The sequence below is a fragment of the Salmo salar genome, chromosome ssa24 (assembly GCF_905237065.1).
Source record: "Salmo salar chromosome ssa24, Ssal_v3.1, whole genome shotgun sequence".
NCBI lineage: Eukaryota > Metazoa > Chordata > Actinopteri > Salmoniformes > Salmonidae > Salmo > Salmo salar.
Genome location: NC_059465.1, coordinates 21,078,233 through 21,222,411, shown reverse-complemented (window position 1 = coordinate 21,222,411; position 144,179 = coordinate 21,078,233). Strand labels below are relative to the sequence as shown.

The 144,179-nt window shown below is 42.0% G+C and overlaps 3 protein-coding genes, 2 long non-coding RNA genes and 1 pseudogene across 9 annotated transcripts; 2 read left to right on the top strand and 4 right to left on the bottom strand.

The window, feature by feature from the left end:
• Positions 1-28,600: 28,600 nt before the first annotated feature.
• Positions 28,601-93,756, bottom strand: LOC106585565 (leucine-rich repeat transmembrane neuronal protein 4). The gene is made up of 3 exons (XM_014171933.2): positions 93,166-93,756; positions 84,370-85,945; positions 28,601-31,368 (listed from the first exon to the last, which is right to left on the bottom strand). Exons 1-2 carry the CDS (start codon positions 93,167-93,169, stop codon positions 84,396-84,398), a joined length of 1,554 nt encoding a protein of 517 aa, XP_014027408.1. The 5' UTR covers positions 93,170-93,756; the 3' UTR covers positions 28,601-31,368; positions 84,370-84,395.
• Positions 93,757-98,577: 4,821 nt separating this feature from the next.
• LOC106585580 (uncharacterized) lies at positions 98,578-101,838 on the bottom strand. Its single transcript, XR_001323979.2, has 3 exons — positions 101,631-101,838; positions 101,211-101,533; positions 98,578-98,807 (listed from the first exon to the last, which is right to left on the bottom strand). It is a non-coding gene; the product is annotated as an uncharacterized lncRNA (long non-coding RNA).
• A 2,671-nt stretch (positions 101,839-104,509) lies between these two features.
• LOC106585576 (centromere-associated protein E) lies at positions 104,510-108,803 on the bottom strand. Of its 3 annotated transcripts, none has more exons than XM_014171952.2 (16): positions 108,627-108,797; positions 108,401-108,542; positions 108,198-108,271; positions 107,723-108,106; positions 107,570-107,626; positions 107,348-107,497; positions 107,093-107,167; positions 106,906-106,974; positions 106,681-106,812; positions 106,413-106,560; positions 106,162-106,316; positions 105,787-106,068; positions 105,261-105,704; positions 105,074-105,169; positions 104,901-104,982; positions 104,510-104,816 (listed from the first exon to the last, which is right to left on the bottom strand). In XM_014171952.2, the coding sequence occupies exons 4-12, from the start codon at positions 107,837-107,839 to the stop codon at positions 105,889-105,891; spliced, it is 1,083 nt and encodes a 360-aa protein (XP_014027427.1). In that variant the 5' UTR covers positions 107,840-108,106; positions 108,198-108,271; positions 108,401-108,542; positions 108,627-108,797; the 3' UTR covers positions 104,510-104,816; positions 104,901-104,982; positions 105,074-105,169; positions 105,261-105,704; positions 105,787-105,888. The 3 variants fall into 3 exon arrangements, with proteins under 3 accessions (XP_014027427.1, XP_045563155.1, XP_014027426.1); XM_045707199.1 differs by having other exon boundaries at positions 105,261-105,698; XM_014171951.2 differs by having other exon boundaries at positions 105,261-106,068; positions 108,627-108,803.
• Positions 108,804-108,916: 113 nt separating this feature from the next.
• On the bottom strand, positions 108,917-110,313 carry LOC106585579 (uncharacterized). Of its 3 annotated transcripts, none has more exons than XR_001323976.2 (6): positions 110,124-110,311; positions 109,723-109,832; positions 109,578-109,629; positions 109,363-109,454; positions 109,145-109,271; positions 108,917-109,038 (listed from the first exon to the last, which is right to left on the bottom strand). It is a non-coding gene; the product is annotated as an uncharacterized lncRNA (long non-coding RNA). The 3 variants fall into 3 exon arrangements; XR_001323977.2 differs by having other exon boundaries at positions 109,723-109,857; positions 110,124-110,301; XR_001323978.2 differs by having other exon boundaries at positions 108,923-109,062; positions 110,124-110,313.
• Positions 110,314-111,223: 910 nt separating this feature from the next.
• LOC106585317 (ATP-dependent RNA helicase DDX51-like) lies at positions 111,224-114,267 on the top strand (annotated as a pseudogene).
• A 652-nt stretch (positions 114,268-114,919) lies between these two features.
• Positions 114,920-122,022, top strand: LOC106585568 (leucine-rich repeat transmembrane neuronal protein 4-like). The gene is made up of 2 exons (XM_045706620.1): positions 114,920-115,078; positions 118,821-122,022. The coding sequence occupies exons 1-2, from the start codon at positions 114,920-114,922 to the stop codon at positions 120,468-120,470; spliced, it is 1,809 nt and encodes a 602-aa protein (XP_045562576.1). The 3' UTR covers positions 120,471-122,022.
• Positions 122,023-144,179: the final 22,157 nt, after the last annotated feature.

Below are 144,179 nucleotides of genomic sequence, written 5' to 3'. Positions count from 1 at the left end.
TGTTGGTTTGGTCCAAAATAATCCATCGTTATATCCGAATAGCGGCGTTTTGTTCGTGCATCCCAGACACTATCCGAAATGGTAAATCAGGGTCGCGCGCATGGCGCAATTCGTGACAAAAAAAATCTAAATATTCCATTACCGTACTTCGAAGTATGTCAACCGCTGTTTAAAATCCATTTTTATGCCATTTTTCTCGTAAAAAAGCGATAATATTCCGACCGGGAATGTCCATTTAGCTAAACAGAGGAAAGAAAACAAAGCTTTCGGTCGACGCGGGCACGAGCCTGAGTCTCACAGTACTGTAACCAGCCACTACCCAAACGCGCTACTTTGTTTCAGCCAGAGCCTGCAAAGCCACGATTCAGCATTTTGCCGCCTTCTGACAGCCTATGGCAGCCGTAGGAAGTGTCACGGGACAGCTAAGATCCTCACTCTTCAATAAACAGAGACAAGAAGAACGACACCTTGTCAGACAGGTCACTTCCTGCATGAAATCTTCTCAGGTTTTTGCCTGCCATATGAGTTCTGTTATACTCACAGACACCATTCAAACAGTTTTAGAAACTTTAGGGTGTTTTCTCTCCAAAGCCAATAATTATATGCATATTCTAGTTACTGGGCAGGAGTAGTAACCAGATTAAATCGGGTACGTTTTTTATCCAGCCGTGTCAATACTGCCCCCTACCCTCAACAGGTTAAAAAGGGTCGTGGGGCAAACCAACCCGTTGTCAGCTGACGACATAGCCCAGGCGGTGGAAACATACCGATCTACAGGGGAGTTGTTAAAAGGTGACAAGGAGGAACGGAAGGATTCTGCAAATCCCGTACCCCAACTCACCCCGGTGCGTCCACCACCGAAACGTCCAAACCCCATCCGGAGGTGGGAGAAGTCATCATCTACACATCAGGGTCGGTGTTATAAATGCCAGTCTTCAGACCATTATGCCCCACAATGTCCCAGAAAGGACGAGTCCATGGTCACGGAGTCATCGCTGCCCATCCCCCCCGCATCCCGGTTCGAGAGGGCAGGATCAACACTGTTGGTTAGCAGAAATAGCCACAGCCCCAGAGATTCCGGTTCGAGTAGAAGTACAAGATGATGTAGCCATTCTCAACTCGGGAAGTATGGTAACGTTAGTAGAGGAGCTGATGGTGTCCTCCGCAACACTGCTACCAGACAAAGTAGCCGTGCCCTGTATCCATGGAGACACCCACTATTACCCCACCGTGAGTCTGTCTATTCTCACTCCGAAAGGAAGGTGTACAGTCAGGGCAGGGAAAGTACCCCAGCTGAAGGTGCCATTATTGATCGGGAGAGACTGTCCCCTATATAAAGAGCTTTGGCAGATGACGTTATGCACGGGAAGAAGGGGGACAGGAAAGAAAAGAGAAAAAGAATCCAAGCCAGAGGTAGTAGTCCTACAAGGAAACGTAGCCTCGACCTCGTCCTCTGGAGCAGGGAAAGAAATAGCGACCCAATGCCTACGACAGCTATTCCAGGAAACCACTGATGAAGACACCTGCGAAGAGTTATACACCTGCGAAGAGTTATACACACCTGCGAAGAGTTATACACGATACAACCAGGGGTACCCCAGCTGAAGGTGCCATTATTGATCGGGAGAGACTGTCCCCTATATAAAGAGCTTTGGCAGATGACATTATGCACAGGAAGAAGGGGGACAGGAAAGAAAAAGAATCCAAGCCAGAGGTAGTAGTCCTACAAGGAAACGTAGCCTCGACCTCGTCCTCTGGAGCAGGGAAAGAAATAGCGATCCAACGCCAACGCCAATGTCACTAAAAGTGGCAGTAATAAAGCCTCTCTTGAAAAAGCCGAATCTTGACCCAGAAATTATAAAAAACTATCGGCCTATATCGAATCTTCCATTCCTCTCAAAAAATTTAGAAAAAGCTGTTGCACAGCAACTCACTGCCTTCCTGAAGACAAACAATGTATACGAAACGCTTCAGTCTGGTTTTAGACCCCATCATAGCACTGAGACTGCACTTGTGAAGGTGGTAAATGACCTTTTAATGACGTCAGACCGAGGCTCTGCATCTGTCCTCGTGCTCCTAGATCTTAGTGCCGCTTTGATACCATCGATCACCACATTCTTTTGGAGAGATTGGAAACCCAAATTGGTCTACATGGACAAGTTCTGGCCTGGTTTAGATCTTATCTGTCGGAAAGATATCAGTTTGTCTCTGTGAATGGTTTGTCCTCTGACAAATCAATTGTAAATTTCGGTGTTCCTCAAGGTTCCGTTTTAGGACCAATATTGTTTTCACTATATATTTTACCTCTTGGGGATGTCATTCGAAAACATAATGTTAAATTTCACTGCTATGCGGACGACACACAGCTGTACATTTCAATGAAACATGGTGAAGCCCCAAAATTGCCCTCGCTAGAAGCCTGTGTTTCAGACATAAAGAAGTGGATGGCTGCAAACTTTCTACTTTTAAACTCGGACAAAACAGAGATGCTTGTTCTAGGTCCCAAGAAACAAAGAGATCTTCTGTTGAATCTGACAATTAATCTGGATGGTTGTACAGTCATCTCAAATAAAACTGTGAAGGACCTCGGCGTTACTCTGGACCCTGATCTCTCTTTTGAAGAACATATCAAGACTGTTTCAAGGACAGCTTTTTTTCCATCTACGTAACATTGCAAAAATCAGAAACTTTCTGTCCAAAAATGACGCAGAAAAATTAATCCATGCTTTTGTTACTTCTAGGCTGGACTACTACAATGCTCTACTTTCCGGCTACCTGGATAAAGCACTAAACAAACTTCAGTTAGTGCTAAATACGGCTGCTAGAATCCTGACTAGAACAAAAAAAATTGATCATATTACTCCAGTGCTAGCCTCCCTACACTGGCTTCCTGTTAAGGCAAGGGCTGATTTCAAGGTTTTACTGCTGTCATGGCTGTCCTGATCAGGTCAGGGTACAGGAGACCACCACCCTACAGATTATCTCCCAAACCCCCAACAGAGGAGGAGAGATCTAGGGGTCTGAAGATGTGGGGGTTTTATGATCCCTCATGCCCATAATAAACCTTAGGCCACAGAGAAATTCCTTTGTCCTCACAATGGAAAACTGGCCTCAGAACATTAAACATGCAATAAAGGGACTTTGGAACAATGGTTTCCGTCAGCCACAATGGTGGTCATGACGAGAGGTGGAATATGAAAATGTATGTAACTTTTGTATTATTATTAAAGGTTAAGAGATGACGTTATTATGAAAACATTGTACCTTTAAGAGTTTTCCCAGTATATGCCTGATGTTTATACGTTGTGTGGAAAATATCAAAATCAAAGAGAATGTTTTGGTAAAGATGAGATGTGAAGGTAGTGTCTAAAATAGGATTTTAGTCAAATCTAGGCCTTGCCCCTTAACTTGGTCCGCCCAGAGAATTGCCCTAAAGGCGGTTACGCCCATTTCTGACCCGAGGGTATAAGACAAGAGAGTGAAGAATTAACATAGGAGACTAAGTGACCCCAAGCTGCAGCTAAGGTCCAACAAAGTCAACGAACCCAAAACGAAACACAAGGTTAAAGACAAAGAAATCTTTTTCTACACGAGCTACGGACGAGTAGCTGTGTCTAAGCGGGTGAATTCAAGCCGAACCATTCACCTCCACTCTCCATTGAATCGTGGTATCTACACCGTTCGAGTCCGAAGCTGTGAGCTCTGAGCTACAGAGCTGTCTGTCCTCAGAAGACCCCTTTCAGATCAAGGGCGAGGGATCAGACCCCTAAGCCAAGAAGGACACAGACATCGTGAGGACAACCAGAGAGTTGCGCCGGAGAAGTGCGTCATTGAGAAGCCTAAACGACACACGCGGAGCTTCCCACCTGAGACCTCCAACACGTAATTACATCATTATATTCTGACCCATAAGAGCGGCAGTTCGGGGCAAGGCTAGGTTTAAATAAGCATGGCTGACAAATGAACCAAATGTATATTTCTCTCGTGTACTTTCTTGGTTTCTCTCTCTTTTAAATCCCCATTTTGGGTAACACGTGCCATAGTGTGTTGGCCCGTTATACTAAGTCCTAATCAATAGCTATACTGTGTTTTGTGTATGTGTATTTTTATCATCATTTTAGCTTCCTAGTAAATAAATAATCAACTAAGATTGGTGTGGTAAACTCATTGGTGGGACCCGGGTCCGTGCAGATTCCCGGATTATGCGACGTTCAGACATGAGACAAGAGGTTGATTAATTTAGCGACTGTTGTAAAATCGATATTCTGATATCCTTTGAGTTAATTTGGGAAATAGAAACTCAATCAATATAATGTTCCCATGGTGCCCCAGGTTAATGAGTTAATAATTGCTTGATTCATTGCTTAATTCATTTAATCACGCAATTATAAACCGTTAATCATTCGATGAGCAACAGTTGTCACATTAACTAATACAACGTCACGACACTGCTAACCTACAAAGCATTACATGGGCTTGCTCCTACCTATCTTTCCGATTTGGTCCTGCCGTACATACCTACACGTACGCTACGGTCACAAGACGCAGGCCTCCTAATTGTCCCTAGAATTTCTAAGCAAACGGCTGGAGGTAGGGCTTTCTCCTATAGAGCTCCATTTTTATGGAATGGTCTGCCTACCAATGTGAGAGACGCAGACTCAGTCTCAACCTTTAAGACTTTACTGAAGACTTATCTCTTCAGTAGGTCCTATGATTAAGTATAGTCTGGCCCAGGAGTGTGAAGGTGAACGGAAAGGCTGGAGCAACGAACCGCCCTTGCTGTCTCTGCCTTGCCGGTTCCCCTCTTTCCACTGGGATTCTCTGCCTCTAACCCTTTTACAGGGGCTGAGTCACTGGCTTACTGGTGTTCTTCCATGCCGTCCATGGGAGGGGTGCGTCACTTGAGTGGGTTGAGTCACTGACGTGGTCTTCCTGTCTGGGTTGGCGCCCCCCCCTTGGGTTGTGCCATGGCGGAGATCGTTGTGGGCTATACTCGGCCTTGTCTTAGGACGGTAAGTTGGTGGTTGGAGACATCCCTCTAGTGGTGTGGGGGCTGTGCTTTGGCAAAGTGGGTGGGGTTATATCCTGCCTGTTTGGCCCTGTCCGGGGTATCATCGGATGGGGCCACAGTGTCTTCTGATCCCTCCTGTCTCAGCCTCCAGTATTTATGCTGCAGTAGTTTATGTGTCGGGGGCTAGGGTCAGTCTGTTACATCTGGAGTATTTCTCTTGTCTTATCCGGTGTCCTGTGTGAATTTAAATATGCTCTCTCTAATTCTCTCTTTCTCTCTTTCTGTCTTTCTCTCGGAGGACCTGAGCCCTAGGACCATGCCTCAGGACTACCTGGTATGATGACTCCTTGCTGTCCCCAGTCCACCTGGCCGTGCTGCTGCTCCAGTTTCAACTGTTCTGCCTGCGGCTATGGAACCCTGACCTGTTCACCGGACGTGCTTGTTGCACCCTCGACAACTACTATGATTATTATTATTTGACCATGCTGGTCATTTATGAACATTTTAACATCTTGACCATGTTCTGTTATAATATCCACCCTGCACAGCCAGAAGAGGACTGGCCACCCCTCATAGCCTGGTTCCTCTCTAGGTTTCTTCCTAGGTTTTTGGCCTTTCTAGGGAGTTTTTCCTAGGGAGTTTTTCCTAGCCACCGTGCTTCTTTCACATGCATTGCTTGCTGTTTGGGGTTTTAGGCTGGGTTTCTGTACAGCACTTTGAGATATCAGCTGACGTACGAAGGGCTATATAAATACATTTGATTTGATTTGATTTGTTAAGGGATATATTTGAAGCCCCATCCAAGGAGGGAACATGGAAGGGATTTTCCTCGGTCACCTCTGGCGGGGATGGGGAACAACCTCCACACCCCTCTACCTAGGTCGACCTGCCCCAGGAATTAAAGGGACAGTTCGGCACCTCGCAGCATAGAGACCCAGACCTAATGGATGCCATGAGGAAGATGAAGGTGATCGACGGGAGGAATGTCGACGGATCAGGTGAGCACCCTCTTCCTTACTATGCAATCAGGTGGGGTCTCTTATATTGGGTCGTGCAACGAAGGGGTTAAACCAGAAATTACTAATGGTGCCTAGACCATACAGGGATACAGTCCTACAGTTAGCCCATTCCCATGTCCTAGGAGGACACCTGGCACGAGACAAAACTATCGACAGAATCGACAGGATGTGGCCAAGTATTGTAGGACGTGTGATCAATGTCAGCGTACAGCCCCACGACCACACCTACGCAACCCTTTGATTCCTCTCCCCATTATAGAGACCCCCTTTGAACGCATAGCTATGGACCTCGTGGGACCCCTCCCAAAATCAGCCAGAGGGCACGAGTACATCCTAGTGGTCGTAGATTACGCTACCAAGTTCCCAGAGGCCATACCCCTGCGTAACATGTCGTCAAAGGGAATTGCCAAGGAATTGTTCATGATGTTCTCTCGGGTGGGCCTTCCCAAGACGATCCTAACCGATCAGGGAACCCCATTCATGTCCTGGTTGATGAAGGACTTGTGTTCAACAGATGCGTACAAGCATATGCCACCCTCAAACAGACGGGTTGTGCGAACGCTTGAACAAAACGATCAAAAGCATGTTGAGAAGAGTGGTGTCCAGAGACAGGAAAAATTGGGACATGCTTCTCCCACACTTAATGTTTGCCCTGAGAGAAGTACTCCAGGCGCCCACTGGATTCTCCACATTTGAATTGCTCTATGGCAGGCCCTGTTGAGGGATCCTCGACTTAGCCAAGGAGACCTGGGAGACCCAACCATGCCCCTTTCGGTCCACAATAGAACATGTTACCCTGATGAGAGACCGCCTGTCGGCAGTGGGGCCCATAGTAAAGGAGCATATGGAGAAGGCGCAAAGGACCCAAGGCCGGGCCTACGATAAATCCGCGACACCCCGTGAGTTCACTGTGGGAGAGAAAGTGATGGTGCTCGTGCCCACGGCTGAACACCGCTTGCTGGCGCAGTGGAGGGGGCCCTACAAGGTAATGAAAAGGGTCTCACCGGTCAATTACCTCATCAAGCAACCTGACAGGAGGAAGAAGGTCCAACTCTATCATATAAACTTGTTGAAGAGGTACCATGGATGAGAGGAGGGGGTGGCTTTGATGGCCCTGGAGGGCAAAGGAAAAGACTAAGCTCTACCACAGGTGCGCCGTGGCCAAACTCTCCTGCCAGAGCAGTCGAGACAGCTAAACAAGCTGATTATGAACTTCGGCCGGGTATTCTCTCCATTCCCAGGACAAATAGAGGTCCTGTTCCACCATATCCACACTGAACCCGGCAAGAAGGTGCATATCCGGCCTTAGAGGATTCCTGAGGCCCGCCGAGTCTTCGCTAAGAACGAGGTAAGGGAGATGCTGAGGATGGGTGTGATCGAGCCATCTACGAGTGAATGGTCCAGCCCCATAGTCCTGGTCCCCAAACCTGATGGTAGTATGAGACTCTGCAATGACTTTAGGAGCGTGAACGCCATCTCTACATTCGACGCATATCCCATGCCCCGCGTGGATGAACTCTTGGAGCGCTTAGGAAAGGCCAAGATCATCACCACCCTGGATTTGACGAAGGGATATTGGCAAGTGCCGGTGGCTCCGGAGGATCGCCCAAAGACTGCCTTCGCCACACCGGAGGGGCTTTTTCAGTATATGAGGATGCCCTTCGGACTGCATGGTGCTGCTGCAACTTTCCAACGCCTCATGGATGCCATTCTACGGCCCCATCAAGAGTACGCAGCGGCATACATAGACGGTGGTCATCCACAGCGAGGACTGGGATAGTCACCTCCTGCGACTACGGGCGGTGCTCGTGAGCCTGGAAGCCACAGGGTTGACGGCCAATCGCAAAAAATACTGCCTGGGGCTGTCCAAAGCGGAATACCTGGGGTACACCGTGGGGAATGGGAAAATACGCCCACAGGCAGAGAAGACCAGGGCAATTCGGGACTGGCCTCGACCCAGGACAAGCGTGATATTCGGGCCTTCTTAGGGATAACGGGATATTATCGCCGTTTCATCCCTGGATATGCAACCATTGCCAACCCCCTCACAAACCTCATCAAGAAAAACTTGCCAAATCGGTTAGAGTGGAAGGACCAGACGGAAGATGCCTTTCAATTGCTAAAAGATGGCCTGTGTTCTGATCCCATCCTACAGGCTCTGGACTTCTTACAAGAGTTCATTGTGCAGGTAGACGCCTCGGATACGGGGCTCGGGTCCGTCCTAGCTCAGGGTGAAGGCAAAGCAGAGAGGCCTATTCTCTTCATAAGTAGGAAGCTCAGCGATCGGGAACAGAGATCTGCTACTGCAGAAAAAGAGGCCCTAGCCATTAAGTGGGCCCTCGATTATCTCCGGTACTACCTACTGGGTCGTAGGTTTGCATTAGTTACTGACCGTGCTCCCCTCACGTGGATGGCTGGTAAGAGAAACAATAACAACAGAATAGCCAGATGGTTTCTTGCTTTACAACCATTCTCTTTCCATGTCATCCACAGGGCTGGATCGAGGAAAGGGAATGCAGATGCACTGTCCCGACGCAACCAAGACGGTGCGTCTGGCGCCCGATCCTCCGGTCCGGTCCTGAGGGGGAAGGTATGTGGAAGGACCACAAGAGGGCAGGCTGGGCTCACGGATAGTAGCCCAACCAGGCATGTGAGTCAAGGTGACCAGAGGCAATTAAGCACAGCTGATGGTACTAATTACATATTCTCTTTCCCCTACAAGAGAGAGGAGGAAACCAGCAGAGAGGGGAGGAAAAAGAAAGAATAAGAGTGGTTGCTCCACCAAAGGAGAGGACATATCTTTTGGAAGGCGAGGAGAAGGAGAAGAAAAACTATCTCTGGAGAATGGCCACCTCTGGAGAGGGGAGCTATCCATGAAGAACCATTAAGACGGTGACAAACCCGTGATTTTTGTTATAGTTTAAAGATAATCGTCTTGTGTTCCTGTTTCATCTGAAGAAGATGTGTGTTTTTCCTTGGGAGATTCTCATTGATTATGTTGGAGTGTTTCTATTGACAGAAATCCCTCAATAGAGAACTGTGTTCAATCAAGAAAACCTACTCCTGACTCGTTTATTCCACCTTTCCGCTTTAGCTCACAGTAATGATGGACTTTAGCTCACAGTAATGATGGACTGTCGTTTCTCTTTGCTTATTTGAGCTGATATTGCCATAATATGGACCTAGGTCTTTTACCAAATTGGGCTATCTTCTGTATACCACCCCTACCTTGTCACAACACAACTGTTCGGCTCAAACGCATTAAGAAGGAAAGAAATTGCACAAATGAACTTTTAAGGCACACAAAATAGTAAAAATAAAGAAACTCTTGAATGAGTAGGTGTGTCCAAACCTTTGACTGGAACTGTAGGTCCTGGATGGCAGGGAGCTTGGGCCCAGTTATGTTCAGGGCCGTACTCACCACCCTCTGTAGAGCCTTGCGGTCAGGTGCCTTGCAGTTGCCGTACCAAGCGGTAATGTAGCCAATCAAGATGCTCTCAATGGTGCAGCTGTATAACTTTTTGAGGATCTGAGGGCCCATGCCAAACCTCCTGATGGGGGAAAAAGGCGCTGTTGTACCCTATTCACAACTGTGTAGGTGTGTGTGTGGACCATGTTAATTCTATAGTGATGTGGACACTGAGAAAGTTGAAGCTCTCAAGCCGCTCCGCTACAGCCCCATTGATATGGATGGGGTTGTGCGCACCCCTCCGTTTCCTGTAGTCCACGATTAAAACCTCTTGAGGATACCCTAGGATAGGGGGCGCCACAGCGCATTTTGAAAAAAATTCGTTCCCATTTTCAACGGCCTACTAATCAAACTCAGAAGCTAGGACATGCATATATATGGATAGAAAACACCCTAAAGTTTCTAAAACTGTTTGAATGGTGTCTGTGAGTATAACAGAACTCCTATGGCAGTCAAAACCCCGAGACCGATTGAAACAGGAAGTGGAATTCAGAATTGTGGACTCGACTTCTCATCTTTCCCTATTAATCACACCGTTAACCATGGTTCAGTGAGCACTTCCTATTGCTTCCACTAGATGTCGCCAGTCTTTTCACAGTGGTTTGAGCCTTATACAGTCGAAACTCAGTGAATGAGACCCATTGGAAATTGGTCACAGGGGATGGGCCATCACCATTATGACGCTGGCGGCGCTGTCTACCCCCACCTTTGGAAACGTTTCAAAACACTCTACAACCGTCCCCGTCGAATCTGATTGGCTCTCTTGGTGTTACAGGCCCTGAAGATTAATGTTTTACAACGTTTGACATGTTTGAACGAACCTAAATGGGGAAAAAATGTTTTATTTCGAAACGGCTGTGCCGCGCCCGGCAGAGTATTTGGATACAGCATTCAGACGCGCTAACAACAGAAAGCTAATGGAACATAAATTATGGACTTTTTCGACCGAAAATACATCTGTTGTGGACCTGGGATTCCTGGAAGTACTTTCTGATGAAGACAACTAAAGGTAGGCGATTATTGACAATATTATACAAGATGAGATGTGACATGCGATTGTTCCAAGATGGCGCCGAGCTCGGTTTATTAGCTCATTTTCTGTGTATCGCATCTCCTTTTATCGCAAAGTGTGATTACCCAGTAAAGTTAATTTAAAATCGGGTATGACAGGTGTTCTCAAGAGATATTCATCTATAAATGTTAGATTGACAATATAAATTTAAAAAATTGTTTTCGAATAGTAATTTAGGGAATTGTAGCATTGTTTCCCGGGACGCATTTGAGGGGAAAATAGTCAGTCAACGTTACGCGCCGATGTAAAATGCTGTTTTTATATATAAATATGACCTTTATTGAACAAAAGAATGCATGCATTGTGTAACATGATGTCCTAGGTGTGTCATCTGATGAAGTTTGTAAAAGGTTAGTGCTGCATTTAGCTGTTTTTTGGTTATTTGTGATGCAAGTGGTTGGTCGGAAAATGGCTATGTTGCTGCTTTTTACGATGGACTCATCTAACATAATCTAATGATTTGCTTTTCCTGTAAAACCTTTTTGAAATCGGACGACGTGGGTCGATTCAGGAGAGGTGTATCTATAAAACAAAAAACAAAAATATTAATTGTTTTTTTTTAAAATTATGATTTTTTTTAATGCTAATTGGCGATATGATTTTTCGCTGGATTTTGATCCCGCTAACGGGATCAGACGCTGAAGAGGTTTTAACTCCTTTATCTTGCTGACATTGAGGTAGAGGTTGTTGTCCTGGCAACACACTGCCAGGTCTCTGACCTCCTCCCAATAGGCTGACTCATCATCACAGTGATCAATCCTACCACCGTCGTGTCGTCAGAAAACTTGATGATGGTGTCAGAGTTGTGCGCAGCCACACAGTCGTAGGTGACAAGGAGTACAGCAGGGGACTAAGCACACATCCCTGAGGGCCACCCATGTTGATGCGGATGTGGCGGATATGTTGTTGGCGGATGTGTTGTTGCCTACTTTCACCCCTTGGGGGTGGCCCGTCAGGAAGTCCAGGATCCAGTTGTTCAGTCCCAGGGTCCTGAGCTTGGTGATGAACTTGGAGGGGACTATGGTGTTGAATGCTGAGTTGTAGTCAATGAACAGCATTCTTACAGGTATTAATTTTGTCCAGGTGGGTGAGGGCAGTGTGGAGTGCAATAGAGATTGCATCATCTGTGGATCTGTTGGCGCGGTATCCAAATTGTAGTGGGTCCAGTGTGTCTGGGATGATGGTGTTGATGTGAGCCATGACCAGCCTTTCGAAGCATTTCATGGCTATGGATATGAGTATTTGTGTAAGGGGACTGGTACTACACTAGGCACTCTGGCCTGAAATTATTATGTGTTTTATCATTAATGGACATGTAGGGGGCGATACACTTTACGTAAGGGAAAATCAAGTCTGAAATTTCGAAGTGGAAATTACAAACTTCAGAAGGCTTTTTAAACCTTAAATACACTTCAATATTTACATTTCCTACATTGTAAGAAAGTTCTCCTGCAACAGGGAGAACAAATTAAAATCCTACATCTGTTATTGGGATAATGAGATATTGCAGACATGTTTAGTTTATTTTGATAACATCTATTTATAATCACATTAACAGAACCCATCAGAATATGTACGATTTATATACTGTACCCTGTTATGACCAGTGCTTAATTTGTAAATCGGGAGGTGCCGGAACAAAAAGTGAGCTGTAGAAGGGGGTGACCTACTGTAGGGAGCTTCGAGGTACCGGAACGCAGGAGAAAAAAAATACGTAATAATAAAGCATTACATGCATATCATCGCATTTGCGTAGTGGTATACACGTGGAACATTTGTAGTAGCTTAGGGTGAGGGAAAAATGTGGCCCTTTAAAAACACATTTCATGCAATTCTGCATCATTTTTCATGACTGGAGACTTTGGCTGAATATTTTTTGACACCGCACAATTGATTGAAATGACAGTCTACTTTGACACTGACAAACTGAGAATCTGAGATCAATAATAATGACCTTGTCTTCAATCTATCAGTAGCCTAGGACTAGGTGTGTGGAGACATATATTATTATAGGTTACAATATGATGAGGAAATTATAGTCCTAAAAATGCTTTCCAGTTTCACTCTCACCAAATGATGTGGAGCTCACTTGCTGGTGATGGCTGATGTGTTGTTCTTGCCAAAAACCTATATTTCTCTCTTGTTTTACTTAGTAAAACAATATTTGGAAGTTGATGAAATATTTTGGTAGCCTACAGCAGACAGATTAGAGTCCTTCCTCCCTTTTAGCAGGAGCCATTTGCTTTCCAACCTGTGTTTTCTCGTGTTTGTATTTGAAATATTGGTTAAGGCCTGTATTGTATGCATGCTGTTCACTGACAAATTTTCCTCATGTTCCCGACTGTAGGCTATGCCTTGTTATTAGGCTACACACAATCCACAGTTATTTTTAAAAGAAGCTATTGATCCTATGTGGCTAAATTTTAGGCCTTGTGTTGTCGGCTATTCTGAATTATTTCATTTGTTTCTGAACAGACAGCACTAATTCTATGACTTTGGCAAATTAATTCAAATTCATCAGGGGTGTTGCAGCTCCTCCAGAACCCTTTGCGCGGCTATGATTCTGTAAAGAAAAAAATTATGAAGTGCAATGCTGGAGAGACGAGAGTTGCAGGCTCATAGAAAGTTCATCTCATTCTGTTTCTGTAAGAGATACAAGCGTGCTTCTCACATGGCCACGACAGTTAACGAAGAGGCAATGAACTTTGACCGCTTATATTATAATTTTTACATTGCAAAAAGTTACAATTATTTTTCATGCCACGAGAAGTACCAGATCTGGCCAAATAGGCTCTGGAACGAAACAGTCCAAAATGGAGAGGTGCCGGATCTTGTTCAGGCAGGATCCAGCTCAAATTAAGCACTAGTAATGACCAGGTGTTGGTGGGCTACACTGGTCTTTTCCTCCTGTAAACTATTGTGTGTTGGGTGTAAAGGGAAGAGGATAATGTGAGTATATGAAACAGCTAATTTGTTTCCCCCATTGCTTCTATTTTCCAGTTCACTCTGGCATCGCCATCTCTCTCTCTCTCTCTCTCTCTCTCTCTCTCTCTCTCTCTCTCTCTCTCAGGCTTTTCTCTTTACATCTTATACAATAATTCACTGTTTTAATCTTTTTCTTGGCAATGAATGTGCTGTATTGCCTAGCAACCTATTTTGCACTACAGATGTCATATCTCTCTATAGCACAACCCAAATGTATCTCGTTTTTAAAATACTAATCCTCTCCTAAATGCATGCATACACCACCATTATAAAATGTTGATAGTAGTATCCAGGCTCACAGACCTGACTGACTAAAACAATAGACCTACTTGTGGACGGCAGTGCTGTGAGGTCTAAGAAGAGGCTGAATGCAGCATGAAATAATATAAACTATTAATGACAGGTGGATAAGGCCTACTCCTCCAACTCCCTGTTTGATCAAACCAATCAACACCTGCCTCTAACTAGTAGCTAAACAAGTTGCACTGGGAAATCTGCTACCTAGCAGGGTATAAAGCAGAAAATAATCTGTCCAACAAGTGATCCGGCATTATTTAGAGTTTCATTTCCCAGGTTCAGCTCACTGCCAAATTGGATCAAGTTCAATTCTGGAGAATTGGCTTGTGAAAACAAATGGAAGGAAGATTTTTCACATTGTAAAACACATACTGAGTCTATTTATCATCACGACAAGGATGCGCCTCTGTTCACATGAGTGCCAAGCAAACCACATGCAGGGCTAAGAAACAACACAATACATGCTTAGCAAAACAGCTGTTTAACATAATTGATTTGTATTTTCAACACTAAACCTGGCATTAATGAAGATGGATTCAGAAAGCATTTAAATAGCAGCATTAAGTTTGCATTAAGCTGCCTCTTCATGTGTCAGCTTTGAGAGTAAAAATAGCAGCAAAGATGGCTCTGTCCACAGCCTGTAATTTTACATCTGATTGTTTACCAGGGGATGTTGCATTGAGAGCCATGTATTTTGAAAATGATTGCTCTCTTCCCACAATCACTGATATCTTTCATTGAAGCATCATGAGTATTGACTTTAATTTTCTTTCAAGAGCCTATTATCGATCACAGAGAATATGTGCCTACTTTTCCAATGATTCACTTCTTATGGAACTGTCCTCACTCAGCCCATAGAATGTGCAGATTCAAGGCAAATCTAAGGTTCTTATTGGATTTAGAGATTAACATTTAATCTCATAAATTCAGACGTCCACAGGGCAATTGTTTATAATTATTAGAGAATTTAAAAAAAGAAAGTATTTTCAATTAGATGCTTTTTTTTGCTTCAAGTCTTTAGAGTGCTTACTATGGGGATATGGCCATGCCTAAATCCACATTGAGCCCAGACAGTGATTATAATTTCTATTCAGTAGATTTTTGGATATAATGCTGGCAGTTGTGCATCTGCTCTTACTACTTGCAGCGAAATCCCTTTTCATGAGAACTCATAAGGGGTGCTGACTCAAGACGGGTATGTTTTGAAGACTTTTATATACAGTACCAGTCAAAAGTTTGGACACACCTACTCATTAAAGGGTTTTTCTTTATTTTTACTATTTTCTACATTGTAGAATAATAGTGAAGACATCAAAACTATTAAATAACACATATGGAGTAACCAAAAAAGTGTTAGAAAAATGTGCCTTGATGACAGCTTTGCACACTCTTGGCATTCTCTCAACCAGCTTCATGAGGAATGCTTTTCCAACAGTCTTAAAGGAGTTCCCACATATGCTGAGTACTTGTTGGTGCTTTTCCTTCACTCTGCGGTCCAACTCATCCCAAAACCATCTCAATTAGGTTGAGGTCGGGTGACTGTGGAGGCCAGGTCATCTGATGCAGCACTCTATCACTCTCCTTCTTGGTCAAATATCCCTTACACAGCCTGGAGCTGTGTTTTGGGTCATTGTCCTGTTGAAAAACAAATTATAATCCCACTAAGCGCAACCAAGATGGGATGGCGTATCACTGCAGAATGCAGTGGTAGCCATGCTGGTTAAATGTGCCTTGAATTCTAAATAAATCAGAGTGTCACCACCAAAGCACCCACACACCATCACACCTCCTCCTCCGTGTGTAACCGATGTGAAATGGCTAGTTAGTTAGTGGTGGTGCGCGCTAATAGCGTTTCAATCGGTGATGTCACTCGCTCTGAGACCTGAAGTAGTTGTTCTCCTTGCTCGGCAAGGGCCGTGGCTTTTGTGGCGCGATGGGTAACGATGCTTCGTGGGGGTGTCAGTTGTTGATGTGCACAGAAGGTCCCTGGTTCAAGCCCAGGTTGGGGTGAGGAGAGGGAAGGAAGCTAAACTGTAACACGTGCTTTACAGTGGGAACCACACAAATGTAGAGATCATCCGTTTACCAACTCTGCATCTCACAAAGACACAGCGGTTGAAACCAAAAATCTAAAATTTGGACTCATCAGGCCAAAGGACAGATTTCCACCAGTCTAATGTCCATTGCTCATGTTTATTGGCCTAAGCAAGTCTCTTCTTCTTATTGGTGTCCTTTAGTAGTGGTTTCTTTGCAGCAATTATACCATGAAGGCCTGATTCACGCAGTCTCCTCTGAACAGTTGATGTTGAGATGCGTCTGTTACGTGAACTCTGTGAAGCATTTATTTGGGCTGCAATTTCTGAGGCTGGTAACTCTAATAAACTCCTCCTCTGCATCAGAGTTATCTCTGGGTCTTCCTTTCCTGTGGCGGTCCTCATGAGAGCCAGTTTCTTCGTAGCGCTTGATGGTTTTTGCGACTGTACTTGAAGAAACTTTCAAAGTTATTGAAATGTTCCGCATTGACTGACCTCTGTCATCATGAAGTGCTTTGAGACTACAGTAGTCAATGATCATATCACCTCTATCTTACCTGCCACCCTAGACCCACTCCAATTTGCTTACCGTCCCAATAGATCCACAGACGATGCAATCGCCATCACTCCGCACACTGTCCTATCCCATCTGGACAAGAGGAATACCTATGTAAGAATGCTGTTTATTGACTATAGCTCAGCATTCAACACCATAGTACCCTCCAAGCTCATCATTAAGCTCGAGGCCTTCGGTCTGAACCCTGCCCTGTGCAACAGGGTCCTGGACTTCCTGACGTGCCACCCCCAGGTGGTGAAGGTAGGGAAAAACACCTCCACTTCGCTGACCCTCAACACTGGGGCCCTACAAGGATGCGTGTTCAGCCCCCTCCTATACTCCCTGTTCACCCATGAATGCGTGGCCAGGCACACCTCCAACTCAATCATCAACTTTGCAGATGACACAACAGTTGTAGGCCTGATTACCAACAACGACAAGACAGTCTACAGAGAGGAGGTGAGGACCCTGGGAGTGTGGTTCCAGGAAAATAACCTCTCAACCAACATCAACAAAACAAAGGAGCTGATCGTGGACTTCAGGAAACAGCAGAGGGAGCACCCCCCTATCCAAAATTGATGGGACTGGAGTGGAGAAGGTGGAAAGCTTAGAGTTCCTCGGCATACACATCACTGATGGTGGTGAAGACAGCGCCTCTTCAAACTCTGGAGGCTGAAGAAATTTGGCTTGGCACCTAAAACCCTCACAAACTTTTACAGATGCACAATTGAGAGCATCCTATGGAGGTATGGAAACTGCACCGCCCACAACCGCAGGGCTCTCCAGAAGGTGGTGCGGTCTGCCCAACGCATCACCGGGGGCAAACTACCTGCCCTCCAGGACACCTACTGCACCCAATGTCACAGGAAGGCCAAACAGATCATCAAGGACAACAACCACCCGAGCCACTGCCTGTTCATCCCGCTAATATCAAGAAGGTGAGGTCAGTACAGGTGCATCAAAGCTGGGACCGAGAGAAAAACAGCTTCTATCTCCAGGCCATCAGACTGTTAAATAGCCATCACTTGCTGGCTTCCACCCTGCACTTTAGAGGCTGCTGCCCTTTATACACAGACTTGGAATCACTGGCCACTTTAATAATGGAACACTAGTCACTTTAATAATGTTTAAATAATGTTTATATACTGCTTTACTCATCTCATATATATATACAGTGAGGGGGAAAAAGTATTTGATCCCCTGCTGATTTTGTATGTTTGCCCACTGACAAAGAAAGGATCAGTCTATAATTTTAATGGTAGGTTTATTTGAACAGTGAGAGACAGAATAACAACAAAAAAATCCAGAAAAACGCATGTCAAAAATGTTATAAATTGATTGGCATTTTAATGAGGGAAATAAGTATTTGACCCCCTCTCAATCAGAAAGATTTCTGGCTCCCAGGTGTCTTTTATACAGGTAACGAGCTGAGATTAGAAGCACACTCTTAAAGGGAGTGCTCCTAATCTCAGCTTGTTACCTGTATAAAAGACACCTGTCCACAGAAGCAATCAATCAATCAGATTCCAAACTCTCCACCATGACCAAGACCAAAGAGCTCTCCAAGGATGTCAGGGACAAGATTGTAGACCTACACAAGGCTGGAATGGGCTACAAGACCATCGCCAAGAAGCTTGGTGAGAAGGTGACAACAGTTGGTGCGATTATTCACAAATGGAAGAAACACAAAAGAACTGTCAATCTCCCTCGGCCTGGGGCTCCATGCAAGATCTCACCTCGTGGAGTTGCAATGATCATGAGAACGGTGAAGAATCAGCCCAGAACAACACGGGAGGATCTTGTAATGATCTCAAGGCAGCTGGGACCATAGTCACCAAGAAAACAATTGGTAACACACTACGCCGTGAAGGACTGAAATCCTGCAGTGCCCGCAAGGTCCCTCTGCTCAAGAAAGCACATATATATGCCCGTCTGAAGTTTGCCAATGAACATCTGAATGATTCAGAGGACAACTGGGTGAAAGTGTTGTGGTCAGATGAGACCAAAATGGAGCTCTTTGGCGTCAACTCAACTCGCCGTGTTTGGAGGAGGAATGCTGCCTATGACCCCAAGAACACTATCCCCACCGTCAAACATGGAGGTGGAAACATTATGCTTTGGGGGTGTTTTTCTGCTAAGGGGACAGGACAACTTCACCGCATCAAAGGGACGATGGACGGGGCCATGTACCGTCAAATCTTGGGTGAGAACCTCCTTCCCTCAGACAGGGCATTGAAAATGGGTTGTGGATGGGTATTCCAGCATGACAATGACCCAAAACACACGGCCAAGGCAACAAAGGAGTGGCTCAAGAAGAAGCACATTAAGATCCTGGAGTGGCCTAGCCAGTCTCCAGACCTTAATCCCATAGAAAATCTGTGGAGGGAGCTGAAGGTTCGAGTTGCCAAATGTCAGCCTCGAAACCTTAATGACTTGGAGAAGATCTGCAAAGAGGAGTGGGACAAAATCCCTCCTGAGATGTGTGCAAACCTGGTGGCCAACTACAAGAAACGTCTGACCTCTGTGATTGCCAACAAGGGTTTTGCCACCAAGTACTAAGTCATGTTTTGCAGAGGGGTCAAATACTTATTTCCCTCATTAAAATGCTAATCAATTCATAACATTTTTGACATGCATTTTTCTGGATTTATTTGTTGTTATTCTGTCTCTCACTGTTCAAATAAACCTACCATTAAAACTATAGGCTGATCATTGCTTTGTCAGTGGGCAAATGTACAAAATCAGCAGGGGATCAAATACTTTTTTCCCTCACTGTATATATATATATATATATACACTGCTCAAAAAAATAAAGGGAACACTTAAACAACACATTGTAACTCCAAGTCAACCACACTTCTGTGAAATCAAACTGTCCACTTAGGAAGCTACACTGATTGACAATAAATGTCACATGCTGTTGTGCAAATAATATAGACAACAGGTGGAAATTATAGGCAATTAGCAAGACACCCCCAATAAAGGAGTGGTTCTGCAGGTGGGGACCACAGACCACTTCTCAGTTCCTATGCTTCCTGGCTGATGTTTTGGTCACTTTTGAATGCTGGCGGTGCTTTCACTCTAGTGGTAGCATGAGACGGAGTCTACAACCCACACAAGTGGCTCAGATAGTGCAGCTCATCCAGGATGGCACATCAATGCGAGCTGTAGCAAGAAGGTTTGCTGTGTCTGTCAGCGTAGTGTCCAGAGCATGGAGGCGCTACCAGGAGACAGGCCAGTACATCAGGAGACGTGGAGGAGGCTGTAGGAGGGCAACAACCCAGCAGCAGGACCGCTACCTCCGCCTTTGTGCAAGGAGGAGCAGGAGAAGCACTGCCAGAGCCCTGCAAAATGACCTCCAGCAGGCCACAAATGTGCATGTGTCTGCTCAAACGGTCAGAAACAGACTCCATGAGGGTGGTATGAGGGCCCGACGTCCACAGGTGGGGGTTGTGCTTACAGCCCAACACCGTGCAGGACGTTTGGCATTTGCCAGAGAACACCAAGATTGGCAAATTCGCCATTGGCGCCCTGTGCTCTTCACAGATGAAAGCAGGTTCACACTGAGCACATGTAACAGACGTGACAGAGTCTGGAGACGCTGTGGAGAACGTTCTGCTGCCTGCAACATCCTCCAGCATGACCGGTTTGGCGGTGGGTCAGTCATGGTGTGGGGTGGCATTTCTTTGGGGGGCCACACAGCCCTCCATGTGCTCGCCAGAGGTAGCCTGACTGCCATTAGGTACCGAGATGAGATCCTCAGACCCCTTGTGAGACCATATGCTGGTGCGGTTGGCCCTGGGTTCCTCCTAATGCAAGACAATGCTAGACCTCATGTGGCTGGAGTGTGTCAGCAGTTCCTGCAAGAAGAAGGCATTGATGCTATGGACTGGCCCGCCCGTTCCCCAGACCTGAATCCAATTGAGCACATCTGGGACATCATGTCTCGCTCCATCCACCAACGCCACGTTGCACCACAGACTGTCCAGGAGTTGGCGGATGCTTTAGTCCAGGTCTGGGAGGAGATCCCTCAGGAGACCATCCGCCACCTCATCAGGAGCATGCCCAGGCGTTGTAGGGAGGTCATACAGGCACGTGGAGGCCACACACACTACTGAGCCTCATTTTGACTTGTTTTAAGGACATTACATCAAAGTTGGATCAGCCTGTAGTGTGGTTTTCCACTTTAATTTTGAGTGTGAGTCCAAATCCAGACCTCCATGGGTTGATAAATTGGATTTCCATTGATTATTTTTGTGTGATTTTGATGTCAGCACATTCAACTATGTAAAGAAAAAAGTATTTAATAAGATAATTTCTTTCATTCAGATCTAGGATGTGTTGTTTAAGTGTTCCCTTTATTTTTTTGAGCAGTATATATATATATATATATATATATATATATATATATATATATATATATATATATACACACACACACAGTGGGGGAAAAAAGTATTTGATCCCCTGCTGATTTTGTTCGTTTGCCCGCTTACAAATAAATGATCAGTCTATAATTTTAATTATAATCCATTTTATAAGGCTGTAGTGTAACAAAATGTGGAAAAAGGGAAGGGGTCTGCATACTTTATGCACTGTATATGGCTGTGTTCTCTTTTGAGAAAGACTGCAGCTCCATGTTTCCTCAGCCTTCAGCAAGGGCAATGAGTTGGGATCTGCGCTAAGACATACTTTACGTAGGCATTATACGGTACTCCTGACAAATGCATTTCATCAGTCAGCTTTACTAATTTCACATAGATCATGCTACAGTTCATTTACAGTACAAATCTCAAATTATGAAATAGTGTGGCTTTTTGGGGGCAGTTCTATGACCTGACAACATGTCCTGTTTATATTCCCTTGTTTTATCGTCCAAACTGCCCATGAGTGTGTGGTGAGGCAACTCTGAGGACGTGAGGCTGTAATTCAGAATAAGAGCTCTGTCGTGGGCTTGCCTTGAGCTGCGACTCTTTTAATGGTGCAGAAAAAAAACTAATTTAGAACCTCCAGTCTTGCTGAGCACACAATCTAACTTAGAGTTGCCTAAGGAGGATGCTTGTCATCAGAGGTACAAAAAAACTAATTTAGGTACAAAAAAAACTAATTTAGAACCTCCAGTCTTGCTGAGCACACAATCTAACTTAGAGTTGCCTAAGGAGGATGCTTGTTGTCAACAGAGGAACAATATCCAATACCTGCTAAAAAAGTGTTTGATTAAACAATCTCTTCCCCCCCTAAGTTTGAATCCTTCAATTTTATTTTGCATAATTTTTTTTAACCTTCATTTAACTAGGTGTAGTAACTTGACAAGGAATGCCCACACACCTTTCTATATTACTTTCCTTCCTTATTTTCAACCTAAGAAATAAAAGGTGTACAGCCAAGTACAAACAGTACCAATACAGAAAAACGATACAGTCCACTCAACATGTGATAGAGTTGCCTTGTACAGATCCGACTCTGGGTGATGACCTCATCAAAGGGGAAAGGTCACAGTCGATGAGAATGCCAATAATAACTATGCACACATGAATAGCAATCATACTATACTGCAGGTAAGTACAATACATATTCAATGTAATTATTTAAATAGTGTCCACACTATGACACTTCTCCCTCTTAATTTCAATCCCCCCTGTAAGGAAAGAACACAAGGTTAACCAGTCAATCACATCAGTGTTTTCTTTTCTCTTCTTCACAACACTTGAGAACTTCTGCTATTGTTACTGTAAATGTAAACAAAAAATATGACAATCCTTATTTCTTTTCAACTAGGTCTGCTGCTCCAAACAAACACTAACACCACAAGACTCTCAGTCTCAATTACAGAGCTATTCTTTCAGGAGGCTTGTGACTAGACTGTGATCTGTGCAGTACTCCTCGTGTGTCACAAGACACAGGTAAGGCGTGTCCCAGTGGAGCTGGGTCTGAGGGCACAGGAGCGGGTTGGGTCTTTGTGAAAGAAGGTCCATCACCCTTTGCAGGAACCACTGAATGCCCCTATTCCTCAGATACTGTTTCCTGTGGGGTTTCAACTTGTATACTACCACCCACAGCTGTTCCGTCTGAAAACATGGTATTTTCTTTGCCATAGCGCAGGCGAATGTGGTCGAGTCATGCGTAGACACCAGGACCATCAGTCAGTTTGACCATAAAGGAGACTGGGCCACTCTGACTCAGAATAATACCTGGCAACCAGCGTTGGCTGCTTGTGAAGTTGCAGATGTAGACGGTGTCATTGGGTTTTAACTGCCTCTCCCTCACGTGGTGGTCATATCTCTCATTGTTTCTCCTGCTTCGGTTCCAATCGTGCTTTGATGTCCGAACGCAGTAGATCCATGTGAGCTTTAGGCTTTCTGCCCATCAACATCTCAGCTGGAGCCTGTCCTGTTGTTGTTTGTGGCGTGTTGCGGTACTAGAAAAAGAACCGAGAGAGCTTATTTGTGATGGTTCCCCCAGTCATCCTTTTGAGACCCTCATTCATTGTCTGCACAGCCCGCTCCTCTAAACCGTTTGAAACGGCACGCTGCGGACATAGCGAATCACGTTTCTCCGTATTAATTTTTGGAACAAGTAACAGGTAAAGGTTGTTGCATTGTCGGACATAACAGTCAGGCAGACCATGGGTTGCAAACACCTGCCGAAGCTTTTCGATGGTTGTGGTTGCTGTGATGTTGCTCATGATGTGAGCCTCCAGCCACTTGGAGTGCGCGTCCACCATGACAAGGAACATGTGGCCCACGAAAGGGCCAGCAAAGTCTATGTGCAGCCTGGCCCATGGGGGGTCAGGACACTCCCACAGATGTAGTGGCGCAGGTGGCGCCATCTTCTGGTTGATCTGGCACTCAGAACATGATTTCACTTTGTTTTCTACGTCCTGATCCATGTTAGGCCACCATATGTAAGATCTGGCTAAACTTTTCATCTGGGAGGCACCCGGGTGAGCCTTATGGTCCTCATCCGTGATTTGTGAACGGCCAGGGGACGGAATAACCACTCTCGACCCCTAGAGTATGCAGCCATCCTGCACACTCAGCTCAGTTTTGCGCTTTGCATAAGGTCTCAGTCCATCATCCTCTATGACAGGAGGCCAACCCTGCATGAGGAATCTTTTCACTTGGGCCAGGATAGGATCCCGGTCTGTCCACTGTTTGATCTGTTTGGCATTCACAGGTGAGTTTGACAATCTCTCCATTAGGAAAATTGTCTCGGGAGGCACCTCAGTTGTGGTGGGGATCTCTGGTAGCGGGAGACGGCTGAGCGAGTCTGAATTTGCATTGTCCTTCCTCGCTCTGTACACAATAGTTTACTGGTAAGCTGATGGTGTGAGGGACCAGCGCTGTATCCTTGCTGAAGCCATGGGAGGAATGCGTCTTTATTCACTGAAAAGGCTCATCAGTGGTTTGTGGTCAGTGCATATGGCGAAATGACGACCGTAGAGGTACTGATGAAAGCGTTTCACAGCAAAGACTATGGCCAGACCTTCCTTGTCTAACTGTGAATATGCACTCTCAGCACTCGTCAGCATGCGTGATGCGAATCCAATGGGTTTCTCTGTTCCGTCCTCCATCTGATGAGAGAGGACTACCCCGACGCAATAGGGCAAGGCGTCACATGACAGAATGATCTCTTTATATTGGTCAAAATTAATCAGTAGTTGTGCTGATTGTCGTAGTGATTTCACTTCCTTGAAAGCTTTATTTTGTGCTGGCCCCCACTTCCATTTACAGTCTTTGTGGAGCAGCTGATAAAGTGGAGCCATCCCTGTGGACAGCTCAGGGAGGAACTTACCATAGTATTTCACCATGCCCAGGAACGACCTGATCTTGGACATGTTCTTGGGGTTTGGAGCATCCTAGATTGCCCTGACTTTGTACTCCACAGGACACAGACCCTGCACTGTGATCTTGTGACCTAGGTATGTCACACTCTGTGCTTGGAATGTGCACTTGCTACACTTCAGGAGCAGCCCTGTCTCAGAGAATCTCTTTAACATCTGGTACAAATGGTGGAGGTGCTCCTCGTCCCTTTAACCAGGATGTCGTCCAAGTACACTGCTACATGAGGCTGGACTGGACGACACTCCGAAAGCCAAGCGGTTGTAACAAGACTTTGTGCGTGTTGACTGGGACACACTCTTTTGAGTCTTCGTCCAGGAGGAGCTGTTGGTAGAGGTGACTCATGTCAAGCTTTGAGAACGTCTTGCCTCCTGCAAGCGTCGCAAACAGGTCCTGCGTGTCCAGCTTAGAGGCCCTGTTGATGGTGAGTTTGTAGTCCCCGCATATACGCACAGTGCTGTCACTTTTCATAACGGGAATGATTGTAGCTGCCCAGCGGGAGATCTGAATGGGAGTAATAATGTTTGTTACTTGCAGCCGCTTCAACTCATCCTCCACTTTCTTTTTCATGGCGTAAGGCACTGTCCTGGGCTTGAAAAAGCGAGGCTCGGCCTGAGGATCCACAAACAGCTTAACTGCAGTGCCCTGCAGTGTGCCCAGTTCATCTTTGAAAATCTCAGGGTACTTTTGAATGGCATCCTCAGTCACTCATGTGTGATTTATCTCACCCCAGTTCAGTTGTATTTTGGTGAGCCAATCATGCCCTAGTAAACTAGGCCCATTCCTTCTCACCACCAGGAGCCATGTTGTATGCAATGTCCACCTCTAGAGCACCCAGCAATGGTATGCGCTACCTGGTGTACATATGCAGTCTGATCCCTGCCAGTGTGAGGGCGGAAGCCTGTTTTGAGCCTCACATTTGTTTGTAGGTCTCCTCACTGATAACAGAGTCAGAAGCCCCGTGTCCACCTCCATCGTCAACTGTTTTCCATCTACCTCCACTGTAGCATAGATAGGCTCTGTGCGGGACTCACATTAAACATGTTGTAGGAACAATGCTCTTCCTCCTCCTCTGGGCTCTCTAGGTAATGTGCTGCTGACAGTGGCTTCTTTGCTGTGAACTTTCCCTGTCCAGTCATCCCACCCTCTGGCTTGCTCCTAGGACCCCTGCATTTTTTAAGTGTCCCTTTTTGTTGCAATTGTGACAGACCGTATACTGGAACTTGCCGTTGTTTGCGTAATGTCTGAAACATTCCACTGCTTTTCCACTGTCGCCTCTTTTGCCCCCTTGATCCACTGTACCACTTCCACTTTTGGAATTTGGAATATTTTTAGCATTACTAGCGGCCATCTCCATCCCTTGAGATATTTCCAATGCTCTCTTGAAAATCAATGTGGCTTCCCCCAGCAAACGGCTCTGTATTCTGTCCTCATTAATGCCACAGACTAATCTGTCACGGAGCATGTCCTCTAACATAGCCCCAAACTCACAATGTTCCGAGAGTTCACATAATTCAGCAACAACGTTAGCAACAGACTGACCTGTTTTCCGAAAATGGCAGTTAAACTTGAACCTCTGGACAATCACTGAAGGCTTTGGATTGTGGCGAGTCTGAACGAGGCAACTAGATCCATAAAAAGGAATTTCTCCCCGTCTCCGTGGCGTAGCCAAATTCCTCATTAGATTTTAGGTTTTAGCCCCACACTCACTCAAAAGAATAGAGCCCTGTTGAGCCTCATCTGTAATTCCATTTGCCAAAGAAAAGTGTCCCAACCTTTCCACATATTCTGTCCTCGTTCTCTTCCACAAACTCAGTGGTAGTCCCAAACATTGCCATTATAACGTCAACTTGTTCTTGGTCCTCGTTAGCGATTTTCACTTGCTGCTGATTGTCACCGTCAGTGTTTCCCTCCAGCGGTGGCTGCTTTCAGTCGCTCATTAAGCTAGCTAGATAACTGACTACCTCCACTGTTTCTTAGCTAGCTAGCGTATCGCCATGTAGATTTATAAGTTTTATCCTCGTTGCCAAAACGATGCAGTAACTTGACAAGGAATGCCCACAAGCATTTTTATATTACTTTCCTTTATTTTCAACCTAAAAAATAAAAGGTGTACAGCCATGTACAAACGGTACCAATACAGAAAAACAATACAGCCCACTCAACATATGATAGTAGCCTTGTACAGATCCGAATCTGGATGATGACCTCATCAAAGGGAAAGGTCATGGTCAATGCCAACAATTACCATGCACACATGAATAGCAATCATACTATACTGCAGGTAAGTACAATACATATTCAATGTAATTATGTATATAGTGTCCACACTATAACACTAGGCAAGTCAGCTAAGAACAAAGTCTTATGTACAATGACGGCCTACCAAAAGGCTAAAGGCCTCCTGCGGGGATGTAGGCTGGGATTTAAAATATAGGACAAAACGCACATCACGACAAGAGAGAAACCACAACACTACATAAAGAGAGGCCGAAGACAACAAAGACATCACCCAAACAGTCAACAAATAGACATGCTCCATCATTAGAAATGAGTCAGTGCCACGGTACACATGATATTTCCACTGTGTGAAAATGGAACAATATGGGGGAAACAAGGGACAGGCAGTAAAAAATAGAATCAATGATCTTATCTGCTCTTTCATTGTGTTACACATCTTCTCATATTGCTATTTTGCTTTGCTTTGAGATTCCATCATTTACCGTTCTTCATTGAACACTGATTCGGTGTAAAATATGAGGAATCACCTCATTCTTAGCCTTTGTAGAGAATAAGATTGAATATATAAAACCATGGGATGATGTAGCTTACCCTTGACCCTGCAAACCAAGGCCAAGGCAGAGGACTGCTTTAGAGAAAGAACACCACCTGCTGAGAGGAGAGAGGAGTTTAAAAATAAACTGGGTGCAGGACAGACGCCATACTGGGTTTGTTCTGTCTGGAATGGCAAAGGTAATCTGAAAGTGTTGGCATAGCAGTCCCAAAACTCCCAAGGGAAATCAGGAGCTTTCACAGCTGCCCTGCCAGCCTGCTTGAAGTCTTAACACAACTCCAAGATGACAATACCCAGTACACAGGAACAAAGAAGGGGGCAAAGAAAAACTAGACCACTGTACTGAAGCACTACTTCATCTGTTACTGCTACGTCATCTAATCTCTTTATTTCTAAGATGTTAGTTATGTCATTTGCATGATACAAAGGACAAACAAAATAAAGGGGATTAAAAATCACAGATGCCACAACGGTAATTCTAAGAAGCACAAAATAAGTAGGCTACTGCAGAGATATACTGTATGGGAATGTGTGTCTTATAATGTAGGCCATGCAACTAAATGTACCTTCTGTTCTGGGAAAAAAATATTTATTCAAAAATTGTGTAGGATTTGAAGTTGCTTAACAGGAAACATCAACAGAGTGTTGGCCTAGCTTTCAGATTCTATGTAAATTCATGTTGACATGTTCCTAAAATGTTAAACACTTCCAGAGGCATTGTACAAATCTGATCATCCGTGCAAGCCTGCACAAAATGTGTCTATGAATGCGTCCTTAATATTATGCTTTGAATCACCTGTATTGGAGGTCACTCTTGGTTAGCGCACCATTTAAATGTAAAAACTTTTTGTCCCTTTTTCAAAAGGGAGTGAAGTCAGGCTTCTCAGAGATGCCTCTCACACCACTGGACAATTTTCCCGAAGCAGAAGCAGAAGAAAAGGACGTAAGTCCAAATGATAAAAAGTGCTGTATGGCCTGACTTACTTTTAATAGCTCTTAGGAGGAAGTAAAAAAGACTCTATCCTTCCAAGAAGATAAAAAAGCAGGGTGAAAAATCTGCCTGGTCTCATAGACTAGACGTAACATAGTAAATGTATATCCGGGACACTCAAATTAGTATGCTATGTTACATTTGGTATGGTTACATAATACAGAAGGTGACTTAGGGCAAGAAAAAAAGTAGGGTGGTTGGTCGGGGTGGATGGTCAAACGTATAACGCGAACGTCTAGCAACCCAAAGATTGCGACTTCGAATCTCATCATGGACAACTTTAGAAATGTACCTAATTAGCATGTCAGCTAACCCTTCCCCTAGCTCTTTAACCAAGCTCCTAAACTTAACCCGATCCTTAACCCTAACCCGTAGTCTAGCCACCTAGCTAACATTAGGATTTCATAACATATCATACATTTTGCAAATTTGTAACATATTGTATGAATTGCAGTTAGTCAAATATTGTACAAATTGCAATTCATAACATATCATACGAATTGTAATTTGTAACATATCATTCGAAATGGATGATGGACATCCAAAAATGGATACATACCATAAGAAACGTAACATATCATACTAATTGGAGTGTCATGGATTTACGGTTACTAAGTCTACCCTTGAGTCCAGGTAGGAAAAATAACCAACTTTTCTTGCTATTGCAGCAAACTTTGCACTTCTAAAAATTAGGTCCACAGTCAGAAAAGGGGGCAATTTGAAAATGATTAAGTCTCAGAAGGAAGACAAAGACTGTTATTCTTGCATAGTCGAGAACAAAGACAAACCAGGATGTGGCAGCCTTGAAAGTATTTCAGCCGAATTTAAGACTGAGAGAATCTCATTCTTCTCTCTTGATGATAGCGGTTATGCACTGTCAATGAATATTTCCCTGGGATGGGAATAACTCAGAGGGTGAAGAATAATTGGGAAATAAATGTTCTATATATGCTACCCTGAGCATGCCACCGGATTGAGCTCAATCAGTGTATTTGATTGCTTTATAAAGTCAATAAATCCTCTTAAATACACTTTGCTTTTCATTATCTGAGTTTGAGTGTGATGTGGAAAGAAGTCTCCTTCCTCACCATGCACACAAATCTCACAATTACAAAAGCAAACGATACTGTTTAAAGATGTGACAATTAGGTAAATGGTGTTGCATCAGTTAATAATGGCTTTACTTTGTTTAAATTATTCATACATTTTTCAGATCAGTGATGCTTTGATGCAGAACATAAAAAACAAAAAAGTTATCATTCAGCACTGTATTACTTGTGGTCAAGATTATCCCAAAACACCACACTCTCAGACATGATAAGCAGTATAATTTCATGGTATGAAAATAAAAATTAAATCTCAGTAAATAAATGGTAAAAGTAATTTTAATGTTCACAGTAATCTTTTCTACAATGAGCATAAAAAACATTTGGTCGGAAAATCTATTGAAATACCATTTTATCGTGTGACGACAGTTCAAGCTGATATTCTATATGGTTTAATTAACAGAAATCAGGATAACATCTTCTTCAAACAGCAAGCTAATATTGCAAGTCCCCGACTTCACAAAATGTCAGTCACACTCTCATACCCAGCCTGCGAACCCAAATCAGGGCATGTTCAAGTTCATCTGAACTTCAGATAAGGCTCCTCCTCTTCATGGGCAAATGGCTTTGTTCATGAAGCAGCCGAGACACTTTATTTGATACCTATTCATAGTATTGAACAAGTTCATTGGATTTTTGTTATTACATGTGTCCTTGAAGTGGAGTATGAGTATGAACCACATCCAAAAGAGGCTCCTTGATGAAAACTGTAACAGTCACAGTAGACATTGGGGAAAAGGGATACAAAGATCTAATGCATCACAGCTGGGGAGAGCAGACAGGCATCAATATTAGATAGTCTGGGTTAAGCTGTTTCAACAGTTATCTCCACTATGAGTGAGTTCACTGCTGATCTCTAGGTGAATGTCATGATCTGAAGTCACATAGTCAATTAATGGTCACATTACAATGCTTCCCTTTCAGTAACTACACATGGTATGTGAGAGACAATCCTACAATTAGATTGACGATTGGCATGACATAAATATAAAATAAATTGTCATTACATTAATCATGAAAATGCAATGATGATCATGATGAAGAAATCCATATCAACACAATAACAAATATGTATTTCTGGCAAGATATGTCAGCTGTAGGCTACACTTGACATAAAAACAATTAGTCTATTACTCATCAACGTTTTACTTTTCATATTGGAAATAATAATAATAATAATTGCATTATAGTAAAATGAACATAAAAATCACCAAAATAATAAAAATATCCATTAATGTACTTCTGGAAAAGAAATGTAATCTGTACACTTGACATGAAAACGGTGTGCCCATCACTTACCAAGTTTTCCCTTGTCGTTGTGGGTAATTTAATTTGAGTGGCTCACTTCTTGAAATGAAATAGCCACGGGGACAGGAAAATCTGTAAGGCCTCTGACTGGCAGCATTATTAGAAAAAGCAGCATAAAACCTTTCAGCTCTGTTAGTCTTTAATTTGTTCTGCTATTCCATTGCTCACCCTACTGTTTCCCCAGTTCTATTATTGCATTTTGTAGTTAATTACTTACTTAAAACAGCGAAGGTGCCGAAACTGTGAGCAGCAGAGTCAATAAGTTCAATAAGAGTAATGAATCATGTCATTTTTTATATTTCTCCCCATGATGCTGGAAACCATTTTAGAAGCAGAAGGAATGTGATACTGTAACTGGACTATATTCAGTTATAATGGACATCAAAGGGTCAGCTATCTTGTAATATACTGTAACAGTACACTGCAATTTCCATTAATGAATATTTTCATTTTCATTAGTCAAGGTATATTCTGCGTTGGATAAATGTATTCTCTCCATTAATAACAGATTCTCCAGTCAGAATGTTCTTCCTCAGTGCAGATTTGTATCTGTTTCCCTCATTATCTGCTGCGGTATACAGTACTGTAACAACACCATGCTCAGTAGCCTAGATGGAGAGGGGAGCGCTGGTCTGGTCTCCCCATCTGCACAGGTCACAAGTCACTGTTGGAGGGAATGGGGGTCCGTGCGTATGAGCAAGGTGGTGGGCGCAGAGGGGAGACCAGCTGTATGACCTGTACTGCAGCCCGGTGGCCTCAGACAGCCCTGTGCCTGGGAGGGGGGCTCAAAGCCCATGTTGAGGTGCAGCGCCCCTTGGGCCTGGCAGTAATCCACTACGGGCTGCTCATACCTGTTCAACGTCAGGGCACTCAACTGCTGTGGTACCTGAGAAAACAAAGGAAAAGTAGAGGGGGACGGAGAGAGAGAGTAAGATAAAAAAAAGAGCGGTTTAAACATTTTTCCTCTCAACTAGAGGATTTCTTTTTACGTTAGGGTGCAAGGTGAAATAGGCAGAAGTTTTACAGATAAATTGCATGCAAAAATCTGGTCTCAATTTATTTGGATAGTCTGGATAGTCCATCTGTAGCTAGGGTAAGGATTAAGGTTAGGGTTAGTAGATAGTTCGTTGAAATGTTAGTCTAGATTTTTGAGGGATGTTAGTCTGTATTTGAGGGACAGGAATGGTTTTGTGCCAACATGTGTGAGAGGAACAGTATGCAGTGTGTGTCAGTTGTATCTTCTAGTGATTGAATTAGGGATGTTGAAATGAAAATCTGGCTTTATAAATATGATCATTGCATGCAATAGTTGTGGTATAATGCATGAAATACATTTAGATCACTGAGCTCATTTGTGCAAGGTAATAACTGAATTATCTCAATCTAAACACCAAAATGACATATGGATGTGCCACATTGCATGCAGAACCAAAACCTTGCATCAATAGTAGGAGAGTACCCACTCAGCTTAACTCAATTATACGCAAGATTAAAGCCTTAAGCAAGAGTGCATACATACTTGCTTTTACTCTTTTAAAGGGAATCTTGACTCCATTAAGCAGAGGGCTCTTGTTACATTACAAGCGCTTGCTGATTCAAAGGCCTCTCTCTATGTGCTACAGTGCTTTGAACTATGTACAATTACACAACGGGTGGGCCTAATCCTGAATGCTGATTGGTTAAAACCGCACTCCAGCCGGTGTCTATTCCACAAACTACCACCGGCTAAATCTATAACGTTAAAATGCCTATTTACTCTGTTCCATCTGACTGCGCAATCCACTGTCTCATCAGCCCAGCCAGGCAATTTATAAACTTGATTCACTATAAAAAGCATCTAGACATTATCTCACATATCTTTTAGACTAACATTAAGTCTGGACAGAAAAACAGGCAGGCAGTGTTTCTCAGTCAGTCGAAATCATGAATCAGCTGGTATAGTTTTTACAGATATATACAAAGAAATGTCAATTGAAAAAAGGTCAAATGAAATGAATTGCAGCTAGTTTGCAGTCTTTCCAGCTTCAATTTGAAGGGATTGTGTTAGCTGTGTTGTTGGCTAGCTCCTCTGAACAACAGTGTCCTGACGAAAGAGCACATTTTCTACGCCAGTGAAATCGCGCATCATTAGCTCATTGTTATGGATGTATCCAAATGAATGTCAATAGAAAAAAGCTTAAACAAAGAAAATGCAGCTACTGTTGTTATTTTGGCTGCACTGTTTGACGTTACTGTCAGTTAGCTGTAGTTGGCTAGCTAGCAAGCAAGGGATATGAACGTTACCAGCCAGTATGGCAATAGAACATTTAGAACGAACGACTGGGTCGCTCACGTCCATAGATACAGAACATTAAGACTGAACTACTGGGTCGCGTCTCTGGCAACCAAACCAATAGAACCAACGACCAGCCGGCTTGGGTATCAACCCTAGATTTGTGTCGGGACTATATCTTGTCGAAGGATGAAATAGTATGAATGAATTAATTAAATAAAACATGTAATGAAAATATGTCAATCATTATTGGAATATGTTGGTAGCCCTTTGTATAAAAGTGATAATGCCCTTGAAGCCAGTGTATGGAGGATATATTGGCACGGTTTGCCGGGCCTCGACTTTGTCTCGTGCCTAACAACTCCCGTGCCAATATATTCTCCAAACACTAGCTTCTCGGGCATTATCACTTCATTTAAACAGATCAAATGGTATTAATGTGCCATTAAATATTGAAACTAATATCACAATATTTAACTGATTCTGTTAGTAGTACATGCACACGCACGCATGCACACACACACATACACACACACACACACTCTCAAATCAAACTTTAGTTGTCACATGCGCCGAATACAAGTGTAGACCTTACCGTGAAATGCTTACTTACAAGCCCTTAACCAACAGTGCAGTTCAAGAAGAGTTAAGAAAATATTTACCAAATAAAGTAAAGTAAAAAATAATAAAAAGTAACACAATAACATAACAATAACGAGGCTATATACAGGGGGTACCGTTACCGAGTCTGCGGGGGTACAGGTTAGAGGTCATTTGTACATGTAGGTAGGGGTGAAGTGACTATTCACAGATAATAAACAGCAAATAGCTGCAGTGTACAAGAAAAATGGAGGGAGGGGTCAATGTAATAGTCCGGTGGCCATTTGATTACACACTGTAAGCACTAAGAGGTACTAAACAAAATATGTTAATCATTCGAAGCAACTATTATACACTGCTTTTTTTCTTATTTTTACTTCGGAGGTGGTCAACCTTCCTTTTTAAAGACGTAATCCAGTAGAATTGAGCCGTCTCACAAGGGCCCCACAACTGAATGAATCACATTATTATAGCATTGATTATCTCTTCCCCAGCTAAGCTCTCAAAACCATTTCTTTAAAAATCATACACAATTGTCAATCTGGATGTCTGAGTATTGAATATAAATACAATATCATCTCGATTTTGAATATTTCATTGGATTACAATGGGATTTTTTCTCTGAACTGATGGTGAAGGATTGAGATATCTGTACTCAGAATTAGGTTATGTTGATTAAGCCGCACCTTCTTCAACTAGAAATAAAAGGCCTAAGATATGGACATACAGTTGAAGTCGGAAGTTTACATACACTGAGGTTGGAGTCATTAAAACTCGTTTTTCAACCACTCCACAAATTTCTTGTTAACAAACTATAGTTTTGGCAAGTCGGTTAGGACATCTACTTTGTGCATGACACAAGTCATTTTTCCAACAATTGTTACAGACAGATTATTTCACTTATAATTCAATGTATCACAATTCCAGTGGGTCAGAGGTTTACATACACTAAGTTGACTGTGCCTTTGAAGAGCTTGAAAAATTCCAGAAAACGATATCATGGCCTTAGAAGCTTCTGATAGGCTAATTTACATAATTTGAGTTCATTGGATGTGTACCTGTGGATGTATTTCAAGGCCTACCTTCAAACTCAGTGCCTCTTTGCTTGACATCATGGGAAAATCAAAAGAAATCAGCCAAGACCTCAGAATGTTTTTTTTTAGACCTCCACAAGTCTGGTTCATCCTTGGGAGCAATTTCCAAACGCCTGAAGGTACCACGTTCATCTGTACAAACAATAGTACGCAAATATAAATACCACCACTCAGGAAGGAGACGCGTTTTGTCTCCTAGAGATGAACATGCTTTGGTGCGAAAAGTGCAAATCAATCCCAGAACAACAGCAAAGGACCTTGTGAAGATGCTGGAGGAAACAGGTACAAAGGTATCTATATCCACAGTAAAACGAGTCCTATATCAACATAACCTGAAAGGCCGCTCAGCAAGGAAGAAGCCACTGCTCCAAAACCGCCATAAAAAAGCCAGACTACGGTTTGCAACTGCACATGGTGACAAAGATCGTACTTTTTGGAGAAATGTCCTCTGGTCTGATGAAACAAAAATAGAACTGTTTGGCCATAATGACCATCGTTATGTTTGGAGGAAAAAGGGGGATGCTTGCAAGCTGAAAAACACCATCCCAACCGTGAAGCAGGGGGTGGCAGCATGATGTTGTGGGGGTGCTTTGCTGCAGGAGGGACTGGTGTACTTCACAAAATATATGTCATCATGAGGAAGGAAAAATATGTGGATATATTGAAGCAACATCTCAAGACATCAGTCAGGAAGTTAAAGCTTGGTCGCAAATGGGTTTTCCAAATGGACAATGACCCCAAGCATACTTCCAAAGTTGTGGCAAAATGGCTTAAGGACAACAAAGTCAAGGTATTGGAGTGGCCATCACAAAGCTCTGACCTCAATCACATAGAAGATTTGTGGGCAGGACTGAAAAAGCGTGTGCGAGCAAGGAGGCCTACAAACAGTTACACCAGCTCTGTCAGGAGGAATGGGCCAAAATTCACCCAGCTTATTGTGGGAAGCTTGTGGAAGGCTACCCGAAATGTTTGACCCAAGTTAAACAATTTAAAGGCAATGCAACCAAATACTAACTGAGTGTATGTAAACTTCTGACCCACTGGGAATGTGATGAAAGAAATAAAAGATGAAATAAATAATTCTCTCTACTATTATTCTGACATTTCACATTGTTAAAATAAAGTGGTGATCCTAACTGACCTAAAACAGGGAATTTGTTGTCAGATTAAATGTCAGGAATTGTGAAAAACTGAGTTCAAATGTATTTGGCTAAGGTGTATGTAAACCTCCGACTTCAACTGTATACTTTACAATGTTGCTGTGGGTGTCAGGACATTTATTTATAATTTCATAGCCTCCTAAATCATGTGTTTACTTTGTTTCCAGTCTTCAAGTTCCTGAACCTAGCTTGATCTTTGGGGAACGTAATATTCAGAATACCCAGAATGATAATGTGTTCAGTCGGGGGTCTGTATCTATGGCTTCACACAAATTGTCAGCAGAATGGCTAGTGTTAGGACAAAGTTTCCTAATTAGTGAAATTGGAAGAGGCAAATGTCTATGTGGAAACCTTTAAATTAGCTTATGGCCCTATTGTACTGAGCAAACTGCCCCTTTTCTCTGTTAACAACAGCACTAAACAAGGCGGGGGCCATAGCTTAAAACAGCTCTTTGAAACAGGCATGGTCTCCTGTTATTTTCTAGTTTCTAATACGATTGTTTTCTGGCAATTCAGCAACTTGGATTTCCCAACAGGACTTTGAACTTTTTAAGAGTGTTGAAAGACCTGCATCTGACCAATGTTTGTGCTCCTTTGTGAGAATAGATACATTACTTCATACTGTAACAGTTTGGAGGCAACTACCAGGGAGGGCTAGTGAACATACTTTGCTAACAGTTTGGCGACAAGGGCTTAAACTTGTTGTGATTGACCTAACTGATCAGAAGTCCTACATGTGTTCTGTGTCAAACTCAGTTTACAACCATAATCTGCACTCTAATCTCTATGCAGTAATGGTAAAGAACATTTTGAAACAGCATTTAGCTAAATGGGATTTAAGTTAAACCACATGACTCCTGTCCTCAAACACAACAACATTGGGACCTCTGCTCTAGGATCTATTCGAGCTATAACCAAGACAACACTGACCAGACAGTCTTTTTTTTATTTTACTTTGTAATAGAGTGAGTGATTTGATGTTGTCTTATGAAAACATCATCCAGTGTACTCAGTTTGAATATCCCCTTCCCTGCACCCCTTTCTGAAATAGCGTTAAATCCAGGTCTGAGTGACGAATATTTAACAAATAAAAGGCTTTTTGGCTTCCTGGTTTGATTGTCCATCCAGGTTTAATCGGGAATATTGTGAATAGCTGGCTATTATGGTGGGGGCTTTTAAAGGCATGACTCATAGGGCTAGCATAGCCTGGGCAACAGCCAACACCGTGCATTAAAGGCTGAATGTTGCAGACAGAGGAGTTTGCTCCAGGCCTCCTTGACATCTTCCCTCAACAGAACGTGGTCTTCTCCTATTCACATTTGAACACTGCAAAAACATAAATAGGCCTACTCACTCTGGAAAACTAAATAGAACACTCTCGAAAATTCTCTCTATTAATAGCTTTGAATATCACAGCCTGCCTCTCCTTTTTTATATATCAATTTAAGACATTTTATTTCAAAGTTATTTGAGTGGGGTACCGCACATTTGTCTCCTTACACTGGCCAATAGGCTACTCTAGTCCCCTAGTACACTGAATACTATATTCACTGGGCTTATCATCAAGAGCTGTCCTATGTGATCATTACAAACCATATCAAATAACTAAATTCAAGCACTGGGGCGGCAGGTAGCCTAGTGGTTAGAGTGTTGAGTCAGTAACCGAAAGGTTGCTGGATCAAATCCCTGAGCTGACAAGGGAAAAATATTTCGTTCTGCCCCTGAACAAGGCAGTTAAACCACTGTTCCCTGGTAGGATGTCATTGTAAATAAGAATTTGTTCTTAACTGACTTGCCTAGTTAAAAAAAATACAAGTTGCATATTGTAGGTAGGCTATAGCAAGATTTGTTCACCAAAACTCAAACATTTTGCAGATAATCTGGAAGAAGAAAAGTTTGAAGATGTATTAGTTCATGGCCCATATCCACAAAGTATCTTGGAGTAGGAGTACTGATCTAGGATCAGGTCCCCACCTGTCCATATAATCTTATCCATTATGATCTAAAAGGCTCAACTGATCCTAGATCAGCACTCCTACTCTGGGATCCTGTGAGGATTCGGACCTGGGATTTCTTCACAATTCAAAGTAATAACAGTTGATCATTATATAAGAAGGAAATCATATTTCTGTAGCTCCATCTTATATGGACTTATACAAAAACCTGCCACTCATTCCCCCTTCCCTAGTTGAAATGACAGATGTTAGAAGACAAGTGCTGAGGATAACAAAGAGAACAGGCTATAAACACTTATGTCCCTGCGCACCGCAATTAATTCCATTTTCCAAGCTATTAGGTTTGGATTGCTTATCAAAGCATTCACTCAAGTCATTCCGTCTTTGCGCTGCTCTGAATTGGGGTCAGGCTGTAAAATAATGATTTCCCATTAGGAGACAGACAGCTGCAGCGTGCCAGCATGGCACAGCCTCAATCTCAGCCAGCCATGGGTAGCATGAGCCCACGTTGGCATATTAACAACATCCTCAGGCTGGGATTCTCCCTATCAGCTGGATAATTCACTCAGTGGTCTATGTGGCCCGAACACTGCAGAGAGCATGGCCAGGCTGCTATTATCATCTCTGGCCATTACATGGGCACTTAATGGCATACTAATGACCCAAGGGCCTTTTCTCCACTGCTTGCTTTCCATAGATAGAGAGTATAATGAAATTAAGGTGGTCTAATTAGAAAGATGATAAAGCTTGACTCAGCGTAGGACAAGAATGACCACAGAGGTTGGAACTTCACTAATTATCCCAGAATATCAGGGTTCTGCTAACAATTCAGATTATAGTTGATAAGATGATAATCAGTAGGGCTGCATCCTATGAATAGAACTCAAATGATCTGCACTAATACATGCAATGACAACAATGCATGGTTTATGTTCAAGTCTAAGATACACACAACCCATCTCAAGTAAGGATTATCACTACTTCAAAATTATTAGTAAACATTCTATTATACATAAATATCCATAACTAAATACTATAATTGCTTTTGTCTGCCATCTATCCAGTAGTTAAACTGCTTTGCAATAAGGAAAAATAGAAGCAGAGACAAATCAGTACAGCAACTTTTACATTGCAATTTTTGGATTTGAAATTCACCATGTAATTACATTTTTTAAAAAAAAGCATTTTACGGTTGTCAAAAAAGCCATAATCCTTCAGATGTAGGGATTTATCTTCCCCTAATGCTGCTCATCCCATTTTCAGCTCATCAATGTTGGCAATGCATGCTCAGATGATCTGGAGCTGACCATCGATGCTATTTACTGGTTCATTATGGGAATTTTTCTGATGTCTGAAGCCAGACATGCCAAGAGAGATAAACATGCTGATTTAATCCATGTATGTTGCATGCTTCTTGCATAGGTACATAAAAACGTACAAATTATGCACACACACCGATCACCGACCCCTGAACATATGCACGCACGCACGCACTCACAAATACACACACACTCTCAATACATATACTGTCGTTTTATCAATTGGTAATTCAAATAGCCTTAATCCTCAAAACCCTGATAAATAATTTATTAAGCAAGTCATGGCAGCTATCATTGATAGTGTAAAAGGGTCCCAGTGAAATCATTCCAAATGGGGTCCTGTGGGAATGAACGCTCCCTAACGCTGCTAATCCCATTTCCAGCTCATCAATGTTGAAGCTGACGATGGCTGGATGGATGTCTTTGCTACATTATGTATACTTTTCTGATGTCTGTCATCAATATACTGTATAGTAGGGGAGAGCGAGGTATGTTGTCACACTTTTCACGCTGTCTAACATTTACTGGGCACAATACATCACAATGGTATAAATGTCATACCAAATGAAAGAAGGAAGTCTTGGGCACATATTTTGCATTCATTACATCTTCATATCTTATTTCAGTACGGAGTTGTAGACCGTTAAATAGAGAGTGTGCACTTGTGACAATTTTCCCCATCAGCGGGTAAATTGTCACACTACATCGGGTAAGTTGTCACATAGGATTATCAACAAATAAGAACACAACTAATTAATGGTGAATATTGATTTTAATTTCAAATTCAAAACCAAATTCAACTAAGTTAGTCAACAGCCAGTGGAATCGCGTGGCGCGAAATACAAATACCTCAAAAATGCTATAACTTCAATTTCTATAACTTCAATTTCTCAAACATATGACTATTTTACACCATATGACTATTTTACACCACACAGACGAGGCAGAAGCATTCCTCTTCATCTGATGAATACTCTTATACGATTTTTCTTTTTTAGCTGCCTTCTTGTTCTTTGCAGATCCAGATTTTGACTCCTCCCCCTCCTTGCTTCCCTTTCTTCGGAAACAGCCTTTTGCTAGATTGTGCCTTATTCGTTTCCATTTCTAGTGCCTGCTTCACTGGTGTGTCAGTTAGAATTGCTGTTTTGCGCCATTTCTCCTTTGCAAGCTGGTTTTCGGGGGCCAGCTTTTGGATATGGCCGAATATCCTCTGGAGTTGGTAGTCCACTGTCAGCAATGGCATTGCTGGGCAAGGGTGAGCTGGTGCAACCATAAGAACTGGGCAGGTCTGTGTCTGAGCTCGTGCTAGGCAGGGCTGGAATGGTGCTGGGGCCTGGCAGGTTGGTGCTGGGGCCTGACAGGGCTGAAATGGTGCTAGGGCCAAGCAGTTTGGTACTGGGGACTGGCAGGGCTGGAATAGTGCTGGGGCCTGGCTGGGCTGGAATGTTGCTGGGGCCTGGCAGGGCAGGGTTGGTTCTGGGGCCTGGTAGGGTTTGGTTCTGAATGGGGTGATCTGTAACGTAGGATGGCACAAACTCGGTTTCCAGAAATACATCCATGTTGTAAGGTTGTACCCCAGCCACCCTGTCACGTCCTGGCCAGTATAAGGGTTAATTGTCATTTTAGTTTGGTCAGGACGTGGCAGAGGGTATTTGTTTTATGTGGTTCAGGGTGGTGTGTTAGTTAGGAGGGCGTTTGATTTATTATTTCCGGGTTTTGAGTTATGGTCTATGTTGATGTATTTCTATGTGTAGTCTGGTTGATCTGTTTCTATGTTGAGTTAATTGGGGTGGACTTCCAATTGAAGGCAGCTGTGTGGTGTTGCCTTTGATTGGAAGTCCTATATTAGTTGGGTGTGTTTGTCTGTGTATTTGTGGGAGATTGTTTCTTGTTTAGCGTGAGTGAGCCTAACAGGACTGTCCAGTATATCGTGAGTGCGTTTTGTTATTTTTGTATGTTCGTTTTTTTTGTTGTTTATTAAACGTTCAAAAAAATGAACTATCACAACCCTGCTGCATTTTGGTCATCTTTTTCCGACGATGATTTCGCTATATCGTCCTCCGACGAAGAAATCCCTGACAGAATCTCCCACCAAACCAGGACCAAGCAGCAGAGGAAGGAGCAGAGGAATTTGGAGTTGGACAAACGAGAGAGATGGACTTGGGAGGAGATCTTGGGGGGGAGAAGGCTCCTACACTTGGGAGGAGATACAAGCAGGAAAAGATCGCCTTCCATGGGGACAGGTGGTAAGCGAGAGAGAGGAAAGGCGAAAGGCTGGTATGGACCGGGAACGTTTCCGAGGGACACGACTGGCGTTGAAGCACGAGAGGCACCCCCAATAATTTTTTTGGGGGGGGCACACGGGTAGTTTGGCTAGGCCTAGGAAGAGCCGGAAGCCAGCTACCCGTGGTTATATGGAGGAGCGTATGAGGTGGAGAGTGCCATGTTTCAATGAGGAGCGCACGATCTCAACCATACGCACGCACAGTCCGGTGCGCGTTATTCCAGCCCCTCGCAAGTGCCGTGCTAGAGCGGGCATCCAGCCTGGTAGGAGGATGCCTGCGCATCTGGTCGCCGGTACGCCTCCGAGGACCAGGCTACCCAACTCCCGCTCTACGCACGGCTACCATCAGGCCCCTGCACAGCCCAGTCCGCCCTGTACAAGCACCCCGCTCGTGCAGGGCTACTAGTTCCATCCAGCCAGGACGGGTTGTGCAGGAGGTAAGATCAAGACCGCCTGTGTGCCTCCATAGCCCTGGGTTTCCAGCTCCTGTCTCTCGTGCGGACCCGGAAGTACGTCAGCCCAGTCTGACTCGTCCTGTTCCCGCTCCCCGCACTAGCCTGGAGGTGCGTGTTCCCAGTCTGGTACGCCCAGTACCAGCACCACGCACAAGGCATCTAGTGCGTAAACCCAGCCTCGCCAGTCTAAAGTCGCCAGAGCTGCCCGCCAGTCAACAGTCGCCAGAGCTGCCCGCCAGTCAACAGTCGCCAGAGCTGCCCGTCAGTCAAGAGTCGCCAGAACTGCCCGTCAGTCAAGAGTCGCCAGAACTGCCCGTCAGTCAAGAGTCGCCAGAACTGCCCGTCAGTCAAGAGTCGCCAGAACTGCCCGTCAGTCAAGAGTCGCCAGAACTGCCCGTCAGTCAAGAGTCGCCAGAGCCGCCCACTAGTCAGGAGCTGCCAGAGTGGCCAGACTGCCCGGAGATGTCAGAGTGGCCAGACTGCCCGGAGATGTCAGAGTGGCCAGACTGCCCGGAGATGTCAGAGTGGCCAGACTGCCCGGAGATGTCAGAGTGGCCAGACTGCCCGGAGCTGTCAGAGTGGCCAGACTGCCCGGAGATGTCAGAGTGGCCAGACTGCCCGGAGCTGCCAGAGTGGCCAGACTGCCCGGAGCTGCCAGAGTGGCCAGACTGCCCGGAGCTGCCAGAGTGGCCAGACTGCCCGGAGCTGCCAGAGTGGCCAGACTGCCCGGAGCTGCCAGAGTGGCCAGACTGCCCGGAGCTGCCAGAGTGGCCAGACTGCCCGGAGCTGCCAGAGTGGCCAGACTGCCCGGAGCTGCCAGAGTGGCCAGACTGCCCCGAGCTGCCAGACTGCCCCGAGCTGCCAGACTGCCTCGAGCTGCCAGACTGCCCCGAGCTGCCAGAGCTACCAGACTGCCCCGAGCTGCCAGAGCGGCCAGACTGCCCCGAGCTGCCAGAGCGGCCAGACTGCCCCGAGCTGCCAGAGCGGCCAGACTGCCCCGAGCTGCCAGAGCGGCCAGACTGCCCCGAGCTGCCAGAGCTGCCAGACTGCCCCGAGCTGCCAGACTGCCCCGAGCTGCCAGACTGCCCCGACTGCCCCCCGGCGATGCCAGAGTGGCCCGACTGCCTGGAACGGCCAGAACCGGAGCCACCTCCAGATATAGGTGGGTTGGGGAGGGGGGGTGTAGCACAGTGCCGTCGTTGACGGCAGCCACCCTCCCTTCCCTCCCTTTAGTAGGGGGGAATTTTTGTTTTGTTGTTGTGTGGGGTTGTTTTTCTTAAGGTGCTTCCGGGGTTAGCACCTTTAAGGGGGGGGGTACTGTCACATCCTGGCCAGTATAAGGGTTAATTGTCATTTTAGTTTGGTCAGGACGTGGCAGAGGGTATTTGTTTTATGTGGTTCAGGGTGGTGTGTTAGTTAGGAGGGCGTTTGATTTATTATTTCCGGGTTTTGAGTTATGGTCTATGTTGATGTATTTCTATGTGTAGTCTGGTTGATCTGTTTCTATGTTGAGTTAATTGGGGTGGACTTTCAATTGAAGGCAGCTGTGTGGTGTTGCCTTTGATTGGAAGTCCTATATTAGTTGGGTGTGTTTGTCTGTGTATTTGTGGGAGATTGTTTCTTGTTTAGCGTGAGTGAGCCTAACAGGACTGTCCAGTATATCGTGAGTGCGTTTTGTTATTTTTGTATGTTCTTTTTTTTGTTTGTTTATTAAACGTTCAAAAAAATGAACTATCACAACCCTGCTGCATTTTGGTCATCTTTTTCCGACGATGATTTCGCTATATCGTCCTCCGACGAAGAAATCCCTGACACACCCTAAAGCCAGCCTGAATGTTCAAGGGGGTTGCAGCCAGAGGATAGGCGATTGCCACAATCCCAGAAATGTCATAAATTGACATTGTCTTCCCAGGATTATTCCTCATCCAGGCATCACACGCGGTGTTGACGTGCCTCTATAGCAGCCCGTAGACAAACCTGTCCAAGGGTTGAAGCCGATGAGAGCAATGGGGTGGGAATGACAGCATAATTATGCCATTTTCTTTGGCATAATTGAGTCCCTCAATGGACAGATGAGACTCGTGGTTTTGTCCAAAAGGAGTAAACAGGGCTTCTACTTTGAGCACTTCGTATGCTCGACGAAAAGTTTCAGGAAGTCAACAAAGTGCACATCTTTCATCCACGCAGACGGATTTGCCCCGCCTTTGCTGCCAGGTGGCCCGTTGATCAGGAAATGATCGCAGAAGTTTACATGGGGGAATATAAACTATGGATGTATACTATTCCCTGTGGCTGAGACAGCACAGGCCAGTGTGACGAGGGTTCCCCTTTCAGCAGAGGTCAGTGACCCTAATTGTTTGAATCCACGTCTGCCCACCACTTTGTCAGGTTTATGTACAGTGGTCACCCCAGTTTCATCTACATTCCATATGTCTCCTGGTCCAAATTTATATCTCTGTAGCACTTCTGATACATTGTCGAAGAAAGCATAAACATTTTCTCTGTTGAAGCTTCTTGCCCTGGCCAGGCTAGTTGCCTCTGGCTTTCTCAGCGACAGCGTTGGGTGCCGCTTTATGAAGCCTGTAAACCACTCCGAGCTGGCCTTTTCTTTTTCTGCCCACATTGGCGCGAACTTCAGCTGGTGTGCCACAGCAAACTGGTAGGCAAGTCTTCTGACCTCACTTGGTTGACAGACCAAAACAAATGTCAGCTGACCTAGTAATATACTGAACAAGCTGCATATCCAAATCTGGTGAAAAAAACCTGCCGTGGCTTTGTATAGCCAATCACTGTTGTTGACATGGCTGTCTGACTTTCAACTTCTTCTCTGGTAATCTTTTGACAATACCGGATCAGAGTACGGTAATTTATGTCAAAATCCTTTGCTGTACTCCTGATTGATTTGTTCTGCAACTTCACCTGCCTCACTGCCTTTAACATTATGCCAGGTGGTGTGCTGCTATTCTCTGTCTTTCAATTATAATTTCTAACCATCCTTCCTTCCTTCCTTCCTTCCTTCCTTCCTTCCTTCCTTCCTTCCTTCCTTCCTTCCTTCCTTCCTTCCTTCCTTCCTTCCTTCCTTCCTTCCTTCCTTCCTTCCTTCATTGCAATTGCATATTCATTACAGGCTTATTACACCCACCTCCCTGTCTACTATCCTTGTTGCCACTGTATGAAGTAGTGTGTGTATATACTGTCTCATACAGTAGGCATGTAGTGTGTTAGTACACATTTACATTTGAGTCATTTAGCAGACGCTCTTATCCAGAGCGACTTACAGTAGTGAATACATTTCATACATTTTTTTTTTCATACTGGTCCCCCGTGGGAATCGAACCATGGGAATCGAACCCACAACCCTGGCATTGCAAACACCATGCTCTACACACACACGCACACACACACAAGAGCCTCTCTTGTGTAGTCCAGGGATATGTCTACTGCTCTAAACTATACGTATATATATAATAATACATTTACAGTAACATTTAATACTATTATCAGAGCTGATTACACAATATCACAATGTTGTTTGAGCATGTTCTATGTGTCTATGTATACTGGGGCAAGTTGTCACATGTGAAGACTTGCCCCAAAGTCATTGAGACAACTTGCCCCAGACTGACATGTGTGCTAATATTGGCTAAATCTCAAGGTTAGCTCAACATAGGACTGGAGCTAAAGTATCAAAAGACACGTTATTGTCTCCACTACTCAATGCAAAAATGATAATTTTGAACATTCATACCTAACAAAGTTTTATTTCATAAAATGAAAAGTTTGAAGGGAAGAAATAAGAAACACCTCAGATTAGAGTGACCTTGACCACATGAACAGGAAGATGACCATAGAACATGTAGTCACTCAAAGTAGCTATTTGATTTTTGAGATAGCACCTCTAGTGTTGGAGGTATGAACAGTTTGACCACTTACCCATGTGACAATTTACCTCGTTCTCCCCTACGTATTAAGATTTGAAGCCAAATGCTATATTCTGTACAGTACATATTAACCTGTCTGGGCTAGGGGGCAGTATTTTCACGGCCGGATAAAAAACGTACCCGAATTAAACTGGTTACTACTCTTGCCCAGAAATGAGAATATGCATATATTAGTAGATTTGAATAGAAAACACTCTGAAGTTTCTAAAACTGTTTGAATGGTGTCTGTGAGTATAACAGAACTCATATGGCAGCCAAAAAACTGAGAAAGCAGGAAGTGCCAAGCAGGAAGTGGCCTGTCTGAGAATTTGTAGTTCTTCTTTTGATTCTCTATCGAAACTACAGTATCTCTGGGGTTACGTAGCACTTTCTAAGGCTTCCATTGGCTCTGTAAAGCCTTCAGAAAGCGGATTGAGGCGTCTCCTGTCTCTGGGCAGAGTATAGTAGCTCAGTTTCTCAGTGGTCTGCCTGGTGACAAAGAGATTGGATATGCGCATTCACGGGACCACGCTGTTTTTTCTTTTCCTCTTTGAATGAATACAACGTTGTCCGGTTGGAATATTATCGCTATTTTATGAGAAAAATACCATACAAATTTATTTTAAACAGCGTTTGACATGCTTCTAAGTACGGTAATGGAACATTTTGAATTTTTTTGTCTCGAAATGCGCTCGCGCGTTACCCTTTGGATAGTGACCTGAACGCACGAACAAAACGGAGGTATTTGGACATAACTATGGATTATTTGGAACAAAAACAACATTTCTTGTGGAAGTAGCAGTCCTGGGAGTGCATTCTGACAAAGATCAGCAAAGGTAATACAATTTTTGTAATACTAATTCTGAGTTTAGTGTGCCCCGAAGTTGGCGGGTGTCAAAATAGCTAGCTGTGATGGCTGAGCTATGTACTCAGAATATTGCAAAATGTGCTTTCCCCGAAAAGCTAATTTAAAATCTGACATAGCGATTGCATAAAGGAGTTCTGTATCTATAATTCTTAAAATAATTGTTATGTATTTTGTCAACGTTTATGATGAGTAATTTAGTAAATTCACCAGAAGTTTTCGGTGGGGATACATTTTCTGAACATCACGCGCCAATGTAAAATGCTGTTTTTTTATATAAATATGAACTTGATTGAACAAAACATGCATGTATTGTATAACATAATGTCCTAGGAGTGTCATCTGATGAAGATCATCAAAGGTTAGTGCTTCATTTAGCTGTGTTTTGCGTTTCTGTGACATATATGCTTGCTTGGAAAATGGCTGTGTGATTATTTTGGGCTATGTACTCTCCTAACATAATCTAATGTTTTGCTTTCGCTGTAAAGCCTTTTTGAAATCGGACAATGTGGTTAGATTAACGAGAGTCTTATCTTTAATATGGTGTAAAATATTCGTATGTTTTAAAAATTGAAATGATTGCATTTTTGAGGTTTTGGTATTTCGCGCCACGCTGTTCCACTGGCTGTTGAATAGAGTGGGACGGTCACGTCCCACCTAGCCCATAGAGGTTAAAGAGCAGCTGAACCAAAAAAAGCTATTTCTCTGGTTGAAAATGGCCTGTGTTGAATCGATATTAGTGAGAAACATTGATTCTAGTGTCAAAATTGACTACAAAGTGTAAATATCATAATTTTATTATTTTTATTTCACCTTTATTTAACCAGGTAGGCTAATTGAGAACAAGTTAACATTTACAACTGCGACCTGGCCAAGATAAAGCAAAGCAGTGCGACACAAACAACACAGAGTTACACATTGAATAAACAAACATACAGTCAATAATACAATAGAGAAAGTCTATATACAGTGTTTGCAAATGAGGTAAGATAAGGGGGGTGAGGCAATAAATAGGCCATAGTGGCAAAAATATTACAGTATGGCAAATTAAACACTGGGGTGATAGATGTGCAGAAGATGAGTGTGCAAGTAGCGGTACTGGGGTGCAAAGGAGCAAAATAAATAAAATAAATAACAATATGGTGATGAGGTAGTTGGATGGGCTATTTACAGATTGGCTATGTACAGGTGCAGTGATCTGTGAGCTGCTCTGACAGCTGGTGTTTAAAGCTAGTGAGGGAGATATTAGTCTCCAGCTTCAGCGATTTTTGCAGTTCGTTCCAGTCATTGGCAGCAGAGAATTGGAAGGAAAGGCGGCCGAAGGAGGAATTGGCTTTGGGGGTGACCAGTGAAATATACCTGCTGGAGCGCGTGCTGTGGGTGGGTGCTAATATGGTGACCAGTGAGCTGAGATAAGGCGGGGCTTTACCTAGCAATGACTTGTAGATGACCTGGAGCCAGTGGGTTTGGTGACGGATATGAAGCAAGGGCCAGCTAAGGAGAGCATACAGGTCGCAGTGGTGGGTAGTATATGGGGCTTTGGTGACAAAATGGATGGCACTGTGATAGACTGCATCCAATTTGCTGAGTAGAGTGTTGGGGGCTAATTTGTAAATGACATCGCTGAAGTCAAGGATCGTTGTTTGTGTCGCACTGCTTTGCTTTATCTTGGCCAGGTCGCAATTGTAAATGAGAACTTGTTCTCAACTTGCCTACCTGGTTAAATAAAGGTGAAATCAAATAAATAAATGTATCTTAGATTAATTCACACTATTTCGAGGGCAAAATGTTGCTACCGTGTCTCAAGAGGGACAATCAACAATAACTGCCAAGGTATGAGATAGCGACCATAATAAGCCCACATTGAACCACACCCCCAAAACGCAATTCTCGTTTTTTTTTTTTTTTGAAGCCAGATGCTATAGGCTAAGTGTATTGAATTAATCCAAATACATCTCTCTCTCTCTCTCTCTCTCTATATATATATATATATATATATAAATAAATAAAATCGCTCTCTCTCACATGCTACTAGAAGTCCAATGCAAGTTTTTTTTAGCAAATGGTAATTAAAATTGTTTTATTCCTCAAAACCCTGATAAATATGTTATTACAGTTTTCAAATGCTAAAACACTAAAACCCATTGGCTGAACAAAGTTCTCAGTTGCCTGGACTCATTTAGCTAATTATGCAGTCTGTTGTCAATACCTTAAACCATTTCACATGGTAAAACACAATTTGCAGATCTCACTTAGACTTTTCAGCAAAACTCTAAACACATTCTCATTCTCAAAACACATTCTGCACTCTAATGCACATGTCATCCATACTGGTAAACACAAGTGGCAACAATCAAATACAAATAGAGAACACATGTCATTGATTGAACACAACCACTCAAAATTGATTTAACCTGTTTCAAATGATGCGACACAACCAATATAAGCCAGTTCAGAAAGCAAACAGGTTGTTGAAGGTGGGAAGGAGAAAGTCTGAGAATGGATAGAAGAAACAATGTGAGAGGACGAGGATGAGTGCGTATGCGAGGTGGGCGACGAGGAGGAGGAGGGCAAGAAAGAGGAAGAGGAGGACGAAGAGGAAGAGGAAGACAAAGAGTGGAAATATCTGATGAAATTCGAGCAACAGTTATATACCATGTTCTTGTCCATGTACTGACAATGAGGGAAGCAGGACTTAGAGTGCAACCCAATTTGAGCCGATTTTCTGTGTCCACCATAGTAAGGACATTCAGAGAAGAGAACAGGTACAGGATACTACTGTATTTTTGTAATTGCAAATTTACTGTACTGCACTATATGCAGCTATTTCAATAGACATTTGTAAAGTTAATCACTGTATGTATTGTACTGCATGAATATGTTTTGTAACTGTACAACTACTTTTTGTAGAATTGCAAGGCTGCCACATGCAGGTGGAAGGACAGCTATATTCACTCGGGAGCAAGAGGCCGTTATAGTTGGCATGGTCCTTCAAGATAATGCAATACGACTCAGAGAAATCCAGGAACGAGTGATACAAGACAACACACACTTCCAGGGAATCGACAGTGTGAGCATTTCCACAATTGACCATGTCCTCCATCGTAACAGGATGCGAATGAAACAAGTATACAGAGTACCTTTTGAGCGCAACTCACCAAGGGTGAAAGAACTGCGAGCTCAGTATGTGCAAGTAAGTGTACATTCAGAAACATTTACTGTAATCCAGATTGTCTACAGTACTAACACATACTATGTGAATGACATTACTCTTCAATACATACAATGTATGTGAATCAGAAGTGCATACAGTAGGCCTAATTGTACTCTACAGTATAGCACTATCTCTGTATGACTTACAAAATCCTACATACAGTATATTGTATTTCTACACAGACAATATTTGACTTGGAATCCTTGGACAGACCCCATGAGTTCATCTTTGTCGATGAAGCAGGCTTCAATCTAACAAAGAGGAGAAGGAGAGGCCGAAACATGATTGGACAGCGGGCCATTGTTGAAGTCCCTGGTCAACGAGGTGGCAATGTCACAATCTGTGTTGCTATCAGCAACCATGGTGTTCTACATCACCATGTTACACTCGGGCCATATAACACCCAGTACCTCCCTCCATACTCGCCTTTCCTGAATCCGATTGAGGAGTTTTTCTCCTCTTGGAGATGGAAAGTGTATGATAGACAACCCTACACCAGAGTAAATCTGCTGCAAGCCATGGATTTAGCCTGTGGTGATATAGGTGAGGAATCATGCCAGGGCTGGATATGGCACACGAGGCTTCTTCCCCCGTTGCCTCAGGAGGGACAATATTGCTTGTGATGTCGACGAAGTGCTCTGGCCTGACCCAACCCAAAGACAAGAAGAAGCACATTGATCACATGTTTACTCCTTTGATTTTTGTCCCTTTTAGTTTTGTATACTGTAGTACAGTGCATTGTAGGCTGTATACTGTACAATGGACAAATTGTATGGCCCTGAACATTGTGCTTTCCATTTACAGTTTTTCTCAATTGCTAAAACACTAAAACCCATTGGCTGAACAATGTTCTCAGTTGCCTGGACTCATTTAGCTAATTATGCAGTCTGTTGTCAATACCTTAAACAATTTCACATGGTAAAACACAATTTGCAGATCTCACTTAGACTTTTCAGCAAAACTCTAAACACATTCTCATTCTCAAAACACATTCTGCACTCTAATGCACATGTCATCCATACTGGTAAACACAAGTGGCAACAATCAAATACAAATAGAGAACACATGTCATTGATTGAACACAACCACTCAAAATTGATTTAACCTGTTTCAAATGATGCGACACAACCAATATAAGCCAGTTCAGAGAGCAAACAGGTTGTTGAAGGTGGGAAGGAGAAAGTCTGAGAATGGATAGAAGAAACAATGTGAGAGGACGAGTGTGTATGCGAGGTGGGCGAAGAGGAGGAGGAGGGCAAGAAAGAGGAAGAGGAGGACGAAGAGGAAGAGGAGGAACGAAGAGGAAGACAAAGAGTGGAAATATCTGATGAAAATCGAGCAACAGTTATAGACCATGTTCTTGACCATGGACTGACAATGAGGGAAGCAGGACTTAAAGTGCAACCCAATTTGAGCCGATTTTCTGTGTCCACCATAGTAAGGACATTCAGAGAAGAGAACAGGTACAGGATACTACTGTATTTTTGTAATTGCAAATTTACTGTACTACAGTATATGCAGCTGTTTCAATAGACATTTGTAAAGTTAATCACTGTATGTATTGTACTGCATGAATATGTTTTGTAGCTGCACAACTACTTTTTGTAGAATTGCAAGGCTGCCACATGCAGGTGGAAGGACAGCTATATTCACTCGGGAGCAAGATGTCGTTATAGTTGGCATGGTCCTTCAAGATAATGCAATACGACTCAGAGAAATCCAGGAACGAGTGATACAAGACAACACACACTTCCAGGGAATCGACAGTGTGAGCATTTCCACAATTGACCGTGTCCTCCATCGTAACAGGATGCGAATGAAACAAGTATACAGAGTACCTTTTGAGCGCAACTCACCAAGGGTGAAAGAACTGCGAGCTCAGTATGTGCAAGTAAGTGTACATTCAGAAACATTTACTGTAATCCAGATTGTCTACAGTACTAACACATACTATGTGAATGACATTACTCTTCAGTACATACAATGTATGTGAATCAGAAGTGCATACAGTAGGCCTAATTGTACTCTACAGTATAGCACTGTCTCTGTACGACTTACAAAATCCTACATACAGTATATTGTATTTCTACACAGACAGTATTTGACTTGGAATCCTTGGACAGACCCCATGAGTTCATCTTTGTCGATGAAGCAGGCTTCAATCTAACAAAGAGGAGAAGGAGAGGCCGAAACATGATTGGACAGCGGGCCATTGTTGAAGTCCCTGGTCAACGAGGTGGCAATGTCACAATCTGTGCTGCTATCAGCAACCATGGTGTTCTACATCACCATGTTACACTCGGGCCATATAACACCCAGCACCTTCTAAGATGTATTGCCAATCTAAGATATATTTTATTTGAGCAGCAGGTTCAAGAGCAGCAGGGTCAAGAGCTAAATGAGAATCCCATTCCCACCTATGTGATAGTGTGGGACAATGTCAGTTTCCACCGAGCTGCTCAGGTAAGGGAATGGTTTAACATCAATGGGCAGTTTATGAACTTGTACCTCCCTCCATACTCGCCTTTCCTGAATCCGATTGAGGAGTTTTTCTCCTTTTGGAGATGGAAAGTGTATGATAGACAACCCTACACCAGAGTAAATCTGCTGCAAGCCATGGATTTAGCCTGTGGTGATATAGGTGAGGAATCATGCCAGGGCTGGATATGGCACACGAGGCTTCTTCCCCCGTTGCCTCAGGAGGGGCAATATTGCTTGTGATGTCGACGAAGTGCTCTGGCCTGACCCAGCCCAAAGACAAGAAGAAGCACATTGATCACATGTTTACTCCTTTGATTTTTGTCCCTTTTAGTATTGTATACTGTAGTACAGTGCATTGTAGACTGTACAATGGACAAATTGTATGGCCCTGAACATTGTGCTTTCCATTTAATAACAGTGCTGACTGCTCAATAGATTTTGACTGGTTGCAGGTTCATATCAACAAAGAACAAGAATTACAGTATCACAGAGACAAAGGACAAGTTTGTGAGATGCAGGGTACAGTACTGTAACAATAGGGGTACAAGGAGGAGGAAGAACAAAAAACAAAATTGTAAAGAGCAAAGCAGAGTAGTAATTTCTGATCAATTTTGAGCTACTATGATAGAACATGTTTTCGTTCATCAAAAGACAATGACGGACATTTTTTTTAGATAAAAAATGTACTTCTCCCTGAGAATTGAACAATGTGAACAATGTGTTTTCTATTTTTCGGTGTATTGTTTACTGACTGCTTGAGAGTGTATATCATTTTGATCACTTTGTTTATGATTTGAGAGCAGTGTTTGATTTTGAACACAGGTAAAACTGTTTTGAGGCGAATGTTTCATTTTGCGAGAGGAGTCAGAGGTTATGTAAATACTGCTTGAAGATGAGGTTTTGTGTTTAATGTTTTCAGGAAATGGAGCAAGGTTTCAGAAATTGTGTTTTAGCAATTGAGAAAAACTGTAAGCAGGTTGTGTTGGCAATTGTTATGGTGCAACAATAATTCAGAAGGGTGTCAATGAGTATTCTGGGAATTACATTTTGGAAGGATTGCAACTGGAAGGAAGATTGCCACTGATTAATATAGTGGGTAATGGGAACTAAAAAAACAATACGAACTAGGGCAATATATCAAGTAGACTAAGCTTTCAACAGGTGCATTTCACACCTTCCTAATCACCTTCAGATGTAGAATCTACATTTGAGACAGTTTGTTATAGCAGGAAAATAATCCCGCAGCAACAGGAAATGTGAATTATTATGTGGATTATAATTAATGGACATGTTTGTAGAGGTTGATACATTTTTCGTGAGGGGAAATCAAGCTTGACATTTCAGAGTGGAAATTAAAAACTTCCGAAGTCTTTTTAACTTCAAATACACAACAAATGTTTAATGTCTCCTGCAACAGGGTGATCAAATTAAGATCCTACATCTGTATGCATTATTAAAACTTACAACAAATAGACAATTAAGAAAGCTGGTAGATCCCTGTGGACAACAATTTCAGATACTATTTAGCCTATACAGTATAGCCTGTATAAAGCTATTTTCCATTAAACAAACATGATGCACCATGTGTTGTAGGATTAAGCTGTGGACAGTGATGATAACAGAATGTATACTCAGTAGTACTGTGAAGTGAATGCCAATAGAAGCGTTCTTACAAATTTACAAGCCTTGTTGCAATTCCAACAAGCGTTGACAAAATTAATTAAATTTCCACTCAAAGAATGTTTAATGTCCAAACATAGAACACAGGCCTTGTACAGCACCCTACATGCTATTTCTGCCCTACCCTCTCACTGTCTGAAATTGAGCACTAACAGAGTACGAGAGAGAGAGTAGAATTATGCAAGGACATGCTGTTAATTTCTTCTTGGCTTATTGCTGTAACAGCATAAGCCAACCTGTCTTTAGTTAAGTGTTTGTTTTCATATTACAAAATGTTGAAAGACATAAGCAAAATCCTTTGACATTATTATTCATGTTATTAATTGTATTCATATGCTGAATAGACAGTGATATTTTAGTACATTATACCAAAGAAATACACAATGACATGATACAAAAGATTTGATATAAGTTCAAAGAGACAGTAATATTACAGTACATGGTTAAAGAACACCTTCGTTTTTCATTCTCCAGAAATTGTACTCCTCCCTCTCTCACTAAGAAATAGAGCATGTTTCAATACCTTGTAGTCAGAGGAAATAAGGGGTGGAGGTCTGTAGTGTACGTATGGAGAGAGACCAACTGCATTCACATGAATGTGCAAGGGACAGACCACTTAATTCCCTAATGTATTTATTTGGTTTATCAGGCTGGCTGTCTCTGGATGGGATATCAAGCTAATGTTGCAAAACAGAGATACTTTAGTAAATGCAAAATGATAAGAAAATAACCAGTACAAACATTAACTTCTAAGGAAAATAATAATTCAATCACCCCAGTTCTGACTGAAAGGGCACTGGTTGTGGTTGACTAGTATCTGTACAGTACTTGTTCAAAGAAACAAGGCAATATCTCTCATATGATAAAACCTTCTCCAACACAGTATACAGATATCACCCAGATCTCCAGTTCCTCACTGATAAAAGACATGCTGTTTAAACAGCACAGTCAAGCACCCTCTGGATAAACCTTAAAGGCTCTATGGTTGGTCAGCAGGCAAGGTTTATGAACTTGTATAAACACATGGGTCAGAATATCTTGGGAAAATCCATGAACATCAATGTGTTCCGAAACAAAGGAAAGGCTGCTGATTGAAAATAGAGAAAGTTGAACAGATAAGATTGACTACAAATATAACAGTTCTTCCCTGCAGGCCAGACAAGCTGAATGTTGAGAGCTAGAAAATAGCAGCATTAAGAGCACAATATCTGTGGATCAGTGTGTAATTGAATTGTGGTACTGGAGATGTTCTATTTTGTCTTAATCTAAATGTATTCAAAAACAGTGGTGCCCACACACGCCCTCTTTGGAAAAGAATCCCTTAAAACAGAGTCACCAGCTCTTAACACATCGCTACACTACCAGTGCTCTCACAGTGTGACATACTCAGACAATTCCTCAGCCTAGTAACAGATATTATTTACAGAGCATAGGGGTACTGTATGCAAACTAAACTTTTATGCTCTGATGAATATAGGATAAGGCATGCACTCCAAAAAAATTATCTACTACCAACTAATTATCACATTGTAGATACTGCGTGGAACCGATCTTGTTTCCATTTTCTTGCAAAGTGATATCTACATTATTTAACCACTGCAAACTATTTCAGGGGCCTCCTGAGTGGCGCAGTGGTCTAAGGCACTGCATCGCTGTGCCACTAGAGATCCTGGTTCGAGTCCAGGCTCTGTCGCAGCCGGCCACAATCGGGAGACCCATGGGGCGGCGCACAATTGGCCCAGTGTCATTGGGGGAGGGTTTGGCCGGCAGAGATGTTCTTGTCCCATTACAGTCTACTGACTCTTGTGGCGGGCCGGGTGCAATGCACACTCACACAGTTGCCAGGTGTACAGTGTTTCTTCCAACACATTGGTGGGTTAAGTGGGCATTGTGTCAAGAAGCTGGGTGGTGTTTTGCAGGATGCACAGCTCTCAACCTTTGCCTCTCCTGAGTCCATACGGGAGTTGCAGCGATGGAACAAGACTAACTACAAATTGGATACTATGAAATTGGGGAGAAAAGCGGTAAAAAAAAAAACTATTTCATTTTCGTTTTTTTGGTTCATTCAATTCTGCCCAAGGTGGGCCCCCCCCCAAACTCGGTCCTGGGGTCCACCCTGGGTGCACATTTTGTTTCCTGCCCTAGCACTACACAGCTGATTCAAAAACCAACTCATAATCAAGCTTTAATTATTTGAGCCAGCTGTGTAGTGCTAGGGCAAAAATCTAAATGTGCACCCAGGGAGGTCCCCAAGACCAATTTTAAGAAACCCTGCTCTAGTCGACTAGAGTCTAGTAGAGTACATTCTCTAGCCAGCGTGTCACTATGTTGAAGGACTAGAGTTCTCGTAGAGTAAGCTACACAACTGTAGAGAACAAATAATACAATATTTTGGGAGAGTTGGGAGAAAAGTTTGTGTTCAAGAAATACCTCTTTCATCTACATGTGTCTTTGGTCTAAGCCCCAGCATGTTGTGATGCCATTGTCAGCTCCCCCACACCAGCAGGCCTTTCACAATGCTTCAGTTTCCATGGTGATAACAGTACAGGACTAGTCTAACTCTGAAGCTATAGACAATTATATTGTTTTGTGACAGGGGATGAGGGTAAAACGGGTGTCTAACATATTCGTAGATTCTCCTCAGGTTTTAAACTCAGATGAACTGACCTTCACCTAAAAGATTCAGAAAGGATTATGGTTCTTTGAGAAATTGCCATAATTTGCTGTGTAAAACATGCTGCTGGTTCACATTGTAGGATCTTTTCTGTTATCTCATACATAATAACATTTTCAGCAGACTACGTAGAAATGAATCACTCAGTAAGATCAGATTTAGTTGATCATGAGGCGACTTTTTTGTGCAAGTGTCTTAGAGAAGGAGCAGGAGGTTTACCAGCTGTGTAAGTGATATAAGATGGGCCCTGAACTTGAGCGCGCTCTCTCAATATTGATGTGGTTGGAAATGTGAGCCGACAGGAGATGAGGCAGCCAGATGTTGGCCTTATATGAACTTACCACAGAAGACTGAGAAGAATGGTCTGACGCTTTGAAATGAGTTACCAGCCATTCTACTGTGGAAACTCAATTGAAACAGTATAAGGACAACACCTAAATAATTGGCTACAAACCCGTAATAAGGTTTTGAAGTTTGCGTCTGCTTGAAGAACTGTGGTTCAGAATACTGACAAATCAGTATTCTGGCACACAGTGTGGGGGTTCAAAACACTTTATTTTTAGAGTGTAGAATAAGCTACGCTAGATGAAAACACAGCCAGCAGGTTGTCAACAGGTAGATCATCACACGGTTCAGTGTTGGTGTACTGCTGAGAACTGAGATCTCATATCATTGAATAAATCCCCATGGGCCTGCCATTATACAAACCTCCTGTGAAGGTGTGGCCTTTCACCTTCATCTCTTTGCATTTTTCTACTCCACTAACAACTCTGAACCACCACTACAGTTTGACATGGAACCAGATTATTAAAATGAATTAACCTTGCCCGTGTGACTAGCCCCCGAGTAACGCTGTGTCAGTGATCGACATGTCATTTCTGTGGAGAATTATCCCTTGTTCTTCAGGCATGAGCAGGAAGCCAACTGTCCCCAGAGGTTCTACAGGCACTGAGTTGACAAAGCCAACCGCTCCAGAGTGCTTGTCACAGTCCCTGCACTGTAAAAAAAAGTTTTGCTATTAAGTCAACTAAATGTGCAGAATGTGTTGATTTGACATATCATGTTAAGTTAACTTCAACTCAACAAAAGCTGTAAACATAAAACATCAAGTTCAGTTAGCAAAGAACAATTTGCTCAGTCAACTTTCAAATCAGAACTAATAAGTTAAATAAACTAAAACAGGATCCTAGTTGTGTTGACGAAAAATGGCAAGTTATAATAACGACAAGACATTACATTGTCTTAACTTGAAATATCAAGTTGAATCAGCTATCAACTATGTGTTCACTCAACTTTCAAATTAGATCCAATAAGTCAAATTAACTAAATGAAGACAACAGTTGTTTTGACTTTAAATGTCAAATTAGGATAACTACAAATCTTGACATGAACTTTACTTACAAAATTAAGTTAAATCAGATAAGACCTGTGTGTTAATTTAACTTTCAAGTCAGAACCAAGAAGTCAAATCAACAACACCAAGATAACAGTTGTGTTTACTAAACATTTCAAGTTATGATAACTACAATTAATAACACTGTCTTAACTTACAAAATCAATTTGAATTCGCTAAGAACAATTTGTTCAGTCAACTTTCAAATCAGAACTAACTAGTCAAATAAACTAAAACAAGATCCCAGTTGTGTTGACAAAAAATGACATGTTATATTAACTACAAGTCATTACATTGTCTTAATTTGTTGAATCAGCTATGAACTGTGTTCCCTCAACTTTCAAATTAGATCCAATATGTCAAATGAACTAAATGAAGTCAACAGTTGTCTTGACTTTAAATGTCAAGTCAGGATAACTACAAATCTGTACATTAACGTAACTTACAAAACTAAGTAACATCGGCTAAGTCCTATGTGTTCATTTAACTTTTAAGTTAGAATCAAGAAGTCAAATCAGTGGTCTGTGCAACTGCCTCCGGTGCGCATGTACTGTTGTGTGGTTTTCAAACGTTTTAATTATTGCCCTAATAGTGTACCTAGCGTTGTTTAATAGTGGAAACCATTTTTCTTTTTAAAGTTTTGAGTGTTTTTGCCACATTGTGATTGATGAAAAATGCATATTCCATGTGTGTTACTTTATCTTTATACCCCAGTTAAAAGGGAGCCATGGAAGGCCACAATACAGTTCCTTTTTTCATAAGTAAGAATCCCTATTGGGTGCCAACAATTGTCACAATTGTCATTTTGTTGATCGGTTTGTTTTAAATGGAATTTGATTGGTGCAACTTTGCTGGAGTGACTTCCCCCATATTCCTTGCAGCCCCAAAAAAAACATTTTTTTTTGTCTGTGAGGGCAAAGGTCACATGCAATATCCCTTTTTCTCATTTCTGACACTAATGCAGCACGTTAAAGAATATGGAGCCACATAGCATGAACTGTGTCAATTGTATGGGCTATGGGTTCATATTGTGTTAGCTGAGGGTTACAGGTTTTTACTGCATGAAAGTCTACACGTGTAACTAAGGCCAAGCTGCTTGCTTAGCAAGTAGGCCTATTGCTTATTCCTGTAAGACTAACTGTAAGTCACTCTGGATAAGAGTGTCTGCTAACTGAGTAAACTGTAAGAGAATGATTTACAAATACTATTTCTCTATGCATGCACATGTATTAGTGATCCTAATATTGGGCCGAAACTTTCATGGCTAGCCATCTAACAATTCGTGTTTGGTGAGGCCAATGTAGTGAAATGAATATGTGTAATGTTACAATTGGTTATAAAACAGATTAACTACAACAACAAAAACACTCGGAATGCATGAGATCACCTATCCCATTGTATGATGTTTGTGTAGAGTTTGCTCCTTGTTTGCGCATCGATAGGGGATATAGATCAAACTTTATTTGGTTTAGCACTTGCTCCTTGTAATTCTAGTAATCAATTAATTCTTAAACAAAGTGTATAATGTTTAGAATCAAACACATTTTTTATTCACTTAAGCCTTGTTGTACTAGCACAATTTATTTTAGAACTCAGTGGTAATTTATAGGCGGCGGCGCATTTCAGGAAGTGGTTTGATCAAGACCGTGCTTCAGCAACTCTACTGCATTCAACAGCTTTCCAAGCAGGAGTGAGTAGCTTGGCAAAAGGTGAGTAATGTTATCTCCTTTAAAACAATACAACCACTAGCATGTTATTTACCTACATGGTAACCTACACGGTATAAATATTTATTGGGTAAGTTAACAAGTGCCCTTTATAAAAATAATTATAACGTTTCAGCACAAGAATAGCAAGGACATTAGCCACTATGTTACATGCTAGTTAGCTGGTTAGCACCGCACGCACTCCATGTTAAAATGGTTATTTGGTTAAATTAAGAAAGAAAAACAGATATTTGGCTACGTTCGGCAGATAGTATTTTACTATATCAGTTTAAATCGGATTACTTGTGCAGTTCTGCTACATGTACTGTAGTATAATTGTAGCTAAGCTTGCTGTTATTATGCTGTTAAATAGTACCGCTCTAGCTATCAGCATACATGGGGCCAACTTGCAGACATGCTGACTGACTTGTCATTAGTTTGATAACCTGTATAACCTCTCTAGGGCAGGCGGGACGAATTCGTCCCACCTACGTAACAGCCAGTTGAATCCTGTGGCGCGATTTTCAAATACCTTAAAAATCCTATTACTTCAATTTCTCAAACATATGACTATTTTACAGCTATTTAAAGACAAGACTCTCGTTAATCTAACCACACTGTCCGATTTCAAAAAGGCTTTACAACGAAAGCAAAACATTAGATTATGTCAGCAGAGTACCCAGCCAGAAATAATCAGACACCCATTTTTCAAGCTAGCATATAATGTCACAAAAACCCAGAAGACAGCTAAATGCAGCACTAACCTTTGATGATCTTCATCAGATGACACACCTAGGACATTATGTTATACAATACATGCATGTTTTGTTCAATCAAGTTCATATTTATATCAAAAACCAGCAGTTTACATTAGCATGTGACGTTCAGAACTAGCATACCCCCCGCAAACTTCCGGGGAATTTACTAACAATTTACTAAATTACTCACGATAAACGTTCACAAAAAGCATAACAATTATTTTAAGAATTATAGATACAGAACTCCTCTATGCACTCGATATGTCCGATTTTAAAATAGCTTTTTGGTGAAAGCACATTTTGCAATATTCTAAGTACATAGCCCAGCCATCACGGGCTAGCTATTTAGACACCCGGCAAGTTTAGCCTTCACCAAAATCAGATTTACTATTACAAAAGTTTGATTACCTTTTGTTGTCTTCGTCAGAATGCACTCCCAGGACTGCTACTTCAATAACAAATGTTGGTTTGGTCCAAAATAATCCATCGTTATATCAGAATAGCGGCGTTTTGTTCGTGCGTCCCAGACACTATCCGAAATGGTAAATCAGGGTCGCAAATTGGCGCAATTCGTGACAAAAAAATTCTAAATATTCCATTACCGTACTTCGAAGCATGCCAACCGCTGTTTAAAATCAATTTTTATGCAATTTATCTCGTAAAAAAGCGATAATATTCCGACCGGGAATCTCCTTTTCGGAAAACAGAGGAAAAAAACACACAGACGGGGGCGGCCAGTCCACGCGCCTAAGCCCACAGTCCCTTGATCGGCCACTTGAGAAAGGCGATAATGTGTTTCAGCCTGGGGCTGAAATGACGACATTCAGGTTTTTCCCGGGCTCTGAGAGCCTATTGGAGCTGTGGGAAGTGTCACGTTACCGCAGAGATCCTTAGTTTTAGAAAGAGATGTCAAAGAAAGACAATAAATGGTCAGACAGGCCACTTCCTGTAAAGGAATCTCTCAGGTTTTGACCTGCCATTTGAGTTCTGTTATACTCACAGACACCATTCAAACAGTTTTAGAAACTTTGGAGTGTTTTCTATCCAAAGCCAATAATTATATGCATATTCTAGTTACTGGGCAGGAGTAGTAACCAGATTAAATCGGGTACGTTTTTTATCCAGCCGTGTCAATACTGCCCCCTACCCTCAACAGGTTAACAGTAGCTAGCTACACAAGCCAACTGTTGCTACTGTAGCTATGCTTGTAGTTATAATTAGTATTAGATTGGGTGGTAATGAGCTGTTATCAGTTTATTTTACTATTGTGGTTTTATTCAGTGACTTGCTAGCCAAACATCAGATATAGGCATGTGTAGCTAAGTAAATTCTCCAGGGTATGTTATGTCATTTATCTAGTATGCTGTTAGTTAGCATCGCACTATCTAGCATGGTGTTAGCTAGCATAGTGTTAGGACCAACGTGGCCGAATTTGCACATGTGCTGGTTAGTTAAAGTGCGTTTAGTTAGCATGGCGCTAGATAGATAGCACGTTTAGTTGGAATTGCACATGTGCTGATAAAAGCTGCTTGTTGGCTAGCTTGGAAATAGTTTGATAACCTGCATAATAGTACAAAGGAAAGATGTTTGCCAGCCATGCTTCTAATTAGTATTGGGTTTTAACCTCTAGAGGACCCCTTCCCGCTCTGATCCCGGTACCGGGATTTATTGACAAGATACCATGGCGGGAAATTCAAAACTGCAAGAATCTAATAATTTCAATTTCTCAAACAATCAACTATTTTTCACCATTTGAAAGATAAACATCTCCTAAATGCAACCACATTGTCCGATTTCAAAGAGGCTTTACGGCGAAAGCATAAAGTTAGGTTATGTTAGGAGAGTACATTGAAAATAGCTGTGTGTAATGTTTTGTCAATTCAAAGACAGGCGTCACCAAAAGCAGAAAACCAGCTAAAATTATGCACTAACCTTTGACAATCTTCATCAGATGACACTCCTAGGACATTATGTTAGACAATACATGCATTTTTTGTTCCATCAAGTTCATATTTATATCCAAAAATAACATTTTACAGTGGCGGTGAAATTCAGAACTTTTTTTCTCCCTCAAATTCTTCCGGTGGATCAGCGTTACAATTTACAAAATTACTATTAGAAAACATTGGTAAATTATAATATTGTCATTCAAAGAATTATAGATTAACATCTCGTAAATGCTACCGCATTGCCAGATTTCAAAATAACTTTACTGGGAAATCACACTTTGCAATAAACGGGGTGCTATGCTAAGAACAATAGGCTAGGCTATACAGGTTAGCACCATCTTGGAACCATCTAATATCAATAATACTATTGTAAATATTCCCTTACCTTTGATTATCTTCATCAGAAGGCACTTCCAGGAATCCCAGGTCCACAACAAATGTTGTTTCTTTCGACAAAGTTCATAATTTATGTCCAAATAACTCCAAGTTGTTCCATGTTGTTAGCGCGTTCAGTAGGCTCCTCAAAATGTAGTGCGGGGGGGGGGAAAAGTCACGACGAAAAGTAAAAAAAAATTGATTTACGTTCGTTCAAACATGTCAAACGTTGTTTAGCATCAATCTTTAGGGCCTTGAGAATGTGAAACGGATAAATATTTCAACAGGACCTCTCCTGTGTCTTGATAAACGTTTGAAATACAATGTCTCTCACATGAACGCGCATGTGCGCGCAATAATGAAGTGACGACATCCCAGGGACGTACATTAGTGTGTCCCAAACTTTTGAACGGTAGTGTAGTTCAGAAAATATTCTTGAAGATTGGTGCAGAAAACTGTGCATGGGCTGAAGAACAGTCTTCTTCGTTAAGACAACTAATTGGTGTGTTTTTGTTTAACTCACAGTAGTTGAGTTAATTCCTCAGACAACGATGCTGTTATTTGCCTAAATCTTACAAATCTCAGTTTTGGGAAGACTTAAGTTACTTAAGGTCCTTTGCTGTTGTTATCAATCCCAGAACAACAGCAAAGGACCTTGTGAAGATGCTGGAGGAAACAGGTACAAAAGTATCTATATCCACAGTAAAACGAGTCCTATATCGACATAACCTGAAAGGCAGCTCAGCAAGGAAGAGGCCACTGCTCCAAAACCGCCATGGGGACAATGATCGTACTTTTTGGAGAAATGTCTTCTGGTCTGATGAAACAAAAATAGAACTGTTTGGCCATAATGACCATTGTTACGTTTGAAGGAAAAAGGGGGAGGCTTGCAAGCCGAAGAACACCATCTCAAACGTGAAACAGGGGGTGGCAGCATTCTGTTGTGGGGGTGCTTTGCTGCAGGAGGGACTGGTGCACTTCACAAAATAGATCAGTCAGGAAGTAGATCAGTCAGGAAGTTAAAGCTTGGTCGCAAATGGGTCTTCCCAATGGACAATGACCCCAAGCATACTTCCAAAGTTGTACACAAAATGGCTTAAGGACAACAAAGTCAAGGTATTGGAGTGGCCATCACAAAGCCCCGACCTCAATCCTATAGAAAATATGTGGGCAGAACTGAAAAAAGCGTGTGCGAGAAAGGAGGCCGACAAACCTGACTCAGTTACACCAGCTCTGTCATCAGGAATGGGCCAAAATTCACCCAACTTATTGTGGGAAGCTTGTGGAAGGCTACCCAAAACATTTAACCCAAGTTAAACTATTTAAAGGCAATGCTACCAAATACTAATTGAGTGTATGTAAACTTCTGACCCACTGGGAATGTGATGAAAGAAATAAAAGCTGAAATAAATCATTCTTCTATTATTCTGACATTTCACATTCTTAAAATAAAGTGGTGATCCTAACTGACCTAAGACAGGGAATTTGTATTCGGATTAAATGTCAGGAATTGTGAAAAACTGAGATTAAATGTATTTGGCTAAGGTGTAAACTTCCGACTTCAACTGTACTTGCTGGGGCTGGCATGCCCAAAGCTCGTGAAGTAAGTGCTACTGAAGTGCTACTTGAGCGAAATTGGAGCAGACGAGAAGGCCGACGCTCCAGCCTTTGGGAATCACACTCCAGTCAAATTGGGCACGCTCCGCTCCAGCTCCGCTCCACTCACATACTCTGACTGCCACTGACAGAGACAGAAGATAACTTACGGGGTTCTCTGACTAGCACACAGGACTGGGTGAAAAAGGAGGGGTGGAGTGGAAAGCAAGAGAACGAGATGCTGACTTGACAAGAATGTAGGAAGGAGTCACAGAATATTGGTCTGCATGATGGTTGAAGAAAATATTTCCTCTTGACCAGGGATGGGCAGAAATGACAAAATACTATTACAAAATACCATAAAAATCAATATATCAAAATAAACTACAACATACTTGTATTTTGAAATGTATTGAATTAAAATACATGTATTTTGTATTTTAAAATACAGAAATACATTTGCAAGTAGCCAGCCCGAACAGCAACAACCTTTTCAGTAACAATTAACAGAAATGTTCATGGCAAAATGTAGATTTCCATCAAAATAGACATACGCAAAAGTAACTGCTATTCATGTGTAATTACATGATTCTGACATGCAACAAATGTGTATATTTGAAAGAAGATAGGAATTACATAGTTCAGAATACACAAGATCAAGCACACACAAAATAACCGTTGTTTTGTGTAATCATTTGAAAGCCATCTTTCATTGACAAGCTATAAGTGATTTATTGATGACTAGAGCTGGAAACACATCAGATGGCTTCCACAACATGTGAACAATATCATAAAAAAATGGGATTGATAGACCTAACAACTACAAACGGGCAGATGTTTTAGTAAGTTGTGTCAGGTGTGGTCACGGGATGTTTCCAAGTGTCCCTAAACCTCTCCAAAGTGACATATGTCTGTAAATTAGATAATGCCAGTGCTATTACATATTTGCAATCCCTAAATGCTATTTGTTCAGTATAAAAACACAATTTCTACCATATCAACCTCAGTCAAACATTGTGGTGGTGTTATGAGGTATCCAGGGTACATTCAAGTGTCCTTTCAACCTCTCCAAAGTGTCCGAATGTGGAAATTGCACTGTTTTTGCACACTGGATGTGCCTAAAAGTTATTGTTCACCATAAAAAACTAACTTTGTGGTGGTGTCGGGAAATTTGTATTTATTTATTTAACCTTTATTTAACCAGGTAGGCTAGTTGAGAACAAGTTCTCATTTACAACTGTGACCTGGCCAAGATAAAGCAAAGCAGTGCGACACAAACAACAGCACAGAGTTACACATGGAATAAACAAACATACAGTCAATAATACAAAAGAAAAAGTCTATATATATAGTGTGTGCAAATGAGGTAGGATAAGGGAGGTAAGGCAATAAATAGGCCATAGTGGCGAAATAATTACAATATAGCAATTAAACACTGGAGTAATAGATGTGCCGAAGATCAATGTGCAAGTAGAGATACTGGGGTGCAAAGGTGCAAATAAATAACAGTATGGGGATGACGTAGTCAGGTGTACTATTTACAGATTGGCTGTGTACAGGTACAGTGATCGGTATGCTGCTCTGACAGCTGGTACTTAAAGATAAAGAGGGAGATATAAGACTCCAGCTTCAGAGATTTTTGCAATTCGTTCCAGTCATTGGCAGCAGAGAACTGGAAGGAAAGGGGGCCAAAGGAAGTGTTGGCTTTGGGGATGACCAGTGCCATATACCTGCTGGAGCGCGTGCTACGGGTGGGTGTTGCTATGGTGACCAGTGAGCTGAGATAAGGTGGGGCTTTACCTAGCAAAGGCTTATAGATGACCTGGAGCCAATGGGTTTGGCGATGGATATGTAGCGAGGGCCAGCCAACGAGAGCATACGGGTCGTAGTAGTGGGTAGTATATGGGGCTTTGGTGATAAAATGGATGGCACTGTGATAGACTACATCCAGTTTTCTGAGTAGAGTGTTGGGGGCTATTTTGTAAATGACATCGCCGAAGTCAAGGATCGATAGGATAGTCAGTTTTACGAGGGTATGTTTGGCGGCATGAGTGAAGGAGGCTTTGTTGTGAAATAGGAGGCCGATTCTAGATTTAATTTTGGATTGGAGATGCTTAATGTGAGTCTGGAAAGAGAGTTTACAGTCTAACCAGACACCTAGGTATTTGTAGTTGTCCACATACAGTGGGGGGAAAAAAGTATTTGATCCCCTGCTGATTTTGTTCGTTTGCCCACTGACAAAGAAATGATCAGTCTATAATTTTAATGGTAGGTTTATTTGAACAGTGAGAGACTGAATAACAACAAAAATATTTAAAAAACGCATGTCAAAAATGTTATAAAATTATTTGCATTTTAATGAGGGAAATAAGTATTTGACCCCTTTGCAAAACATGACTTAGTACTTGGTTGCAAAACCCTTGTTGGCAATCACAGAGGTCAGACGTTTCTTGTAGTTGGTCACCAGGTTTGCACACATCTCAGGAGGGATTTTGTCCCATTCCTCTTTGCAGATCTTCTCCAAGTCATTAAGGTTTCGAGGCTGACGTTTGGCAACTCGAACCTTCAGCTCCCTCCACAGATTTTCTATGGGATTAAGGTCTGGACACTGGCTAGGCCACTCCAGGACCTTAATGTGCTTCTTCTTGAGCCACTCCTTTGTTGCTTTGGCCATGTGTTTTGGGTCATTGTCATGCTGGAATGCCCATCCACGACCCATTTTTAATGCCCTGGCTGAGGGAAGGAGGTTCTCACCCAAGATTTGACGGTACATGGCCCCATCCATCGTCCCTTTGATGCGGTGAAGTTGTCCTGTCCCTTTAGCAGAAAAACACCCCCAAAGCATAATGTTTCCACCTCCATGTTTGACGGTGGAGATGGTGTTCTTGGGGTCATAGGCAGCATTCCTCCTCCTCCAAACACGGCGAGTTGAGTTGATGCCAAAGAGCTCCATTTTGGTCTCATCTGACCACAACACTTTCACCAGTTGTCCTCAGTTGTCCTCTGAGTCATTCAGATGTTCATTGGCAAACTTCAGACGGGCATGATGTCAGTCTTACTGCTTTTAAATGTTCAAATAAATCTACCATTAAAATTATAGACTGATCATTTCTTTGTCAGTGGGCAAACGTACAAAATCAGCAGGGGATCAAATACTTTTTTCCCCCACTGTATTCTAGGCCACAACCTTCCAGAGTAGTGATGCTAGTAGGACGGGAGGGTGCGGGCAGCAATCGGTTGAAGAGCATGCACTTAGTTTTACTAGCATTTAAAAGCAGTATTCTTGAGCAGGGGGACCTTGTGGGCGCTGCAGGATTTCAGTCCTTCACGGCGTAGTGTTACCAATTGTTTTCTTGATGACTATGGTCCCAGCTGCCTTGAGATCATTGACAAGATCCTCCCGTATAGTTCTGGGCTGATTCCTCACCGTTCTCATGATCATTGCAACTCCACGAGGTGAGATCTTGCATGGAGCCCCAGGCCGAGGGATATTGACAGTTCTTTTGTGTTTCTTCCATCTGCGAATAATCGCACCAAATGTTGTCACCTTCTCACCAAGCTGCTTGGCGATGGTCTTGTAGCCCATTCCAGCCTTGTGTAGGTCTACAATCTTGTCCCTGACATCCTTGGAGAGCTCTTTGGTCTTGGCCATGGTGGAGAGTTTGGAATCTGATTGATTGCTTCTGTGGACAGGTGTCTTTTTTACAGGTAACAAGCTGCGGTTAGGAGCACTCCCTTTAAGAGTGTGCTCCTAATCTCAGCTCGTTACCTGTATAAAAGACACCTGGGAGCCAGAAATCTTTCTGATTGAGAGGGGGTCAAATACTTATTTCCCTCATTAAAATGCAAATCAATTTATAACATTTTTGACATGTGTTTTTCTGGAGTATTTTGTTGTTATTCTGTCTCTCACTGTTCAAATATATCTACCATTAAAATTATAGACTGATCATTTCTTTGTCAGTGGGCAAACGTACAAAATCAGCAGGGGATCAAATACTTTTTTCCCCCACTGTATTCTAGGCCACAACCTTCCAGAGTAGTGATGCTAGTAGGACGGGAGGGTGCGGGCAGCAATCGGTTGAAGAGCATGCACTTAGTTTTACTAGCATTTAAAAGCAGTTGGAGGCCACGGAAGGCGTGTTTTATGGTGTTGCAGGTCGTTTGGAGGTTTGTTAACAGTGTCCAAGGAAGGCCAGATGTATACAGAATGGTGTCGTCTGCGTAGAGGTGTATCAGAGAATCACCAGCAGTAAGACTGACATCATTGATATATACAGAGAAAAGGGTCGGCCTGAGAATTGAACCCTGTGGCACCCCCATAGAGACTGCCAGAGTCCGGACAACAGGCCCTCCAATTTGACACACTGAACTCTATCTGAGAAGTAGTTGGTGAACCAGGCGAGGCAGTCATTTGAGAAGCCAAGGCTATTGATTCTGCCGAAAAGAATGCGGTGGTTGACAGAGTCGAAAACCTTGGCTAGGTCGATGAAGACGGCTGCACAGTACTGTCTTTCATCAATGGTGGTTATGATATCGTTTAGGACCTTGAGCGTGTTTGAAGTGCACCCATGACCAGGTCTGAAACCAGATTGCAAAGTGGAGAAGGTACGGTGGAATTCGAAATGTTCGATGATCTGTTTATTAACCTGTTGGGGCTAGGGGGCATTATTTTCACGGCCGGATAAAAAACTTACCCGATTTAAACTGGTTACTACTCTTGCCCAGAAACGAGAATATGCATATATTAGTAGATTTGGATAGAAAACACTCTAAAGTTTCTAAAACTGTTTGAATGGTGTCTGTGAGTATAACAGAACTCATATGGCAGGCCAAAACCTGAGAAGATTCCATGCAGGAAGTGCCCTGTCTGACAATTTGTTGTCCTTCTGTTGCATCTCTATTGACATTACAGCATCTGTGCTGTTACGTGACACTTTCTAAGGCTTTCATTGGCTCTCTAAAGCGTTCAGAAAGCGGAATGACGTGTCTCCTGTCTCTGGGCAAAGTACAGCAGCAGAGTTCATAAGTGGCCTGCCTGGGGACAGTGAGACTGAGATGCGCGTTCACGAGACTTCTCAATTTTTTTCTTTCAGTCTTTGAATGAATACAACGTTGTCCGGTTGGAATATTATCGCCATTTTACGAGAAAAATAGCATAAAAACGATTTTAAACAGTGTTTGACATGCTTCTAAGTACGGTAATGGAATATTTTGACATTTTTTGTCACGAAATGCGCTCGCGCGTTACCCTTCGGATAGTGACCTGAACGCACGAACAAAACGGAGGTATTTGGATATAACTATGGATTATTTGGAACAAAAACAACATTTATTGTTGAAGTAGAATTCCTGGGAGTGCATTCTGACAAAGAACAGCAAAGGTAAACCAATTTTTCTAATAGTAATTCTGAGTTTAGGTTGCCCCAAACTTGGTGGGTGTCAAATTAGCTAGCCTGTGATGGCCGAGCTATGTACTCAGAATATTGCAAAATGTGCTTTCGCCGAAAAGCTATTTTAAAATCTGACACCGCGATTGCATAAAGGAGTTCTGTATCTATAATTCTTAAAATAATTTATGTATTTTGTCAACGTTTATGATGAGTAATTTAGTAAATTCACCTGGAAGTTTTCGGTGGGTATGCTAGTTCTGAACATCACATGCTAATGTAAAAAGCTGTTTTTTTTATATAAATATGAACTTGATTGAACAAAACATGCATGTATTGTATAACATAATGTCCTAGGAGTGTCATCTGATGAAGATCAAAGGTTAGTGCTGCATTTAGCTGTGGTTTTGGTTTTTGTGACATATATGCTTGCTTTGAAAATGGCTGTGTGATTATTTTTGGCAGGGTACTCTCCTGACATAATCTAATGTTTTGCTTTCGCTGTAAAGCCTTTTTGAAATCGGACAATGTGGTTGGATTAACGAGAGTCTTATCTTTCAAATGGTGTAAAATAGTCATATGTTTGAGAAATTGAAGTTATAGCATTTTTGAGGTATTTGTATTTCGCGCCACGTGATTCCACTGGCTGATGACTAGGGTGGGACGTCCCACTGGCCCAGAGAGGTTAAATTGACTTTCGAAGATTTTAGATAGGCAAGGCAGGATGGATATAGGTCTATAACAGTTTGGGTCTAGAGTGTCTCCCCCTTTGAAGAGGGGGATGACCGCGGCAGCTTTCCAATCTTTGGGGATCTCAGACGATACGAAAGAGAGGCTGAATAGGCTAGTAATAGGGGTTGCAACAATTTCAGTGGATAATTTTAGAAAGAGAGGGTCCAGATTGTCTAGCCCTGCTGATTTGTAGGAATCCAGATTTTCCAGTTCAGCTGTCTGGATTTGGGTGAAGCAGAAGCAGCGGGGGGGGGGGGGCAAGTTGCTGCAAGGGGTGCTGAGGCATGGGTAGCCATGTTGGCAAGGGCAGGGGTAGCCAGGTGGAAAGCATGGCCAGCCGTAGAAAAATGCTTATTGAAATTATCGATTATCATAGATTTATCGGTGGTAACAGTGTTTCCTATCCTCAGTGCAGTGGGCAGCCAGGAGGAGGTGCTCTTATTCTCCATGGACTTTACAGTGTCCCAAAACTTTTTGGAATTAGTGCTACAGGAAGCAAATTTCTGTTTGAAAATCTAGCTTTAGCTTTACTAACTGACTGAGTATATTGGTTCCTGACTTCCCTGAAAGGTTGCATATCGCGGGGGCTATTCGATGCTAATGCAGAATGCCATAGGATGTTTTTGTGCTAGTCAAGGGCAGTCAAGTCTGGGGTGAACCAAGGGCTATATCTTTTCTTAGTTCTACATTTGAATGGGGCATACTTATTTAAGATGGTGAGGAAAGCATTTTTGAAGAGCTACCAGGCATCCTCTACTGATGGGATGAGGTCAATATCCTTCCAGGATACCCGGGCCAGGTCGATTAGAAAGGCCTGCTCACTGAAGAGTTTTAGGGAGCGTTTGACAGTGATGAGGGGTGGTTGTTTGACCGCGGACCCAGTACGCACGCAGGCAATGAGGCAGTGATCGCTGAGATCCTGGTTGAAGACAGCAGAGGTGTATTTAGAGGGTAGGTTGGTTAGGATGATATCTAAGCGGGTGCCCATGGATTTACGTTTGTACCTGGTAGGTTCCTTGATGATTTGTGTGAGATTGAGGGCATCTAGCTTAGATTGTAGGACGGCCGGGGTGTTAAGCATGTCCCAGTTTAGATCGCCTAACAGTACGAACTCTGAAGATAGATGGGGGGCGATCAATTCACATATGGTGTCCAGGGTACAACTGGGGGCCGAGGGGGGTCTATAACAAGTGGCAATGGTGAGAGACTTGTTTCTGGAAAGGTGGAATTTTAAAAGTAGAAGCTCGAATTGTTTGGGCACAGACCTGGATAGCATGACTGAACTCTGCAGGCTCTCTCTGCAGTAGATTGCAACTCCGCCCCCTTTGGCAGTTCTATCTTGTCAGAAATTGTTATAGTTAGGGATGGAAATTTCAGGATTTTTGGTGGCCTTCCTAAGCCAGGATTCAGACACGGCTAGGACATCCGGGTTGGCGGAGTGTGCTAAAGCAGTGAATAAAACAAACTTAGGAAGGAGGCGTCTAATGTTAACATGCATGAAACCAATGCTTTTACAGTTACAGAAGTCAACAAATGAGAGCGCCTGGGGAATGGGAGTGATGCTGGGGGCTGCAGGGCCTGGGTTAACATTTACATTTACGTCATTTAGCAGACGCTCTTATCCAGAGCGACTTACAAATTGGTGCATTCACCTTATGATATCCAGTGGAACAACCACTTTACAATAGTACATATATATCTTTTTTGGGGGGGGTTGGGGGATTAGAAGGATTACTTTATCCTATCCCAGGTATTCCTTAAAGAGGTGGTGTTTCAGATGTCTCCGGAAGGTGGTGATTGACTCTGCTGTCCTGGCGTCGTGAGGGAGCTTGTTCCACCATTGGGGTGCCAGAGCATCTAGCTTAGATTGTAGGATGGCCGGGGTGTTAAGCATGTCCCAGTTTAGATCTCCTAACAGTACGAACTCTGAAGATAGATGGGGGGCGATCAATTCACATATGGTTTCCAGGGTACAACTGGGGGCCGAGGAGGGTCTATAACAAGCGGCAATGGTGAGAGACTTGTTTCTGGAAAGGTGGATTTTTAAAAGTAGATGCTCGAGGAAGAAAGGAGGAGTAGGATAAGAGTACGGCTAAAGGCTAAAGAACTGGTCATCTAGTAGGTTCAGAACAGAGAGTAAAAGGACAGGTTTCTGGGCGCGGAAGAATAGATTCAAGGCATAATGTACAGACAAGGTTATGGTAGGATGTAAGTACAGTGGAGGTAAGGCATTGAGTGACGATGAGAGATGTTTTGTCGCTAGAGGCACCATTTAAGCCAGGTGTGGTCACCGCATGTGTGGGGTGTGGAACATAAGGGCTAGCTAAGGCATATTGAGCAGGGCTGGAGGATCTACAGTGAAATAAGACAAAAATGACTAACCAAAACAGCAATAGACAAGGCAAATTGACATTAGGGAGAGGCATGTGTAGCTGAGTGATCATAGGATCCAGTAAGTAGCTAGGCGAGGTGGAGGCACGGCGATTCAGACAGCTAGCAGGCCGGGGCTAGCAGCAGGCTAGCAGATGGGCCTCAGGGGGACGTCGCAATGGGAGAGCTTGTTGAAACCCCCTCGGACGGTTACGTCGGTAGACCAGTCGTGATGGATCGCGGGGCTCCGTGTCAGCAGCAAAAGGGTCCAGGCCAATTGGCAAAAGAGGTAATTGAAGCCCAGGGATTGCTTGATGGATCTCTTCAGATAGCCAGGAGATGGGCCTAGTTCGAGGCTAGCTCCAGGCTAACTGGTGCTTGCTTTGGGACAGAGACGTTAGACAGGAGTAGCCACTCGGATAGCAGCTAGCTAGCTGCAATGATCCGAGTAAAGGTTCAGAGCTTGCGGTAGGAATCCAGAGATGTGGTAGAGAAAAGCAGTCCGATATGCTCTGGGTAGATATCACACTGTGCAGGCTGGCAGTAGTTGCCCGGGCTGAGGCTGGCAGTCCGAGTTAACGGTGATGACCGCTAGCAGTGGCTAACTGAAGACTAGCTAGTAGCTAGTTAGCTGGCTAGCCTCTGAAGGGGGTTCTGGTTCAAAAGTGTAAAAATAGCAGATCCATAACACATTGGGTGAGGCAGGAGAGTATTTTCAGTCCATAGATGGAAAATGACATTTAAAAATAATAAAAATATATACGAAATACATACGGTCCACCACCTAACACTGGGTATTACTATTGGCCTTTTTTATCATTTGAATAATCCTCAGCATGCTTTGCAATTGTTAATATTTACAAATACATTTATATTTAGTTCATTTAGCAGACGCTCTTATCACACCATAGTGCTTCTTCTGATAGCAATACAGGGTGAAAGGGGGCCACAAAATGGTGGACAGATGTCATTTTTTTTATAGAAAAGCATTTTGAATTTTGAAAATACAAATTATAGCTCTGGAAGGTATCTTGTTACAAAATACATTGGAGTGTAGTTCAGTCCATTGTAATAAAAAATTGCTAAATACTCAGGAGTAATTTAAATACATATTTCAAATACATGTAACAGAAACAGTGCCCATCTCTGCTCCTGACCAGACATGGTCTGGTTATCAATAATCTATAGGAGTTATAAGGGAAGGATGAGAATAGCTATCTAGTGAACAAGTCATTTCCTATTGTATGTATAATTTAGCTGTGAAATAGGAAGGGATGGAGAGGAATTCACAGCTACCAATAAATCAGATGACAAAGGGGGGGCTTTATGGCTTATGGCTAGGAGAGATATAGAGAAGAGGAGCACCTGGTAATCATCTTCATAAAGTTCCCTTTGAAAATGCTGATTCAGGGGTTGTGTATTCTAATGTGGCAGTACTGGTGAAGCTCTGGATGCTGACAGGAGTTTGGGTGAAATACTAGCCTACATCTGTTCTTTCAGCCATGCAGGATTGAGGGCACTAAATGTAATTGATTATGAGGTTTAATGGATCCATTTTGCCACAGTTTGATTATCCAACAGAGCTCTCTTCAGAAATAAATAACACAAGCAGATTAGGGTTTAACCATTAATCTCCTCAGATGGACCACTCCTCTATCACTCCCACACACACTGAAGTCCCCATCACAAATGGCATGTGTGGTTTTAACGTCATTATCCTAGCCTATATAGACAAATAAATATCCCCCCATTATACTGTCATTTCAAAAAAGGTTAGGAATGCCTCTCCATGACATCCTTATTGGTTGTTACTGTTGTGTCCATGCTGCAGAAATGGCCACAATGGCTCTATTGAAGAGATTGCTACCAATGAATCCATTTCAACATATCATATCTAAGCGAAAAATCCTTCCAAAGCAGCCTCCCCCAAGCAGTAATCAGCCACTTAATTTTATATTTATTGCTCCATGACAACTGACGTCAGACAATCTGAGACATCTCCTACTGTACATATAATACATATTACACCTAATATACCACCCCCTGTGCAGTTCTTTCAATTGATGCATAGAAGGGCTTTGACCATCGTGAATGGTCCTATCTCTGGTATACTACGGGAGGCATAGCTGTGGGAAGTAGTTTGGGGGTGGGGGTGCTGCGACAGCACCCCTACTTCCCACAGCTAATATGGAATGTATGGGATTTGGCAAATTGTTTATGACTATGTTAAAAACACTGTCTAGTAACCCCTCTGCGATGGTCTTGATGGGTCACCAATGCTCCTCACAGTTTGCCATCAAACGGGGAACTCGCCAAGGCTGTCCTGCATCCAGCCTCCTATTTGCCCTATCACTGGAGATTTTAGCTAAAAATAATATGTCAATCCCAAGGTATAGGGCAAATATCAGTAAAGGACACGGGCCACCATATCTCATTATATGTAGATGGCATATTATTGTACCTTGACAATGTAACACAATCCCTCCCTAATGTATTAAGTATATTCAGACAATTCAGCAGTATATCAAGTGTTAAGATCAACTTCACTAAATCATGTCTGCTCCCACTTAACAAAGCAATGTTAAATCTCAATATAGAATTGAAGATGCCAATTGTGACCCATTTTAAATATCTGGGCATTGACATTTATCCCTCTCTAAATAAAATTGTTTTGGAGAACTACAAAATGTCACAACTGCAATTATAGCAGATCTCGCCAGATGGTTTAAACGAACATTAACTTCATCAGGTCTAATTTCGATAGTCAAAATGAATGTCTTGCCTTGTCTTGCCAATTTCTTTGTTAGCATGCTTCCTTTGTCCTCGCCATTAGGGTACTGGGAAAAGATCCAAAGTTTAGTCTTGAATTTTATATGGAAAGGGAAACGTCACAGAATTAAAATGACTACACTCCAGCAACCCAGGTTTACCCAGGTCTAGGTTTACCCAACTTCAAGTTCTATGCTTTGTCTCTAGTGCTCTGCCCACATAACAAATGGTTTGATCAAGATAAATGTCTTCCTTGGTTGGAAACGGAGGAAATTATAGTGTCACCATTTACATTGAAAGATGTACTATTCTCTGCCTTAACTCCTATATTTTGCCGTACTCAGTTTGGACCAATCATCACCCACTCAATAGACCTGGCAACAAATTGAAAAACTGGGTTATTGGGAAGTGCAATGGCATACCCAAACACCAATATTTAGGAATAACTCCCTACCTTTGGGAGGGAAACCTACTTTTTTTAAACAATGGTCTGAACAAGAAATTAAACTTTCGGACATAATGAATGATGAAGGTTTATTAACCTTTCATGACCTAAAAAATATGTATAATTTATCTCGTTCGTCATTTAGATTTTTCTTTGCAGTTAAGAGCCGCTATGCGCACTTATAGAGTCAACCACTCCCATTCCATTTACTCACTGAGATTTTAGCCAGTCAAAATAGAAGTGGAGGTTTAATATCCAATCGATATAAAAAATAAAAAAAACACTAGAAGCCCTCCGTAAACCAATAGGAATAGTTATGGTATGGAATAGAGATATTAAAGACTACAAACAAAATACAGATTGGAAAAGAGTCTAAAACAATATCCCAATGTCCTCCCGGAATTTGAATCATCAACTAATAGACCTCAAATTAATTCACAGATGTTATTTGACTCCGGAAACACTGCCAATTTAAACTTGCTCCTATTCCAAATTGTCTGTTGTGTTCTCAAAAAATATTGGAACCTACATGCACATGATGTGGGACTGCCCCAGTGTGAAGACCTTTTGGTCACAGGTTGCCAGGTCTGTGTCGAGTATAGTTGGTGCTGCCATTCCCTATCTCCCCAATATATTATTGTTGAAGTATGACTCTTCACTGACTCTCATAGACTCTCATAGAGTATGGTTGTCTGGACTGACTGCGGCAAAAATAATGTTAGTGACCAGATGGAAGCCTCCACATAAACTCAGCATAACTCAAGGGGTACAAAACTTCCTTGACATTTTCACTAGAGCTCTCCATAGCTCTTTTGAACAGCGCCAAGGAAACAATATTAGATACATTCAGTAGAGGAATCGAAAAGGTCAAAAGCTTATTATGAGTTCATGTATTGTAATCATGTTTGAACGTATCAATTGTATTTTTAATATCTGTATCGAATATCGATGTATGCAGGCTGATTCTATTCATGTGTGCCTTGTTCCCACAAACAATTATACAAACATAAGATGAGTTGCCCACGACGTTTTGTTTCATGCATAGATATGTCGGCAGGGTAGCCTAGTGGTTAGTGCATTGGACTAGTAACCGAAAGGTTGCAAGTTCAAACCCCCGAGCTGACAAGGTACAAATCTGTCATTCTGCCCATGAACAGGCAGTTAACCCACTGTTCCTAGGCCGTCATTGAAAAGAAGAATTTGTTCTTAACTGACTTGCCTGGTAAAATAAATGTCTACAACATGAGCCAGTGGGGGGGTGGGAATAGGAATGGGTCACACCTACTGGGAAGGAGACAGACAGGACAAATAATGGGCATTTTTTATCTACTGTTTTTTGTTTCTTTATATATGTACTATTTGAATATTATTGCCTGTCTGTGATCTGAACCCCTCACAAAAAAATACAAAGTAAATAAAAGTTGGTCACACAAAAAAAAAAAGGGATGGAGAGGACGTCACAGCCATCAACAAATCAGATGACAAAGGGGGGGCTTTATGGCGAGGAGAGTTACAGAGAAGAGGAGCACCTGGTAATCATCTTTATTCCCTTTGAAAGTGCTGATTCAGGAGTTGTGTATTCTGTTGTGGCAGTACTGGTGAGGCTCAGGATGCTGACAGGAGTTTGGGTGAAATACTAGCCTACATCTGTTCTTTCAGCCATGCAGGATTGAGGGCACTAAATGTAATTGATTATGAGGTTTAATGGATCCATTTTGCCACAGTTTGATTATCCAACAGGGCTCTCTTCAGAAATAAATAACACAAGCAGATTAGGGTTTAACCATTAATCTCCTCAGATGGACCACTCCTCTATCACTCCCACACACACTGAAGTCCCCGTCACAAATGGCATGTGTGGTTTAGCCTATATAGACAAATAAATATACCCCCATTATACTGTCATTTCAAAAAGGTTAGGAACGCCTCTCCATAACATCCTTATTGGTTGTTACTGTTGTGTCCATGCTGCAGCAATGGCTCTATTGAAGAGATTGCTACCAATGAATCCAATTCAACATATCAAGCAAAAAATCCTTCCAGTTAATGCCAAACCTGAGACTTCCCCCTCCTCGTGGTCCAGATTCAGACAGAAATGACATTAGTATTCTGAAGCAGCCTCCCCCTAGCAGTAGCTGGTGCCAGCCACTTAATCTGTCATTTATTGCTCCATGACAACTGAAGTAACTGAACCTCTACCCAATGGAACATCTCTGCCAGCCTGGTGGCCTTTTTCCTCATTGTGGCCGAGGCAGTGTTGAGAGGACCTTGGTGGAAATAAGGGCACAAATACAATTTTGTGGGGCAATGAGTTGGTTAGTAGGAACCCTGGCCACTAAGCCTTCTGAGCTGTTTATTGTATGCACTCCCATGAAGGCTGGCTGAGCTTAGGGGGAGATAGGAGAAGGGTAAGGAAAGAGGGGAGAGGAAAGAAAGAGGAGAGAAGAGAAGAAAGCGGAGGGAAGAAGAGAGGGTGGTTTTTCCTCTCTAAAAACTACATCAGTCCCCCATTGAGGACAGATGTACAAATGCTATATGAGCATTCATGTTGTCAAAATAACCAACTCAATGCAATGCAAGTAAATTAAAGCGAATGAAATTGGCCAAAACAACTAAAAGAGTCCTAAAAAACACATTGCAGGTTTGTATTCAGATGCTGATTCATTGCAGTCTTGTTTGAGAGGCAACAGTGACATGGGGGTCCAAACATCAAATATCAGTGCAAGTGCTTTTGAAGTGTGTAAAAAAATATGGAAAACACATGTAGCCTTCTATGTCAGGCTCGCACAAACACAATCCAATGTCAAAAAGCACAGTGTTTTCTCAGATTTCAGCCTGTTTGAACTCCCTCTGCTTGTCTGACACATAATATTTGTGAGCCCCAGTGTAAAACATGAACTCAGCATCTCTCCAGAGCCAGCTACAGGCCCCTGTTTGTAGAGCTGCTCTCTGGGTCCTGTCTGCTGATTCACAAGGCATGACCTTCAGAGGGACTGGGCCACAGCGCAATGTCTGTGTCACCAGCAAATGATTAATGAGAGGCAGAGATAGGAAGGTGAGAGGGAGAGAGCGAGAAAGGTGAAAAGAGAGAGAGAGAGAGAGAGAGAGAGAGAGAGAGAGAGAGAGAGAGAGAGAGAGAGAGAGAGAGAGGAAGGTGAGAGGGGGAGAGCGAGATAGAGGGAGGAAGGTGAGAAAGAGAGGGAGGAAGGTGAGAAAGAGAGAGAGGAAGGTGAGAGAGAGAGAGCTATAACTCAGTTGGTCTAAAACCAGACAGGTTGTCAGTGCCCTTAAATCTTGACACTACCTCACCAATATTTACCTCCCCATCTTTCCTCCATACTATGTACTGCAGGCTTCATATTTAGACCCTCAGATTTCTGTAATGGCTGTATAATGGGTGCTAGCTGATGAGTATTCAGTAATGCATACACATAATTCTGTAATAAAACAGGCCTACAACTAGTCTGAGAAATGGTTTTTTTTTAAAACATATGTTTGAGGTGCTTTAATTCAGCTATAGTCAACCTGATGTCTCCAACTACAGTTTGTTTTTATCAAAAGAGTTGAGAACAAGGTTGCCATGAGCAGTGTGAGTGTGATGAAATCAACTGAACCTACGAGGGCGGTATACCCAAAAAGTCAAAAGTCCCTCCGTCAATCAGCCTTATGGTATCTGACAGCTTTTTGAGCAGCATATTGTTTCTAACTTCTCCCAAAGCAATTCTGTATAAGCTTCAAGGCTGTCTCATGAGCCATTACCCATCTTCATCTCACCTCAGACACTGCTAATTTGGCATGTCTAGAAAACCTTGACATCAATCACTGGATAACGACCAATTAACCTTTTAGCCTGGGCTCTCAAAGGGCTCCATTACATATCTGGGTTGGCATCTCTGCCAATTTGCTACAATATATTTCAATCAAATAGTTTCTAAGAATATCAAAACAATGCCCACTCAACATATGTTCAAGGATTGGCCTTCAATTGTGAATGAAACCAGACTCAATGTTAAGATGACACAATAAAGACTTTTCCATATGCAGAGCCTTGATTCAATACACAACCATAAATATGTGTCAAATTCAGTTAATTCTCTAAGCATGCATACACACAAACCAGTTTGTTGCTCACCATATTCTTGGTCGTTAGTACACAGCTGGTCAAATTGTATTTTATAACTCCTGTTTATTTGGGTACAAATGCATTTATTTTAACAACTTAACTTCTTCTGTCACTTATGTAAACACTGGATAGTACCATTCTCTTGCTAAGCATGCCCTCCCGCATACTCTCTGGACGTTGGACTTCAATCACTACAGAAAGAGATTGACTGAGATCGAGAAGAATTGCCACAAACGGGAGGATTCAATAATGTCAAACATGAATGGGGAGGGAGATTGATACACATTCCTCATCTCCAACTGATGAAATGCTTCTGTTCTCCGGTCAAAGGATAATCTCACCCACTGATTTATCTGTGATGACAATGTTTTACAGAACATTGATCTCTCTCCCTTTCCTCCCAAACCACTTCCATCCACTCACTCTCTCTGTGTCACACAAAATGTAATGTAACAACCAAACAAAATGGAGCACATGACAACAACATGGATGCAGCGCAGAACAGCAATAACCTCACATGAGGTACTTGAGTTAAAAAAAAAAAAGCTTAATATGTCAGCACCACTGATATGGACAAAACCTTATCAAACTAAATCATAATGGATCTGATTACGACTCTTCCATAGAAAAAGAGTTGGAAATATCATGTTTTCCATTGCCAAAAGTTCCATCTATTGATATACTATAGGCTACAAGAAGCTGTAGCAGAGATGATAAATGAGGTAAGAATGGTATAAAACCATGGGAACCTGTAAACAGTCAAATATATTTCCATTCAGAAAATGGAGGGAAAATTGATCAGTATAAAGGACTGGGTCATGGCATCCATCCCGATTAAAATATTAATCTGAATAATGTTATCATGAACTAGCCATTGAGTTCTGTTGAGGAATATTGGGAGGATGCTGTCCACCTGTTTAACCAAGGAGATTACTCTGTGTCTGATTTAGCCATGCTCATACTCTAATCTAATTTCTATAAATCAAATCAACCTATACAGAAACTCTTTCCTTGATTTCAAAGAAAGGGAGTGATACTTGAAACATGACCTGGGGAGCCAAAGAGGAAGGAGAGATTCTGGGCTTTACTATATCATTACATCTCACTCTATACCGAATGACTCACAGACATGCAGCCTGGTCTCATAGACTAGATGTAACATAGTAAATATGGGCCACTCAAAATAGTATGATATGTTACGTTTGATATGGTTACATACACAGAAGGTTACTTCAGGCAAAAATGAAAGGAGGGTGGGTGGTTGGTCGGGGTGGATAAGTAGCCGTATAACACAAACATCTAGCAACCCAAAGGTTGTGTGTTTGAATCTCATCACGGACAACTTTAGCATTTTAGCTAATTAGCAACTTTTCAACTACTTACTACTTTTTAGCTACTTTAATTAGCATGTTAGCTAACTCTTCCCCTCAACCTAACCTTAACTATTTTAGCTAACCCTTCCTCTAACCCTAACCTTAACCCTTTAACCTGTTATGGATAGGGGGCAGTATTTTCACGGCCGGATAAAAAACGTACCCGATTTAATCTGATTATTACTCCTGCCCAGAAACTAGAATATGCATATAATTATTAGCTTTGGATAGAAAACACTCCAAAGTTTCTAAAACTGTTTGAATGGTGTCTGTGAGTATAACAGAACTCATTTGGCAGGCCAAAACCTGAGAAGATTTCTTACAGGAAGTGCCCTCTCTGACCATTTCTTGGCCTTCTACACTCTCTTTATTGAAAACTGAGGATCTCTGCTGTAACGTGACACTTCCTACGGCTCCCATAGGCTCTCAGAAGGCGTCAAAACGTTGAATGATGCCTTTGCAGGCCATGGCTGAAAAACAGTAGCGCATTTGGATAGTGGTCGATCTGAGAACAATGAGACTGGGGGCGCGTGCACGAGCCGACACCATGTTTTTATTTTCAGTCTTTGAACGAAAACAGGGTTTCCCGGTCGGAATATTATCGCTTTTTTACGAGAAAAATCGCATAAAAATTGATTTTAAACAGCCTTTGACATGCTTCGAAGTATGTAGAGAACGATAGAGCAGCAGAAGGATTTTAATGTGAGTCTTCAGACTAACTTATTTTTTTATTTGTTTTATTTAACATTTAACTAGGCAAGTCAGTTAAGAACAGATTCTTAACGTTCATTATGATTTTCTAAAAACAAATTGTGACACAAATGTAAAAAGCATGTCAAACATCCTCCTTCCCTATTAAGTTTCTATGTGAGAATTGCCATGACAATTTCAGATACCCAAAATATCTTTGGCCTGTCCTGGTTTGGAATCGCCTCATTCTCATTCTCAGTTCTTCTCACCTCAGCTTTCTCCTGCAGACTGTGGTTGAGAAATGTTCTGCAGAGGACGTCCTCCTGACTAGAAACTGTTTTGCACCTGTGCACTTAATAATGGATGACATTACTGAGAACATGCATCTAAAATACATTTGTGCTTTCGCCTTCGGTATGTTATGTGGGATTTGAGATACTTGAGGAGGAAATGAAGAAAAACATACTGTAACGAGGCAAAGCACTGGTAAGTGGTGCTAAAATATTATAGGAAATAGAAACTACCTTCAATAATATTGGTGCAATTCATGAGCAACCTTTCTCCACTCCAATGTGTATGGGCTTTTTGGCTACCAAAGGGAACACTGAGTCAGAGAGAAAGGTGCAGACTTAAGTGGCCCTACTATATCTCCCTAAGCAAAGCATGCCCTGTTAATCATTATCTACCATTCTGCCAAAAGCCAACAAGCAGCAATACAGGGAAAGACAAATACATGGCATCAGGGAAAGAGAGGGCACACGCAAAAGTGCCTAATTAAGCATGGGCAAATCAATAAGTATTTCTGTGTGACTTCCTCCCTCAATAATATATAATATCAGTTCACATTATTGTTATGCTCAATTTGTAAAGCTTAACAGTATGAGATCTGCTGGGGCTCCCTATGTCAGAATTTCTTTAATCTGGTGGCGCAATTACGCAATGTCCCCTCTCTTTCCAATAATTATTTTGGCTGGGAAACAAATCAATGAACTGATGACCATAAATCCGCTTAATCTTTATCAAATGAGGCTTTGAGAGACATCAGAGGAAACACAGGTGGTTGGCTAAAATAATGGTGATATGTTAAAGGGTCAAAGTAGTAAAGGGAAAACCTTTGTAGTCCATGAACCTTCTTTCCACTTTCCTTCTCCTCACTACTCTACCTTTCCCTTCTACCTCAGTGGTTTCCAACCTTTTTCGGTTACTGTACCACCAACTGAATTTTGCTCTGCCCGGAGTACCCCTGAAGTACCCCTCATGTGCATTTTACCAGGAGGCCTATGGTCTCATGAGTCTTCTCAAGTACCCCCTGTAGTACCTCTGGTTGGGAAACACTGCTTTACAGTATACATTCCTCTGTTACTCAGTTCTAAACCACTCAGTGTAGCTCGCTACACAGCCTCTCACTCAGTCTCAGATCTCCAATGCAGACTTCCAATTTTCTGTTTATAAAATCAAGGTCTTTCTTACTGTAATAAAACAGCCTGATTGCCATCTTACAACATCAAGGACATCTGCTTACTGTGGTACTACATTGTCAACAAAAACCTGCCTGGTTTTTCACCTCTTTGGCTAGAACCAGAAACATCAAATGAAAGAGGCATAGAGAGAGAGAGAAAGGCCAGGTTTGAGATAATACTGTAGATCGAACTTATCTCAATAGAAATAGAATGTTTTCTACTGAGGATCTCCTGTACTTGATAATTCAATACCTTTACTGAGCTTTAATGTCATGTAATATACCAGCCATTACACCCGAGAGGTGATAAAGGTATAGCCTCTGTCAATTTATCACAATCACGATAGTAAGAGAGTGAGAGAGTTCAAATAAGACAATAGTGACATTTTACCACATATAAAGCCATCGGCAAGGTATGCTGTTGTAGCGAATATACACGATAGGCAAAGACTCACTGCACAGTGACTTGACATGGTACGTAAAAAAAAAAGTTATCATTCTATTTTGCCTACAGTGCACTGTAAGATATATATTCAAACAGGAGTGCAGGAAAGCTCAAGCTCGAGCTTCACTCTCTCTCAATCAATTCATGATGCTTATTTTTTGACTGAAAGAGGCATACTGTACTTTACAAGATGACCTGGGTTTACAAATGGATCTGAACTAGCCTGGCATGTTATGACTCAAGTCACGATGCATTGACTCATATTTCCTATCCAACAAACAAACAGAGCAAGAGGATAATGTAAAATATATGTTTATCCCCAAAATCACTGAGAAATTTACCTCTGGTGCCCCGCAGTGGAAATGGATCATACCTCACATTCTCTGGAGCCTGAGATTGTGTATGTGTAGGGTCCAGTCCCATTAACCAGCACATCCATAGTTGCAGAGTTTGCAGGTTTGTAGTCCACATAATACTCTTGCAGAGGTGAGCTGAGAGTGCTTTCTGTTTCCCGCACATTTTTTCGCCGCTTTTTGACCATGGAGCGCTGCTGGAGCTGCTTAATGCTGTTGGGGTAGCGCTTCCAGGACACATAAATAACCAGGAGAATTATAGCCACCGACAGGAAAAGTGCCACACAGCCAGCAATAATCTTATGGAGAGACACATACTCAAAGTCCTGCTCTGGGGTGGTAGGGGAGACCCCTGAAGGAGACGGAATGATCGTAGCACTGCGAGTCAACTCCTCCTCAACCCTGGACAACGTGGGAAGGGGCAGGAGCTCAGGCTGAGATGGGATGTTGAGGGAGGCTGTGGTTGAGACAAAAGGGGTGGTGGGAGTGACCTTACAGATACTAAATGTCTCTACTGCATCGATCACTTTCTCTCCCTGGGCCTCCTTAGGCCCAGCACAAATCATAGTGGTCTCCTTGTTCCCCTTGAAGTTCCTCAGCCAGGCCACTAAGGGGCAGATGCTGGGGCTACAGTACCACACATTACCAGCTAGGCTGATGGTGGTGAGGGAGATCCAGGCATCCACTGTCTCCTGGGACATGTTGCTAAGCTTATTGGAGTCCAAGTTCAGGGTCTGTAGGTTGGGGAGACATAGGTACGTACTGGCATCCACAACTTGCAGTTCATTTCCAGAAAGGTCCAGTTTTTGCAAGGACGTCCACGTCCAGGTTAGACCTTGGTTTATTGACTTAATTCGGTTCCATTGCAAATAGAGTGCCCGCAGGTTGGTGAGGCGGGGAAAGTGAGAGAAGTTGATCTTTGAGAATTGATTGTGTTCCAAATGAAGTTCGATCAACTTGAGCAGCCCAGCAAAAGCATTTCTAGTCAGGCTTCGCAATCGATTGTAGCCAAGATCGAGGAACTCCAAATTGCGCAAATCCTGAAAAACCCGCATTGGGACAGTTTTCAGGGAGTTGGACCGCAAGTGGAGACTAAGCAACTTCCGCATGCCCTCAAATTGACTGGGCTGGAGGGCCTGCAGCTTGTTGTAAGAAAGGTCAAGATTGCGTAAGTTAGGGACAGTATGGAAAGTGTTGTTTTGTAGCTGTGTGATCTTGTTAGAGCTGAGAATCAACTCCTTGAGCCTCCGTACCCCATGGAAGGCTTGGCTGTCCACTGTGTTAATGTAGTTGTGGTCGAGATAAAGCCAAACAAGCTGACTGAGGCCTGAGAACTGACTAGCTCTGAGATTCACTAAACTGTTGTAGCGCAGAGAGAGGCCCTGGCATCCCACAGACACATTGTTTGGCACATCCCGGAAGGCATTGGACTCACAGTATACTATTTTTCCATCACATCTACAGCTTTGAGGACAGGCTCGCTCACGAACACTGATTGGAGACGCTAGCAGCCAGCCCTGCACCAACAATGGGATCATGAGCCATCTACGTCGCATCAGGGATCCTGCAGACACGGGGAAAAAAGATAAGGACACTCAAAAAGTGTATGTTTATATCAGTATCTGTTAAAATGATCATGCTGAGAATAAACATGTTGACACTATGAATGAAGTGGGAGGGAAAATGTTATCTACTTTTCTGCACTATTTTCTTAAACAAGCTTTATCAACTTGTTTTAGGGGACCAGCAGGCTGTAGTCCTTCTCGCTTCTAGAACCGCTTACATTCAAACTAGCACTTGAGATGAGAATAAATTGGTTTCATCCCAGGGACCGGTGCCTGTCCACGGTCAAAGGTTGAGAAACACTGATCTGAATGAAAGCACCGTACCTAGGGGTTGTTTAGGGGAATAATGGAGAGTGGTTGTGGTACTGTGGTAAAACATCTAACGTACACTGAACAAAAATATAAATGCAACATGTACAGTGTTGGTCCCATGTTTCATGAGCTGAAATAAAAGATCCCAGAAATGTTCCACACTCACAAAAAGCTTATTTCTCTCAAAACTTCTGAACAAATTTGTTAACATCCCTGTTAGTCAGCATTTCTCCTGTGGCAAGATAATCCATCCATCTGACAGGTGTGGCATATCAAGAAGCTGATTAAACAGCATGATCATTACACAGGTGCACCTTGCGCTGGAAGCAATTAAAGGCCACTCTAAAATGTGCATTTTTGTCGCACAACACAATGCCACAGATTTCTCAAGTTTTGAGGGAGTGTTCAATTGGCATGCTGACTGCAGGAATGTCCACCAGAGCTGTTGTCAAAGAATTTAATGTTAACGTCTCTACCATAAGCTGCTTCCAACCTGCTTCAGAGAATTTTTCAGTACGTCCAACCGGCCTCACAACCGCAGACCACGGGTATGGTGTCAAGTGGGTGAGCGGTTTGCTGATGTCAACGTTGTGAACAGAGTGCCCCATGGTGACGGTGGGGTTATGGTATGGGCAGGCATAAACTAGGGACAGAGAACACAATTGCATTTATCGATGGCAATTTGAATGCACAGAGATACCGTGACAAGATCCTGAGGCCCATTGTCATGCCATTCATCCGCCGACATCACCTCATGTTTCAGCATGATGATGCACGACCCCATGTCGTAAGGATCTGTACACAATTCCTGGAAGCTGAAAATGTCCCAATTCTTCCATGGCCTGCATACTTTCCAGACATGTCACCCATTGAGCAAGTTTGGGATGCTCTGGATAGACGGGATCGACAGCATGTTCCAGTTCCCACCAATATCCGACAACTTCACACAGCCATTGAAGAGGAGTGGTACAACATTCCACAATCAACAGACTGATCAACTCTATGCGAGGATGCGAACACATTTTTTTCCCCCACAACGTTCCCTTAAGAGTCTAATTTGGTCATGAACTAACATTTTCATAGAAATGTTCCTGTGATGTGCAAGGAATGTTTCCAAGAGACCATTCCCTTAATGTCAAATATAACTTACCCAGAACGTGGTTACCATGTTCTCAGAACATAAGATATTCATGTTCTAGACAGGTTTCATGGGAACGTTGCAAAAATGTGTCCAAAAAAGATAATTATACATCATGTCATGTTACCAAGCCCATGATCAGTGAACTACTGATCCATTCATAGTTCTTTGTCTCTTGGCAAGTTTAGGAATACTCACACACAATGCTTTTAACATACAGTGTTCTCAATTTACATATTTGACACACATGATAACATTGTGCGTGTTCAATTCATCCGAAATTATTATTCAACATGTCCTCACCTGGAATTTGAACTCTCAACCTCTTGGTTCACATTACTTCGATCTTCCTGAATCCTGCTATACCACCATGTCTGTGTAAGGTACTGTATAAATGAATCTGATTATTCTCACTTCAATGATTTGATTTACTTATTTCAGCAATTTAAGAGCTTTCTATATAGTTGTCTGATGTTGGTGGGGCATGTTAACCTGTTTTAATGATACTCATGAATCACTATGATCGATAAAATATTTTCTTGAGTGTACTTTTAACAGAGCTGAGATTTACTCAGCACATTCACCCTACTGCTTACACCAATCAAGTTGTTTCAGATATACACAAGTGCCTATGGGAGGAGGGGTTAGGGCAGCGGTTCCCAAACTAGGGGTCGCGATCCCATGTGGGGTCTCCTGATATTAAAATGGGATTGCGGGAGCATTTCCAAAATCCTGGTTTAAAAATCTTTACTTTTTAAAAATAATATCGTCTTTGTCTCTCAAAATCATTGTAATGTGGTTAACCTTAAAAATCGAAATTACAATTATTCAAATCTGGCTGCTTTTCCTTCACTCTGTGGTCCAACTCATCCCAAACCATCTCAATAAGGTTGAGGTCGGGTGATTGCGGAGGCCAGGGCGGCAGTTAGCCTAGTGGTTAGAGCGTTGGGCCAGTAACCGCAAGGTTGCTTGATCGAATCCCTGAGCTGACAAGGTAAAAATCTGTCGTTCTGCCCCTGAACAAGGCAGTTAACCCACTGTTCATAGGCTGTCATTGTAAATAACAATTTGTTCTTAACTGACTTGCCTAGTAAATAAAAACTCAACCAGAGAATGCCTTTAGATTGTGGGAAAAGGCTGCACTTCAATCATTTGGTGAATGACTAAGCTATGAAACCACTCACTATTACAGAGACTTTGATATTAACAGCTGCAATTGATATGATGAAAACAATGTATGGGGAGATAGAGGCACAGGAACTCACATCAAAACCTTTGTCAGATAACCCTGTGAAACTAAGAATTGATGCTAAAGCTAGTAATCAAAAGGAAACTGACTGAACGACTCAAAAACTCCATCTATCACGGGACGGCTGGCAGTCCTCTGCACTCTAGTTATGAATGTGTCTCCCTCTGCCATATGGACGCAATGTATGTTACACCCACTTATCTATAATGGATACACCGAGAGCAACTGGTAGAAAAAGAGCTGAGTGCAAAACTCAGAACGTAACTTTGATTGTAAACTACATTGCACATGCCTGTTCGCAAAACTATGTGGAGATATGGGATCAGATGTTCTATTTTCACACCGAGAGGGGGAGTGTTGGAAATATTTTTCGAATTGAGAAAGGAAGTGTTGTCATCTGCAATGGATGTAAAAAACAGCCTTTGTAGACTTTCTGTGTAATGAAAAGAAATGTCTCCTTGCCTAGGTAACAAACATATTGGGGAAACTCAACAAACTGAACCCAAGCATGCAGGGGAAATACCAACAAATTCTACAGATGATTGACCGAATCAGCTAAACCAACCCACCTGACTGTGATCCTGGCTCAGTTGACATGCCGGTAAGTGAAATCGAACAGCTGATCGAGCTGTCGTGACCGAATGCTGCAGACAACACATTCACGGGTCACTACGGAGGAGCTTTGGTTCCTGACTCAAAGAGAATACTGTGCCGTCTCCCACCAAGCATTGAAACGTATGGTATGCTCATTCAGTGCTCTTGTCTGCATAAAAAATAAATATAGATCCAGGTTGGATGTCGACCAAGACTCCTGACTTTGAGAAGCTCCGACGCAACATGCATCAAGCATACCCATCTCATTAGTGGTGGTAAGATAAGATAAATATGTCAGACTAATTTGCAATTGACTGTCATAGCCCCACATCAAAAGTATATGATGGTGAGTTGAGAATACAATCAGAAATACTGTTTTGCAATTGACTGCGATAGCCTCAATTAAAAAAGTAAACATTGGCTGTTAATAACATGGTTGGGGTCGCGAGAATTTTCAGATATCAAAATATCGTTTGTGAACCCCTACGTTAGGGTTTCCTCTGGACAGGGCCTAACTATACTGGCCCAATAAGCACATGCAGTAGAGATATCCCTTATTGGGAGAGTGGTTCGGGAGCTCGTCATTGGTGCTGATAGCCTGGGTTTGAGATCCGGTAGGAATCATCTTAATGTCACATTCTTAGCAATTTATATTAATGTCATTATTTGGCAACAGTTACAACACACTTATCTGATCTATTTCAAATTAGTGTCTCATTGAAAGATTGGAATCTGTAGGATTACCACTTGAGCACAAATGATGACCACATTTCCACTACCTTTCATGAATTATCAATATTTATTAATTCTATATAGCTGAGCATCTCTCCATTGTCTTCTTGACATCCACACCACATACCATCTATATCATGCATTTACAAGTTCAAGAATGGATGTTCAACTGCAGATTGCCCTCTTTAACATATTGTGATGTCTGTGATTTGTCCCAAGTTATTCTGTTGCAATGTATCTGTTTTTACACATTAAAACTTGGAGCTGGAACTCTGTGTTGTGTATTGTTTTGGTATAACTGGCATCATCATTGCTTAAATGGCAAATGTGAGAAAGTACAGACATGCTACTGTAAATATAGACATTTCTGATATTCTGAGAATATGGCAACCATGTTCTGGGCATGTTTCTATCAGAAGCAACATTCCTGAACCTGTGCCTGGAAACAAGCTATAGTACACGATTTTAGTTTTTTGTTGTCCTAGGCTACCTGGCTAAAATGCTTGCTTGCTAGCCTAACTTCCTTTCATGGGCAATGATACGCCAGGCCATCTAATTAACATTAGCATACTACATCTAGCTACATGTCGAACTTCCATCCTCTTAGGCCAAGGGCACAATGTATGAATTTATGGTTGGATCAGAATCATCGTTATAATCATTGCTCAGACTAAATCCCTATCTCCATCGATGGCTGATTTAGGAAAAGGCCAATTTTAGCTAGCTAGCTAGCCACCGGAGGACAACAACACCACGAGATGCAACAATTCACATTTTTGTTATGTCAATGACGTTTGGCTTTTGATGTGATTGGTCTGAAGCCAAATACAAACTGGCTTTCCTTGACACTTTTTTTGGTGCACCAGGACCATTCACAGCTGAGCTCACCCAGTTTAGCTCCACGCTGATTGGCTATTATTATTTTTATTTTTTATCAAGGGAGGCCAAATGGTCGCTGGCTTCCCTTGCAGTCAATGCTACTGGCAGCAATAATGGCATTCTCTTTTTGACCAGACATCTATCTGATGCTACGCTACACATACTGACACAGAGGGGCGCTGTTTCATTCGCTCAGATGCTTTCTCCAGTGAGATACATTCCGCCACTTGAAGGATTGAAGGAAATTTATGAAACACAGAGAGACAAAATAATTCATTATTTTGTTCATTTTTTACTTGGTACATTTTTGGGGGAAGCCTGGCTTCCCTTGGCATCCATGAATACATGCCACTGGAAATGCAATGAGGAGAGCTGATGTGATTCCTAATGAGAGACACATGTTAGTTCTACACAGTATATGTGGTGTGGATTTCAAAAAAGAAGATAGAGAGTTCTCTTTGAGATGCTCAGCTATCTAGAATTCTACCGATTCCCATCTTTCAATGAGAAACCCATTTTAATTAGATCAGATAGGTGTGTTGTAACTGTTGCCAAATAATGACATTATTAACATATATTGCTAAGAATGTGAGTGTAGGGTGACTCCCCTAGCAGGTCTTGAACCCAGGCCACCAGCACCAATGACAAATACCCTAACAACTGTATTAATAAGGGACATCTCTAGGGTATGTGCTTATTGGGCCAGTATAGTTAGGCCCTAACCAGAATAAACCCTAACCCCTCCTCCCTAAGCACTTGTGTAGATGTGAAACAACTTGATATGTGTAAATAATAGGATTAAGTAAATCTCAGCTCTGTTAAAAGTACACCCATGAAAACTTGTATTGATCATAGTGATTGAGGAGTATCATTAAAACAGGTTAATATTCCCCACCAACATTAGATACCAATACAGAAAGCACTTCAATTGTTGAAATAAGTCAATCAAATCAATGATGAGAGTATAGTCAAATTAACTGATAAATGACATAGACATAGTGGCGTAGCAGGAAGATCTGAATGCTGTAAACAAAGAGGTTGTGAGTTCAAATCCCAGGTGACAACATGTAGAATAATATTTGCTCTATAAATGATCATGCACAATGTAATTGTGTGTCAAATATCTAAGTTAAAGGCACTGTGTGTGAGTATCCCTAACCTTACCAACAGATAAAAAGACATATGAATGGATCAGTGATTCACCAATCATGGCCTTGGCAACAGTAACAATGCATGATATGTATGTATGGGGGGGGGGGTCATTTATTTGGGACCATTAGGCAACGTCCTAACAACTGATACACATTCTTGCAACGTTCATTCTGAGAACATGACAACCATGTTTGGTGGGACATTGATAGACTATTCTCCCAACCCTCAGAAAACTGGACACATGAATGTTCTTCCAACTTCCCATGAAACGTGTCTAGAAAATGTATATCTTATATTCTGGGAACATGGCAACCATGTTCTGTGTATGTTTAGTTGGTGAAATGTTCTAACTTTAATACCAAAACATGCAACAACAACAAAAAATTGCAGGTTTTTGCTAACATAGATAGAATGTTCCTCTAACTAAACAGGAACACTGGACACGCATACATTAAGGGAACCAACAAAAACACTCTCAGAAGGTTTTTGCTAACGTAGATAGAATGTTCCTCTAACTAACAGGAACACTGGACACTCATACATTAGGGGAACGTTATGGGTAACATTACAAAAACGATATATCTTCCTAGATTTGTTAGCTGGGGCATTATGCTCAGGAGAACAGTGTCAAAACATCATCCAATGAAGGCAGACACTGATAAAACCAAAAACATAGCAAACCTGTTGATCAAAGTGAAAACGATTTATCTAGGCTATTAGATATAAAAGCTGTATTATGTCGCTCTGGTACCATCTCGAGACAAGGAATAAAGTTATCAAAGCTATAACTTAATAGCAAGACATTTGAGATACAAGATCGTTTCTAACCTGCTGTCTGCCTGGTAGGCTAATTTCATAAAGGCTTCTACCCTAGCCTACCCCTGAGGGACATTCGCATTGGCATGCGGCAGATTGATAATGGTGTTCCGTTCAATGTGTGAGGGTCTGCATGGTCTGCCTCTAGGGATTTTCTCTATTTTGTGAAGAAATTATAGGCCTATCAATATATTCCAGTAGCATAGGAAACACATAACACATGGGTTTTGACACAATCATGTAATCAATGACGTGATTCCTTCGTCTCTGAGCTGTTGTCTTGCCTAACGTGAGCACAATGTATATGGGCAAATGGAACATATTCTTTCATATTGTCTTCAACATACCCATGTCTGCGTGCTGTCGGCTTCTTTCCACAGGTTAGAGCCTTCTGATGCTTGACTCCAAAGCCCGCATGTCACGCGCAGTCCTCATTTGGTTGGACAAATAACCAACATCGCTCAACTAACCAGTGCAACGAAGTCAGTGCAGCCAATTTGCTCCACAGCCAAACGCACTGCACTGTGCACACCTGCCGCTGTGCTCAAAAGTCTTGTAAGTATGGAGTAGCCTTATTTAGCGCTCGTATCCTTATGTCAGTTGCATACCACGACTCAAATTACATAAGCAAAGCAAAGCGTTGTACTCTAACAGATGATGATGTAAAAAGCCCATAAACAGCATATTCCCCCATGGAAAAATACACTTTGAAAATAAGTTTAGGCCTATGTGTGGGTTGACTCAAGAAACGCCAAATGAAAAGCCTATCAAGTAACAAAATACGCTGATATTCCGAGCAGCAAGCGTGTAATCCAGTCAGCAAGCGCCAGTTAAAGCCTATGTTGGTGGGATTTAGCCAAGCAGATCACTGGCAAAGGTTTTCGCTCCATAGTCTAGTCGCAACTGGTCCTGATGAGAGAAATACATACAATTATACAGTTCTGTCGAATGCCAGTGCGCTCAGCCTCGCCAGACAAGGCTATTAAGGATGCCCTCTCCTGGCCATAACGCGTGCCAGCAGTTGCCATCAAATGGATGGATGAATATACACAAAATGAATAGACCATTTTTTTATGTCTGAACAATGGCTACTACACAATAAAATAACGTTGCTGATTATTTGTTGATTTCAACAAGCATATTAGGTCGCAGGCCTAAACTTAAAGCCAAGGCTAAAAGCATTTAGCCCATATATCAAGAAATAAAGGCATCAGGTGTAGGCTACACTAGTAATTTAAGTAGAAATGTTCTTCATATGCAATATGTTCTGCAGTTTATTCCGTGCCATTCATCATTTAAACCATGCAGGAAATAAAAGGCTTAGAGACACAGTAAAGATACACTACATGACCAAAAGTATGCGGACACCTTCTTGTCGAACATCTCATTCCAAAATCAATGGCATTAATATGGAGTTGGTTCCCCCTTTTCTGCGATAACAGCCTCCACTCTTCTGGGAAGGCTTTCCACTAGATGCTGGAACATTGCTGTGGGGCCTTGCTTCCATTAGTGAGGTCGGGCAATGATGTTGGGCGATTAGGCCTGGCTCGCAGTCGGTGTTCCAATTCATCCCAAAGGTGTTCGATGGGGTTGAGGTCAGGGCTCTGTGCAGGCCAGTCAAGTTCTTCCACAACGATCTCGACAAACCATTTCTGTATGGGTCTCGCATTGTGCAAGGGGCATTGTCATGATGAAACAGAAAAGGGCCTTCCCTAAGCTGTGGCCACAAAGTTGAAAGCACAGAATCGTCTAGAATGTCATTGTATGCTGTAGCGTTAAGATTTCCCTTCACTGGAACTAAGGGGCCTAGCCCGAACCATAAAAAACAGCCCCAGACCATTACTCCTCCTCCACCAAGCTTTAGAGTTGGCACTATGCATTGGGGCAGGTAGCTTTCTCCTGGCAGCCGCCAAACCCAGATTTGTCTGTCAGACTGCCAGATGGTGAAGCATGATTGATCACTCCAGAGACCACGTTTCCCCTGCTCCAGAGTCCAATGTTGGAGAGAGCGTTACACTACTCCATCCAACGCTTGGCATTGCGCATGGTGATCTTAGCCTTGTGTGTGGCTGCTCGACCATGGAAACCCATTTCATGAAGCTCCCAACGAACAGTTGTTGTGCTGACATTGCTTTCAGAGGCAGTTTGGAACTCGGTAGTGAGTGTTGCAACGGAGATGATTTTTACATGCTTCAGTACTCAGCGGTCCCGTTCTGTGAGCTTGTATGGCCTACCACTTTGTGACTGAGCCATTGTTGCTCCTAGACATTTCCACTTCACAATATCAGCACTTACAGTTGACCGGGGCAGCTCTAGCTGAGATTGCATGGCTGTGTGATCAATTTTATACACCTGTCAGCAAGTGTGGCTGAAATAGCCAAATATACCAATTTGAAGGGGGTCCACATACTTTTGGCCACTACTCAGTCATTGTTGCACTTTGCACTTACTCACTTAAATGTGTCATGAATAAACAAAAGCTGCCTCTCATGACCTCTTAATGGGACTTTGACTCGAGCTCACATCACTAATACACTGCAGTTGGCATGTGATATGACAACAAAACAGGTGACACCAATCAAGCCAATTCAGCCATTAGGCAGGCAGCACAGCCCAAGGGATAACATTGTGATGCCATCATGCATTTTATGAATGCAAAAAGTATAGACTGATGACCAAAGATAGTTGTAACATTGGCGGACTAACCAGGAATGGAGTTCCATCACAATACAATGTCCAAAATCCACATTTTACACCTGCATATAACCACATTCGGAACATTAAATACTTACTTACGTAATACAAATCTTAGGGACAAATAACCAACACGTTTTAGTTCATTTAGTTTATTTTGGTAATCAGGGTTTTCAAAAGTCTAATTCAGCTCATGTATTCACATCTTATTCTGGGAATGGAGCCCAGAGCAAATGGAATATTTATACCCTGACAATTAGAAATTAAAACACTGCAAGTAGTCATGCTACCAGTGTGAGTTGGTGCTAAGAATAGAGCAAGCATAAAATCTTTCTAAAAGCCACTGACATGAAAACATGCCTTAAAGGAACAATATCAAGACCTATTGTAGGAGTAAATGTGAATAAACATATTCAGACTTCAACAGAATAGACAGAAGAATAGAAAATAAAATGTAGTGTGATGTTCATCCTACAAAACATTTTCAAACATCTTTAACAATGAATCCATGAGAGAAACTGGCCTGCCCAGGACTGCCTGTCATGCACTGTCCCTGGCCTGTGCATGTTTGAATATTGTTGTTGCAATTCAACTAAACAACATTTAACTGTCCTTGAGAAAGAATGTCATTTTTACTTCCTTTCCCGTCTCGGTAAGATTTCTGTCAGCTATTTTGAGCACTGCATTTTATTTGTAAAATATTTGTAATCTCTAAAAACAAATTGCCTGGGATTTTTATTTAGGAGATTCAGATATTTTCCAACCTAATCTTTATCAGCAAAGTATTACAGTAAGCTGCTGTTGTGTATGTACTATCCCATGTCAAGCCACATACACTCAAAGTTTTAATTACCTCCCTAAAAAAATCTCACGACCCATTTTCTACTCAAGGATATTTATGTGGGCATGTGATTTTGCTGTTAAGAGGATTCAAGGCATGCAGAATGATCAAAGTAATATTTTTGTCATATTAGTATTTCCCAAAACAAGTGTTATTTCTAAGTGTGCATGTTACCTCTTAGTTTTTAAGCACTGGCAAGAATACATTTATAAATCTGACAATTATAAGGAGACAAACTTTTTGGGGCATCTATTTGTGTGCATCAGTATTAAAATGTCTTGAGAATTCCTGACTATTGTGTGGATGTGTTCCTCAGTCTCACACAGCAAATGAATTAGCAAGTTCTTTAAGTTATCTATAAGTCTATCTTTGAGAGAGAAGAACTTCGAGTGACATACCTAATCAAATTTGGTCACCATACAATTCCACCTGTTAGTTTCTGGGTCAATAATAGTCCAAAATTGTAATGATGAATTTCATTTTACCTCAGTCACAAGTTTACAACATGCACTTCCAAAGGCAGCGAGGGCTTTTTGTTTTCTAAAGCAACCAGCACTGCCTCCAAATTGCCTCCCATGAAACTTTAATGACTGTCTGTGACTGAGCCCTGAATAATTGAACAAGGGAAAGACCTGTCCTGGATGATTCCCACTGTAACACATTATGGAAATATACAAATAATACTATTAGGTGAAACAAGCCACCTCAGCAATTAGGTGGGCTGCAGGAGAGGTTCAAACGTTGACACTTTTGCTTACTTTAATTGCAATGAGGGCTACTCCGACGACTTGTGCTTGAGGAATGTCTGGTTCCGTATTGAGACTAATTACCTTTTAAGAAGGTCTCCCTTTATTCTCGAACTTCTTCACAAGGACTTTGTTCTTTTTCAGTCCAATTGTGTTCCAACTTCTTCTTGTATTGCCTACATAAGAAACAAACTGTAGAAAACTGGCAAACCTATTTACCATCAATGTGATATCCTTGGTATCTTTTGATACTTTTGTTCCAAGTCTTAATAATACTATTAATGAGTTAGGTGTACAAGAGGAGCTTGGGAAAAGTGTATTTTGTTGATAATCTGAGTGCAGACTTCAGCTCTTCCATTTCCAGATATGACAGTTACTGTATGTTGATATTTGTGAAATAATGAAAACCACTACTCCTCTCCGGCTAGAGGTTTGAGAGATACAGTATGTAATCTTGGTAATTAAAGTATTTCAGCCTCGATGGCATCACAATGTTTAATGAAAATACTTTTTGGAACACGTGTACTGAATAATCTTGCCTGAACCTGTTAACTCTCAAAGGTAATGCAGAGACTTCAGCTCAGAAGTCTACCAGTCTTGTGGCACGTTCAAACCCAATCGGTCATGTCTTTTTAGCTGGTGCAGTCATTAGGTTACAGAAAACTACTGCATAATAAGTATGCAGGGCTCAGTCACTGGAACCTGTGTCTTGGAGTACAAATTAAGTCATGCATCCCGTGTATCTTTAGATCTGTCTTCTTTACTTTGTCAGGCAGTCAGAAAACATCACTTAATTCCCTTCCATTTGGGAACCTGTGATCAAATTACCTTTGATGTGCTACAGAACTCTAAAGGTTATTTACCATGGTGCCAGTCCTCCTTCTGAAGGCTCAGTACCCTTCTTACAGTAATCCCAAAAGAGAGAACAGGAAGAATGCGGTTACTGCACCCTCTTAAATGAAATGTGAAGCCATGCAGAGGAAGCGACCAAGAGAATGTAGCCGTGGGGCAGCTACTGCGACCCAAGACTAAGTGGACCGAGTCAGGCCTCCTGTTTACCTGCACAGCATACAGGCAAATACAGTTATTTAGAATAATTCTGAGTTTAATTCTGCAATATAGCTTAATTGCCCTAGTGATGCTCCATCTTCAAAAATGTAACTGATTTCCCTTTAGACAACTCCAAACTCTGTGGAATTAGAAAGCACTTCCAATGAGGAGTCATGAAAGTCCCATGAATGGACAATATCCTCAATCAAAAACTGCAATCTACGGTTAAAAATGTAAAAGCATTATAGTCTGAAAATTATTAATGGGAGAAACTGAACATCAAGACCACTTTGCATAGACATCAAGTTTAAAATCCTCCATCATTGTCAAAATAAAACATTCTCAAACAAAATGGTGTGAGCATGCCATCTGCTGTCAGAACATCTGAACATCTGAACGTGCGATTACATAGAGAGCAGGTAGAGTTGTCTTATAAAAATTAAAATGGCTTTATTTTAAAATATAAGGCAATCAAATTGATCACAACATTAAAATTAACTGGCGACAAATACAATATGAAAACAAACTCTTTAAATATTGAAAAATAAATAAACAATGAATGATTAGTGCAATTTAGGTAAATAATTTACTGCTGTTTGCATAAATCAGCTTGCTTTGGTGACAGGCCACCAGTCCTCCTTTTAATCCACAGTGGCATCTGAAAAGAGGAAAAATAGAAGACCAACTGAGCCAAAACAATACCAAAGCAAACAAACCACCATGCAAAACCAAAGCAAGCCTGGCATTGCAGTGTTTCCTCTATGTTCATTTTTGTCACCACCACCAAAAATGATTTGTAATATATGCCGAAACCGCATGCTTAAACATAAGTGGTATCCATGAGTTTACAGATTCCATGAACTGGGTAAGTAGAAAAAGTGCTTAATTGCCGAAATCTCGCACAATCCCTTTAAGATCAGCATCAGAAGTTATAACAAAGTACCAGTCAAAAGTTGACACCTACTCATTAAAGGGTTTTTCTTAAATTTTACTATTTTCTACATTGTAGAATAATAGTGAAGACATCAAAACTATGAAAAAACACATATGGAATCATGTAGTAACCAAAAAAAAAAGTGTTAAATCAAAATACATTTTATATTCTTCAAATTAGCCAGCCTATGCCAAGAGCATGCAAAGCTGTCATCAAGGCATTCCCTCAACCAGCTTCATGAGGTAGTCACCTGGAATGCATTTCAATGAACAGGTGTGCCTTGTTAAAAGTTAATTTGTGGAATTCCTTTCCTTCTTAATACGTTTGAGCCAATCAGTTGTGTTGTGACAAGGTAGACGGTATACAGCCCTATTTGGTAAAAGTCCATATTATGGCAAGAACAGCTCAAATAAGCAAAGCGAAATGACAGTCCATCATTAATTTAAGACATGAAGGTCAGTCAATCTGGAAAATTTCAAGAACTTTGAAAGATTCTTCAAGTGCAGTCGCAAAAACCATCAAGCGCTATGATGAAACTGGCTCTCAAGAGGAACACCACAGGAAAGGAAGACCCAGAGTTACCTCTGCTGCAGAGAATAAGTTCACTAGAGTTACTAGACTGAGAAATCGCAGCCCAAATACATGCTTCAGAGATCCTGTAACAGACACATCTCAACAACTGTTCAGAGGAGACTGCATGAGTCAGGCCTTCATTGTCGAATTGTTGCAAATAAACCACTACTAAAGGACACCAATAATAAGAAGAGACTTGCTTGGGCCAAGAAACACAAGCAATGGACATTAGACCGGTGGAAATCTGTCCTTTGGTGTGATCAGTCCAAATGTGAGATTTTTGGCCCCAACCGCCATGTCTTTATGAGACACAGAGTAGGTGAATAGATCTCTGCATGTGGTGTGCTTTGTTGGTGACACTGTCAGTGATTTATTTAGAATTCAAAGCACTCTTAACCAGCATGGCTACCACAGCATTCTGCAGCGATACGCCATCCCATCTGGTTTGTACTTAGTGGGACTATCATTTATTTTTCAACAGGACAATGACCAAACACTAATCCATGCCGTGTAAGGGCTATTTGACCAAAAAGGAGAGTGATGCAGTGCTGCATCAGATGACCTGGACTCAACAATCACTAGAACTCAATGCAATTGAGATGGTTTGGGATGAGTTGGATCGCAGAGTGAAGGAAAAGCAGCCAACAAGTTCACAGCACATGTGGGAACTCCTTCAAGACTGTTGGAAAAGCATTCCAGGTGAAGCTGGTTGAGAGAATGCCAAGAGTGTGCAAAGCAGTCATCAAGGCCAAGGGTGGCTACTTTGAAGAATCTCAAATCTTTATATTTTGTAAAAAAAAATTGGGGGGGGTTACTTCATTATTCAATATGTGTTATTTCATAGTTGATGTCTTCACTATTATTCTACAATGTAGAAAATTATAAAAATAAAGAAAAACCCTTTAATCAGTATGTGTCCAAACGTTTGACTGGTACTGTATATTTGAAGCAAACAGAGCGAGCCACGAGCGCATAGCCACCAATTGCTCCTCATCTCCCTACAGTGCAGTGACACTTATCATTACATTTTTATGCATTTTGGAGTAAAATATCTTTCTTTAAAGTCACCAGAAGTTACCTTCTCAGTCGTTCCAAATGTTTTAAATATCCCGGGGGGCTTGCGCCCAGACCATTGCAGTGAAGAGACCGCCGCCCCCCGATACCTTTGCTGAACAAAAATTCTAGAGGAAACACTGGGTATAGGTTACAATTCCAAAGATGGAGGAAGTGTTAGAGAGAAATCAGTGATTAAGTGTTATCCAACTTTTGTTACCAACCCCTATGATACAGTACCTTACTCCATTAAATCAGTGCGTGACAAGTGACATTAACTGCCAGAAGAGAAGGTTTTTGTGCTACAATTTTATCCCAAACACAGGGGATAACATTACACCAATTACCCACTTATGCACTTCCAGCAGCCTCCATATCTGATGTTATGAGAATACACACCACCTCTGGTAAAATGTAATTTCATTAAGGCCAACTGCTGTTTGGTGACCAGATACAAACTTTAAATATAAGGTAAACTCAGGTAAATTTGACTGTAATTACCTTGAACGTTTTCAAGGTTGGAGTTATCAAAAAAATTGTTTGGGACAGTTAATCGACATTCAGAGCCTGGACGGACATCAAAGAACTTTCTCTTGGGCGAGTCGAGGAACTTCTTGGGAGAATAAATAAACTTTTTGGGATAGTCTATGAACTTCTTGGGAGAGTGAAGGAACTTCATGGGAGAGTTGAGGTCCTCAGAAGGAAGGCGTCGTTTTGAATGAGTACATGCAGATGGAGGCGTTTCTACCACGTCCCTCCTCTCCTTCAGCTTAACTGCTCTAGCCTTCCACTTGGCAATATCTCCTTGCTGAGTGGAAACACGGCTGTGAAAACAGAGAGAAATGGCAGAATGTCAGTGATACGATATCTCAAGAAACTTCGAAACATTACAGTAATTTTACAGATTCATCTTTACCTCACCAATTCAGAAATTCTCTTTTGTAGCCGTTTCACTTCCTCAAGTTTGTTCTTTTCAAGGAGAATGTTGCTTTGGACCGTATGTCCTCTGGTGGTTGTCAGTCTGGCATGCAGATCCTCTCCCCCCATGACTGCAATAACATTAAACATCTCAATTAGGGCTCATAACTATTCACCTGTTGTTTTGTGGTCATTTCAAATTCTATTCTTAATATTGTCTGGGGCAGACTTCCATAACTGTTCTCCCTCCTGCTGTGACCTTCAGCGTCCTCAGAGCGTCCTCCTTGTGGTTCAGGAGCGTGGTCATCCTCAGTAACCTTGGGGAAACAAATGCAGAACGTCATTAACATGCATCTTCTCCAATGATGACTCAGGGAGATACTTTAAACAAGCACTGCTCAAATTCAGCAGTGGTACAAACCAGATGGAACCAAAGGAAGAATACACATTTAAAATGACATTGAAGCTCATGATTAAAACAAATTAAGCCTTACTCTTCTTGGTGTTTAGAGGACAATGCAGTCATCTCCATCTTCATTTTCACAACTTTAGCATTCAGCTTTTCAAGCTCAAGAGCACTAGGTGATGCTCTTTTCTTGGCCAGAACCTACAAACAATAGAAAAAAACAACAAAAACACAGTATTGTACAGTCTATACAGTATTGAACACATCCCAAAAAATACAAAAAAGCCTAGGGGTGAAATTCCACCTTGTTCCAACCCTTACGTCAGTCTCTCGGAGTTTCTCTTTGAGGATTTGGATAGAGCCCTCTCTATCCTTGACTTGTGCACAAGCATCCTGAAGCTCAGTTTGTAGGAGCTGGGTGGCTTGTTTGTGGTTTGAGACCCTATTAGCAGCTTTAATCTGGTGCTCAACTCTCATTTGCATTTCCTGCAAACACAAAATATACACATTGTAAACTAGTCAGATAGAAGAACAATGGAAATTATCCATGAGATTGAAAACAGGTTAAAATGGTACCTTGATTTCTCCCTCCAACTGCTGACATTGCATGGCAAGATGCTGGTTGTCCCTCAGCAGGTGAGCTTCAGTCTTGACTGGGGCATTTTCCAGTATCTGCCGTAGAGTAAAGGTTTTACTCCTCTCTTCTTTCAGCTGACCGTCAGCCTGTGCTCGGACCACACCTAGCTCTTTCAGCAGACCACGGTGCTCATCTCGCAATCCCTGTAAGGAAAGAGGAAAAACACTGACACACAAATCATGATCAAACCCTGCAAAGCAATTGACATTCTGTATGTGCTAACTAAGACTGGAGATGATTGGTGGGGTTAACTACCTGGAGAGCCCGTGTGTTGGCCTGTGCCACGGCAGAGCGCCGGGCCACCTCTTGTTCCAGGAAGCTCTCCACAGCTGACGAGCCAGGTGAGTGGACCATGCATAGAGCACTCAGCTCCTCGTTGCTCCTCTCTCACGCCCTCAGCTCCTCTGACACCACTGCTGGGTGAGTGGGCAGGCACTCCTCAAGCTTCTCCAAAACATTATTCATATTCTGATAACCCATGATATAACACAATTAGTTTCACAACATACAGTATAAATGCATTTTCTGTCATTTCATTTTACAGACAAAACTGTACAGTAATGAGGCCCACCCACCTGGAGGTAATCACCTCTTGTCCAGGAGCTCTGACAGTCTCTGGTCCCAGACTCCAAGGAAGTCGTTCTCAGCCACCTTGACTGAGTGACTGGGTGCCTGGGCTCTACAGATGAGCAGGTCCTGCAGTCTCTTCTCCTCAAATACAGCCAAGTCATTCAGGACCAGGGTTTCAAAGTGTGTTTTGTAAATCCTTGGCATACAGCTTCAGTAGCACCTAAAATGTTTTCACTCAATTTAGCAAACTGAGTTTATTATTGCAATTCAAAATGAAATAAACTATTATGAACGTGTGACTATTCATACCTTTGTATCCCAAGCCGCATTAGTTATCTGGACTGTAGATCTATTGACATTGCTACAGATATTTTTTGTGGGCTTTGGAAGAAGGGGAAACAGTTTCAGTATCATGACTTCGTCAATTTGTGTGACATCGACCAGGGGCCCATGTCCAGGCTTTGAAGCACCACAAGCTGGAGCCTCACGAAAGACGCCTGGAAAGGGATAAAATTGCTTTTATTATGATGTCATCGAATGATGCATTTGTATAGATTTTGAAACAGAAAATCCAGTGCTAGCCCACCTCCAGTCTGGAGCACATTCCCTCTCCTTCCCTGGTGGTAAAACACTTCGTGCTCTGCTCCAGGTTATTGAACTGCTCTGTCAATATGGAGATGGTCGCATTTGCGTCACTGAGCATCTGGAATGGGGGCAAAAGTTAATTAGAAAAATGCCACAGCAACTTCAGACACAGCAGAAGGAACTGTTTTGTCCGCATGTACAATGAAAAACAAACCTTATGTGCGGTTTCTACATCAACTTTGAAGTGAGACTGTCCTTCTTTGAAGCCTTGCAATTCTTCTTTCAACTGCTTCATCTGAGGGCAATGCAAAGGAACCATTTAAAGCCATTTTTGCCAAAAACCACTTGTCCCAAAACATTCTGATCTTGGTTCTCTCACATTGACTGCTTCTCCAAGTTCAGAACAGTCACACAGACTCTCACCATGTCCATACTGTCCTGAAGGTTGCTCTTGACCTGACTCCTATCATCTTTCACCGTCTCCAACTGCTCTTCAAGAAGCTGGACCTGCAAAACAATGTTCAAGGAATTAAAATATATTTCCCCAAATGGCCTAACACCACGAGCTATGTACTGGTATATGGTTTAACTACGTCTTACTTGTTTAAGTAGGGCCTCTTGTTGTTCTCTCTCAGCCTGCTGTTCTGTGTTCAGATGATGTTGTTTAAGTAGGGCCTCTTGTTGTTCTCTCAGCCTGCTGTTCTGTGTTCAGATGATGTTGTTTAAGTAGGGCCTCTTGTTGTTCTCTCTCAGCCTGCTGTTCTGTGTTCAGATGATGTTGTTTAAGTAGGGCCTCTTGTTGTTCTCTCTCAGCCTGCTGTTCTGTGTTCAGATGATGTTGTTTAAGTAGGGCCTCTTGTTGTTCTCTCTCAGCCTGCTGTTCTGTGTTCAGATGATGTTGTTTAAGTAGGGCCTCTTGTTGTTCTCTCTCAGCCTGCTGTTCTGTGTTCAGATTATGCTGCTGTACTAATGTCCTCTGGACCTGTATGACCTGGAGAGACATTTCACTTTAGACCACATCAAAATAATAATTCATATATTAAAATTCATATTTCAAAACTAACAAAGGCTTCACCATGTCCATATTTTCCTGCAGGTCTCTCTGAAGCTGGGCTCTCATCTTTCATGTGTGCGTGTTCCTCCTCTAGCTACTGTATCTGAACAAGGTGAAACAACATACAATGATCGAAACTGTCAACAAGAATCTATGAGACACCATCACCTGGATGAGTTGAAGCTATTACTGACTTGTTGCTGAAGTTGAGTTGTTTGTTGTTCTGTCTCAGCCTGCTGCTCAGAGTTGAGATGTCGCTGCTGTTTCAGCTCCTCCTGGACTTTCATGGACTGGTTCAAAGACATCAAATTTTATTCATGGACCAATAAATCATAATGGTTTCTGAACAATGTGATTACAGAATGTTTAACTTCAACTCACCATCTCCACATTCTCCTCCGTTCTCTCTTGAGCTGGTTCCTCTCCTCTCTGACTCCACCCAGCATCTCCTGGAGCTGGGTTCTCTCTTCAGTCAGGGAGGTCACAGTAGAGAGCAGCTTCTCCAACTCCTCTGCATGATTCTGAGGACTGTCTGTCTTCTCAGACAGGAGATTGTGCGAGCTGAGCGAGATAGATTCAAGCTCCTCACTCAGCTGCCTTATTTGAAGGACAAATTGACCAAATGAATACCTACTATAGAGAGACAGCTGAAGTTAGTTATTTTGAGAGACACTGCACCTGATCTTGGTGTTCTTGGGATAGATTGTCATTTTGTTCCTTGGATGATTCACTGTCAGCAAGCTTCTCATTCAAGTCTTTCATGACTTCTTGCATTCCAAAAAATGTATTTTAAATTTATGCTCGATGCTCTTCATTCTCCTTCAGCTAAATCAAAAAATACATTGTTGGTGGACAGCCTTTAAAAAAACGAATTGAAGGTCATGTGATTTGACAAGGACCAACTTACTTTCAGGCTGGACTCTTCCACAGTAGTAAGAAGCTGACTGTTCTCCACAGAGGAGCACACCAAGTCCTTACGGAGAGTCTCCAGTTGTTCAGTGATGTCGATTTACTGATGGGTTAGATCATTTTCCCTCAACTTTGCTTCGCTCAGGTCATCTAGCAGTTTGACTTGCTGCTCCGGAAATGTTCTGAGTTTCTGAGCTTCCTCTTTAAAGTAGGCCTTAGCAGACACCAGGCTCTCCCTCGCTATTTGGACTGCACACATCTCCTCATTGAGGACATATACCTGAACAGCCAGAGAAGAGGGGATTCATTAAAAGTAACTTCTCTTAAAAGACAAGTCTCTGTTGCTTTACATTATAACAAACAATGGGGTTACCTGCTTCATCAAACTGTCCACTTTATCTGGAAGATCCTGCAGTGCACTCAAATCCTTGATCTTAGCTTGCAGGGTTTTCTCATCTTCATGAGACTTCTCCAGCTCTTTCTTCAGGTCAGCAACTTTTTTCTCAAGTTCAATGCTGTCTATGAGATCTAAGCAAAAAGAAGAGACCCCATGATAGCAAATAAACAAGAGGCTGGGGAAGAGAGGAAATATTATACAAAAGACAACCAACACTAGCTACATACTTTTTGGAGCGTTTCCATCCAGGAGAGTAGTAAGCTTGGTGTTCTCCTCAAAGGCTCCCTGTAACTCCCTCTGAAGGTCAGTCTCCAACTGATAGCTAAGGCCATTCCCCTCAGCTTCCATCCTCTCATAGCCAGCAGTTAGTGTGACCTGAAAGCAAGGCCAAAGCATAGAGTTAAGGCTAATGCAACACGATAATGGTCAATCCATTGAGTGCAGTTTACATTTAAATACAGGCTGCAAACTGACACTGAGGTTGAAGACACTTACATCCCCCTCTTTGAGTGAGATACTTTCACTGCGCAGGTGGGCCCACTCCTTCCTAGTGTCACGGCTCAGCCCCTCAGCATCGTCCAGAGTGTGTCGCAGCTGCTTCACTTGTTGGACCAAGTCAATGTCACTCTGAAAGAGGAAAGTATGATGGCTATGTTACACCAGTGTGGTGAATGCTTTTGGCACAAATCAATGAGCTAAAATGATTTTCAATGAATGTACCGATCTTTGCAGTTCCTCTGCCCAGTTGTCTTTCTTTTTCAGCTCCTCTGACATTGCCACCAGATTAGCCTAGGGATGGACCGTAATTGGCAAATCAATCAAAAGCCATGCAACCCAGCACTCATTGACATACAATACATCTCGTTAGCCTCCCTTCTTGCTCCTGCCTAAACATTTGTAGTCTCACCTCAAGCTCTTGAGATTTGCATCCAGATGCCTCCACAGCCTTCTTTAAGGAGGACATTTCATTCAGTAGTTCTTTCTGTAGTTATACAAAAGGTTACAAGCACATGACTTATAGTAAGTCCCTATGACATTCATGGACTTGCAATTGTCTTATGCCCTACATAGTACATTCCAATTTGCTTAACTACTACATTGAAATAGATTGGTTATATAACTTTCGACATATCTACGCAATCTTTGCAGCAGTCTGTAATACCTCATATTCTCTTTTGCTCTCCTCTTCCAGAGAATTGAACTCCTCCATCTCCTGAAGAAGTGCAGCCTTTTCTTTCTTCAAGTTTTCAGTCCATCCCATTAGAATGTTGAGCTCCTGCTTGAGATAATCACGCTCAGCAACAACCATTTCCTGTTGACAGACCACATGGTGAGGTGAGAATTCAATACAAAAATAACAGAAAATCAAATTATAGCTACATACCTTCTCAGACACCAACGTCTCACAGAGTTGAATAGTCTCCTCAAATCCCCTTTTCATCTGTAAAGAATGACAGTTGGACCATTTTTGCATTTAGATGAAATGATTTGACATTCTGCATGATAAACCAGTGAGAAGGCATTGGTGATAGCCAACCTGCTCCTGTGAGTCAGTGGAAATTTGAGACTTTTCCTGTAGCATCTTCTGCAGTTCAGCAACCCTCCTCTCAAAGGTCACCACCTTCACCATGGCCTCCTGTGCATCAGCAGGCATTTGTGACTTTTCCTTCTAGCCGCTTCTCTAGTTCAGCAACCCTGCTCTCAAAAACCACCACTTTCTCTATGGCCTCCTGGTTCTGCTGAACTTCGTTTTCCAGCTGTGCATCAGTGGGCATTTGCAACTTCTCTAGCTGCATCTCCAGTTCGGCAACCCTCCTCTCGAAAGTCTCCACTTTCTCCATGGCCTCATGCTTCTACCGAGCCTCATTTTCCAGCTGGATCTCCAGACAATTTGTTCAACTGGTTTGGAGATAAAAATTCACTAGAACAGAAGAGAATGCAGGAACATGAGTATGAAGGACAACAAGATGGTAATGCGGCGTTACGATAAGATGGCAATAGTCCATGTTCACCTTTCTGCTAAACTACGCAGTCACACTGCTCTGGTTCATCTCCATGTCAAGGGTAGAATCTAACTCATCGCCATCTGTGAATACACAAACAGAAAAAAAGCTATTGAACATGATTTATGTGCCAGTATGGCAAAATATAGCATACCGTATAGCAGAATAAAAGCTGCCACTGACATTTAGTTTATTGTTCCTATGGTTTTTACCCTCATTCTGCTCTGTCAAGACAGACATATCAGCTTTTCTCCTTTTGAGAAAAGGCTCAGCAAAGCTTAGGTCAGACTCTCCAGCATGGTGGAAGGCTGGTGATGGCAGTTTTCCATCCCACGTAACCCTCCGTTTCGGCATCTTTACAAATATAAAGACATGGTAAAACAAAGTAAAAATAACCAAGAAGTACAACTTTTAAGGAATTAAGCATCAGATACATACCTGTAAGGCACTAAAAGTCAACCTTTTTGATGGAAACAAAGTCTGAGGAGGTGACTAGAAGTTTGGTTAAATTCTTAATCCTGTCCTCTTGTTCTCTTTGGAGCTGGTCCTTCTCTTGCAAAATCTGGGACAGAGTCTCCTTCTCTGTCGCGGTTGTTTGAGTGACTGAAGAGACCTAAGACAGTGCACAAAAATAAAGGTTGAAATTGCAGTTGTAAAAAGGGTCAATTCTTCGATAGGAAAGCCGGCAACATTTCTAAAGAACCCCAATAGCCAGTACAGCTAGACTTGCCTCATGAAGTCAGCGCTTGAGATCCACAATTTCATTTCTGTATCGTCTAAGAAGGGCTTCGTCATCAGAAACCTCTGTGACATGCGGGTCATTCTTCATGTTCTTTGCTGCACTAGCAAACTACATTGTAGAGATGGGCAGATACTTTATTTAAAAATGAATGTTACATTTGTCTGATATTAATCATTTAAAATAAAGATTTAAGATGGACAAATATTTCACCCACTTGAAGAGTGCTAAGCGTTTCTTCCACAGTAACTAGGGTGATTGTGCAGATGACAGTTTTTGCATTTCCACCCAAGGAATTTTGGAGGATACGGGTGAGTTTACTGTCCCTGTAGTTAGTAAAAGCCCTGAATGTATGGATAAAAATCACATTAATGAACATTAAACAAATTGCATAAGTTACACAAATGCTGTGGAAAATGGTAAGTAACCAAACACCTGCTTCTGGGTTTCATCAGACAGTTTCTTGATCACTTGACCGAGGGTGAACAGGCTGCGATTTATATTACATCCTTCTTTGAAACGTGTACCTACAATATCAGATGGCAAAAATCACAAAATGCAACTGAACTCAACCACCAAAGGAAGGTTGTTCAGATTCAGATATTTCACACTGTTGTTACATAAATAAGCACAAATATCAAACCACTTACCTTCAGCACCTGTTTGACTTGCTCTCTCAGCCCCAGCCAGGTCAATCAAATTCTACATGAAAATGAGACTTGTAAGAAAATACAAAATGGAGGACACATCTGAGTTCACCAAACAACATTCATACTCGCCTTTAGGAAAACTCACCGAAACTGAAGTTCTTGGTAAAATGTCCATCGTCAACCTGATGAATTGTCTGCTTATCAGCTTTCCAATACAACTTGACCGTCTCGGCGCTTTCTGCAGCAGTTTCCTCCCTACGACGATAGATGAATAACATTTCTGAGATCCACCACAGATAAAGATATTGTATGTAGTTAGCAAGCCAATGTCTCAACTTGATCAGTTTACACTTCTTATACAATCATGTAGTTGGTACAAATCATATCTGTTGGCTTTGCTAGCCTGCTAGATTAGTTACCTACTAACTTACTGTAACTAGAACTAAGCCAGCGCGAACTAACGTTAGCTAACTTTAATCAAAACCGTTAACGTCACTTGTTCAGTAAACTAACTAGCTATATTTTAAGGTGAGAAAATAGCCTCACCGTTCTATGAGAGGTCGAACGTGTACACAGACTTTGACAGCAGATTCCTCTGCCATGGTGAAAAAGTCGTCCCTGTCACTTGATGATACCTTTCACTTGATGAATAACGTTAGCTTTCTGGCTAGCCTGAAAAGCTCATTTTGAAAATTAGCGCACTGTCCATCCTTTGTTTTCATTGGACGGCGTCATCATTTGGAAGGCTGCACGTTACAGGGAGGAAGGGGTCTTAAAGAAAAAGCTGCTTGTTTTATAACGCGTTAACTGCAGTTTTAAAATATATAAATATTGTTATCACTAAGCAAAATATGAACAACATATATATTAACAAAGAGGATAATTAGAATAGCTTTACTTATTCACAAGATAGGAAGAAAACATTTCCTTTTATATTTTTTAAGTGGTCAAGCCTTCTGTTTTCGCATCAAAAAGCGACCAACGTCGTTTTAAAGCGACTGTCAACAGGTAAATACATGTGTGTAAATGCAGAGAGAAATGTGGTTAATATCTTTGGTAAAAGCAAAGCAAAAGCTGAGATCTAAATTGTATCGACTCTTAATAGTTGACATAGTGAACTGTTTGAAAAATGCATTGTGATATTGTAGACTCCTGATTTAATTTCCAGCTAGCCAACCGTGGATAGGCTGATAGAGCTACATGAAGTTTGCCCACATCTTTTTGTTGTAGCCCGTTTCAACATTTGAACAATAGCTCTGTTAATTATTAATATGTATGTTCACTGTTTGTGTTTGTTCTGTGATGGCTAGCAACCTGGATTAATGTAGTACTACGTGTGTTTATAAAGTGTACAGTAACGTTAAATAAACTAGGGACCTGAAACGAAGTGCAATGACAATATGCTATTCATAGATACCTTGGTGATGGCTCTAGCAACGAGTCTCGATCCAAAGCATTGAAGGCTAAGCTTCAGAGGAAGGCCAAAGTCAAGGAGCAACAGAGCTTGGCGTGTCAAGGGGAACACAAGTCAAAAACAATAGTTAAGAATGACAGGGACACCTCTGTGAAGAAGAAAATAAAAAACAAGGGAGACAACCTCGAGGAGACAAAACACCCAAAGAAGAGGAAAGAGCAAGTAAACCAACATGTCTCCACCTGACCCTGAAGAACTTTCCAAAGGTGATAATGCACACAAAGAAGAAAAATGATACAAAAAATATACAACTAACAGAAGACAAACGTCTGTATCCATCATTTTGTCACACATTTACATTTGAAACAGTATAATAAGAATACATTTTTATATTTGTATTCCTTATTTTGTCTTTGCTTCTCTCCTTGGTCTTAGATGGGATGATTTTGAGAAAAAGATTATTCAAAAGGTACTGTATTTTGGTTAAGTGTACTATCACATTGATATAACTTGTAGTGGGAAATTGTACTAGAGATCTGCATCTCTCCTTACAAGCACGATTTGATACGCATCTAGATACATGGGCTACGATACAATACTTTTAGTTTGAAATGATTCGGTGCAATTTGATTTGTGGAACGAAATTGTAATAAAAGTGCAGGAAATGTATGACAATGCTGAAAATTATTTTTGTTTGAAGTTGGATTGAACAGTATAAATGGAAAAAGCCCCATTGAAATCACTTATAATTTATGTGTTGCCATCCTAGGGTCATGAACTACTCAGAAAGCATATTTAGAACATGTATTATTAAAAAACATAAAATACCACCATACTGTGAAAAATATTGTGATATGATATTTTGTCCATATCGCCCAGGCCTACTATTCTAGTGGGGGGGGGGGGATTTGTATCTGAAATCCTCATCACCCACAGATTAACTTGTCATATAGCAGATGAAAATGTTTTGAGCTAGTAATATGTCAATATTTATCTTTATATAAAATTGTATGTATTTCATATGTTAGGTACAAAGAGTCCTGCCCCAGTGGCTTACTAGGTCAGATGGGATCCAGAGAGATATTACAAGTAACCTAGTCCCCATCAGGGATGTCCCAGGAATTTGTACTAAACTGCAACAGCAACTGGAGGGCAATGAAATTCAGCACCTCTTTCCAGGTTAGCAGGCATGAAGGAGTAGAAGTTAAAATCTGTTTTGCTGTCATAATATGGGGGGAAAGTACTCAAATTCTATTGTGTTCACTGTGCAGTACATGCAGAGGTCATCCCAGCCATTCTAGAGAATGTCTCAAGGTCTATTGATTGGAAGAGGGGGCTACAAACCCAGAAACATTTGTGTGTCTGCACCAACGGGGAGTGGCAAGACTGGCATTCGTTATACCTGTTATTCAGGTATGAATTAAACCATGAGCCATGCATTTTTTTATGGAAGGTGTGTTTTCTTTCATTAGATAGAAGGTAATCAGTTTGATGTTCTCATGTCGTTTTAGGCACTGATGGAGCGAGTTGTATGTGACATCAAGGTTTTGACAGTGTTGCCCACCAAAGAGCTTGCACAGCAGGTAACTAGGGTCAAACCTTCAATCTCCATGATGGAGATAACTTGTGATTATTTTTGGTTAGCTCACATCCACTGAAAAATGTTGAATGTTTTTCCCCAAACAGGTTTGCAAAGCATTCAGTTCATACGCGGAGGGCACCAGCTTGAAAGTGGTCATCCTCGCTGGTCAAAGGTTTTTTGCCACAGAGCAGGCATCGCTCTCTGAAACCCAGTCAAGACACATCAAGGTCTTTCTTCCTTGGTAGGTATTCAATTATTCTATTTGTTTAAGCTTAGAGCTTCCTTTCACTCAAAATAGTCCTTTGTGCATAAATAACACCATGATTGTAAAGAGAAAATCAGTCTGAAAGAGATACATTTTGCTCTTTTTACAGAGGTGGAACAAGCCACAGTTTGGCAGACATTGTTGTCGCAACCCCTGGGAGACTGGTTGATCACATCAATAAGAATGATGGTTTCAGTTTGGAACACCTCCACTTACTTGTGAGTCACTAATCCAAGTACAGTGTCCATTTTATTTGCATGGATGTTATGACTAACAGTATTTAAAGTATTCATAATTCATGATGGTCTCAATATAAATCCTTCTCTCAGATCATTGATGAGTTAGACCGGATGATTGACAGCATGCACCAGTCTTGGCTCAGTCAGGTGACCAAGGCAGTTTACAGATCCAAGATGGGTTCTGAAGCAGTCTCGATCTTCAAGAGGACAGAGCCTGCACTTATCACTACAGCAAGGTAAGACCTCACACTTCTCAGGATTCTGTCACACAGTACTGGAAATTCAGGACTGGCAACTATGTGGTTTGTTTGTTAGAAAATACAAACTGTACTACACCTATGTATTGTGTGCTTTCACACATTATTCTCGGATATATGCATTTCGGTGATTTAAACATTTCTGTTTTTTATTTGTGGCATCACCTCAGATGCCTCTAACGGAAGCTCCTGTTCTCAGCCACACTGACTCAGAATCCAGAGAAGTTGCAGCAGCTAGGCCTGCATCAGCCCAGACTCTTCAGCTCGGTCCATAGTCAGTCAACGACCCCACCCTGAGTCTCAAGAGAGGTTCCACTTCCCCCAGGGCCTGACAGTACTTTACCAAAAAAATTATTGCAAGAGATTTTTTATTTCTCCAATATCCCAGAGCAATGTGTCACTGTGGTCTCTTTTTGGGGGGAGTACTATGTGCCCTGCACTCTGAGTAAGAAGCCCCTCCTCATCCTCCATTTCATACTGTGCCTGAAGTTTAGTCCCATTCTGTACTTCACCAATTCCAGAGAAGCCGCTCACAGGTTGGTGAATCTTCCCTGGCCTTCTCCTTCATGCATTATTTGATGATGTCCACAGCCATATGATTTGCTCTCTGTTCTCTCTAACAGACTGTATCTGCTAGTACAGCTTTTTGGTGGAGTGCAGGCAGCTGAGTTCTCCTCACGACTCCCAATGACAGGAAGAGAACCCTCAAGGAGTTTGAACAGGGAAAGATCCAACTGTGAGTATGAGTATCTGTTTGAGGATAATTTAACGTTCTATTTTCTTTGCCAAATATATAATAATATATATATATTTGTTCTGTTCAAGTTTGATCAGCACTGATGCTGCTGCCAGAGGCATTGTCATCAACGGGGTGAAATGTGTTGTGAACTACGATGCACCACACAGTTCATCAGGACGTACATTCACAGGTAAGCTAGCTTGATCGTTACACCTGTAACTGCATTGGCTAAATAGTATTTGTTGTTGTAGCTTTTATATGCAATGAATGTTATTAGATGTTCTGCCTTCCTGTGACAGTATTTGTGTTGGAAAAGGGTTGGAAGGACTGCAAGAGCTGGAAAAGCTCTTACAAACTAAATATAGGACACAAAGCGCAATGGAGATTATGTAGATGTGTGGCCAAGGCTGAAATGAGATCACTGCAGAAAGAAATATTCTGTAAAACAGCTTTGCTCCTGTGTTAAAACAACACATTTCACTGCACATATCTGGTGTATGTGACAATAAAACATATTTGATTATATAATACACTGAAAAAACATAAACGCAACATGTAAAGGGTTGGTCCAATGTTTCATGAGCTGAAATAAAAGATCCCAGAAATGTTCCATACTCACAAAAATCTTCTTTCTCTACAATCTTGTGCACAATTTTGTTAACATCCCTGTCATGTGAAATCCATAGATTAGGGCCTGATGAGTGTATTTCAATTGACTGATTTCCTTTTATGAACTGTAACTCAATAAAATCTTTGAAATTGTTAAATGTTGCGTTTATATATAATTTTCTTCAGTGTAAATGCTTTAGTTAAAGATCTACAGTCCCTGTATGCTAATTCCGGGTGATGTTGGTGGTTGCTATTCTACAGGAGAATAACTTTCTTCAGATGGTGAAGGATGCAGGCACCCCTGGGATCCAGAAACAGATAGTCAAGCCTGGGAGCATGAAAAGCATGGAACCCCACTATCAACAGACGCTACTGGAGCTGGGGAATATCATAAAGGTACTGTAATTGACTCAGATCACTGAAATACACTGTAAAACTCAAACAGAAAAGGACAACTGTTGATCTTGTCCGTTACTGGTTGCTCTAGTATCATCGTCATCATTATGTCACAAGTTGTCATGACTTAACAGTAAATCTGTTTTATTTTTCTCCCCAGGGTGAAAAGGCCAAGAAGTATATGTAACAGTGATTACGTCAATATACTGTAAGATTGTTTCTTCTCTCATGACAGACAAAACCAGCGGTCAGTGCACACACAAGATTTGGTTTCGGGTGCAGAGACCTTTTTGTATTGTTTTTTTCCTCAAATAAATATGGGACATGTCAATGAATCTTTGTTCTTATCACGTTTCAGGAGAAGACCCAGATGCAGACAGTGTCGAAGTAACAAAAGTTTATTACTAGAACAGGGGGCAGGCAAAACGACAGGTCAAGGGCAGGCAGAGGTCAGTAATCCAGATCAGAGTCCATAAGGTCCAGATCGGCACGCAGTCTCGGGGTCACAGCAGGCAGAGGTCAATAATCCATGGTGGTGTGACAAGGTACAGAACGGCAGGCAGAATGGTCAAAACAGGAACTATATAAAGACAGGAGCAAGGGGAAAACCGCTGGTACCGTAGGCTTGACGAACTGGCAACAGACAGAACACAGGTATAAATACACTGGGGAAGATGGGCGACACCTGGAGGGGGGTGGAGACAAGCACAAAGACAGGTGAAACACAGAGTGTGACAGTTCTTGATGAAATTATCAATTAAAAAACACTGCTGAGCATTGGTGGCAGAGTTCACATGACCCACTGTGTGAACAACGACCCATTACAAAATTATAGTGCCATCATGTCCGCCCTGACGTGTGGTGGCTAGAGATTTAAAAACTAAAATCCAATCTTATGTCTGATAACAAATCACAGAAGGCCAAAATGTCCTTTTATCTTGTCATCAGTATAAACTGCACTGATTTCCCAAATGCATTGAGATATTAGGAGAGATTGTTCTCTCTGTTATTGCTGACCTGAACTGCACATGTTCTAGACACGCTTCATGGTTACGTTGCAAGAACATTCATGTTTTCAGTTTTCTGCGGGTTAAGAGAAAATTCCATCAACCTCCCACCAAACAAACACAAAACATGGTTGACATGTTCCCAGAATATAAGATATCAATATTCTAGACACATTTCATGGTAACGTTGCAATAACTAATGTGTCCAGTTTTCTGTGGGTTAGAATAGGCCATCAACTTCACACTAAACATACACAGAACATGGTTGTCATGTTCTCAGAACGTAAGATATTGTTCTAGACATGTTCCATGGCAACGTTGCAGGAACATATGTGTATCAGTTGTCAGGATGTCCGTGATGGTCCCAAAGAAACACTCTCCCAAAAAAATGGTTTGTTACTGTTGCGGAGCCAATCAAGGCCTTAATTGGTGAACCACTGATCCAGTCACAGCTCTTTGTCTGCTGGCAAGGTTAGGGATGCACACAGTGATTTTAACATAGTGTTTTCAACTTACATACATACTTCGTTCTTCCCGCTACGCCACCTTGTCCGTCTCTGGTATTGGTTAATCTGACTATCATTGATTTGATTAACTTATTTCAGCAATTTAAGGGCTTTCTATATAGTTGTCTAATGTTGGTGGGGAATGTTAAACGGTTTGAATGATACTATTAACAATTAAAGTGTTTATTGAGTGTACTTTTAATAACAGAGCTGAGATTTACTTCAGTGTGTTTACCCTATTGCTTACCCCTATCAAGTAGTTTCAGATCTATACAAGTGCCTAGGGAGATGGGCGTAGGGTTTATTCTGGACAGGGCCTAACTGCACTGGCCAAATAAGCATGTCCTAGAGATATCCCTTATTGGGACAGTGGTTAAGGTGTTTGTTATTGGAGTATCATTAAATCAGGTTAACATGCACCACCAACATTAGACAACTATACAGAAAGCTCTTAAATTGTTGATGAGAATAGTCAGATTAACCAATACCTGAGACGGACATGGTGGTATAGCAGATCGGTGTACAGTGAACCAAGAGGTTGCGAGTTCAAATCCCAGGTGAGGACTGTTGAATAATAATTACTGTATAAATGAACATGCACAGTTTAATCTTGTGTGTCAAATAAATTGAAAGCACTGTGTGTGAGTATCCCTTACCTTGCCAACTGACAAAGTGCTGTCAGTGGTTCACCAATCAGGGCCTTGATTGGCACAGTAAAAGGGGGACGCTTCTTTGGGACTATCAGGCTACAGCCTGACAACTGATACACAGAAATGTTCTTGTAATGTTCCCATGAAACATGTATAGAACAATATCTTATGTTATGACAACCATGTTCTGTGTATGTTTGGTGGGACATTGATGGAATATTCTCCTAACCCTCAGAGAACTGGACACATGAATGTTCTTGCAACTTCCCATGAAACATGTCTAGAACATTAATATTATGTTGTCTTTTACTGTGATGATATTTATATATACTGTGGGCAGTAGGCCTACTATACAACAGCGATATTAGTCTTTCGATTTTTGACCCATGTTAGCTGGCAGATTGTGGAGACTACATTTCTTTCTCCTGAATTCCTCATGAATAAGGTAGCTTTTGTAAATACATATAGATCTTTCATAGTTGGAGTATGTTGAAGTACGTTGATATTTCAACTTTCAATAAATAATGCACAGTATGGATTTATTTCATTAACTCGAATGTTACCGATTCTTTTACAGTGGAATTTTTTGTCTCTGTGTGTGTGTTAGCGAGTGTGCGTGCATGTGTGCGTAGAGAGTGAGAGAGAGCAAGGTGTTGCAGTTGCACTTGGTTGTGCAATCAGACACGCTCAAACGGAATTGTTTATTGCGCATAGCCAGTAATTCGCTTTTTTCGGCGTCCAGGAGAAGACACTATACCAGTCCAATAGACTATTTGGGGAAGAGTGCATTATGCCTCGTCTCATCGATCCTCCGCGGATATATTGAACTGTTGGGAAGATTACTTACGCTATTTGTTGTCTTTTATTCTGATTTAAAATATGCCGTACTTATCATCAGTGATACACATTTGTGAGCATCTCTCTTGAAACTCGTGAGGCAATTCAGGCAATAATTAGAGTTTTCTAGTGGAAGAGCAGGCGTGTGTCAAATGAAAGGAGTTAAATTAATTATTTGGACAGTTCCCTGGTGCTGAAAGGATTGCTGCTATTTTACTAACGCCATGAGTAAGTGACCACCAATGAAACGAAATGAAATGACAAATCTATCTATATCATTAAAGTTACATGGCGCTTTGAAGATTTGTTACATGACATTCGTTGATGCTTGCTTTTCCTATTCAATGTACAACCAGAAAATGTATTATATAGGGTTTTCTAATCCAGATGTAAAAAAAAAAAATTTGTAAAATTGATTGGTCACTGATAAATATGCCTTTCCTTTTTTATATTTGGTACATTACATATAAATTAGCCATGTTCCATTTGTGTTAGATTTAAAGTGAAAACAATGTAATTCTTTTGAGCTGATGCGAAATGTGAAAGTTCTTCAAAGTCCGTTATCTACTGCTGTGCATTTCTGGTTTAGAAAGAAACACCCATCACCCATACTTTACCGGATTGTCACTTCACAGAATGCCACTGCATAAGAAAAATCGGTCTGAAAATTAATCTACTTTGTCATGGACATTGCACAGTGACAGGGCACCATATTGAAATGGGGGGGTATGTGCTTTGATAGCCCCATGCACTCAATCTCTTCTCTTCTACAGGTTCCCTAGTTTGGGACAGGAGGCTGTCATGTCTTTTTCTCCTGACGTCTTTTCTTCTGCTGCACAGCAAGGGGGAGAGAATGTGCCCAGCAAGTTGTCGCTGTGAAGGGAAGATTGTTTATTGCGAGTCTGGCATCTTTCAAGACATTCCAGAAAACATCTCTACTGGATGCCAGGGTCTGTCCCTGCGCTTCAACCGCTTAGTGACTCTGCTGCCTTACCAATTCGCTCATCTCAACCAGCTCATCTGGCTCTACCTGGACCACAATTCCATCACCGCCATAGATAGCTTAGCCTTTCAGGGCATGCGAAGGCTCAAAGAACTGATTCTTAGCTCCAACAAGATCACACTTTTACACAAAAAGGCTTTCAATGCTGTACCAAACCTGCGCAATCTTGATTTCTCCTACAACCAGCTACAGTCTCTGCAGCCAGGTCATTTCTATGGTCTGCGTAAGCTCCAAAACCTTCACCTACGGTCCAATGGTCTCAACAATATACCTGTACGGACTTTTCTGGAGTGTCGCAGCCTGGAGTTCCTGGACCTGGGTTACAATCACCTACGCACCCTATTCCGCACCACCTTCTTGGGGCTGTTCAAGTTGAAAGAGCTTCATCTGGAGCATAATCAATTTTCAAGGATTAATTTGTTTATTTTCCCACGTCTTAGCAATCTACAGGTCCTCTACTTGCAATGGAACCGGATACGAGCCGTCAATCAGGGCCTGCCATGGATCTGGCATACGCTGCAGAAATTAGACCTCTCAGGAAATGACATCCAGATTCTGGACCCAGCTGTTTTCCAGTGTATGCCAAACTTACAAATACTCCATCTTGAATCCAACAAGCTGAGCAACATGTCTCAGGATGTGGTTTCAGCCTGGGTCTCCCTCACCACCATCAGCCTGGTGGGTAATGCCTGGGACTGCAGCCCTACCATCTGCCCCCTGGTGACCTGGCTGAAGAACTTCAGAGGCTCAAAGGACATCAAAATGATATGCAGCAGCCCCAAGTCAGTTCAGGGAGACAGAGTAATGGACATAGTGAGGAACTACACAATCTGTGTGAACATATCAGTTGTAGAGCAAACCACAGCGATGATCATGAGGCAAACCACAGCCTCAGTTGTGGACACCAAAAATCATACCACACCTCCTCCTTCCACAACCACAACAACCCAAGAGATATCTGCATCAACAGTACAAAGACTCACTCCACAACCTGTCTCTCCCACTGTGACAGAAAAATACACAAGGGAGTCCATACTCATGACCTCAATCTCTCCAGAATCCTCATCATTTTCCCCAGAACTAGAGTTTGAGCATATGGCCTTCCATAAAATCATTGCAGGCAGTGTAGCCCTATTTCTCTCTGTGTCATTGATCCTGCTGGTAATTTATGTCTCATGGAAGCGCTACCCCAATACCATGAGGCAGCTGCAGCAGCACTCAGTCAACCGCAAGCACAGAAAAAAGGCCCGGAAGCAGAAGCTTAACCTTAACTCTCAGTTACAAGAGTATTATTTGACTTATACAAACTCTCAGACCATGGATGCATTGGTAAATGACACAAGGGCCTACACCTGCACAATCTCAGGATCCAGAGAATGTGAGGTATGATCCGTCAACTCCATCCTAAAAACACACTCTCCAGCTGCTTGGGAGTCAGGTAAATGTATTCCACAGGGATGTACTGTAAACCTCTCTGAGCAAATGGAGACTGAGTTAAAAATCCATCCTCTGTTTGACTCTGTTGTTTTAAATGAACGTTAACAATCCTAAAAACGTACTGTACAGCTGCTTGGGAGTTAGAGGTCAGTGTTTTCCACAGGGATGCATTGTAAACCTCTGAGTTAACGGAGACTGAGTTCAACTTCCATCCTCTGACTGTTCTTACTGTTGTTTTAAATTAACGTTATCACATTAGAACAAAGTGATTGGATATATTCATCCTGTTTGTGAGTATAAACCTAATTTATATCTGCACATTTGTTACGGTTATCTGCTGTTGATTACAAATGACCCCGCTTTTCACTTTTGTTATCCTTGGGTGATATTGAGATCTTATTGTACTTGTATAAACGCAACTGATACATGTTATGTGTAGTCTTTTTTTATATTTAGCTTTTGTTCATTTTAGGAAATTATATGATCAGCGTGCAATTTAATTGTCATTAAACTTGTGAATGGTAGTTACTAAATAATGGGTGTCAGAAACATAATTACAAGATTAAGTTCCTGTTTTTGATCTTCATACTATACCAATGTGGCAAAAAGTCCAACAGCATTAGTAGACTTTCTTTTGGGGCACTTCACCATGACGTGTAACAAGACAGCTTTCCATTTTATGACAAAATTACATTTCTATGAAAATTGCAATAAATAAAAAAAAAATCTACATGATTATCCTGTCTGATCCAACACCTGGGACAAATGTTTCATGGCTGTGTGGGGTATACCACCCTACTAAGGCTATGAAAAATGAAGCCATGGTGATTTTGATCACATAGCATATAGGCTTCACAGGGCAGATTTCTATCTAGGCTCTACTATGGAAACTTACATTTCCATTTAGATTTTATTCACACTTCACATGTCAGATTTTTGCCCTCCTTTTAGTAGCTTATTGTTTCCAGAGCACTATAGCACAGTCTACTCTATATGGCTCTGAATCTTACTCTGTCTAAATATCTGCTTAATTTTAAGAGGCTTTTAAAAGTATCGGTTCCTTCCTGGTTTTTAAAAGTATGGGTTCCTTCGTTTGCTTCATGATGTAGAATCACTTAATTGCATTCACTTGATCACCATATGCTTTTAACAGGTCTTATGTTTAAGGGAATATTTAAGTACCTCAACATTATTTATTTCCCAACAGGCACACTTATTCTCAAGGATATATGTTATTTATCAAAAATAATAACTTATATCATACAAAGATGTGATGTTTGACTAAAATAATCCTTATAACGAAGACGCATACTTCCATGAGGCAGCTTGATATTGTCTAAAAATGGGACAGCACTCTTTCAAAGTAGTACAGGCCAAATCAAGGCTAGCTATGGAAGTAGTTTCGTCAATTGACTGGCTCATTCTGATTTTTAGACCAATGCACTCAATTGATGTTGTACAGGAAATGACTGTTTATTAATAGCATGTTTTGAATCAGCTGAATAAAAACTCATAGGAAAGCAGGTGTGATTTTTGTGAAGATTGGATATGAATAACAGAAATGTAATTCTATAATTTTCACATGACTATCCATCATCCCATGTATATTTACAGTAGTATGTTACATAGCTATACAAGTAGGGACATTGACATTATTAGATACTGTCAATATCCAAAACCAAGTGTAAATGGACATAGTGGTTGTCAACTCATGTTGGCATTGTATGACAGTACACATTGTATGACAGTACACTAATATGACTGACCATTCATATTGCAGATACTGTCCTCTGCAATGTATAAAGCAGCAGTAAGAGTGAGTAACTTGGCAAAATGCATCCCCCCCCCACCCCCACCCCCTTCCATTACCATTGCACTGTATTCTGTGATTGTCCTCTTGTCTCTCCTTCTACTGGCAGACACCTAATTCAGCTCCCTCCATGCTGTGTCTGATTGTGTTGGTGTGGGAGGGCCGTGTGTTCATGCTGTGTAACAGGCAAGGGAAAGAACAGGGGCGACAGCCACTCAGCAAACAGGTACTGTAAGGGTCAGAGCACTTTTCCTACTAGAAAAATGCCACCCGCCTCCATCTGTTTTCTCTTCTCCTCTCCTCCTCCCTCCCTTTGTCAGCTCCCACAACGGAAAGGAAAATAAATGTAGGCAAGGAGGCATGTGTGAATGTGTTAAACCAGGCAGGATTAGGGGAACTTGGTGCCAGCATTCAAAAACGATTTATATCAAATCGTAATCAAAAAGGGGTGGAATTCAGTCGCAGTCTTTCATTTGAGGACAATAATATCCTTCTACTGGTCCTGAACTAGAGACATGTCATTCCTCAGACTTGGAGACTCTCCTCCTGTGTGTTGTGTATAGGCTGGCATTAGCAGCTACTGGGCAACTTGCTGGTTATTAACCACCAATAGTGTGTATAGATTGTAATATTCATAATAATCACTGTTCTTGAGGCCAATGGAGACAGTTATAAAGATCTAACCACAACTCACTCATACAAAACAGCATGTCTATACAGAAAAGTCATATATTGAAATATGGCAGGAGGATGATGTATCCATGGCCATCATGTGACGTAAAGAGAATGTGTACAAACATTGAGAATGGTTGATGTTCATTTCATAGCAAAAGGATTTATGTTTCCCATCACTCATTTCTCTTTCTAAGTATGGCACATGTTTTAATTTGTCTCCAATAGAGGAGGTACTGCTGGCAGCAAGATTTATATACCCATGTTATGTATTATGCCTTCAGCTGCATGCTGCAGTTATTATACATTCCTGTTTGGAATGCAAATGGTGCCTTCCTATGCGTACAAAAGAGTATTGTTGTGAAAATTATATAAGTGGTAAATTGATCTCATTCCTTCCATATTGTAGTTACAGTTGAAGTCGGAAGTTTACATACACTTAGGTTGGAGTCATTAAAACTTGTTTTTCAACCACTCCACAAATTTCTTGTTAACAAACATTCGTTTTGGCAAGTCGGTTAGGACATCTACTTTGTGCATGACACAAGTAATTTTTCCAACAATTCTTTACAGACAGATTATTTCACTTGTAATTCACTGTATCACAATTCCAGTGGGTCAGAAGTTTACATACACTAAGTTGACTGTGCCTTTAAACAGCTTGGAAAATTCCTGGCTTTAGAAGCTTCTGATAGGCTAGTTGACATCATTTGAGTCAATTGGAGGTGTACCTGTGGATGTATTTCAAGGCCTACCTTCAAACTCAGTGCCTCTTTGCTTGACATCATGGGAAAATCAAAAGAAATCAGCCAAGACATCAGGAAAAAAATAGTAGACCTCCACAAGTCTGGTTGATCCTTGGGAGCAATTTCCAAACGCCTGAAGGTACCACGTTCATCTGTACAAACAATAGTACGCAAGTATAAACACCATGGGACCACGCAGCCGTCATACCGCTCAGGAAGGAGACGCGTTCTGTCTCCTAGAGATGCACGTACTTTGGTGCTAAAAGTGCAAATCAATCCCAGAACAACAGCAAAGGACCTTGTGAAGATGCTGGAGGAAACAGGTAAAAAAAGTATCTATATCCACAGTAAAACGAGTCCAATATAGACATAACCTGAAAGGCCGCTCAGCAAAGAAGTCACTGCTCCAAAACCGCCAAAAAAGCCAGACTACGGTTTTCAACTGCACATGGGGACAAAGATCTTACTTTTTGGAGAAATTTCCTCTGGTCTGATGAAACAAAAATAGAACTGTTTGGCCATAATGACCATCGTTATGTTTGGAGGAAAAAGGGTTAGGCTTGCAAGCCGAAGAACACCATTCCAACCGTGAAGCACGGAGTTTGCTTAAGAATAGCCCTTAGCCGTGGTATATTGGCCATATGCCACACCTCCTCGGCCTTATTGCTTAAATATAACATGGATAATTGTATTTTTAAAAAGGGGAAATTTGTATTTGTATTTATTATGGATCCCCATTAGCTGCTGTCAACTCTTCCTGGGGTCCAGCAAAATTAAGGCAGTTTATACAATTTTAAAAACATTACCATACATTCACAGATTTCACAACACACTGTGTGCCCTGAGTAGGGTTGCACATTTTGGGGAATATTCAGTGCTGGAAACCTTCCGTGGGAATATATGGGAATTAACGGAAATATATGCAAATTAATATTAATACCATTTAAATGTAGATGTTTTTTTGCATTGGATATATTTACCATATCATATGGAGACAGAAACATAAACCTTTTACCTTGTCATAAGTAGACATAATTGCAAATTATTAAATCCTTCCAATATAAATAAAAAACAATTTAGTTCTGAATTGAACTTTAATTAAATGAGTTGACTCTTCACATGGGATGATTTCACTGAACAACAAAAGAAAGGGAATATTGAATGATCCCCAATAATCCATCGCATCTCCCAAAAATGTTTTCAACATACATCTGTAAAATGATGTCTTCTTCCTGGACCTCCTCAATGTCCACCTCTTGAACATCAGACTCTGAGGCCTCATCTTCACTGTCAGTTTCCAACCTTGTTGAGGATGGCTCGTTGTCAGGCTCAAAAAGCCTCAGATTTGCCCGGAAGGCCACCAATTTTTCAACCCTTGTATTGGTCAGCCTGTTGCGTGCTTTGGTGTGTGTGTTCCCAAACAAGGACCAGTTGTACTCTGAGGTGGCTGATGTTGGTGGGATTTGGAGGATGATGGAGGCAACAGGGGAAAGAGCCTCAGATCCACAAAGTCCCTTCCACCAGTTTGCTGTTGAGGTATGTTGGCACGACTGCCATATTCCATCTCCATCCCAAAGCCCTTGCTTGGAAGTGTACTACACCAGACTGCCAAGAACCTTGCCCTCATCCAGGCCAAGGTGGCAAGACACGGTAGTGATGACACCATTGTTGATCTCTTCACCAGACAGCATGCTCTTGCCAGCATACTTGGGGTCCAACATGTACGCTGCGGCGTGTATGGGCTTCAGGCAGAAGTCTTCACGCTTTTTGATGTATTTCAGAACTGCAGTTTCTTCTGCTTGGAGCAACAGTGAAGTGGGCAGGGCAGTATGGATTTCTTCTCTTACATCTGCAAGCAGAGTCTGAACATCAGACAGGATTGCATTGTCTCCCTCAATCCGTGCAATGGCTACTGCTATAGGTTTCAGGAGTCACAGGCTGCTTACCACTCTCTAAATTCTGGAAATTTACCAGAAAGTTTCTGACCCTTTGTAACCCTAGCCCTGAGCAAGAAAACTATTTGATTTCATAACGATTGAGTAGGATGAACATTCCATTGCATGTTGTGGTATACTCTGGCTGATGTCTTTCCTTCCAGACCCACCCATACTGTAATATTCTTACCACTTGCTGCAGATGACAATAATTAGTATTCATAATGCTTTTTGTAATTAATTTGTTGCGATAAAACACTATTTTAATTGAATCCTCCCTTCCTCTCAACGTGTTATGTTGTGAAGTACTCAGTCTACGTCCATTTATTGAATGTATTCATGGTAATTTAATGAATGTGCATCACTAACAGCCGCAAACTTGCTTTTTAATGCAATGCTCAGTATGAGTGTTGGGTGCTTCTCTGTAGTATGCTGTTGTATATTAATAGTTTTCCTGGAAAGTGGTCCCATGCCATTTATATTAGATATACTTTACACTTCATTAGTCCACGCGAGATCGACATTTGTTTTCTGCATTTATCCAACCCCCCAATATACACATACCCACAAACACACATTTAATTGGGGAGGCTGGAGCAGAGGACATCCGCAGCCCAATGAACAGTTTAGGGGGTTAAGTTCCATAATCAAGGGAACATCGGTGGTAGGTGGCACCTGAGATATTGATGCCAGCAACCGTCCGGTTGCCGGCTCACTCCCCGACAGATTTTCCCCTACGTCAGCACTGGGATTTGAACCGGCAACTGGCCCACTTCTCTAACCTCGAGGCTAGCCGCTGCCCCCTAAGTGACGCTAACCTATGTATTTTCATTAAATCCAGTGGTTCTAACACTATGTATATGGTAATTAAATAGGTGTAACGGTTTTCTGTGGAAGAAGGAGTAGACCAAAGCGCAGCGTGGTACGTGTTCATGATGTTTATTAACTTGAACACTGAAACAAAAAAACAAAGTGGAACAAAACGCAACAGCTCTGTCAGGTGAACACACCAAACAGAAAACAACTACCCACACCAACCCTGTGGGAAAAGGCTACCTAAGTATGGTTCCCAATCAGAGACAACGAATGACAGCTGTCCCTGATTGAGAACCATACCCGGCCAAAACAAAGAAATACCAAAACATAGAAAAAGGAACATAGAATGCCCACCCTAGTCACACCCTGGCCTAACCAAAATAGAGAATAAAACCCTCTCAATGGCCAGGGCGTGACAATAGGAAGGTTAGAAATAATATAACTAATAGGCCTATGCATTGTAGGTGCTTACAACTGTTATACCAGTTGCACTCAGATTTTGTGATAATGAATTTATTTATAGAAAACTTTTATAGAAATTTCTCATGTTAACATTTCATTGTTTTCTTATTCATTGCCTCACTTAGAAAGAATCCAAGACCTTTACCAGGAGCATGGCTTGGAGATTACCCAGAGTTCGCGGACGAACCACTTAGTGACTAAACACTATATTCATTCCAAAGGACTCCAATGTCACCAGGAACCATTACAGGCCCAAACCAAACCTACTGTAACCTTCATTTTAGACTATACTACATACTGTAGATTCAAATGTCCTTGTAAAATCATAGGGCACAAAATCAGTCAACGTATCCAATGTTTCAAATGATCAACTCTTGTTGGATCCCCATGGGATCTCTGGAGTTTGGAACTGTTTCCATTTATTTATTAACCTCTGTTTAATGGGGGTTTCATACTGTATGGAGCAGCACCATGCCTCCTTGTCACCTCTGTGACATTGACCACTCCAGTGGTTAGAAAAGAACACTCTTTCCACTGACATTCTGTAATTGCAGCACAGAGGCCCTGGCTCTGGTCCAGTGAATCTTCATCTCCAGCACAGCTAATGTGTTTCTTTTTGCATCAGGCCAAACTTTTTTTTTTAACGTCTTAGTGGGATCTCAAGTGAATAGGACACACTGATTCCCCACTTTCTTATGAACCACTGGGATTTTTCCAGTTGTTTCCACTGATCAAAATAGTGACTCACATTTCATTGAGACTGCCTCCTTGATTTGAAGACAGACAGCAAGATTCAGTCCTACAGCCTCACCTCCTCTCCCCTCCCTTTATTAACTAGTTATTGTAGTAGCTTGTTTATGTTCAAGGGGTGGAGACAGGGTTTCTATCACGAAGTCTGACAGTGTAACATTTAAGTAATTCCTCATTGGATGATGCAGGTGTTCGTACGGTCATTATGAGAGCAGCAAGCATTGAGCAAATTACCACATGAAAGGATTGAACAATTGGTGTTAGCGAACCATTGCTCTTGCAACATTACCACCCATATTTTTCATTTATTAAAGCGCAATGTTTTATTTGATCAATTTGATTTCATTATGAATTCAATATACACCTACCATTCTGTCACGCTCTGACCTGAGAGAGAGGGTTTGTTTCTCTATGTGGTTAGGTCAGGGTGTGGGGTGGGCATTCTATGTGTTGTATTTCTTTGTGTTGGGCCGAGTATGGTTCCTAACCAGAGGCAGCTGTCTATCGTTGTCTCTGATTAGGAACCATACTTAGGCAGCCTGTTTTTCCTTTGGGTTTTGTGGGTAGTTGTTTTCCGTTTAGTTGTAAGTACCTGACGGAACTGTCGGCTGTCATTTTTGTTTAATTTGTGTTCATTTTTTGCATTAAACTACAAGATGAACATATTCCACGCTGCACCTTGGTCTACTCATTTTGATGCCTGTGACACATTCAGTGAATATAATTCATGGTCTGTATTACTCTTAGCTGTTGTCAGACATACAGAGAAAATCACATTATATCCTGAGAGCAACAGAATTATGGCTTTATTTATTTGTACCTACAGTATATAATCATATTTATGTTACAATCATACAATTTGCTAATTTCCATCAAGTCTCTTCCTCTCTTCCTACCATACTGTCTGTACATTATGCCTTGAATCTATGCTATCGTGCCCAGAAACCTGCTCCTTTTACTCTCTGTTCCGAACGTGCTAGACGGCCAGTTCTTATAGTCTTTAGCTGTACCCTTATCCTACTTCTCTTCTGTTCCTATGGTGGTGTAGAGGTTAATCCCGGACCTGCAGTGCCTAGCTCCACTCCTACTCCCCAGGTGCTCTCATTTGTTGACTTCTGTAACCGTAAAAGCCTTGGTTTCATGCATGTTAACATTAGAAGCCTACTCCCTACGTTTGCTTTATTCACTGCTTCAGCACATTCTGCCAACCCGGATGTCTTAGCCGTGTCTGAATCCTGGCTTAGGAAAACCACCAAAAACCCTGAAATTTCCATCCTTAACTATAACATTTTCCGCCAAGATAGAACTGCCAAAGGGGGCGGTGTTGCAATCTACTGCAGAGATAGCCTGCAGAGTGCTGTCTTACTATCCAGGTCTGTACCAAAACAATTCGAGCTTCTACTTCTAAAAATTCACCTTTCCAGAAACAAGTCTCTCACCGTTGCCGCTTGCTATAGACCATCCTCTGCCCCCAGCTGTGCCCTGGACACCATATGTGAATTGATTGCCCCCCATCTATCTTCTGAGCTCGTGCTGCTAGGTGACCTAAACTGGGACATGCTTAACACCCCAGCCATCCTACAATTTATGCTTGATGCTCTCAATCTCACACAAGTTGTCAATGAACCTACCAGGTACAACCCCAAATCCGTAAACACGGGCACCCTCATAGATATCATCCTAACTAACTCGCCCTCCAAATACACCTCTGCTGTTTTCTACCAAGATCTCAGCGATCACTGCCTCATTGCCTGCATCCGTAATGGCTCTGCGGTCAAACGACCACCCCTCATCACTGTCAAATGCTCCCTAAACCACTTCAGCAAACAGGCCTTTCTAATCGACCTGGCCGGGGTATCCTGGAATAACATTGACCTCATCCCGTCAGTAGAGGATGCCTGGTTATTCTTTAAAAGTGCCTTCCTCACCATCTTAAATAAGTATGCTCCATTAAAAAAAATGAGAACAAGGAATAGACATAGCCCTTGGTTCACTCCAGATCTGTCTGCCCTTGACCAGCACAAAAACATCCTGTGGCGTTCTACATTAGCATCGATTAGCCCACATGATATGCAACTTTTCAGGGAAGTTAGGAACCAATATACATAGGCAGTTAGGAAAGCTAAGGTTAGCTTTTTGAAACAGAAATTTGCAGCCTGTAGTACAAACTCAAAAAAGTTCTGGGACACTGTAAAGTCCATGGAGAATAAGAGCACCTCCTCCCAGCTGCCCACTGCACTGAGGCTAGGAAACACTGTCACTACCGATAAATCTTCAATAATTGAGAATTTCAATAAGCATTTTTCTACGCTTGGCCATGCTTTCCACCTGGCTACCCCTACCCCGGTCAACAGCCCTGCGCTCCCCACAGCAACTCGCCCAAACCTCCCCCACTTCTCCTTCACCCAAATCCAGATAGCTGATGTTCCGAAAGAGCTGCAAAATCTGGACCCCTACAAATCAGCCGGGCTAGACAATCTGGACCCTCTCTTTCTAAAATGATCTGCCGAAATTGTTGCAACCCCTATTACTAGCCTGTTCAATCTCTCTTTCACATCGTGTGAGATTCCCATAGATTGGAAAGCTTCCGCAGTCATCCCCCTCTTCAAAGGGGGAGACACTCTAGACCCAAACTGCTACAGACCTATATCTATTCTACCCTGCCTTTCTAAGGTCTTTGCAAGCCAAGTTAACAAACAGATTGCTGACCATCTCGAATCTCACCATACCTTCTCCGCTATGCAATCTGATTTCAGAGCTGGTCATGGGTGTACCTCAGCCACGCTCAAGGCCCTAAACGATATCATAACCGCCATCGATAAGAGACATTACTATGCAGCCGTATTCATCGACCTGGCTAAGGCTTTCGACTCTGTCAATCACAACATTCTTATTGGCAGACTCAACAGCCTTGGTTTCTCAAATGATTGCCTACACTTGGTTCACCAACTACTTCTCCGATAGAGTTAAGTATGTCAAATCGGAGGGCCTGTTGTCCGAACCTCTGACAGTCTCTATGGGGGTTCCACAGGGTTCAATTCTCGGGCCAACTCTCTTCTCAGTATACATCAATGATGTCGCTCTCGCTGCTGGTGATTCTTTGATCCACCTCTACGCAAACGACACCCTCCAACTGCTCTTAAATGCAAGTAAAACTAAATGCATGCTCTTCAACCGATCGCTGCCCGCACCTGCCCGCCCGTCCAGCATCACTACTCTGGACGGTTCTGACTTAGAATATGTGGACAACTACATATACCTAGGTGTCTGGTTAGACTGTAAACTCTCCTTCCAGACTCACATTAAACATCTCCAATCCAAAATCAAATCTAGAATCGGCTTCCTATTTCGCAACAAAGCATCCTTCACTCATGCTGCCAAACATACCCTCGTAAAACTGACCATCCTACTGATCATTGACTTCGGCGATGTCATTTACAAAATAGCCTCCAACACTCTACTCAACAAATTGGATGCAGTCTATCACAGTGCCATCCGTTTTGTCACCAAAGCCCCATATACTACCCACCACTGCGACCTGTGTGCTCTCGTTGGCTGGCCCTTGCTTCATTTCCGTCGCCAAATCCACTGGCTCCAGGTCATCTACAACTCGTTGCTAGGTAAAGCCCCACCTTATCTCAGCTCACTGGTCACCATAGCAGCACCGACCCGTAGCATGCGCTCCAGCAGGTATATCTCACTGGTCACCCCCAAAGCCAATTCTTCCTTTGGCCGCCTCTCCTTCCAGTTCTCTGCTGCCAATGACTGGAACGAACTGCAAAAATCTCTGAAGCTGGAGACTCTTTCCACCCACACTAGCTTTAAGCACCAGCTGTCAGAGCAGCTCACAGATTACTGCACCTGTACATAGCTCATCTGTAAATAGCCCATCCAATCTACCTCATCCCCATACTGTATTTATTTATTTATCTTGCTCCTTTGCACCCCAGTATCTCTACTTGCACTTTCATCTTCTGCACATTCTACCATTCCAGTATTTAATTGCTATATTGTAATTACTTCACCACCATGGCCTATTTATTGCCTTACCTCTCTTATCCTACCTCATTTGCACATGCTGTATATAGATTTTTCTACTGTATTATTGATTGTATGTTTGTTTATTCCATGTGTAACTCTGTGTTGTTGTATGTGTCAAACTGCTTTGCTTTTTTCTTGGCCATGTCGCAGTTGCAAATGACAACTTGTTCTCAACTTAAATAAAGGTGAAATAAAATAAAATAAATTAAAAGTCTATGCTCATTGTAGCAGCAATGTCATCATCTGTGACACAGTTTGATAAAATAGCTGAAGATTAAACTTTTATAAAAGAAAATACATCAACTTGTCTACAATAAGATGTCTACATTCATAGAAAGTCCATATTGATTGGACTTTGACAACTCTGTGTAATTACTTTGGTATTTTCCCTGTTTTTAATGTGCTCACTGACTGTAATGATTTGATAATGTGTGCATTCATGTAAAAGTAAAGTTGTCATAGCAAATTGTACACCTAGGTTAAATAATAATTCTGGAGGGCCATTCATTATGCTTTATTCTATGAAATGTCAGAGAGAAGAAGTGGCTGATGTTTTTGTGTTGTAGTTTTTAAAGATGTACACTTTGATTTCAATTATTTATGAACCATGTCTGCAGTGAAATATTCGATTCCCACCTCCCCACAGATAACTGTAAATAGGATAGAGTACATTTTGATGTAATTTGATGTGTTTTTAAATCTATGTTATTGTGAGGAGTATCTGCCAGCTGTGTTACAAAAGACCCTTGGCTCAATTTGATGGAACTTGTATTCTTGTATTTATCAGTGATGGGCAACTCCAATCCTTGGGGGCCTGATTGGTGTCACACTTTTGCCCCAGCCCCAGGTAAAACAACTGACTCCAACAATCAACTAATCATGATCTTCAGTTTAGGATGCAATTTGTTTAATCAGTTGTGTTTCTAGGGATGGGGGGAAAGTGTGACACTGGAGTTGCCCATCCCCAATTTAGACTGTAGCACCAACACTTGCTCTCTTTTGTTATACTTTGGAATGAACATGCCTTATGAAATGGACTGTAATGCATGATGCAACATATTTCTGTTTGGCTGTCATATACCTGAAAGAAAATCCCTGAGATATATGGCCATAGTAGAGTTAAACTCAGCTTAAAGTGAGCTCTATATAATATAGAATGTATACTGTAATATACTTTATTTACATGGAAGTACAATTTAATTGAAAAAAACTACACAAAGACATCACACTCAACCTTTTCTTGATTTGTAATTGTTACATTTGAGTTACTTTTAGTTTGCTTTGTTGTGATTGCCATAATGGTAAAAATCTAAAATTCATTCAGTAAATGTTCACACATTTGAAAGCCCTGTCAACCAAGCAAGGACAGAATGATAAGTTGATTTTGAAAACTGTAATTACTTCATAAAAAATTGCCTTAATTCATATTGTCATACATTTTCACTGTATGTTGTTTTCACCCCGAAAGTAATTAAACAGCACATTAGAATACACAGAGAATACACAAAATAGTTATAAAAGAAAAAAAATGTACAATACCTTTTTCCCCATCCTTTAGAGACACCTCTGATAAGCAAGTGACAGTTTCATACTGTTCAAATGATTAAATATTGAGTTTGGAATAAAATAGATTTCTGCATTCTCAATTAAAATAACAAGAACACTATGGCTACATAATTAATCATTTAGTTTGTGTAGGAACATAAACAATTCTAGATTATGCAACATGAGCTGCATTCAATAACATGCATCAACAACATGCAATTACTTTCCTATTCAGTTGTTGCCAGATGTCCCACATTAGTTGGCAGTGGTCAATGACAACATTAACATTTTAGCTAGAAATGGGGAAGAAAATGCCTTTTGTAAATGGGAAGTAAAAGAGGAATTTACTTACAGACGTGCTCACATTTGTTGGTACCCTTACAGCTCATTGAAATAATGCCTCATTCCTCCTGAAAAGTGATTAAATTAAAAGCTATTTTACCATGTATACTTGCATGCCTTTGGTATGTCATAGAATACAGCGAAGAAGCTGTGAAAATAGATGAATTATTGCTTATTCTATAAAGATATTCTGAAATGGCCTGGACACATTTATTGGTACCCCTTAGAAAACATAATAAATAATTGGATTATAGTGATATTTCAAACTAATTAGTTTCTTTAATTAGTATCACACCTCTCCAATCTTGAAATCAGTCATTTCGCCTATTTAAATGGAGAAAAGTAGTCCCTGTGCTGTTTAGTATCATTGTGTGCACCACACTGAACATGGACCAGAGAAAGCAAAGGAGAGATTTGTCTGAGGAGATCAGAAAGGAAATAATAGACAAGCATGGTGAAGGTAAAGGCTACAAGACCATCTCCAAGCAGCTTGATGTTCCTGTGACAACAGTTGCAAATATTATTAAGAAGTTTAAGGTCCATGGAACTGTAGCCAACCTCCCTGGGTTTGGCCGCAAGAGGAAAATAAACCCCAGATTGAACAGAAGGAGAGTGTGAATGGTAGAAAAAGAACCAAGGATAACTGCCAAAGAGATACAAGCTGAGCTCCAAGGTGAGGGTACGTCAATTTCTGATCGCACCATCCGTTGCTTTTAGAGCGAAAGTGGGCTCCATGGAAGAAGACCCAGGAGGACTCCACTTTTGAAAGAAAAACATAACAAAGCAAGACTGGAATTTGCTAAAATGCATATTGACAAGCCACAATCCTTCTGGGAGAAGGTCCTTTGGACAGATGAGTCAAAACTGGAGCTTTTTGGCAAGTCACATCAGCTCTATGTTCACCGACTAAAAAATTAAGGTTTCAAAGAAAAGAACACCATACCTACAGTACAGTGAAACATGGAGGAGGCTCGGTTATGTTTTGGGGCTGCTTTGCTGCGCCTGGCACATGGTGCCTTGAATCTGTGCAGGACACAATGAAACTCAAGACTATCAAGGCATTCTGGAGCGAAACGTACTGCCCAGCTCTGTCTCAGTCGCAGGTTATGGGTCCTCCAACATGATAATGACCCAAAACACACAGCTAAAAGCACCCAATAATGGATAAGAACAAAACATTGGAGTATTCTGAAGTAGCCTTCTATGAGTCCTGATCTGAATCCTGTCTAACATCTATGGAAAGAGCTGAAACTTGCAGTCTGGAGAAGGCACCCATCAAACCTGAGACATCTGGAGCAGTTTGCTCAGGAAGAGTGGGCCAAACTACCTGTTAACAGGTGCAGAAGTCTCATTGAGAGCTACAGAAAACATTTGATTGCAGTGATTGCCTCTAAAGCTTGCGCAACAAAATATTAGGTTACGGGTCCCATCATTTTTTGTCCATGCCATTTTCATGTGTTTATTATTTACAATATTATGTTGAATAAAAAAATCTAAAGAAAAGTCTGATTTCTATTAAATATGGAATTAACAATGCTGGATGCCAATTACTTTTGTCAGTTTCAAGTTATTTCAGAGAAAATTGTGCATTCTTCGTTTTTTGTGGAGGGGTACCAACAAATTTGAGCATGTCTGTATTACTGAGCCAGCCATTTTACATGATTGATTTAACCGTCCACTTTTCAATATACTTCCTCAAATCTGTGACAGGCACGGCATTTTGTATCTTAGAAATGTGAACATGAAACAGATGGAGAAAGTCATGCGAAATTGTTTATCAGAAAGTGGCAGTTCCTACTTCCTTCCACTTCTCTCCTCCAGGCAGGGCTTGGGAGACGACACTCTCAATGGATCCTCCCTCTCTGCCAAACTACACTGTCTTTGGCAGACTAAGCATACCTTCTTGGATTATGATGTCCACCATCACAACTCTAATACTGTAGCTGGAGGCAATGTGTGTGTGTGTGCATGTGTGTTTGTGTTGTATTTCTGTACATTTTTTATGTGTGTAGAATAGGCCGCTAATGAACATTCAATGACATATTGGTAAGCAACTCCAGTGTTTATTTGGCCTTGTGTTTTAGGTTATCGTCCTGCTGAAAGGTGAATTTGTCTCCGAGTGTCTGTTGGAAAGCAGACTGAACCAGATCTTCCTCTAGAATTTTGCCTGTGCTTGGCTCTATTCCATTTATTTTTATCTGAGGGAAAAAAACTATTGTGGAGTAACAATAATGTTGTTGATCCATCCTCAGTTTTCTACTATCACAGACATTAAACTCTGTAACTGTTTTAAAGTCACCATTGGCCTCATGGCAAAATCCCTGAGCAGTTTCCTTCCTCTCTGGCAACTGAGTTAGGAAGGACACCTGTATATTTGTTGTGACTGGGTGTATTGATACACCATCCAAAGTGTAATTAATAACTTCACCATGCTCAAAGGGATATTCAATGCATGCTTTTTTATTTATTCCCATCTACCTATAGGTGCCCTTCTTTACGAGGCGTTGAAAACCTCCCTGATCTTTATGGTTGAATCTGTGTTTGAAATTCTCTGCTCAACTGAGGGACCTTACAGATAATTGTATGTGTGGGGATGATGTAGTCATCCAAAAATCATGTTAAACACTTATTGTACACAGAGTCCATGCAACATATGTGACTTATTAAGCACATTTTTACTCCTGAACTTATTTAGGCTTGCCATAACAAAGGGGTTGACATACACATTTCAGCTTTTCATTTTCAATTAATTTGTAAAAATGTCTAAAAGCATAATTCCACTTTGACATTATGGGGTATTGGGTGTAGGCCAGTGACACACAATCTCAATTTAATCCATTTTAAATTCAGGCTGTAACACAATAAAATGTGAAAAAGGTCAAGGGGTGTGACCACTTTCTGAAGGCATACTGATTAGATGCTAAACCAGGCAAGTGGAGTAAAAAACTATCCATGGGGGAGAGTGGAGTGGTGCAAACAGTGCATTCAGAAAGTATTCAGACCCCTTGACTTTTTCGACATTTTGTTACGATACAGCCATATTCTAAAATTGATTCAAATAGTTTTTCCCTCATCAATACCCCATAATAACAAAGCAAAAACAGTTTTTTAGATTTTTTGGGCAAAAAAAACAAAAAGAAAACTTAAATATCACATTTATACAAGTATTCAGACCCTTTACTCAGTACTTTGTTGAAGCACCTTTGGCAGCGATTACAGCCTCGAGTCTTCTTGGGTATAACGATACAAGCTTGCCACACCTGTATTTGGGGAGTTTTTCTCATTGTTCTCTGTAGATCCTTTCAAGCTCTGTCAGGTTGGATGGGGAGCGTTGTTGCACAGCTATTTTCAGGTGTCTCCAGAGATGTTCGATCGGGTTCAAGTCCGGGCTCTGGCTGGATCACTGAAGGACATTCAGAGACTTGTCCCGAAGCCACTCCTGTGTTGTCTTGGCTGTGTGCTTAGGGTTGTTGTCCTGGTGGAAGGTTTTCATCAAGGATCTTCGTTCATCTTTCCCTCGATCCTGATGAGTCTCCCAGTCCCTGCCCGCTGAAAAACATCCCCACAGCATGATGCTGCCACCACCATGCTACACCGTGAGGATGGTGTCAGGTTTCCTCCAAATGTGACGCTTGGCATTCAGGCCAAAGAGTCCATCTTGGTTTCATCAAACTAGAGAATCTTGTTTCTCATTGTCTGAGTCCTTTGGGTTCCTTTTGGCAAACTCCAAGAGGGCTGTCATGTTCCTTTTACTGAGGAGTGGCTTTCATCTGGCCACTCTACCGAAAAGGCGTGATTGGTGGAGTGCTGCAGAGATGGTTATCCTTCTGGAAGGTTCTCCCATCTTCACAGAGGAACTCTGGATCTCTCTCAGAGTGACCATAGGGCTCTTGGTCACCTCCCTGACCAAGGCCCTTCTCCCCCGTTTGCTCAGTTTGGCCGGGCGGCCAGCTCTAGGAAGAGTCTTGGTGGTTCCAAACTTCTTCCATTTAAGAATGATGGAGGCCACTGTGTTCTTGGGGACCTTCAATGCTGCAGACATTTTTTGATACCCTTCCCCAGAACTGTACCTCGACACAATCCTGTCTCGGAGGTCTACGGACAATTCCTTCGACTTGGCTTGTTTTTTGCTCTGACATGCACTGTCAACTGTGGGACCTTATATAGACAGGTGTGTGCCTTTCCAAATCATGTCCAATCAACTGAATTTATCACAGGTGGACTCCAAGTTGTAGAAACATCTCAAGGATGACCAATGGAAACAGGACGCACCTGAGCTCAATTTTGAGTCTCATAGCAAAGGGTCTGAAAACGTATGTAAATAAGGTATTTGTTTTTAATACATTTGCAAAATGTTCTAAAACCAGTTTTTGCTATGTCATTATGGGGTATTCTGTGTAGATTGATGGAAACAAATTATTTAATACATTTTAAAATAAGGCTGTAATGTAACAAAATGTGGAAAAAGTCAAAAGATACATCTGAATACATTCTGAATGCACTCTGTCATGTCTTTTTAAGATTTGTGACTTTCACTAATTCCAAATTACCACAATTGTAACGATGTGCGCTGTGAGTCGGGAAGCAAGTTCAGGGAGTAAATAATTTAATGAAAGAAACAAGAAAGACGAACAACGCACAGACAGGAAACTGAAAGAGAAACAATAACGCCTGGGGAAGGAACCAAAGGGAGTGACATATATAGAGAAGGTAATCAGGGAAGTGATGGAGTCCAGGTGAGTCTGATGACGCGCAGGTGCGCGTAACGATGGTAACAGGTGTGCGCCATAACGAGCAGCCTGGTGACCTAGAGGCCGGCGAGGGAGCACACATGCCCGTACCCCCTTCCCAGCGCGTTCAGCTCCAGCAACACGACGCCAACCCAAGAGACGATCCCGGGGATCAGGAGCGGACTGGTTCCCTGCTGATGCACAGGAACCTGTTGCCGGCTGGGACGCGGGAACCTGACAGACCGGCTGAGGCAGATGAGCCTGGTGTTCCGGCTGAGGCATGAACACCTGTAACGTCATTCCACCTGACACACACACACACAAAAAAAAAAACAATACACTCCCTGATACTTCCCATAGGTGAGGCATTATTCTGTAACGATGTGCGCTGAGAGTCGGAAAGCAAGTTCAGGGAGTGAATAGTTTAATGAATAAACGAAACATAATACAAAACAAGAAACACGAACAACGCACAGGCCGGAAACAGAAACAATAACGCCTGGATAAGGAACCAAAGGGAGTGACATATATGGGGAAGGTAATCAGGGAAGTGATGGAGTCCAGGTGAGTCTGATGAGGCGCAGGTGCGCGTAACGACGGTGACAGGTGTGCGCCATAACGAGCAGCCTGGTGACCTAGAGGCCGGAGAGGGAGCACACTGACAACAATTTTCCAATTACCGACCTTTGTGACTAAATAAACAATGTTTTCCCTGTCTGGGGAGAATAAGGCTTGGCACACTTTCTGGGTTAAGCTCAGAGTAGTCTCAAAGGTTTGATTAGATAAAACAACTTAATCAATGCCCATGCAGTCCTTAAAACACAAGGGAAGCAATTTATTGGCACAGATAACTATACAGTGGCAATAAAAAGTATGTGAACCCTTTGGAAATGCCTGGATTTCTGCATAAATTGGTCATCTAATTTGATCTGACCTTCGTCTAGGTCACAACAATAGACAAACACAGTCTGCTTAAACTAATAACAAACAATTATATGTTGTCATGTCTTTATTGAACACACAGTGTAAACATTCACAGTGCAGGGTGGAAAATGTATGTTAAGCCTTGGATTTAATACCTGGTTGACCCTATTTTGGCAGCAATAACCTCAACCAAACGTTTTCTGTAGTTGCGGATCAGACCTGCACAAAGGTCAGGAGGAATTTTTGACCATTCCTTTTTACAAAACTGTTTCTGTTCAGCAATATTCTTGGGATGTCTAGTATGAGCTGCTCTCTTGAGGTCATGCCACAGCATCTCATCGGATTGAGGTCAGGACTCTGACTGGGCCACTCCAGAAGGCGTATTTTCTTCTGTTGAAGCCATTCTGTTGTTGATTTACATATGTGTTTTGGATCGTTGTCCTGTTGCATCACCCAACTTCTGTTGAGCTTCAATTGGTGGACAGATAGCCTAACATTCTCCTGCAAAATGTCTTGATAAACTTGGGAATTCATTTTTCTGTCGATGATAGCAAGCTGTCCAGGCCCTGAGGCAGCAAAGCAGCCCCAAACCATGATGCTCCCTCCACCATACTTTACAGTTGGGATGAGGTTTTGATGTTGGTGTGCTGTGCATTTTCTTCTCCACACATAGTGTTGTGTGTTCCTTCCAAACAACTCAACTGTAGCTTCATCTGTCCACAGAATATTTTCCCAGTAGCGCTGTGGAACATCCAGGTGCACTTCTGCAAACTTCAGACGTGCAGAAATGTTTTTTTGGACAGCAGTGGCTTCTCCGTAATGTCCTCCCATGAACACCATTCATGTTTAGTGTTTAACGTATCGTAGACTTGTCAACAGAGATGTTAGCATGTTCCAGAGATCTCTGTAAGTCTTTAGCTGACACTCTAGGATTCTTCTTAACCTCATTGAGCATTCTGCGCTGTGCTCTTGCAGTCATCTTTGCAGGACGGCCACTCCTAGGGAGAGTAGCAACAGTGCTGAACTTTCTCCATTTATAAACAATTTGTCGTACCATGGACTGATGAACATCAAGGCTTTTAGAGATACTTTTGTAACCCTTTCCAGCTTTATGCAAGTCAACAATTATTAATCTTAGGTCTTCTGAGATCTCTTTTGTTCTAGGCATGGTTCACATCAGGCAATGCTTCTTGTGAATAGCAAACACAAGTTTGCTTCTTGTGAATAGCAAACACAAATTTCGTGAGTGTTTTTTATAGGGCAAGGCAGCTCTAACCAACATCTCCAATCTCGTCTCATTGATTGGACTCCAGGTTAGCTAACTCCTGACTCCAATTAGCTTTTGGAGAAGTCATTAGCCTAGAGTTTCACATACTTTTTCCAACCTACACTGTGAATGTTTAAATTATGTATTCAATATAGACAAGAAAAATACAATAATTTGTGTGTTATTAGTTTAAGCACACAATGTTTGTCTATTGTTGTGACTTAGATGAAGATCAGATCAAATTTGATGACCAATTTATGCAGAAATCCAGGTAATTCCAAAGGGTTCACATAATGTATCTTGTATGTACTATCCACCCCTTATGCAATTGTATGTACAGTATGTCCACCCCTTATGCAATTTACCTTCTATCCACCCCTTATGCAATTTACCGTTTACCTTCTACCTTCTAAGTTCTCTTGGCATAGCTGACTACATGAGTTTATTTGTTCCCCAGGCGCCCTCATGCAATAAATATTTTATACTGTTCATTAGAAGTCTAAACTCTTTCTCCTTCTCCCTCTACATACCCTTCTCTCTCTTTTCTCTCCATGCCCCCTCCTCTTCCTCATCCTCAATCAGATTCATGGGGGAGAGGGAACAATATACTTTTATAATTTAAAGGGAACCCCTTAGAATGAGGGAGAGGAAGTGTAAGGAAGAATTGTGATATCAATATCAGGTCTGGTATTTTAAGGGCTGTGGAAGGGGAATGAATTCATTAGTGTGAATGGTAAACAAAAACAAATTCTAGACGCTACTCCTCTTGAACTGTATAAGCTACAGTATCAACACCAAACCAACCTTGACATGTGCAGACTGACTCTGTCATGCCCTGATCTGTTTCACCTGTCCTTGTGATTGTCTCCACCCCCTCCAGGTGTTGCTTATTTTCCCCAGTGTATTTATCCCTGTGTTTCCTGTCTCTCTGTGCCAGTTCGTCCTGTATGTTTCCAAGTCAACCAGCGGTTTTCCCGTTCTCCTGCTTTTTGCATTCTCCTTTTTCTAGTCCTCACGATTTTGAACCTTGCCTGTTTCTGGACTTTGTACCCGCCTGCCTGACCATTCTGCCTGCCTTGACCATGAGCCTGTCTGCCACTCTGTACCTCCTGGACTTTGATCTGGTTTTGACTTTTTTGCCTGTCCACGACCATTCTCTTGCCTACCCCTTTGGATTAATAAACATTGTAAGACTCCAACCATCTGCCTCCTGTGTCTGCATTTGGGTCTCGCCTTGTGCCTTGATACTCAACTTCGATTGCTTGCTTTCAGATTTCTGATACTATTTATACTTTAAACTATAACCATTTTATATTTGCATAAAAGCTCCATGGATTAGAATAGTACATTTTGATACTATGCTACTATTTACCACAGTCACTACCAATGTCACTTGTACAGTAATTATACTGTAAATACTACTACAACTGCCGCAGTCACCCCTTCTACTACTATTAGTACTGCAGTCACTACCCTTACACTCTTTAAAAAAAGGGTTCTTCGGCTGTCTCCCATAGGATTACCCTTTTTGGTTCCAGGTAGAAAGAACCCTTTTTGGTTCCAGTTAGAACCCTTTTGGGTTCCATATCCTCTATGGCCCCCAGGGGTACGCGCAATGCCGTCAGGGTACGCCAAATAAAAACGTGATTCACATAAAAAAAAAAACTTCATTTCTTTTTTTTCACATTTTCAAACAGTCCATTTATATTTTCCAACAGGGCTAAACATTTTGGTGACTTTTGCTTCCTCGCCTGAGTAGCCTCATTTCCCTGCCAAAAATAAAATTAAACCATCTAGTGTTCAGCAAAATAACAACAATGTCAAATACAGGTAGCTACTCTCTCGCGGGAATTCCACTAACGGTCCATATGTAGCCAAACGTAGCTGCTGCTCATGTTGGTATCTGTATTGATGGCGCAAAAGCCATGACAGGGAGACATAGTGGAGTGGTAACGTGCATGCAAGCAGTTGCTCCCGACCCCACTTGGGTACACTGCAACATCCACCAATTGGCTCTTGCTGCCAAGGGAATGCCTGACAGCTTGAAAGACATTTTGGACTCTACAGTGAAAATGGTTAACTTTGTTAAAGCAAGGCCCCTGAACTCTCGTGAATTTTCTGCACTATGCAATGAAATGGGTAGTGTAATGCTGTGCATTTTGGCGGGAGAGAAGTCAGGTGCAGGAGAGCGAAAACTGATTTACAACGGTGTTGTTTAATAAACATAAAACCACCGTCAACAGAACAATACAAGAAATGGGTCAAACAAAACCCGGTAATCACCAGCATACCGTGCACAAGCACTACAAGAAACAATTCCGGACTAGGACATGGGGGGGAACAGAGGGTTAAATACACAACATGTAATTGATGGAATTGGAACCAGGTGTGATGGAAGACAAGACAAAACCAATGGAAAATGAAAAGTGGATCGGCGATGGCTAGAAGGTCGGTGACTTCGACCACCGAACGCCGCCCAAACAAGGAGAGGGACCAACTTCGGCAGAAGTCGTGACAGGTAGTGACCACATAACGCTTTTACAACATAATGTGAGCTGTTTATCAAGGGGAAAAGTATTGACATGTTTTTTTTAAATTGAGAGACGAGCTTAAAGTTTTCTTTACTGACCATAATTTTCACTTGGCTGACCGCTGGCATGATGATGAGTTTCTCACACGACTGGCCTATCTGGGTGATGTTTTTTTCTCGCCTAAATGATCTGAATCTAAGATTTTTAGTGTGCAAATGAACTCAAGCTTACGGACAATGTCAAATGTGATATAGCGAAGCACCTGAGTGAGTTGGGTGCGCAATTACGCAGGTATTTTCCCGAAACGGATGACACAAACAACTGGATTCATTATCTCTTTCATACACTGCCTCCAGTCCACTTACCAATATCTGAGCCTCATCGAAATTGCCACAAGCGGTTCTGCGAAATTGAATTTAATCAGAAGCCACTGCCAGATTTCTTGTTTGGGCTGCGCTCAGAGTATCCTGCCTTGGCAAATCGCACTGTTAAGACACTGATGCCCTTTGCAACCACATACCTATGTGAGAGTGGATTCTCGGCCCTCACTAGCATGAATACTAAATACAGGCACAGACTGTGTGTGGAAAATGATTTAAGACTGAGATGCTCTCCAATACAACCCAACAGAGGCTTTGCATAGTTATGTGCATCCTTTCAAGCACACCCTGCTCATTAACCTGTGGTGAGTTATTCACAATTTTCGATGAACAAATAAGGTTTTAGATGTAAGATGGTTAAATAAAGAGCAAAATGATTGATTATGAATATATTATTATTTGTGCCCTGGTCCTATAAGAGCTCTTTGTCACTTCCCACGAGCCGGGTTGTGACAAACACTCATTCTTATGTTTAATAAATGTATTGTATAGTGTGTGTGTGGCAGGCTTACAATGATGGCAAAAAACAACATTTGAGAGAGCGCTGACCCTGGTGCTAGAGGGGGTACGCAGCTGGAGGTTGGATGTTTGAAGGGGTACGGGACTATAAAAAGTTTGGGAACCACTGCTCTACGGGATCGGTGTCCCTAAACTGGGATGGTTGTTGCTAACGAGCGCTAATGTGACTAGAATGATGGTGTAATCAACAGC

What these genes read in the sequence shown, in the direction of transcription:
- LOC106585568 (XM_045706620.1), top strand. Translation starts at nt 114,920, where the DNA reads ATGTTGGTGGTTGCTATTCTACAGGAGAATAACTTTCTTCAGATGGTG. An exon ending in AGCTGGGGAATATCATAAAG is followed by an intron (nt 115,079 to 118,820) that starts GTACTGTAATTG and finishes GTGCTTTGATAG; the next exon opens with CCCCATGCACTCAATCTCTT.
- LOC106585576 (XM_014171951.2), bottom strand. Translation starts at nt 107,839, where the DNA reads ATGCCTGCTGATGCACAGGAGGCCATGGTGAAGGTGGTGACCTTTGAG. An exon ending in GCAAATCTCAAGAGCTTGAG is followed by an intron (nt 106,975 to 107,092) that starts GTGAGACTACAA and finishes GTCCATCCCTAG; the next exon opens with GCTAATCTGGTGGCAATGTC. An exon ending in GGATGGAAACGCTCCAAAAA is followed by an intron (nt 106,317 to 106,412) that starts GTATGTAGCTAG and finishes CTTTTTGCTTAG; the next exon opens with ATCTCATAGACAGCATTGAA.